We start from the raw sequence: 144,179 nt of genomic DNA on the forward strand, positions 1-144,179 counted from the left end.
ACTGTAGCATGGTCCCATTCTCCATCTTTGCATCCATAAAGACCTGCAAAGAGACAACTGGAATAATGTTAATAATATTCTAGAATCGGTCCTGTGTGGGAGTAGAGAAAGGGAAAGCTGACCACTTTAATCAACTTAGAGAAGGCTTGGAAGGAGGAAGAGGATTAAGTAGCCTGGGCCAGGCTTGGTATCTGGGTTGGACTGGAATTCCAGCTATTTTTTGGGCACACCATGCACCTAAGCAGCACTGAAGTTAGGCCACCTACTAAGCATAGTTATTATGCTGGGTGGCTTACATGTGTCACCCAATGTCAGCTGGTTCACTTAGCCACTTCAGACCTAGATGAAATCAGTTGGAATGATGATTCCACATCTTATGGAAGTTCAAGGCCTTTTTAAAACATATTTCCACCAATTCCTGATGAATTTGTTAATGTGCTCTCTCTTACACACTGGGGCAACCCAGAAAAAAATTTTCATCTCCTTCCTTTGTTTGGAAGACAAAAGCAAAACAAAATAAACAAACCCGTTCAACACTGAAAACATTTGTGAATATAATAATTATGATTCTAATATCCCAACTAAAGAGCCAACAAAAACAATTCTAAGTTAAATGTTAGTCATCTCCCTTTTAAAACTGTTCTTCAGTCTTCCCAACTTGGGAATTTTCACTGGCTATTTGTCCTTGTGCCCATGGTAGTTTCCCATGATCAACTACCTCCTCTCAATAATCTCTCCCTCTGTCTCTCTCTATTTTCCCCATCTCTCTTTCTCCCCCAAGAAAAATTCAGTGTTGAAAACCTTGGCCACTTATAAAGACAGATTAAAAGAAAAAGAGGGTTGTAGGGTCAGGGTGAGGGTAGCTGATGAGTAACTTCTAAAATGTTGACATTTCATTGCATTCTAGCCTTTGGCATGTTTACCAGTGTTAGGAGAAGGGTTTCAATAAAGAGGCTGTTGTTGGACAGTAATCTAAGATATAGCCATACTTTCACTACTTCCTTCCTCCAAATCAAAGTTTTATTGTCCTGGACCCCATTCCCCATTCTCTTTTTCCTGATAATGGATGAATAGGCCAACAGGTCAATCAGACACTGAATCATGGAGTGTAAACCTGGGGGGAAGAACAGGGAGCAAAGACCAACTGACCCTCATCAAATACACCTGCTATTTGCCAGGTAGTTTATTAAGTTACCCTTAAGGGAACTTACATGCTGTCATCTGAGCCCTTGGTTTTATAGCTGAGAAAACTGAGATTCTCCAAAGTGAGGGGGTTGTTCAACATTCTGTTGCACAGTTTGTTGGTGGCAAAGGCAATACCAGACACATTTCAAACTTGACTCAGCCTAGTGTTCTAATGAGCTTCATCCTCAAGAAAGTTCCTAAGAAGGACACTCAGGGTATGACTTTCAGACAATATAGTAGGGTAGCATGGACAATTTATGGAAGGGAGGGGAATAATTTGGTGTGGTGGTGGTGGAGAGCTGAAAGGCAGATCAAATCTAGCCCAAACTTGTAAGAAAACTTCAGAAGCTTACTGTGGCCAAGATTCACTGGCCTGTGCAGGAGTATGGGGGTGTTGGCTTTTGACAACATTTCTCCCCTGTCTAGTGTTAAGGCTGGTACATTTGGCTTTTAGCTCAAGGGAACATATCTCATCTTCCCAGAGTTAGCAGTCAGCGAAATTATGTCTCTCCAAAATCCTGTGTAATAGATTTGGATGGGCTACTCAAGTCTTCAGCTTTTACCATAGTAGCCTTCCTACAACAAAATATCCTTAAGGCCAGTGGCCTCACTTAAATCTGGAACATCAGTGAGGCTTTGTGGGGTCTCAAGATGCCAAGTCCTTCTCCAAGTGTTTCAACTCTCTAAGAGAGCACGTGGTCCACCAGGTAGAGTTGGCTCAGTGAGATAACTTGTTTTTGGCCATCCAGCAATAGCCAAAGACCCACCATCCCTTTGGCTAAAGACATTGGCTCAATGACAGGCACATGACCCATGCTGGAATAAACCCAAAGCTCTTTCTTCAAGTATAGGTCATACTCTACTATATGCAATACTTGGCTTAAGCTAAGTTGAGTTGATTCCTGTCACTTTCACTAAGAGTCCTAAAAAATATAGTAATGTCCTAGATTAAAACACAGAAAGTGGGACTTCCCTGGTGTGGCAGTGGTTAAGAATCCACCTGCCAATGCAGGGGACGCGGGTTCGAGCCCTGGTCTGGGAAGATCTCACATGCCGCAGAGCAACTATGCCCGTGAGCCACAACTACTGAGCCTGCGTGCCACAACTACTGAAGTCCGTGCACCTAGAGCCTGTGCTCCACAACAAGAGAAGCCACAGCAATGAGAAGTCTGCCCATCGCAACGAAGAGTAGCCCCCGCTCGCCGCAACTAGAGAAAGCCCGCGTGCAGCAACAAAGACCCAAAACAGCCAAAAATAAACAAATAAATAAATAAATTTTTTTAAATAAATAAAACACAGAACGTGACCAAAGGTCAGCTGAACTTTATTTTCACTTGACGTGAGTCATAAATTCTTCTGCTGTCTCCATCTATGCTAGGTTTAGCAGTGGTAAAGACAAAACTGTTGAAAGTTGCAGTTCACCCCTTGGTAATTGGGGAGAACTTGGTAATAGCCTTGCCTCTTACAAAACAGAAGTACAGAATTTACTAGCCTTCAAAGCAAATGAAGAACCAGACCCAAATTAAAACTTTTTTTTAAACATCTTTATTGGAGTATAATTGCTTTACAATGGTGTGTTTCTGCTTTATAACAAAATGAATCAGCTATACATATACATATATCCCCATATCTCTTCCCTCTTGTGTCTCCCTCCTTCCCACCCTCCCTATCCTACCCCTCTAGGTGGTCACAAAGCACCGAGCTGATCCCCCTGTGCTATGCGGCTGCTTCCCACTAGCTATCGGTTTTAGAATCTAAAAAAAAAAAAAAAAAAAAAAAATGGTCATGAAGAACCTAGGGGCAAGACAGGAATAAAGACGCAGACCTACTAGAGAATGGACTTGAGGACACTGGGAGGGGGAAGGGTAAGCTGGGACAAAGTGAGAGAGTGACATGGACATATTTGCACTATCAAATTTAAATTTAAGTAGCAAAATGACTCAGGTCACCTTTACTCAGCTCTGATATTCTTGCTTATAATTTTTAGTAGGATTTAATATCAAAAAATATATATTATAAACTCTTTAAGGGCAAGGATTATGTCTTGCTCTTTTCCACAATCCTCATGATGCCTAGTATAACATTCATCATTCATTGAACACCTACTAAGAACTGTACTAAGCGTCTTTCATGCATTATAATATAACTTTAACCAAACCTTAGAAGATGAACATTATTATCCCTATTTCTCAAATAAGACAATGGATTCTAGAAGGTTCTCAAAGTCATGCAACTAGTAAATATCAGGATCAGAATCCGAAATCAGGTCTTTCAAATTCTAAGGTTGTAAATTATATATACTGTACAGTACTTAACACAAAACAAGAAAGCCACAAATTCTTGTTAAATTAAATTGAAAATCAGAGCAGTTTTGTGAATAGGTAGAAAATTGCAATCATAAAGCCAGTACCTTCCAAAACAACATAACTTGAGTTCTAATTATTCCAGATGTGTTAACCTTGTTTCTCCAATCAAAGGGAAAATTCTAGGACACCAAATCCCTGATTTATATAATCTGGTATTTCCAAAAGTGTATTGCATACACAGTAGGTATGCAGGAAATTTGTATTCAATTGAAAGGCTTTGAATACAGTTGGAATCCCCAATGTTTAATGATACAATCACTTAATAAGAGCTATCCAGAGGTCACATGCTGGAGCACCACTGTTAAACTCAGCAAAGAAGAATACAAAGTTCTGCTTAGCCCACTTTACCACTAATGAGGAAGGTGCTGATCTTTAGCAAGTCTCACAATTAATGGCGATTTCAACAGATCCTTGGGCATATAACAAACCTCTGTCACATGCCTGCCAAGGCCTGTTTTCTAACCTGGAAGCTATTGTTTCACTCCCTATTTGCCATTAGACATTGCTGACTTCACCAGCTATTGAGAACTTGGGCTCAGGTCTCAACAGGTAGGAAGGCTTTGAACTTGCCATCTGTGTAGCACTGTAGACTCCAGAATTTTCAGGCACTTCGGCTTTCTGTCTGCAGGGGTTTAATTACTGATTCAAGTGGTAGAGGAGGGGGATGCCTGCAAAGGCAGGAGGTGGGAAGAGGAAGGTGAGCTGCTGTTGGAATGTTGAGAAAGTCCAACTCCTTGGAAGGAGTCAAACTTACCATCTTGCCATTAACCAATACAATAAATCTCTAACTTCCCAGTGCCCTCTTAATGCCAATCTACGTATTGATTGGATAGCTGGGTGGCAAGAGGTAGGCGCAGTGGGGTAAAGGCAAGGGGAAAGTAATTTTAAGATGAACTGATAAGTCTTGAAAAAGACCTTCAGGCAAGTAAAAGGAGGAAGAGAAGGAGGAGAAGGAGAAAGTGGAGGAGGAGGAGAAGGAGAGGAAAGGGAGAAGAAAATAAAGCAGGAATTCCTCTTTGAATCTGAATTCTGTGATAATGATCTCATGGTGTATTGTCAGTGCCAAAAATATAATCCCAGAGGTAGTGGTCATGTGATCAAGCTTCAGAGGAGATTGCGGCAACCTGGAGACCTAGATCCTGCTTAACCACTAAGTAGCCAACTTGGGTGGTCACTTCACCTCTCTGGGCCTTGGTCTTTGTCTACCACGTGAAAGAACAGGACCAAGCCAGCTCCCTGCAAACTTTGTTTTTAAGGTTGTAGAATTGTATTTTGCGCAGAAGCACAAACAAATTAAGCAAATAAAAACGGAATGGCTTTTACAAAAGTAGGGATGGAGGGCTGACATGACATTGCCCCGAGTTTGCCATCCTCATAAAACCCTCCAACTGCTGTTACACAAGAGCTCTTGAAGGGTACCAAAGAGGAGTTTGAAAACTTATACTTTAATGATTTATTATGACCCTTCCAGCGTTAATATACTATGACCAGTGATCCACATCTAGGTTCTCACAAGTCTTTGAGGAGATATTGTCTGAGGGTGGTGTTTGGAAAAACCTGTACTCCCAGCCCTGGGCCAGTATAGAAACTACCCTGGCAGAGAAGTAGGTGGGAAACGGGCCAGAAGAACAGATTTGTCTCCGATACTGGAATAGGCATTTCCAATCCTGCCCTGCAGACCCATCACACAGATTACACACTGAGCGTAGTTGGTTTCTCACTGAGGCTGCCTAATGGCATCATTCAGGGTCTGGGCCATAAGTATCTTAAAAAGAATGAATACATTGCAGAGAATTGATCTCAAGGACATGAGCATTTGCTAAATGGGCTCACTCTTTGTGAACAGTTAGAAGCATTGCTATGTGAAGTGACTTGGCTGAGTATGTAAATGTGTACATGTGTGTAAGACAGAATTTGTATTTCATCTCATAAACACTCTCCTCAGTCACCTTTACTTCACCTTGCAATTCTCTTCAAGTATCTAGTAAATTCTAGCAAATTCTCCAAATATCTAACAAATTCTCCAAAATGCATCCTTGCAGAGCACCTTAGATCTCATGTCTCCCGTGAAGCCTTTTCCAGCTGTTCTGCGCTGTCTCCTGTAAACCTAGCAGTTGCCAGTCATCATATGCCTAATCTCTCCAGCAGCGTAATCTTGTACTGTTGTTTAATCTTCCATCAGAGTCAGCCTCATCTCCCCAACAAAATTAAACTTTCGTGGAATCAGGGAAGGTTAGCGTTTCTCTGTATCCCACAGTGCTGTGCACAGAGTAAATACTACAGTCTGATGGATAGAGCACAGTCTCTGAATCCGGCAGACCTGGCCCTGCTATATTCTAGCTGCATGACTTTGACTTAAAGTATCCTTACCGGTCTCATCTAATACCTACTTTAAAGGAGTTATGTGGAAGTAAAAGATAATGCACATAAAGTGACTAAGACAGTGCCTGGCAGGTAGCTCCTTTTATTGTCACCCTGGAGTCAATGCATTTATAGTGACAGGTAAGTAATTATGTGAGGACCTGTAGGGAAAAAGCTGAGCAGGGTGTGAGCTTTGTGATTGGCGTCCCTGAAATGAATCTTTATTTCTCCCTTGTTAAAAGTGGGCTTCCAGGTATGTCACCAAAGGTAGGAAGGACATAATGTGATGAGTTAGAAGAACCTGAAAAGGTATAGCTTAGACAGGGCTGGAAAAGACATCCAGTCTGAAGGCTCATCTAGAAGAAACAGGGCGTAGTTGAGATATATCCCGAGGAGGAAGGATAGAGTTGAACTTGTGCGTACAAGTTGGTAGAAGTTCTTGAATTTCAGGAGTTTGTTGCAGATTGGAAGGTGGCAGGGGAACTATGAGGGCTATGAGAGCTAATGACATAGCTGGTTTATCTAATGGTAGGTCAGAAAGTGTGTGAAGAGTCATCTAAGGGAATTCTCTAGCAGTCCAGTGGTTAAGACTCTGAGCTTTCACTTCCTAGGGCCTGGATTCAATCCCTGGTCAGGAAACTAAGAATTGCAAGCCGCATGGTACCGCCAAAAAAAAAATAAATAAATAAGTCATCTAATCTAACCTCGCTTCTTTGTTTCCTGGAGTTTCCTGGACCCTAGTACCTCTTTCCATACTAATGAATGTAGCTATAGCATTTGAAGCTAAGCGGATGCTGCTTCTAGAAGTTTCATACAGGCTGAAGTCATACTGTCATGAATTCAGGATTGACAAAATTCAGGGTCCTGCCAATCTCTTTGGCCACTGGTCTAGAAAACTACCAAAGTTCTAAATGATTTGACATAACAGGTCTTAGCCCTAAATTGAATTTTCAGTAATGATGGCAGTAGTTGTGGTCATCACTATTATGAGCCCTAATGACTCAGAAGGCTGGAGATCACCTGTATTGCTGATTTCTAGACATTCAAGAGGTCTATCTCTTGAGGCAACCATAGAGAAACTTTGCTTCCCTGTAGCCACCTGAAGTTGGTAGTTGCAATAATTTGGACCATGACGGTAATCCACAGATTAGCTTAGAAGGGTAGTTTCACCGGTTCCCAGAGAACTCAAGACCTAGGGATCCCTAGAAATTAGGAAATCCATTGTAATTGTGTGGCTGAGGGGGATGAGCCATCAGTTAGAGCATAAACTGCGAGTTGTAATAAAAGAGGTCTGTGCCTGTGAGTCATCTGTCCACAGTGTTATCTGGATGGAAATGGGGAAACCAGCCAACAAACATGTAAAGAGAGGCTAAGCTTCATTCATGACTAAAGAAATGCAAATTAAAACAACAATGAGATATCATTTTTTTCACCTGATTGGCAAAACTCTTAAATTTGATAATATCCTTTGATGGCAAGGATGTGGGTCAAAAGTCATTTTCATACACTTCCCATGAATTGTAATTGATGTAACCTTCTGGAAGATAATTTAGTATTATCTATCATAAGTAAACAGGCATTCATCATTTAGCTAGTAACTTTCCTGCTAGGAAAGACCCCATCATATGATTGTGTTTACAAGAATCTGTCTATATATGTATGAGGACAGTCTTGGTTGTAGTTTACAAGAGAATATCAATAGAATCAACCCAAGCATCTAACAATAGGACACTGGTTAAATAAATTATAGTGCATCAATAATACTGGATAGCTGAGTCAGAGAGATAGAGCTAAAAATCTGGGGAGACCAAAGCAGCTAGAGTACACAGCACAGAGTGCAGGAGAGAAGAGAGCTGTGCAGAGGGAGAATTCTGGAAACCAGCAGAAGTTTCCCCTCAAATATTCAGCAGAGTACTGATCAGCACAAGTGGGTGAAGAAACTACCCAAGGCCAGGGATAGAACCATTCAAAAGGGTTAAAGGAAACAGTATACGGTACTCACACAGGGCTAGGAATAGTGCCCATTCCTACCAACTAGACTGGAAAATCTTATAACTCACAGGACATTGGGTAGAGTATTCAAGAAGGGGCTTGCAGTAGTGGGGAGTATTTAGCCCTAGACTAAACACAGCTCTGGTCCCATCTCACAGTCTTAAAAGCAAGGTCCAAATGGATCAAAGGTCTCCAAGTATTTCAAGTGTGTCTCGGAACAAAGTTCAAAAATATTTATAGAAATACAAAATATGCAGCACCCATCAAGGTAAAATTTACAATGTCTGGCATTAATCAAGGATTACCAGGCATGCAAAGATGAAGGAAAACACAATCCATAATAAGGAGAAAAATCAATCAATTGCAACAGACCCAGAACTGAAACAGATGTGAGAATTAGCAGACAAGAGCTTTAAAATGGCTATTATAATTGCCTTCCATATGTTCAAAATGTTAAAGATATTGAAAATATTTTAAAAATAAGTCAAATTTCTAGAGACATAAACAAGATGTAGAGCAATGGCTCTCTCATACACTGCTAGTGGAAATGTAGAATGAAACCCTACTTTGAAAAGTGGTTTGGCAATTTCTTAAAAAGTTAAACATATACTTACCATATATTCCAGCTATTCGACTCCTAGATACTTACCCAAGACATATCTCCACATAGAGGTTTGTACACAAATATTCATAGCAACTTTATTTGTAATAGTCAAAACCTAGAAACAGCCCAAACATCCATCCACGAGTGAATGGATAAACAAACTGTGGCATACCCATACAATGGTATACCATCAGCAGTAGAAGGAATGAACTATTGATATTTATTGATGAATTTCAAAAGATTGATTCCAGGTGAAAGAATCCAAAGAAGAAAGAGTACAGAATGAATGATTCCATTTATATAGAAATAATAAATAATAATATAAAGTATCTATCAAATGGTTGCCTGTAAATGAGGAAAAGAGGGAGGAGAGGGAAAGATTGCAAAGGGGCATGAAGAACTTTTGAGGAGGGATGAATATGTTCATTAATTTGATCTCAGTGATAGTTTCATGATTGTATACATATTTTTAAACTTATCAAGTTGTACACTTTAAATATGTACAGTTTATTCTATGTCCAGTATACCTCAGTAAAGCTGTTAAAAATAAAAGAAAGAGGTGAGACTATATGTGCTCATATGGAAAGACCTCCAAAATACATTATTAATTGAAAAAATGCAAAGCAATGTGTATGATGGCTTCTCTTTGGATCACTAGACCCATATCTAAAACATATAATGATATATGCATAAAATTGTTCTGGAAAGATCAACAATTGTTGACAGTGGTTATCTTAAGGAGATGGCCTAGGAATAAAAGGAAATCATTTTTTAAATCATTTTTGAATTATTTAAATTGTCTTACAATATGTACACATTTTATTTAAACTAAATGCTAGCTGGGGTTTTATGAGCAGTAGAATTGAGAAACATTTTTGCTTTCTTATTTTTCTATATTTAAATATTTAAATGTTTATTTTGGAAAAAACATAGAGGAACAGATTCTTTGGAAAATAATTTAGCAATTTCTTAAAAAGTTAAATAAAGTTGACCCTTGAACAATGTGGGGATTAGGGGCACCAACCCCTGTGCAGTAGAAAATCCATGTACAACTTTGTAATGGGTCCTTCCTATCCCGGTTCCGCATCCGCAGATTCAACCCACTGCAGATCTTGTAGTATAACAGCACACATTTATTGAAAAACATCCGCATATAAGTGAACCTGTGCAGTACAAACCCATGTTGTTCAAGGGTCAACTGTATATACTTTCAATAAAATCCATTGATTCCACTCCTATGAAGGTACCCAAGAGACATACCCAAAACACATGTCCACACAAAAGTATGAATGTGAATGTTCATAGCAGCTTTATTCATTACAGTGAAAAACATCCATCAATTGGTGACTGGATAAACAAAATATGGCATATCCATGCAATGGAATACTATGTCACAGTTAAAAGAACAAACTACTAATACGTGGTACAGCACGGATTAACCTCAAAAACATGATGTTAAGCTAAAGAAACCTGAAGCAAAAGACTACATGTTGTGTGATTCCATTTACGTAAAATTCTAGAAGAAGTAAATTTATAGAGACAGAATGCAAATCAGTGGTTGCCTAAGACAGCAGATGAGAACAGAGAACGACTATAAATAGGCACAATAGGAACTTTGGAGGATGATGGATGTGTTCTCAGACTGGTGATGATTGCACGACTCTATAAATTTACAAGAGTAGTTGAATTATAAAAGTACCATGGATGGATTTTATGGTGTGTAAGTTATATCTTGTTAAAGAGTTAAAACAAAAACCAACAACTGTAAACTCAGGAATAAAATCAGTTGCTGCAGAAGATGCTTGCTTTTCCCATTGAAGCAGATGAAACTGTCTAAATGCTAAAATGCAGTAAGACCTCTATGTTCTTAGGGCTGAAGTCAGTGGTTCCAAGAGAACCACTGTAGAACATGTAGATAGGGCTGCTCCAGATACAAGGTTAGTATAACAGTTAGCTATTGTCTTCTTTGGGTGGATTTTCATTTCAAATGTATAGAAGGGTCTGGCATATGACCAGTATGAACACAGATAACCCAGAGTGGTAGCATGTAGTAGTGAAGAAGGAAGGCTCTGAAATCAGACAGATCTGGCTGCAATCCCAGCTTTGTCACTCCCTACTTAATAGGGTTCTTGTGAGGCTGAAGTGAGATGATGTATGTGATATGCATGACAGAGTAAGATCACAAAGTAATATCTTCAATCTGTATGTCCTCAAAGCAGTGGGGATTGTGCTGGCTCATCAACACTCTTTTACTGGGTCCTCTCTTACCAGATCATTGGCAAGTTGATGAAAGCTAAGGAGCCAAAGTAGCAAACAAAGATGTCCACTCTGTTTTAAAGCAGGTCTTTTTTCCAAGGTCACCTCTCTGCTTTATGTGCTTTAGGTTAGGGATTCTAAATCTTCTGGATTCTGAGACTTTGTGGATCAACAAAGAGTTAAAGATAATTTGGAAAACTAAAAATATTGTCAACTTTTAAGTTTTTAATTAAAATCTTAGGGACTTCCCTGGTGGTGCAGTGGTTAAGAATCCGCCTGCCAATGCAGGAGACATGGGTTCGAACCCTGGTCTGGGAAGATCCCACATGCCATGGAGCAACTAAACCCGTGTGCCACAACTATTAAGCCTGTGCTCTAGAGCCCGCAAGCCACAACTACTGAAGCCTGCACGCCTAGAGCCCATGCTCCGCAACAAGAGAAGCCACCACAGTAAGCCTGTGCGCCACAACAAAGAGTAGCCCCCACTCGCCGCAACTAGAGAAAAGCCCGGGTGCAGCAACGAAGACCCAACGCAGCCGAAAACTAAAAAAAAAAAAAAAAAAAATTCTTAAATTAAAAAATAAAATTTTAATTTGAGATAATTGTAGATTTGCATACAGGTGTAAGAAATAATACAGAGAGATGTCATGTACCCTCTATCCAGTTTCCTCTGATAATAACATCTTGAAAACTGTAGTACTTTTTACATTAACTCTGTGATCTATATTAAGTTAATTTTTTATAAGGTGTGAGGTTTAGATAAAGGTTCATTTTTTTCCCCTATGGATATCCAATTGCTCTAGCACCATTTGTGGAAAGTCTATTCTTCCATTGAATTGCTTTTGCAGTTTTGTCAAAAACCAGTTAATATTTATGTGAGTATTATTCTGAGTTCCCTATTCTGTTCCATTGATCTATGTGTCTATCCCTCCATCAATACCATACTGTTTTGATTATTGTAGATATGTATTAAGCCTTAATTATCAAGTAGAGTGATTCCTCCCACTATATCCTTTTTTAAGATTATTCTAGCTATTCTAGGGTATGTGCTTTTCCATACAAATTTTAGAATAAATTTGTCTATTTTACAAAATTTTGCTGTGATTTTTATAAGAATTATGTCAAACCTATAGATCAACTTAGGGAGAATTGACATCTTTACCATACTGAGTCTTCCAATCCATGAATACTCTATGTTTTTCCATTTATTTAGATATTTTTTGATTTCTTTAAAAAGCATTTTGTCATTTTCAGCTTTGTTAAGTTTTCACCTAAAATATTTCATTTTCTTTGTAGTCACTGTAAATGCTATTGTGCTTTTAATATGTCTCTCCATGTTCATTGTTAGTATATAGAAATGTAATGAATTTTTGCTTGTTGATCTTGTATCCTATGACCTTACTGAACTCACTTATCATTTCCAGAGTCCCTTGGGTTTTTTCATTTTTTTACATAGTCATTTGTCATTTTCTCATGTCATTTGTCAATAAGGATAGTTTTATTTCTTCTTTTCCAATCTGAGTTCCTTTATTTCTTTTCCTTGCTTTATTGCTCTGGCTAGAACTACCAGTATTCTGTTGAATAAGAAGAATGAGAAGTATCCTTGCTTTTCTCCTGATCTTAGTAAGAAAGAATTCAGTTTTTCACCATTATGTATGATGCTAGCTCTAGGATTTGTTCATTTGTTTGTTGTTTTGGTAGATGCTTTTTATCAAGTTGAGGTAGTTCTCTCCATTCCTAACTTGTTGAGAGTTTTCATCATGAATGTGTATTGGATTTGTCAAATGCTTTTTCTGTACCATTTGATATGACCATGTGATTCTTCTTTTTCTTTAGCCTATTGATATGGTGGATTATACTGATTGATTTTTTTTAATTAATTAATTAATTTATTTATTTATTCATAACTGTGTTGGGTCTTCGTTTCTGTGCGAGGGCTTTCTCTAGTTGCGGCGAGCGGGGGCCACTCTTCATAGCGGTGCACAGGCCTCTCACTATCGCGGCCTCTCTTGTTGCGGAGCACAGGCTCCAGACGCGCAGGCTCAGTAGTTGTGGCTCACAGGCCCAGTTGCTCCGCGGTTTGTGGGATCCTCCCAGACCAGGGCTCGAACCCGTGTCCCCTGCATTGGCAGGCGGATTCTCAACCACTGCACCACCAGGGAAGCCCCATACTGATTGATTTTTGAATGCTAAATCAGTCTTGTATACCTGGAACAAATTCCACTTAGTAAATGTGTATAATTCTTTTTATGCATTGTTGGATTCAGTTTGCTAATATTTTCTTGAGGAATTCTGCATCTAAGTTCAGTAGAGACATTGGTGTGCAGTTTACTTTTTTGGGCTGTTTTTGTCTGATCCTAGTGTCAAGGTAATACTGTTCTTGTACAATGAGGTGAAATATTCCTTTTTCTTATTTTCTGGAAGAGATTGTTAAAATTGATGTTAATTCTTCTTTAAATGTTTGATAAAATTCTCCAGTGATGCTATCTGGGCCTGAGAATTTCTTCTTCAGGAGATTTTTAATTAAAAATTCAATTTCAAAAGATACATGCACCCCAGTGTTCGTTGCAGCTCTATTTACAATAGCCAGGACATGGAAGCAACAGAAATGTCCATCAACAGAGGAATGGATAAAGAAGATGTGGTACATATATACAATGGAATATTACTCAGCCATAAAAAAGAACAAATTAATGTCATTTGCAGTAACATGGATGCACCTAGAGATTGTCATACTGAGTGAAGTAAGTCAGACATAGGCAAATATCATATGATATGGCTTATATGTGGAATCTTAAAAAAAAGGGTACAAATGAACTTATTTACAACAGAAGTAGAGTCACGGATGTAGAAAACAAACTTATGGTTTCCAGGGGATAAGGTGGGGGAGGGATAAATTATGAGATTGGGATTGACATATACACACTACTATATATAAAATAGATAACTAATAAGAACCTGGTGTATAACACAGGGAACTCTACTCAATACTCTGTAATGGTCTATATGCGAAAAGAATCTAAAAAAAGAGAAAAAAGGGGATCTATGTATATGTATAGCTGATTCACTTTGCTGTACACCTGAAACTAAAACAACATTGTAAATCAATTATACTCCAAAAAAATTAAAAATAAATAATTAAAAATAAAAATTCAATTTCTTTAATGGTTATAAAATTAATCAGGTTATCTATTTCATCTGGGTTGAGTTTTAATAGTTTGTGGTCATTGGAGAATTGTATCATTTCTTCTAAATTGTTGAACTTATGAGTCTAATTTTGTTCATAGTATTCCCTTCTTATTCTTTCAGTGGCTACAGGACCTATAATGATAGTCCTTTTTTTGTTTTTGGTAATAGTGATTTGTATCATCTCTCTTTTTAGAAGATTATGTATTTGTTAATTTTATTAATACGTTTGAAAAATGAAGTTTTGGTTTTATTGTATGTTTTCCTACTGTTTTCTTGTTTACAATTTTGTTAACTGCTCTTTTAAAAAATTTATTTCTTTCCTTCTGTTTGCTTTGGTTTTTTTTTTATACAGCAGGTTCTTATTAGTTATCCATTTTATATATATTGGTGTATATATGTCAATCCCAATCTCCCAATTCATCACACCACCACCACCCCCCCACCACTTTCCCCCCTTGGTGTCCATACGTTTTTTCTCTGCATCTGTGTCTCAATTTCTGCCCTGCAAACCGGTTCATCTGTACCATTTTTCTAGGTTCCACATATATGCGTTAATATATGATATTTGTTTTTCTCCTTCTGACTTACTTCACTCTGTATGACAGTCTCTAGATCCATCCACAGATCTACAAATGACCCAATTTTGTTCCTTTTTATGGCTGAGTAATATTCCATTGTATATATGTGCCACATCTTCTTTATCCATTCATCTGTTGATGGGCATTTAGGTTGCTTCCATGTCCTGGCTATTGTAAATAGTGCTGCAATGAACATTGGGGTTCATGTGCCTTTTTGAATTATGGTTTTCTCTGGGTATATGCCCAGTAGTGGGATTGCTGGGTCATATGGTAATTCTATTTTTAGTTTTTTAAGGAACCTCCTTACTGTTCTCCATAGTGGCTGTATCAATTTACATTCCCACCAACAGTGCAAGAGGGTTCCCTTTTCTCCACGCCCTCTCCAGCATTTGTTGTTTGTAGATTTTCTTATGATGCCCATTTTAAATAGTGAGAGGTGATACCTTATTGTAGTTTTGATTTGCATTTCTCTAATAATTAGTGATGCAGCTTTTCATGTGCTTCTTGGCCATCTCATCTGTATGTCTTCTTTGGGGAAATGTCTATTTATGTCTTCTGCCCATTTTTGGAATGGGTTGTTTGTTTTTTTAATACTGAGCTGCATGAGGTGTTTATATATTTTGGAGATTAATCCTTTGTCTGTTGATTCATTTGCAAATATTTTCTCCCATTCCGAGGGTTGGCTTTTCATCTTGTTTGTAGTTCCCTTTGCTGTGCAAACACTTTTAAGTTTCATTAGGTCCCATTAGTTTATTTTTGCTTTTATTTCCATTACTCTAGGAGGTGGATCAAAAAACATCTTGCTGTGATCGACGTCAATGAGTGTTCTTCCTATGTTTTCCTGTAAGAGTTTTATAGTGTCTGGTCTTACATTTAGGTCTCTAATCCATTTTGAGTTTATTTTTCTGTATGGTGTTAGGAAGTGTTCTAATTTCATTCTTTTACATATAGTTGTCCAGTTTTCCCAGCACCACTTATTGAAGAGGCTGTCTTTTCTCCATTGTATATCCTTGCCTCCTTTGTCATAGATTAGTTGTCCATAGATGCATGGGTTTATCTCTGGGCTTTCTATCTTGTTCCATTGATCTATATTTCTGTTTTTGTGCCAGTACCATATTGTCTTGATTACTGTAGCTGTGTAGTATAGTCTGAAGTCCAGGAGCCTGATTCCTCCAGCTCCGCCTTTTTCCCTCAAGAGTGCTTTGGCTATTCGGGGTCTTTTGTGTCTCCGTATAAATTTTAAGATTTTTTGTTCTAATTCTGGTAAAAAATGCCATTGGTAATTTGATAGGGATTGCATTGAATCTGTAGATTGCTTTGAGTAGTACAGTCATTTTCACAATATTGATTCTTCCAATCCAAGAACATAGTATAACTCTCTATCTGTTTGAATCATCTTTAATTTCTTTCCTCAGTGTCTTATAGTTTTCTGCATACAATTCTTTTGTCTCCCTAGGTAGGTTTATTCCTAGGTATTTTATTCTTTTTGTTACAACGGTAAATGGGAGTGTTTCCTTAATTTCTCTTTCAGATTTTTCTTCGCTAGTGTATAGGAATGCAAGAGATTTCTGTGCGTTAATTTTGTATCCTGCAACTTTACCAAATCCATTCATTAGCTCTAGTCATTTTCTGGTGGCATCGTTAGGATTTTCTATGTATAGTATCATGTCATCTGCAAACAGTGACAGTTTTACTTCTTCTTTTCCAATTTGTATTCCTTTCATTATTTTTCTTCTCTGATTGTCGTGTCTATGGCTTCCCAAACTATGTTTAATAATAGTGGTGAGAGTGGACATCCTTGTCTTATTCCTGATCTTAGAGGAAATGCTTTCAGTTTATCACCATTAAGAATGATGTTTGCTGTGGGTTTGTCATATATGGCCTTTATTATGTTGAGGTAGGTTCCCTCTATGCCCACTTTCTGGAGAGTTTTTCCATAAATCGGTGTTGAATTTTGTCAAAAGCTTTTTCTACATCTATTGAGATGATCATATGGTTTTTAGTCTTCAATTTGTTAATATGATGTATCACATTGATTGATATTTGTATATTGAAGAATCCTTGCATCCCTGGGATAAATCCCACTTGATCATGATGTATGATCCCTTTAATGTGTTGTTAGATTCTGTTTGCTAGCATTTTGTTGAGGATTTTTGCATCTGTATTCATCAGTGATATTGGTCTGCAATTTTCTTTTTTTGTAGTATCTTTGGTTTTGGTATCAGGGTGATTGTGGCCTCGTAGAATGACTTTGGGAGTGTTTGGAAGTGTTCCTTTCTCTGCAAATTTTTGGAAGAGGTTGAGAAGGATGGGTGTTAGCTCTTCTCTAAATGTTTGATAGAATTCACCTGTGAAGCCATCTGGTCCTGGACTTTTGTTTGTTGGAAGGTTTTTAGTCACAGTTTCAATTTCATTGCTTGTGATTGGTCTGTTCATATTTTCTATTTCTTCTTGGTTCAGTCTTGGAAGGATGTACCTGTCTAAGAGTTTGTCCATTTCTTCCAGGTTGTCCATTTTATTGGCATATGGTTGCTTGTAGTAATCTCTCACAATCCTTTGTATTTCTGCAGTGTCAGTTGTTCTCCTTTTTCATTTCTAATTCTGTTGATGTGAGTCTTCTCCCTTTTTTTCTTGATGAGTCTGGCTAATGGTTTATCAATTTTGTTTATCTTCTCAAAGAACCAGTTTTTAGTTTTATTGATCTTTTCTATTGTTTCCTTCATTTCTTTTTCATTTATTTCTGATCTGATATTTCTGACTTCTTTCCTGCTGTTAACTTTGGGTTCTTTTTGTTCTTTCTCTAATTGCTTTAAGTGTAAGGTTAAGTTGTTTATTTGAGATGTTTCTTGTTTCTTGAGGTAGGATTGTATTGCTATAGACTTCCCTCTTAGAACTGCTTTTGCTGCATCCCCTAGGTTTTCGGTCATCGTGTTTTCATTGTCATTTGTTTCTTGGTATTTTTTTATTTCCTCTTTGATTTCTTCAGTGATCTCTTGGTTATTTAGTAGCATATTGTTTAGCCTCCATGTGTTTGTGTTTTTATACTTTTTTTTCCTGTAATTGATATCTAGTCTCATAGCATTGTCATCAGAAATGATACTTGATGTGATTTCAATTTTCTTAAATTTACCAAGGCTTGAATTGTGACCCAAGATATGATCTATCCTGGAGAATGTTCCATAAACACTTGAGAAGAAAGTGTGTTCTGTTGTTTTTGGATGGAATGTCCTTTAAATATCAATTAAGTGCACCTTCTTTAATGTATCATTTAAAGCTTGTGTTTCCTTATTTATTTTCATTTTGGATGATCTGTCCATTTGTGAAAGTCAGATGTTAAAGTCCCCTACTATGATTGTGTTACTGTCAATTTCCCTTTTTATGGCTGTTAGCATTTGCCTTATGTATTGAGGTGCTCCTATGTTGGGTGCATGAATATTTACAATTGTTATATCTTCTTCTTGGATTGATTCCTTGATCATTATGCAGTGTCCTTCTTTGTCTCTTGTAATAGTCTTGATTTTAAAGTCTATTTTGTCTGGTATGAGAATTGCTACTCCAGCTTTCTTTTGATTTCCATTTGCATGGAATATCTTTTTCCATCCCCTCACTTTCAGTCTGTATGTGTCCTTAGGTCTGAAGTGGGTCTCTTGCAGACAGCACATACGTGGGTCTTGTTTTTGTATCCATTCAGCCAGTTTGTCTTTTGGTTGGAGCATTTAATCCATTCACGTTTAAGGTAATTATTGATATGTATGTTCCTATGACCATTTTCTTAATTGTTATAGGTTTGTTTTTGTAGGTCCTTTTCTTCTCTTGTGTTTCCCACTTAGAGAAGTTCCTTTAGCATTTGTTGTAGAGCTGGTTTGGTGGTGCTGAATTCTCTTAGCTTTGCTTGTTTGTAAAGCTTTTGATTTCTCCACTGAATGTGAATGAGATCCTTGCCGGGTAGAGTAATCTTGGTTGTAGGTTCTTCCCTTTCATCACTTTTAATATGTCATGCCACTCCCTTCTGGCTTGTAGAGTTTCTGCTGAGAAATCAGCTGTTAACCTTATGGGCATTCCCTTGTATGTTATTTGTCGTTTTTCCCTTGCTGCATTCAATAATTTTTCTTTGTCTTTATTATTTGCCAGTTTGATTACTATGTGTCTCAGCATGTTTCTCTTTGAGGTTATCCTGTATGGGACTCTCTGCGCTTCCCGGACTTGGGTGGTGACTTCCTTTCCCATGTTAGGGAAGTTTTCGACTATAATCTGTTCAAATATTTTCTCAGGTCCTTTCTCTCTCTCTCTCTTCTCCTTCTGGGACCCCTATAATGCGAATGTCATTGTGTTTAATGTTGTCCCAGAGGTCTCTTAAGCTGTCTTCATTTCTTTTCATTCTTTTTTTTTATTCTGTTCCATGGCAGTGAATTCCACCATTTTGTCTTCCAGGTCACTTATCCGTTCTTCTGTCTCAGTTATTCTGCTATTGATTCCTTCTAGTGTAGTTTTCATTTCAGTTATTGTATTGTTCATCTCTGTTTGTTCTTTAATTCTTCTAGGTCTTTGTTAAACATTTCTTGCATCTTCTCGATTTTTGCTTTCATTCTTTTTCCGAGGTCCTGGATCATCTTCACTATCATTATTCTGAATTCTTTTTTCGAAGGTTGCCTATCTCCACTTCATTTATTTGTTTTTCTGGGGTTTTATCTTGTTCCTTCATCTGATACATAGCCCTCTGCCTTTTCATCTTGTCTATCTTTCTGTGAATGTGGTTTTTGTTCCACAGGCTGCAAGATTGTAGTTCTTCTTGCTTCTGCTGTCTGCCCTCTGGTGGCTTAGGCTATCTAAGAGGCTTGTGCAAGTTTCCTGATGGGAGGGACTCGCTTTGGATTTATTTTGCTTTTTGTTTTCTTGTTTCTTAAAGGAGGAACTTAGATTATTGATTTGAGATATTTCATCTTTTTAATGTAATCATTTGGATGCTACAAATGTCCCTCTTAGCACTGCTTTAGCTGCACCCACAAATTTTGATACATTGCATTTTCATTTTCATTCAGTTTGTATACTTCTTAATTTTCTTTGAGATTTTCTTTTTGACCCATGGATTGTGTAAAAGTGTGTTGTTTTATTCCAAGTGTGTGAAGATTTTCCTGTTATCTTTCTGTTATTGATTTCTAGTTTTAGTCTATTATGGTGGCAGAAGAAATTCTATATGGTTTCAATTATATGAAATTGTTAGATTTATTTTATGATTCAGAACATGGTCTATCTTGCTGAATGTTCCATTGCCAGTGGGAAATAATGTGTATTCTGCTGTAATTGGGTGTAGCATTCTATAAATGTCAACTAGATCATATTGGTTAATGGTGTTGTTCAGTTCTTCTATATCTTTGTTAATTTTCTCACTAGTAATTCTATCAATTGCTGAGAGTGGAGTGTTGAATTTTCCAACTATAATTGTAGATTTATCTATTTCTCTTTTCAACCCTATCAATTTTTTGTTTCATGTATTTTGAAACTCTGATATTTGGCACATACACTTCTAGGATGACTATATCTTCTTGGTGAATTGATCCCTTTATCATTATGTAATGTCCCTCTTTGTTCTTAGCAAATTTCTTTGCTCTGAAATCTACTTTATCTGATATTATTATAGCCACTCCTCATTTTTCAATTAATGTTAGCATGATACATCTTTTTCCATTCTTTTACTTTCATCCTACCTATGTTACTGTATTATATTTGAAGTGAATTTCTTATAAATATCATATAGCTAGGTGATTTTTAAATTTCCTCTGCCAATATCTGTCTTTTAATTGGTGTATTTGAATGAGTTACATTGAAAATAACTAATTATCGATGTTTTAGAGCTTAAATCTGACCTTTTATTATTTATTTTCTCGGTTTACCCCCATCTCTTTCTCATTCTTTTCTTTCTCTTTCCTCACTTTCCTTTGAGTTCCTTGAGCTTTCATTAGGATTCTGTAAGTTTTATTTATACTGATTTTGAGTATATTCCTTTGAATAATTTTTCTTAATGGTTGTTTTCGGTATTACTATGTACACATATAACTTATCACAGTTTATTAGTATCTATGTTCTACTACTTCCAGTAAAATATTGTAACTTTACTTCCATTTAGTTCTCTGCCCTCCCCACATTTTAAACTCACATTCTCAACCATTTCCTCAACTTATATTGAGCACCACAACAGATGTATAACTTTTGTTTTAATCATCAAATGTGATTTAAGAAATTCATGAGGAGAAGCCTGATCTATTATATTTACCCTTATCTTCCCCATTCCATTGGTCTTTTTTCCTTTCTGAAGTTCCACACCTTCTTCTGTTATAATTTCCTTTCTGCTAGAAGAACTTCCTTCAGCCACTCTTTAACTGTAAAGCTGCTAGTGACAAATTCTCTTAGTCTTCCTTTGTCTTAGATATCTTTATTTCCCCTTCATGCCTGAAGGATAGTTTCACTAGATAGAGTTTTCAGTTGACAGTTCTTTCTTTTCAGTACTTGAAAAATGTGCTACTTTTTTTCTGAATGAGAAAGTCACTATCATTCAGATTGTTATTCCTGTACAGATAATGTGTCATTCTTTGATTGTTTTAAGAGTTTGTTTTTAAATTTCAAGACTTTTATGATGTGTCTTGGCTTGGATTTCTTTGGGTTTATCTTAACTGGAGTTTTTTTTCAGTTTCTTTAATCTGTAGCTTTATGCCTTTTTCCAAATTTGAGAAGTTTTAGCCATTATTTCTCTGAATACTTTTTCAACCCCACATTCTTGCTCTCTCATTCTGGGATTCTGATGATATCAAGAATCCCAAGGCTCTGTTAATTTTTTTTTTCAGTCTATTTTCTATCTGTTGTTCAGAGTGAGTAAATTCTATTGATTTGTCCTCAATTCACAGATTCTGTCTCTCCACACTATTGTTGAACCCATTCAGTAAGTTTTTTTTATTTTGGTTATTGTATTTTTCAGTTCTATATAATTTACACTTGATATTTTCCACAAGGTTTTCTATTTTTCATTTTTTTCAAGAGAATCTGTTGGAGCACTTTTATAGTGGCTGCTTTAAAATCTTTGTGGGATAGTTTCAGCATCTGATCAATCTCAGTTTTGACATTGATTGTCTTTTCTCTTTCAGGTTGTGATTTTCCTGGTTTTTGGTATGACAAATTATTTTTATTTATATTCTGGACATTGTAGATATTATATTAAGGGATTCTTGATCCTATTTAAATATTTCACTTTAGTAGGCAGTCACCTTGTTTGGGCTTAGCATATAGGTTGTGTCCTACTTTTGTGGGCTATAGTTCCAATGGCAATTTAGTTTTCTGAGTTCTTGCAATGCTATCCTGGACTGCTTTGTTCTTTTGGCCCAGTTTGAGCTTCCACTGGATCCCTGCTGATGCTACCTGTGGGGCCAGAAAGTGCTTCCCTAGACTGTCTGATGGCATTAGGTGGGGGCTAGGAGATACCAGACCCATGGGATAAGAGTGATTTCTGTGGCTTGTTCTTCAGCCACACAGATGCTCTGCTGGTGGCACCAGGAGAGGGAAGAGCTTACCTGGATCTTCTGGCACTGGTGGGTCAGGAGTCATTGGGAACCACCAGATCTGAATTGCTCTCTGTGCCTAGTGAGGGCAAAGAGAGTCCAGGCCTGCTGGTACATACAGAGCTGTGCCTGTTGTGGGTTGCAAGAAAGAGCCCCTGACCCCAGCTCTGCCACCACTGGATGTGCATCTCCCTGCTAAGTCCCTGCTGGGCTTCCCCTTTCCCAGTTGTTTGGCTAGAGAGAGCAGGTATTGACTATTTCAGGTTTAGGCCTCTCAGGTGCCTGGTTCAAGCTATATGAAAGAGAAAAGGAAATCCAGAGAACTCACTGCAGTGTTCTTCTTCAAGTCCCGAGGTCCCCAGCCAGTCTGCCTTCTTTTCACTTTCATGGTTATATGTTGAACTCTTTCCACTGTATTTAGTTGTATTTCCAGGAGAGGAGAAGAGAAAATTGAACCCAACATTTTATTTTTGAAAACTGAGTGAAGTTTTTAAAGAGACAAGAAAACTCCTCTTACTTTACATTGTTAGTATTTCACAAAAGAAGGTACAATTTAATACCTAAAAAAGTTGAAAGGGCATAATCTCAGAATAAAGTATATCTTTTAAGTTGAATAAATTTAACTTCATGAAGAGCTTACCATATTGTTTTTATTTTCTCATTTCTCCTTGGACCTGTGAAAATTGCATTCCCTACTCACACCCGTCAGCAGCAACGTGTTTGGGGATCAATGTCACTGTTGTCCCTCTTGACTTGGAAGCAGTAGTGCAGTGGGGAAGAATGAGCATAGGCTTGGAATCCAAAGTTGTGGGTTCAAATCCTGCATCTCCTACCTGCCAGGTGGGTGACCTCAGGTAAGTCATCAGTGGGATAGTGGGAAAGGCTAAGCTTTGATGTCCACAGATCTAGAAATTCCATCTCTGTTACTTAGTAGCTGAGTAACCTTAAACAAATTATCAAACTTCTCAATGGCTGTTATCTCATCAGTAACATGTGAATAGTGTGAGAGCCAAGGAGGAGTAATGGGAGAATGCTTGTAAGACACTCAGCGTGGTGTTTCATATGGAACATAGTAAACACTCAACAGTTGGTAGCTCTCTCTCCAGGGATAAATATACTCATATGGATGCCAATCCTTATGTCTTAGAAGGGTTTGAGGATTTAATGAGATGATATATAAAAGCAACTTGTAGTGCCTGGTGCATAATAAGCACTTAAATAACTTTGAGTTCTCTTTCCCCACACTTTACCTCAGTTTACAAATCTGTAAACTAGGTCCAGTAAGTCTTACTGCACAGAGTTGATGCACAGATTGGATGTAACAATTACACTCAAGTGCTTTGTAATCTGGGGCACTCTGTACACATGTCAGTTACAATTACAGTGATGGGACCTGCCCATGTTTGTATATTTGCACAGACTTCTCAGAGGACCTGATGAATTATTATCATGATAAATAGTCACCTCATAGAACAAATTAACCCAGGCCTAGGGCTAAGACTGAAGGCAAAAAGAAATAGGTCTGGGAACCAGAAAACAAAATTAATAAATATTGAAATGCAACCCACAGTATTTGGCCTGCATCCTCTCTGTCCTAGATCTCCATGCATTGTCTCATTGTGAGAAATGTTTGTGGGAAGCCACAGATCTTTACAGACTGATAGAATCAAAAAGGAAAACAGCATGCACAAAATCAAAACTTATCAACCCCCTGCTGGCACTCCTCTGTATCTTCTCTAAAGCAGACACTCCTAGCCCGGCAATGTTGGGGTTTGGCCCAGGCTCTCTGGGAACTACACTAATTCTTTGGGATATGTCAGGACACATGTCCTTGTTAAAAGGACCTGGAATGTGACCTCTCCAAGGCCTGAGCATGCTGGCTCTTGTCCTCCTCCCCAAAATAGCTTTTAGAAGGCATGAATGCAAGAAAAGGAGTAAAAGAAGAAGAGTCAGCAAGGACGATGAGCAGAGAAACAGAAGCAAAGAGCAAGAGAGTCAAAGCTGCATATCCAGAAGATGCTCAGTCGTGTTAGGATAGCTTGGTGGGCACAGGCTGGAAGGAAGGAAGACCGCTTAAATATTACCACAGCAATTCAGGGAGACACTTCTGGTTTTAAGATACTGAACAGGGCTGTCATTTTCTACTCACCCTGGTCTCCAGCCTTAGCTGGTTAGATGTATGGTCACTATGTCTTTGAAAGTATTACTTGTTGATTCTCATAAGTAACTAATTCAGTTTGATCGAGCACTGACCATGTACCTGGTTTTTATGACAGACACAGTTGAAGGAAGGGAGTTGTGGAGAAATTCAAGTCCTCATCTTTGCACACTGCCATGTCCTACAGGAAGTGGCCTGAGCTGTGAAAAGGCAGCCAACCTTATCATAATCTTTCCTCAGTGCAGACACATAAGTATAGAGGGGCTTCTGGAGAGGGTGAGAATACTTCCTACTGGTGGCTGGGGGTGGTAGGTCGCTTCCAGTATGAGAGGACAGAGAAGGGTGTCTTAGGAGAGAGGATGGCACAGTCCAAGGCCATGAAACAAGAATGCTCCCGGTGTGCTCTGGAGGTGGTGTGTAGACCACTTTGTGTGGAGTGGAGGCTTTGTGTTGAAGATAATCATGAGAGACAGGAAGGAAGGGGTGGGAGAGGATCTTAAATGTCAAGCAAAGGAGGTGGGGTTGTACGTCATTGGCAGAAAAGAGCACTGAGGGTTTTGGGTAAGGGGGGGTAGGGTAATACATTCAGAACACAGTTTTAAGAAGATTCCTCTACAGTGTGGATTAAAAAGATAGAGGCTGAAGAAAGGGGGCTTCAGAAGCAATTATTCAGTTATTTCAAGACAAGAGTCTGAACCATCATGGTGTCAGAAAGTGTAGGTTGTGATACAAGAAATGTAGTAAAAAGAAATGCCAGGACTTTGCAAGTGGACTTGAAGATATGAACAGAGGAGGAGATAAGAGATCTTGGAGCTGGATGACCAAAAGTAGAACGGAGGCGACTGGACAGAAGTGGTCAATTCAACTGGGTGGGCTAGGAGATAGAGTGGCTTCGGAGCTCAAATACCAGATCTACCTCTTTCTACCTGCAGGATAGTGGGCAGGTATTTATTCTTCCTGAATCTCTATTTGCTCCTACATCAAACAGATGTCAAAGCACACACATCAAAGGGATGATATGAGGAGTAAGTGAGAGAATAAATATAAGTTATCTGGCAGAGTGGTTGGTCCATTGTACTTGCTCATAACTAAGAATCGCCTTGGTCCTCTTTCCCCTCCTCCAGCCCCAGGAATATATGCACCATATTCTCATCTGTAACTTCTCCCAGCCCCTCTGAGGGTTCTAAGCAGTGGAAGAGGTCTCAGCGGTTCCGGCAACTTGAACTCTGCAGAGTGAATCAGAGAACAGGAGAAGATAGCCGTCATTCACATTTCAGGTCAGAGTTTAAGTGAAGTGATGTTTTGTTCGTTGGCCTCTTGTTCTAAAAAGGCCATTGGCTGAAAATTTCAGCCACGTATTTGAACAGTGGAGCTTAGACTTACTGGGGGCCAGAAACTTCAGGTTAATGATCCCTGGACTCTCCAATATCAGAAACTAACAGAAAGAAAATTGGTTACTAGAAAGTTTAAAAAAAAAAAGAAAAAGAATGTTGTAAGTCTTCCAGACCTCACAGATCTCGAGGGAAGATGGACGAATCTGGACTTGAAATCTGAGGCATACATAGGAGCTGTTAGGCAGGTGTAGACAAGATAAATTTCTAACAGCAAAAGCTAAAACTGAGAGGGCCTGTAGGCCTGCAGGCCTGGGAGTGGGGGGTGGGAGGGACGTGTGCAGGTGAGGGTCACCTGACCCTCTTTCCTGGGAGGAGGGGCTGACCCAGGTTGGTGGGAGACTGGCTGAGCATATGTCTCCAGCAGCTTTGTCATCATCACTTTCAGGTTCTAACAGAGGAGTGAGCACTATGGGTGCCTGGGTGCTCCTTACATGGAAGACCCTGGGTGGAGGAGGAGGCAGGACCAGCCTGGTTGCAGAGGACAGCATTCCACTTCCTCCCAGCCCCAGCACTGATGGGGAATCACTGCCACGATCACCCTCTCCCACCCCGAGCTCATGGAGAGAAGCATTGCTGGCGGAGAAGGGAGGGTACTGCTAATACCCCGATAGGACAGGGGATCTCAGCCTGTGGACTAGAACAGCTTTTCTACCTACATTCCCCACTGAGAGCAGATTGGAGGCATCAGCCCTGCAGTAAGTACCGTAAAGCCACTGGACAGCAAGCCCCCCATGGGCATGCACTGCGGCTCTCTGATGCCTGAAAAATGAGCAGAGGTGAGCTGGGCACACCAGGCCCCCCTGATCAACTTGGCCAGCCCACATCTCCAGCCTCAGAGCCATAACAAGTAACACACTTGGGCACGATGTGCCAGGCACTTTTCTAAGTGGTCTACAGGAATATTAGGGAATTTCACTGCCGCAAAACCCCTGTGAGGTAGGTACCACCTCCTGCTTTACAGATGAAAAAGCTGAGACACGGGAAGGTGACAAGCCTGCCCAAGGGCACAGACTAGAAAGTAGAGAGGTTTGGCCTCAAATCCATGCAGAGTCTGGGTTCTTTACTGCCCCAGTAGGTGGCCTCCCAGAGGAGGAAACCCTCCCTGAGCCCTGCTCCCCTCATCCCCCCACCCAGCCTCTGGCTGGGAGCCCCTGCCTCTGTGCTTCATAGTGCTTGCCATGCTGAGCTGTGATTGCTTAACTGTCCCCCACTGGACTATATGCTCCATGAGGCAGAGACCGTGTCTCCCTTGTTCAATCCTCTGTCCCCAGTGCTTAGAACAGAGCTGTGGCCACGAAAATGCACCATGTACCTTTCAGCTCTCCTACTGCAGGAGTATATTTGGCAGATGTCTCGCCATCCCCCACTGGACATGTCCACCACTGTGTATCTCTGCTTCCCATGGGCTGCCCCCAATCAACAACAGTGTACAGCAGGGCTATTAAGGCAGCCCATTCCTGAGAGATGCAGGACTTCCTGTTGACCTTGTCAACATTTTCTTAGAACTGCACTGCAGCCTAAGACCTTTCTTCCTCCTAATAAAAGAGCCCTCAGGGCTTCCCTGGTGGCGCAGTGTTTGAGAATCTACCGCTAATGCAGGGGACATGGGTTCGAGCCCTGGTCTGAGACGATCCCACATGCCACGGAGCAACTAGGCCCGTGAGCCGCAATTGCTGAGCCTGCACGTCTGGAGCCTGCACTCCGCAACAAGAGAGGCCACGATAGTGAGAGGCCCGTGCACCGCGATGAAGAGTGGCCCCCGTTTGCCGCAACTAGAGAAAGCCCTCGCACAGAAACGAAGACCCAACACAGCCAAAAATAAATAAATAAATTAATTAATTAATTAATTAAAAAAAAAAGAGTCCTCATATTACCAAGGTTAATTGACCTTGGTCAGCTGGAGGAGAAAGGGCTGATTATACAACTGGGAAAAGGAGGAATACATGTGCAACCCATGTAATCCACTTGTGACCTAAGGGATAAAAATGGCCAGAGATTATGGAAAAAGAAGATTGGGATGGAAAGAGCCATGTATGTTTCTTCTTCACTGCAATGTCAGCATCTTGGCCAGATGGGATGACTCTTACACTAGGGTCAATCGTTCCTTAAGGTCACAGTTAATCTATTCTTGGAAGATAGATAGTGTACCTTACATAAAGTGCCTGGCATACATGTGGTCTGTAAACACTGGTTGAATAAATGAATGAATGCTTCAAGAAGGATTATATATTTTCCTCTTTTTAAAGACTACCCAACACATTCAAAACAAGTTTCAGAGAAAATTATAATGTTTATCAACATCCATCCATCTGAGATTTGTTGTTTTGCGATATCCTCGCTTTCAGGGTCAGAGCAGACCTCTGGCTTTCTACTTTCTGGTTCCAGTTGCTTTCTGAGGTCCAGGAGCCCTCCTGTTCTTGAGTTCTCTGTGTTGTTCCTGAATCCTTCTAATTAGGACAGTAAGACTTTGGCAGGTGGGAATGGAGAACAGGGATGGTCCAAGAAAGGTAAATGAGTCAACAAGGGCCTAGAGGTACAAGGGGAAAGATCATTCTCAGAAAAGTGCATAAATCCTATGGTTTAAACACAAAGCAATTGGAGTTTCATGAAAAATGAGTACGTAAATGCCAAACTCTATAGCAAGTCTTGGTTGCCAGCGTAAGTTTAAATTCTTCTTGTGTAGGCATTGGGAAGCCATAAATATTTCTGAGTGGTGAGGAACCGGAGTTAGATAGGCATTCTAGAAAGCTTTCTCTAGAGTCGAGTGGGTGATAGAGCAGAAGCCAGCAAAAATCCAGGAGAGAAAATATTTAAACTTGGACTGGGCAATGGAAATGGAAAGTAGGAAACAGTTCAAGAGATATTTATCAATACGGTTCAGCAGCCTATGGCCCAGAGGTGGTAATATCATTGACTAAGTTATGGAAAAACTGAGATAGCCTATGTTAAAGCATGTGGTTAAATCTCAGCATGATATGTACATACCAGGGGCATTGTCCCTCTTTTTCTGATGCTCTTCTTCCAGGACCTTTCTCTAAAGGGAAAAGTGGTTTCAACTCCTAAAGGCTTTTTTTCCCCCTCCTGTTGTATCTATTTCCTTTTCTTTACATGGAGCAGAAAAGTTTGGGAGAACTGTAGCTCTTTCACCCATCAAAGTTATCCATGATTGCCAATCATTCAATTAAAAGAAAAAAGTTAGTAGGCTTTTGCCACACACTACAAATAATTGACTTTGTGCACATTTTTGTGTATTTCCTACTCCTGTTCAAGTTGTTTTTGCATTAAATCGGTTACAATTGCTCTTTTTGTATGACATTTATTATAAACCTACCTTCTCTCCCTACTAGACTGTAAGGTCTTAATGCAAGGTATTGTTTCTTACCTTCCCTATATACCTTTCTGTGCCTGGCACACTGCTGGTTCGTGGGAAAGGCTAAACAAATACTCATAATTGATAATTGATAACTTACCATAATTATCAATAATGTCATAGTTATCAATAATAATAATTGATAACTTAGCTCTGCCAAAAATCCCTGGAAGAGGTAGATTTACTCTTGTCCTCTCCTGATTTTTGGAAAGATTCATCTCAACATTAGTACTCTAAAAATGTCAATTTGCATTGGGCAAGTAATCTCTTAGGTACAGCAGGTTAGGAAGAAAACAATAGGCAGTAAAAAGGTTGACCCTTTTTAAATGTGGAAATGGCATGTGAACAGAGAGTCAAAGACAGGGGGAAAGAAAATAAAGAAGAGAAAGGATGAGTTGGAAGCAGAAGGAATTAATTTTCTGGAGGAGTGAGAGCTGGAATAAAATCATGGAATCATAGAATCATGGACTGTTCCAGCTAGAAAGAGCTGTAGAGACCATCTCATCTGACTCCTCATGTCATAGTTTGGAAAGGTGTGCAAATGGACCCAAGAAATTCTGGGTTTGGGAACCAGAAAGTGTAAAGGAAACAGCTCAGATATCATAGGACTAAAGAAATATCTGTTTAAAACTGATTTGGGGGATTTTGTACATATGGCATCATTTCTCACATCTTCACAACCTGGCCTAGAATCATTTCCCAATAATTTCCTTCTTCACAAACTCTTCCTCACCCTTCCAGCCCTATCTCATATGCCAGCTCTTCGTGCAGACTTCTCCCTCTCCCGAGGGCTGGTCACTCGTCTTCTGGGCTCCCTGAGCATTTGTACACACGTCCATTATATTCTTTATCATACATTATTATAATTATAGTTTCCATGAGAGCACCCCCATGAGAGCCTCAGAGGCAGAATTTGCGTGATGTCTTTTTTAATCTCTACCCATGTCTGGCACAGTGCCTGCTGGCTTCTCCATAAGTGTTGAACGAATGAATGGATGAATGAATGAATGAGCCATCTGAAATTTTCTCTCTCCTCATGAATCGTAAGATACGGGAATAATATCAGCTCATCTCAGGGTAGAGCACAGGTGAGTAGCCCAATTCATGTTAATGAAAAGGCTGAATTTTCTAAAAATAAATGAATCTGTAATATGCCTATCTGTGGACTATTTATGCTACAATTCCTTTTACTCTATTGACAATATCTACTGTGTCTCTTAATAGTGATTACCCTATTTAAAATTGCTACCTTCCCTCATGCTAAACTCCCTAGCTCCCTTTTTACTTCTCCTTTTTTCCTATAGCATTATCGCCTTCAAAATCACTATCCACTAATTTATTGAGTTTCATGTTTGTTGTTTATCCCCCTCACTAGAATGTAAGCTGCGTGAGGCCTGATATTTTTGTCTGTTTTGTTCATTGCATCATCCAGGGCACCTAGAACAGGGCACTTGTTTAGCATTCAATGTTTGTTGAATGAATGAAGGATTGGATGAATGAATAAAGATGGAACTCTTTGGCATGATCCACATATCCCCTGTGTTATCTCTGCCATTTCTTCTAGCTCTTTTCCCATGGCTCTCAACTGGGGCCAATTTTTCCCTCCAGAAAATGTCTTGAGATATTTTTGGTTGTCACAACTCAGGGGGAAAGGAGGGTGCTACTGATATCTAGTAGGTGGAGGTCAGGGATACTGCTAAACATCTTGCAAGGCACAAGACACCTCCCTGCCCAACAAAAAGTTATTCAGCCCCAAATATCAATAGGGCCCTACTTTATTCAATGCCCTATCCTATCCACCCCAGCACCATTGAATTACTTGTAGTTGCCAAACGCTCTCATTTTTTAAAACTTGCGTTACCTGGCACATGCTATTTGCTCGACTTGAAATGCCCTTCCTATTTTGTTTCTCTGATGAATGACTACTCATACTTCAAGCTTCAGCTCAAGTATCACCTTTTTCTAGACGCTTCCCTGACCCCTCAGAGCAGCGTGAAGTGCTTCTTCTTCTGGGTTTTCTGGGCACCTTGTTCATTCCTCTATTGTATCATTTAACCATATTCCTGCATTTGTAATTTCCTTTTAACCTATCTTTCTATTCTGTGAGCCGCTGAAAAGCAGAAACTGGTTGTTTTCAGAATCCCCATTGATTAGCACAGGTCCTGGAAAATAGAAGGTGTTTAATAAAACCTTGTTAAATGAATGAATGAATCCTTTGGGTGATAGTGACATTATTAAACCTTCACCCTGATGTCTCTATTTCAAATTATTCTCTCCCATCTCTAAACTACTATAAGCTCTTATCATCTGTGTCACAAAATATATGTATAAGTACTCAGTGTTCATGTTATTTTGTCTCCCAGAAAATTACCTATTGAGCTGTTGGAACATTTGAGATTATATTTTCTTCTTGGTTCTCTCTTCCACAATAGTAGAATGTAGTTGGCCCTAAGAAACCCAATAAGGTACTTGATTTGTACTAACTCTAACCAGAAAGCATAAATAGAAGTAGTAAAATTTCATCTAGTTTAACCTGGTCATGTGGAGAAACCTGCCTATCAAGCTGCCTAACTCTGGACCTACCACTTGGAACCTGGCTGCCATTTCAAGTGCCTATGGCTGTATCAATTAAGGCCATGAAAGGATGGACTCCCAGGCATGGGGAATCCCTTAGTCAGTTTATTAGATCAGGTATGAAATGTGTTTTTCTCACATCAGCAGCATCAGTTTAAATATAGGCTCCTTATTTTGTTAAAATTCAATAAGAATGGTTCAAACTGAGCTTCTGAATGTAGCATAACCCCCAAGTTTGCATGAAATAAATGAAACAATGAGCACTATATTGATACTTACAAAATATCCATTATTATAATGAACTGAAATATTCCTTATTTGCCTCTGAACTGGGCAAGTGAATTTTGCCAGCAACCAGATGCAAGCAGTTAATAAACATTGATTGAAGCACATACTCAACGCAAAATGCTGTACTAGGAGCTGGGGAGAATGCCACTCAATTGAATCAGGCTGTATTTCAAAGTCTAGCTGCTTTTCAAGATATTACATTTCCTGCAGCAACCTGTTTATTTCCTAAGCAACCCACATGCCTCTGTGACAAGATAAACAGCTGGCTCTATTATCACTCATAATACAATCATACCACTTGGCCCTTGCTTACTCACTTCTCATAATATTCTAGGATAGCCTCTGGGGTTTAGATTTGTACATCATGTGGGCTGGTCTGTTGTGTGTTTAAATGTTCTAACTCTTGGTAAGTGGTGCAACTTGCTAAAACCTCTGGTAAGAATTGCATGATAATAATAATGATTGTTACATTTACTAAAAACTTATTCTGTGCCAGGCACCATGTAAGGACTTTGAAGAAGTGATCTCATGTAATCCTCACTTAGGTTTGAGGAGTCTGATTCTACTGCTTAATAGTTATGCTACCTTGGGCAATTTATTAAAGTTGTCTGAGCCTCAGTTTCCTTAACTGTAAAATGAGGATAAAAATACTACTTCACAGGGTTGTTGTGAAGATAAGTGAAATAATAATTGAGTACTACCAGCACAGATTTGGAACACACTACAAATTTTTTTTTTTTATTCATTAACTATTAGGCAGACAGAATGCAGGGGTTTTAGGTTGTGTTCCCTGGGAAATAGATCATGATGCCGATTTCCAAGCAGGAGATTCAACAACACCCTTGAGGGAGAGAGTGCTGCAAAAATAAGTAGAGGGTGAAGTTAAACTGCAATTCAGTTGCCACAAAAGCCTCAGCTCTACCCTCAGAGAGTTTTAGAGCAGAAGTGACCTCTCAGAGTTGCTGTGGATTGAGCCAAGTGGACAGTCCTTTGTACCTCCACATCAACTGGCCATTGCATGCAGGCTGCCCACAGGGAGAGCACATAACTTTTGGATGAAGCATCTCCATTCCACCAACTGTAATTCCTCACTCAACTGGGAACAATCAAGAGGCAACACTCCTGACAGCTGGGGGAATGAGTGCCGTCCTGAAGGAGGAATCTGAGTGGCACACTATAGCATCCACTACAGTCAAGTTTGGCAGAAACTGGAAGTAGAAGGAATATTACATTTTATGCTTTAAAATCATAATAAATGTTTATTAATCGTGTTTGTAAAGTTCTTATGGGGAGGATTGGACTCTCTTTCTTCAATATGTTAAAGTCACATGTTGATTTTATTTACTGCTTGCTTTACATGTTTTTATAAATAACCTTGTTTACATGAGATGCCTTCAGGCTAAAGGAAGTTGAACTCTCAGTTTGATTCGACTGTTGTATTTGTCCTATTTTCTCCTGTTCTTTTGCTTAGTGGCCTAGAAATTGCTCCTTGGAAAGCATTCATCCCTTTCTTTTTCAAACTGCCAAGCTGTCCTGCTAGGTGTCCTCTCTAATTTTGGAAATAGATGTGTTCAAGAATTTCAGGAGGCTGGATTTTGAGTAGGAAATGCGTTCTGAGGAGCCACCACACAGCCCCCAGTGGATGACATTTCTCAGTGGAGTAGTGACATTTAGGGGAGTTTTCCATTTGTCTCATCAATGTGGGTGATGAACTACCAACTCATTAGGAGAGCAAGTTTTACAATGAGTGCTTCTTTTTTTAAGTAGGATTTGCAGTGTGATTTGAGAAATCAGGTTGAAGGGATCTTTGGCTATTCTTAAAACAGTAACTGCTTTCTGCTGGCTCTAAAATCTTGAATACAGTATGTGAAATACCTCAAGGTAAATGCAATTAGGTCGGTGACAGAAAGTGAGAAGTTAGTGAGCACATGTGTAGGAGACTTAGGGAAACATTTTTAGAAATTGTAGTATTTAAAATGGGTCTTAAAAAAGAGAGAGGATTTTATCAGGTAGAGATGGAAGAAGAGGGCTATTTATCTTTTCACGTATAGTCTCTCTTTCTGTCTCTCACGCACACACATGCACATGCACAAACACACACATATTCTCATATCCTTTCATACATCCAGCACGAATAATTATTCAAATCCTGATCTATACCATACGACCAAAGAGAGCTACACTTTAAAAAAAAGAAGAAGAAGAGGAAGAAGAAAAAGGAGGAGGAAGAGGATAAATTGGTAAATTGCGTGGGTTAAGAAAATGGAAGGAGGAAGGGAGAATCACTGCCTTTGTTCTTCTCCTTCATAGCTTTGCCTGCAGTGCTATATGGCATCTCAGACAGAGCAAGTGCCTTAGGGACAAGGAGAGTTAGAATAATAATATTGAACATTTTTTGAGTGCCTTTAGTGTGCCAGGTACGTTGAGTGTTTTCATGCATTAACTTACTCCTCATAATGACCCTCTATGGTAAACACTGATGGTTTTCTCACTTTATAGATAAGGAAACTGTGTTGCAGAAAGCTTAAGCTAAGATTACACAGCTAGTAAGAGGCAGAACTGGGACTCTTCCCTAGGCTATTACTCTCTAGAATCCAAACGCATATAACCACTTGCTATATTACATTGAAAAAAAAAAAAAAAAAAAGAGCCAAAGATGGGTTGCAGCAAATTTTTTAAAAAAGAAAGAAAAAGGCTCTTTTGTTCCTGCTTCAGCCCCTTGTCTGCACAAGGATTTGCCAATTAGGAGGGAGCCTTTGACCCACCCCATTCTCTTAGCCACGAGCAAATGCCTGGGATCCCTGGGCAAGACTCTGGGTAGCACAGATCTTATATCAGGAAAGAAAAATTCTAGGAACATGGCAAATTGTAACCTGTGGATCCTTAGGTTTTAATAGGGAAATTCAAGCTGTTCAATCTCTGGAGAGCTTAGCCCAAGATAAACTGGACAAAATATCAATGAGCCAGGAATTTATATACTTCACTTGAGATTTAAATAATTTAAATAATTCACCATGATTTTGATGGCTCCTTAATGATTTCCTTTGATGAAACAAAAACAATAACACTTCTTCCCAGCCAAATAAGTCCATAAGTCCTTTCCCCTTTATAACTCAAGTCACTGAGGTGGTAGGCAGCTTCTATTGATTAAATGGTCCCCAGTGATCCCTACCCTCTGTTATTCAGGTCCTTGTATAATCCCCTCCCCTTGGACTTATTGACTTGCTTCTAATGAATAGAATAAGGCAGAAGTAATGAGATGTCATGCCTAGAATTAGTTTATACAAATACTGTCTTGGGTGTTTCCCACTCCCTCTCTCACTTTATCTTAGGTTGCTCACTCTGGGGGAAGCCAGCTGCCGTATCGTGAGGCAGCCATTTGGAGAAGGCTATGAGAGTAGGCTTGGAAGTAGACCTTCTGAGACCTTCCAACAACCAGAAGAATAAGCTTGGAAGCAGATGTCCCCCTGCCCAGTTGAGCTCATAGCCCTAGACAACAGCTTGACTGCAACCCCGTGAGACAATTTGGGTCAGAGATACTCAGCTAAGCCACAACTGGATGCCTGACCCACAAAAACTATAAGACAATAAATGTTTGTTGTTTTAAGGTGCCAAATTGGGGGATAATTTGTTATGCAGCAATTGATAATTAATATAGTACTCAGGTTGGTAGAAATCTGGATTAAGAATAAAAACTGATCATTACATTGGATTACCATTCAACAAAGCTGCCTTTGGTAACTACTTCTTAGAATTCTTGACAATCGGTTGTGAGTCATTAGTCACATTCCAGGAGATACCTCGTCCCCAAAACTATCCCCCATCTTGTAACCAGATATTACTTCATTTGATCTTCAAACTAATAAACCTATCCCTTTGTATTCATTTAAATAACTAAGGCCCAACCAAATGAAGCAAATTACCTAAGATCACAGCTAATTAGCAGCAATCTATCACTAGTCATAAATATTTTTTGAAAATCTACCAGTATTTTTTGACTTGAGGTCTTGTGATCCTTCTCACTGTTCCATGTTCCTTCTGGAGATGATGTGAACCCATCTGATCTATCTATAGAAATTTAATTGTCTTCCATCTCAGTGGCTGATGCCACCATCTGCTTAAACATGCACCCAGAAATTGGGGAGTCATCCTCGACACCTATCCCTTCCTCACAGCTCCATCTCTAAAACATCTCCAAAGCCTGGTGATATTGCTTCAAAAATACCTCTCAGTCAAATCTATCCACTTCTCTCTGTCTCCATCATTTGCTATTTATATTCATCAAAAGAAGATGACCTATGCTTTGGTAACAAATTAACTCCAAAATTTCCGTGTCTTAACACATCAAAAATTTATTTCTCACTACAACTCGACACAAATCAAGCATCCCTTCTCCATCTTGGAGCTCTGCCATCCGGACCTCAGGCTCTGCAAGGTCACCACAGCAAGGGAAGAGAGAGACAAAGGCAGCTCACCCCCTGCTTCTGCCCAGAAGTGGCACATATCAATCTGCTCAGATGCCATTAACTACAACTAGTTACATGAAATAATTTAACTACAGGGTATGCTGAGAAATAAATAGGAGCAATCGGATATTTGGTCAGTGCCAAGTCTCTCTATCCCATCACCCCAGACAGAATTACCACCATCTCTGGATTGGACCCCTGCAATAACCTCTTTACTGGTATCTCATCTTCCACTCTTACCTATCACTTAGCTCTTCTTTCTAGAACAATGTTTTTGACTGAAGATCTGAAAGATCTGAAGGGTCATCATTGGCTTCCTGTTGTTGCTCTTGGAATATGAACACAATCCCTTGGCTCAGCATACACAGTCCATTCGGTGTGGCCCCTGTCTGTCTCTTTGGACTGGACTTAATTCACACCCCTCCTCACACCCCTGTGATTTTCCCCATGAGAACCATGCTGACCCTCTAGTTCCTCCAAATGGTTTTGCTCCCTCCTGTGTTAGGTCAGTCAATAAAGGTAGGTCTGGATTTGAAGACCAAAAAAGAAGATGGTTTCTTTTAGTTGGTTCAGCCAACAGGCAATGTGAAGGATATATACAAGATAAAGGTAGAAGAGAATAGGCATTCCTACCCATTGCCTTCTAGTTCCTCGTAGGAGGCATAGAAATCGGGTTGTCAATTTAGCCACTCACAGTGAAGAATATGCTAGATCAGAGGAGCTCAAAGTTGAGGCTTATGCATATCCTACCATCCAGCTGGGGGAGGACCACATTAGCACATACAGTCTATTACCATGTAAGGCCTTTTTTGCTGCACACCAATCATATACATTCCTATTCTATTTTTTTTTTCTATATTGTCAGGCATTCCATACCTTTCACCATGGGATCTTTGCATACCTTCTTGTTTCTTTCCAGAATATTCTTCCTTCATCTCTTCAGTCAGTTAGAGTCTACTACTCATTTTTGACATCACCATCCCCTAAGACATGTTCTTATGGCATCAGTGACTTCCCCTTCATAGCATAGTCACATTTGCAGTTTCACAATTATTTGTGTGGTGTTTGATTAATCGACAGTCTTCCCCACTAAACTGCAAACATCCCAAAGGCAGGAGTCAATTATAGTTTTGTTCCTATTGGATGCCTGGCCCCTGTATAATGGCAATACATGGCAGCTCTCAGGATTTCTTGAATAAATACATCTGGAGGAGAGAGCTTCCCCTACATTTTCTCCTTCTTTGACTTCATTATACATAAAAATCTATTTCAAACTCAAATGCCATCATGACACTTCTTTGCTGAAAACCATCAATGATTCCCCACCACTCAAAGAGGAAGTCTAAGCTTGATATGACCTATAAATAAGGTCTCTGAGTTTACCTATTTGCACCCGTTGTTCTATCATTATTAAAAGTGACCTCTTTTCATTCTCAAAAGTGTCCTAGTTTGCTTGATACATTTAATGGTCACCCTCTATAAATGACTTCCAATATCTGGCCCCTTTTGACTTCCTAAATCTCGCTTCACAATTGACACAGCAGCAACACCAAACTTCTCATAATTCTCTATCAACCCACCACGTGGCTTCTTATTTCTAGGCATTTACTGACACAGTTCCCTATGGCCAGCATTCAGTCCCCTTCTCCCTGACTCATCCTGTATGATTCAGCTGCTTTCTAACAGCTACAGAAAGCCTTCTCAGACCCAACGACTTCACCCCATCCCTATGGCCAAGTTAGGATTCTCTTTCCTTGTATCTTCCTGGCCGTCTAATCCTCTCTGCATTATCCCATCATTGCATTGTCACACTGAATTATAAATGCTGGGCTATGTCTATCACCAACCTCCACCCGCGCGTGCACGCACACATGCACACGCCCTCGAGGGCAGGGACAGTGTGTGATTCATCTCTGTGTACCCACTGCCTGCCACATAGTCGACTCACAGTAATTACTGGTTGAACAAATAAATGTTTTTGAAGATTTTATTTATTCAACAAATGCAATTTAGTAAATAGACCATTTATTTTCCTAACGTTATTAACCCAAATCATTTATAACTTCTCATCTGATTTTCTGCTCAGCATGAGCAAACCCATGATACCCTCACTGAGTTAATATCATTACAGCCAAAGCCAAGAAGCTTGATGTTTAAATTAGCCTATGTTTCTTTCCTGATGTTTGACTTTTTAAAATAATGGAAGTAGCTCTCATACTTCCAGGACTGTAAACTTGATCTAGTCCAGCTACCTCTGTTTTTCACCCTTGGCTCTAACCCTTCCTCTCCCCTTCACCCTTCTCCCCCCACCCCACCCTTTCTGCTTACCCCCAACCCTGAAATCTCCTGAGTTTTATCCGAAAAGCACATCGGGTACAATGTGATTCAAATAATTTTTTTTAATGCTTCAAACCTTTGTACTAAATCTAATTCAGATGCTGACTGCCTTGCCAAGCTTGCCAAAATAGGTTGAAAAACTCTCAGAGGAATTATTTTTAAAACCCTTAAGTTTGAATATCATTGTCCTAAGATGAGACATACAACATATGATAAATAGCATTTCTGCTGAATGTGCGAAATAAAGTCTCGTTGCTCAGAAGGAGAAGTTTCCAGGAAACAACTCTAGTCTTTGAATCAAACCCTGGTTTGCATCTTGCCCTGGCACTTCCTGGATCTGCTCATATGGGCTGTATATTTATCTATTCAAGCTCGTATTTCTTAGGCTATGAACTGGGATAAGAAAGCAAACCTCAAAGGGCTGTGGGGAGGACCCAGTGTGAAGCTATGTATCTGTATTTCTCTAAGTAATGTCCTTGTAAAGGGAGAGGTTTTCATGGTACCCCCAAGGTTGATGTAAATTGTTTTTATTATAGTGTTACTTAAATAGGAACAAAAATAACACTGGATATAAAGTCCTTAAGCTTGTAAACTAAAATAAATGTATAAATTAAAACAAGCCAAAGAAATTGAATGCAGACAAATTTACAAGTTAAATACAGGTCGAATTGCAAACTAAAACCACTAAAATGATTGACTATAATTTAAGGTGATTGTTGATGTTACGTACCATCTATACCTTCATTCTTAATGTAAATATTATCATCTGTACCCTGCTCCCTTTTGTTTGTAGGCTCTCGAGCTCTCAGGTGTTCAACTGTAAAATAGAGATAATTGGACCCCATAATAAAGGACTTGGTGATGATACCACATAACAAAACACCAGAAGTCTGATAAAAAGAGGAAATGGAAGACAACATGCTTTACCGCGAAGAGTTGTTCCAGGCTTTGGGTCAGGACTCCAGGGGAAGTGGGTGGACCGGGCACTCAGATTAGCTAAGGTTTATAGTAGGATTTTCCCTCCAAAAGATACATTATGACAGTTAAGGTCTTGGACTGCAGAGGCTGGGCTTGAATTTCATCATTTTCACGACTATCTGCACGATTCACTTAGCCCTTCTCAGCCTCAGTCTCCTCATCAATAAAATGAGGGAAAATAAATTCTACCTTGTAGGATTGTTATGAGGTCTGAATCAGATCATGCATGTGAGATCCTTAATACATTATATTATTATCATGGTTAACCGAGAAAGACTCCGGAGGCCCTGGACAGACATGGAAAAAAAGTGAACCACCATCTGCAGCCAGACTGTCGTCATAAGCTACGTGCTCTAGAGAAACTTCCTCCTGGCAGAAGCTGCTGGGGGAGGGGAAGCACACAGTACCACGGGCACTCTATGAGCTCTTGGGAAAATCTGGATCTATGACTTTCAAAACCTTGATGAGGATGATAGAAATAGAAGAAAACAATACTTTTAAATACCCTGCCTGTTGTCGCTGTTTGTAATATGTAGACATTAAAATTCTCTGAGGACAGTTTTTTCTCTGATTTGGGAAAGCCGCCCAGAGATATTTTTTGTTTGTTTTTTTCTAAAGAAGCAAAGTGACTTTCTGCTGAAACAGAGCTGTTTAGAGATGCTGAGGATCCAATTAGTTAAAACACAGATGAGGGACAGGAAAAGTTATATCTTGGAGAAATGATATTACTTTAATTTGGGGAAGAAATGGTTTCGAGCTGACAGGAGAAGCTGTTTTGGCTTCGTGCCCTATCTAGCCGGGAAGGCTTGGAGGGGTGCTGGGTGAGGAATGAAGACCAGAAGCTGATGTTCCTGTGCCCGTGTGACTTCAGGAGATTCTGAGCTCAAGCAGAGCCATCTGGGACCAGGTGATGAGATGTGGCTTGGAATTGGAATTAGGGAAGAGGCCGTTCTCCCTGCCTCTCATGGGACCCAGCACTCTGGCCCCCTGAAAACAGACAGCTTTGGGGGAGTCCCTAGAGATCTTAGTCTGGCAAAGGTGTCATCATACTTATCATGGTCCTTTGCCTTGGCAACAGGGAGCCTTCCCACCTGGTGGAGAACAGCAGAGGAGAGCCAGAGCTTTGAGAAAGAAAGATCTATGCCTTCCAGCAACTGCAAGAACAGACAGATCAGGCAGAGAGTCCATAAGATTGTCCGTGAGTGACTGGGGAACCCTTAGAGAGGAGTGGAGTGCTGGTGTCATGTGAGGGAGAGGTCAAGGCACTATAATTTTGGCATTAGAATCAACTTGACAAACAACCTATTTGCAGTATCAGTAGAAACTAAACCATCCACAAACCAACTTAACAAGAGAGATACAGGGCCAACACTGAAGAAAATTATGAAACCTTACTGAAGTATGTAGAACAAAAAAGAGATACCATGTTCTCCATATAAATACATATTTATCTTTATCATATCAATCCTTCCAAAATTAATGCAGTTCCAATCAGAATCCTATTTTTTGGCAACTGCATAAAATACGTTTAAACTTCTACTGGTAAAATAAATGTCTGAGACTAGCAAAAAAGTGTATATATATACCATGAGAGTAGACTTGCTTTACCAGATACCAGATATTTCATAAAGCCATTATAATAAAACTATTATGTTATTGGCTTAGACTAGTAAAATAGAACAAAGTGTTCAGAAAGTAAACCCAAGTATAAATGGAAACTTAATATTGATATATGACAAAGGAGACGTTAATTCAATGGGAAAATGAGTGTTTATTTAATTAATGCTGCTGACATAGTTGGCTATCTATCTAGAAGAAAACAGAGATTCTTAGCTCTTACCTTCCATACACACAAAAAAAATTCCAAGTGGATTTAAGATTCAGTAGAAAAATCATATATTAGAAGAAAATTTAGGAGGATACTTGCATAATATTGAAGTGGAAAGACTTTCCTAAGTGAGATAGGAGATTCAGAGCCATAAAAGAAAACACCAACATATTTGACTGCATTTTTTTATTGTTAAAAGATTATGTAAACAAAGTCAATGAATATCACCAAAAAGTCTACAAATAACAAATGTTGGTGAGGATGTAGAGAAAAGGGAACCCTGGTACACTGTTGGTGGGAATGTAAATTAGCGCAGCCACTATGGAAAGCAGTATGGAGGTTCCTCAAAAAACTAAAAATAGAACTAGCATATGATCCAGCAATTCCACTCCTGGGCATATATTCAGAAAAAATAAAAACACTAATTTGAAAAGATGGGACTTCCCTGGAGGGCCAGTGGTTAAGACTCCGCTCTTCTACTGCAGGGGCATGGGTTTGATCCCTGGTCAGGCAACTGAGATCTCGCATGCCACAAGGTGCAGCCAAAAAAACAAGAAAAAAGATACATGCACCCCAATTGCACCCCAATCTTCATAGCAGCACTGTTTACAACAGCCAAGATATGGAAGCAACCTAAATGTCCATCAACAGATGACTGGATAAAGAAGATGTGGTATATATACACAATGGAATATTATTCATCCAGAAAAAAAAGAATGAAACTTTGCCATTTGCAGCAACATCAATGGACCTAGAGACTAAGTCCACCTTAGTGAAATAAGTCGGATAGAGAAAGACAAATACTGTATAATATCACTTATATGTAAAATCTAAAACATAATACAAACAAATGTATACAACAAAACAGATACAGACTCACAGACATAGAGAACAAACTAGACGTTACCAGTGGAGAGAGGGAAAGAGGAAGAGACAAGATAGAGATGTGGGATTAAGAGATACAAACTACTATGTATAAAATAGATAAGCAGCAAGGGTATATTATACAGCACAGGGAATTATAGCCATTATCTTATAATAACATTTAATGGAGTAAAATCTGTAAAAATATTGACTCACTATGCTGTACAACTGAATCTAATATCATAAATCAACTATAGTTCAATTTTAAAAAGTCAAAATACCAATGATGGCCTGGGGGAAAATTTTTACAACATATATGGTAAACATAGGATTAATCTTCCTAATGTACAAAAAGTTCTTTTAATGTGTAAAAAAAAAAGAGAGAGAGAGAAAGAAGGAAAGAAAAAGAGAGAAAGAAAGAAAGAAAGAAAGAAAGAAAGAAAGAAAGAAAGAAAGAAAGAAAGATCAACAGTACAAAAAGAGACAAAGGGTAGAGAATTCACAGTAGAAGAAATCAAAAAGTCCATGTAAAGATGATCAACCTCAACTGTAATCAAGAAAATATAAAATAAGTTTAAAGAAGAGATATTTTCTGCCTATCAGATTGACAGAAATGAAAAATGAGAGAAAATCCAGAGTTGGCAAAAATTTGGGGAAATTCTCACTGTTATAGGCTGGGAAGGCTTAAATTGCTACAACCTTTTGGGAACATAAACTAGAAATGTCTGTTAAATTAAGAAATACACAAACCCAATAATCCACTTCTGCAAATCCATCCTATAGGAATAAAATTGCCAGCACATAAATATTTCTGGCACAGATGTTTATTGCCAGTGTTGTTTATTATTAAATGTCCATTGATAGGGATATAGTTCATTAAATTATGCTATGTTAATGTGAAATGCTATGCAGCTATTAAAAATTAAATAACCGATATCTATTAATATAGAGAGAAGTCCATGGTGCCTTCGTAAGTAAGAAAAGTAAGCCACAGAGTAATAAATGTAGCAGGGTCCATTTTTATCGAAACAGTTACCAATCATCTCCCTCTTCAGTATATGTGCATGCATGATTGTATCAACAAAAAAGTGTGGAGACAGTATAAAGATCAATGGTTGCCAGGGTTGCGGGAAGATTGGGAGGGGGAGGAATAAATAGGTGGAACACAGAGTATTTTTAGGGCCGTGGAAAATACTGTGTGTGATACTATAATGATAATACATATCTTTAGCCATTTGTCCAAACCCATAGGGTGTACAACACCAAGAGTGAACCCTAATGTAAACTATGGACTTTGGGTGATTATTATGTGTCAATGTAGGTTCATCAATTGTAACAAATGTACCACTCCAGTTGGGGATGTTGATAGTGGAGTTGGCTCTGCATGTTTGAGGGCAGGGGATACATGGGAAATCTCTGTACCTTCCTCTTAAATTTTTCTGTGAACCCAGAACTGCTATAAAAAAAAAAATAACAAAGTTTTTTTTTTTTAAAGTGTGGAAGTTATAACCTAAGGGGGTGGGAAATGAAGGAAACAATGGGGCAGAAATCATTAACGTCCATTATGTGTTTTTGAATTGTTTTATTGGGAAGAATGGTCATGCAGTACTTCTTTATTTAAACACATTTATAAAGAAGACAATGGTTTTTTTTGTTTGTTTGTTTGTTTATAAATTTATTTATTTATGGCTGTGTTGGGTCTTCGTTTCTGTGCGAGGGCTTTCTCCAGTTGCGGCGAGTGGGGGCCACTCTTCATCACGGTGCGCGGGCCTCTCACTATCACGGCCTCTCCCGTTGTGGAGCACAGGCTCCAGACGCGCAGGCTCAGTAGTTGTGGCTCACGGGCTTAGCTGCTCCGCGGCATGTGGGATCATCCCAGACCAGGGCTCGAACCTGTGTCCCCTGCATTGGCAGGCAGATTCCTAACCACTGCGCCACCTGGGAAGCCCCTAAGAAGACACTGTTTTCAAAGAGAAGGTGACCTCTTAGACTGACGGGGCCTAAGCTGTGAGCCAGGTACCGTTGTTCCTATAGAGGAGTTGGGAAGAGAGTGATCGGAGGGGAGAGAAGGGGAAAAATTAGGGGTGCGCTTCTTTCTCACTCATCTGTGGTGTACTTCTATTTCTCCCTCTGGGAAGGCCTTCTAGGGACACTGAGCTCTCTCTGCTGGTGGGCTGGCTCCACTCGCTGCTGCCTCTCATTATCCAATTCCTTTCTTGTAATTTCTAGGTTTTGCACACCGCCTACTTAGGTGGTCTAATTTAGGCCATATGCACACACTTGGGGATGTGCCTGTTGCTTGTAGATGACATTTGCACATTTCTTTCGATCCCTTAATAGTCTTCATTCGAATAGGAGTTCAGGCAAATGAAAAAGTGACCGTGTTTGCATCCACAACTTTCAGCCAAAGTCTACCACCCAGGAGCTAGCAGTGTCTGGGGAACTTGGCCTGGCTGGACTCCGACAAAAACACTGCCCTTTCTCCTCAAACGCAGCCAAACCTTCCCAGGCCTGGGTAAATTTACATAGAATAAAGGTTAAATAAGTAAAATACTATGGGGCTGGGATGCTTTCAGGTATTTACATTTGTTCATCTCTAACAGTAAAACAAAGCCCTCCGGGTATAGACCCAGAGACAGCATCTTCCCATTGGAATACAGAAGAAGCATCTTGATTTTATTACTATTCCCAGATGTTCTAGAAACCTAGCTGGGACATTAGAGACAATGCAGAACTATTCTTGCTTTTAAAGATCTAGTTAAGTTAATTTGGCTGCTGTTAGGGTTTAGAACTCTGAGTTTTTAGAAAGGCAAGTATGAGAGTCAGGGCACATGACTAGGAAGGGATCTTAGAAGCCAAGAAAGGAAGCACGTCCTTCTTCTTCTTTTTTTTTTTTTTTTTTTAACGTCTTTATTGGAGTATAATTGCTTTACAGTGTTATGTTAGTTTCTGCTGTATAACAAAGTGAATCAGCTATACGTATACGTATGTGTGTCCCCATATCCCCTCCCTCACACGTCTCCCTCCCACCCTCCCTACCCCACCCCTCTAGGTGGTCACAAAGCACCGAGCTGATCTCCCTGAAGCACGTCCTTCTTAATAGTTAATTTCTTAGTCTTAATGCCTATCTCATCAGAAGGCTGTGTGTCTCTGGGAGCCACGTGTTCCTCCTGTGATTTAAAAGTCTCCTCCATTCTGGCAATGGGAGGTGGGGAGAGTTAACTGGCCACCTTGTTTTTGCCTCATCTCAAACTTGAACTGAGTGAGGAATACTTGATTGTCAATGAATCTATAGAACTCGTTTCATAGAAAAATACACTGAAGAATCAAGGAAGAAGGAATCATTTTAAAATATAGGGACCCAGGGACTTCCCTGGTGGCGCAGTGGTTAAGAATCCACCTGCCAATGCAGGGGACACGGGTTCGAGCCCTGGTCTGGGAAGATCCCACATGCCACGGAGCAGCTAAGCCCGTGCACCACAACTACTGAGCCTGCATGCCGCAACTACTGAAGCCCGTGTGTCTAGAGCCCCTGCTCCGCAACAAGAGAAGCCACAGCAATGAGAAGCCCATGCACCACAACAAAGAGTAACCCCCGCTCACTGCAACTAGAGAAAGCCCGCACGCAGCAACAAAGACCCAACACAGCCAAAAATAAAATAAATGAATAAATAAATTTATTTAAAAACAAATAAATAAAATATAGGGACCCAAATCGTTGAGACTTATGGAGAGATCACCAAAAATCAATGTCATAATCAGACCCAGAATCCCTAAGTGTCCTGAATTAGCTGCTTCTGCCTGCTCCTGAGAATTATCTTATCTTATGTCAGATGACTTTGCCAGGGGAATGGGAAAAAACATTCTGGACAGAAAGAACATTGTACACATAGTCCTGAAGCAGCATGAATGTTTGGAGCTCTAGAAGTTTAACACAAGCATGATAAGGGCATGGGGATGTGAGGGGACAATTGGGGGGGAGGCAGAAAATCAGCCTTGTAAACAGGTTACACATTTTTGGATGTGGTATTCCTGAGAACTCTTTCAGTGGCAACTTACAGAAACCCAAGCCCAAACTCAGTTAAGTTATAATAACAACAACAGTAATAGTTAACACTTACTGAGCACTTACCTATTCCCAGGCAATGTTCTAAGTTCTCTGTATGCATTCACTCTTTCAAACTTCATTACAACCCTATGAGGTAGGTATTATTATTATGATGATGATGCCCATTTTAGAGATGAGGAAACTGATAACAGGAAAGTCAAGTAATTTGTTCAAGGTCACATGGCCAGTAAGTGGCAGCCCTGGCATTTTAACATAGGAAATATATAGACTCCTATAATTGGTAAAGTCCATGGGTAAAGCTTGCTTCACGTGTTATTAAATCCGGAAGCCCAAACAATGTCCTGAGGGTCTGTCTTGGCTTTATCCTCAGCTCTGCTGCCTTCCATGCATTGCCTTCATCTTTGGAGAGACTCTCTCCATGAAGAGGGAAAGAGACAACTCAGAGTGAACTCATTGCCCTCCCAACTCCTAGACATGACATTTCTGTTTGGCCCTGGCTTGTCCATTCGGAAACGAATCACTGTGGCCGGAAGCAAGGCGTGCCGAAGAAGTGGGTAGGGCAGAGTCAGCCGCATGGAATGAACTTCCCCGAAAAGAAGATACGTCACTCCAAGAGGTAGGGTGTTGCCAGGCAGATGGCCCGCCAGAGGCTGCAAAGAGGGGAGGGGCACGATCAAATTGCACTTTAGAAAAATTGGTGCATAAAATGAATAAGAGGAATGTAGAACTGGAGATGGGGCCAACTGGAAAGCTGACGAAGTTTTCCGGGTGAGAAGTGTACCTGAGGCTGTGGCCTTGACGAGAAGGGAAAGGAGAGACAGACTTGGACATGGGTCTGCGGCATGGGCCTGAGGAGGAAGCTGGAGGCAAAGACAACCCTAAGGGTTTATGAACAGCTGAAATTGATAAGTTTGCAAATAAAGATGTTGCATTAGCTCATTTGGGGGCATGTTATGTTTGCAGTCAGGCTGCCTTCCCAGCTAAACGGTAAACTCTGTGAGCAAAGACCTTATCTGCCTTGTTCACTATAAGATCCACAGTCACCACACAGTGCCTGGCACACAGTAGGCATTCACTTGTTAAACGAACAAAAGAAAAGTGAGAAACCTAAGGACTGAGAAACACCTAGTACAGAACACTACAGAGTAGCCAAGCGAGACAAAGATTAAAATGTTTCCACTGAGCTGGCAAACTGGAGGGATTTGGGCCCATCAATGGACAAAAATGAAAATGAAAATCAGGTTGAATAAGTCAAGAGGTGGGAGGTAAAGACATAAAGACATTGTCCATTGTATGTTTCTCTCCTTGGCAAGCAGCAGTAGCTTATGTATGTATGTTGCTTACCCATCTCATTTGTTACTTGTCTCCCCACCTAGAATGTACGCCTTTGAGGGCAGTGCTTATGTCTGTCCTCTGTCCTCGGTGCCTGGAGCACACTGGCACATGGTGGATGCTCAGTAAGGATCTGTTGGATGGCAGGACCGATGGATATGGTGGCAGTGGTGGGACAGGACCAAGACGATTAGTCACAGCCCCCCCAACAGAGCTTCTCATCTAAGGCTGTGCATCTCAGTTGCTTGCAAAGTGATTGTGTTAACACTTATCCCCAGGCCTCTCTCCCCATAACCCTCTGAATGGATGTCCCTAGTTGGAGGGGGAGGGGAATGAGGCCCAGGAAGGTATTTTGTTTAAAGTTCCCCCATTCACTGTGATAAACACCCCTGCCTCAGGACTACTAGCCTTTACTGTAGTTTGATGTATAACAATTTGGAAATAAAAAGAAAAAAATGATTCAAGCCCTCAGTCATTTTTTTCTTCCCTCAAGATCTGAATCAAATTAATTTTTTTCAAATGTGCTTAGAGTTGACTATTGAAAAATATAATAAAAAATTCCAAGGGAAGCAGCTCAAAAGAGTTTTCTAACAAGGAAACCCTGGGAGAAGGCATGGATTGGGGCCCGGGCAGAAAAGAAAATGCACAGCCAGCGGCAGGTTTTCCCTGTCGCCATGTATACCAGGCATCAATCCGGCTCACACCTGCCGTCCCACTCAGCACAAAGGAAACAACTGAGAGATGCCCCACCCCCCTATGAAGGCACAGGAACCTGGACAACGCAGGCCCGGAAAGGCAAGAAAAACACACAGATGCAACCGAAAATTAGACCAAATTATCTTAGCAGCTAACAGGGAATTCTCAGAAACATTAGGCTACTGTCATTCTAAGAACATGCAGAACTATGTGTTCAAAGAACAAGTAATGTGAGATTGCTCAGGGAAACAAAAGAAAACATTTTTTCTAGAGGAAATCATGGAATCTGGTCACTAAAAATAGAACATTCTGGCATGGAATGGAGGGAGGGATAAATTGGGAGTTTGGGATTAACAGATACACGCTACTATAGATAAAATAGATAAACAACAAGGACCTACTGTATAGCACAGGGAACTATATTCAATATCTTGTAATAACCTATAATGGAAAAGAATCTGAAAAAGAATATGTATATGTATATGTATTTACACGTATGTATATATAACTGAATCACTTTGCTGTACATCTGAAACTAACACAACATTGTAAGTCAACTATATTTCAGTTAAAAAACAAAATAGAACATTCTGGAATGAAATGAAGGGACTCCATTTGCTCAGGAATTCTCTGTGTGCAGCCAGCCTACAGAGGGGCCGAACTAGCTCTCCAGCCTCCTCTCCCACTGCATGTTCCCTCCCATCACAGACATCTTACACTCTCAATGCACTGACCTTCTCACCTTCCCCGGAAAGAGCAGCACAAGCTGTTTCATATCTCTGTGCTTGAGAAACCTTCCCCCTTCGCCATCCATCAAAAGCTTACTCATCCTTCCAGGCCCACCTCCAACAAAGGCAGCCTCCTTTGGGAAGCCTTCCCTGATTCCTTAGGCAGAGAGAGTTAGTTCCTTAGAGAGAGTTAGTTCCTTGCTTTTCTCTATGCCTCTGCTCCTTTATTCAATACAATTTTCATGCAATTTCAAAATCAATATCATGTTATGTTGTAATGATTTGTTTATACATGTTCATCCTCTATTAGGATGTGGCTTTTCAAGGATAGGAATTATGCGTTAAGACAAAAAATTTAATGGGTACTGCCTATGTGCTAGACGGAAATGCTCATGTTATTTCTATTCTGTAAAACAACCCTACAAAATAAGCACAAGATCCTCATTTCACAGATGAGAAAACTGGTGCTCTCTGAGTGTTCAAATAAATTTCCCAAAGTCACATAGCGGATTAGCAGCAAGGTATAAGACTCCAAAATCAAGACTCTTTCCATTAGACCATACTGCCTCTCTTTTGCCTCTTTGTATTTTCTGGCACAGATTTGGTACTCATAAGTGTCCAACAAATGGATGAATGTTAGGCCTTCTAATTATAGGTACCTCGAAAGCAGGACCATACCTTCTACTTCAAATTCATCCCAGGGCTAGCTCAAGGTTTGTACCCTCTAACCTCTCCATAAATATTTGAATGAGATGGCTCAAACTGTGAATAAACAGACTCCATACTACAAAACCTATATAATTATCGTGTACTTGCTAGAAACAAGTGGACCTGTTAGCTGCTTGCTACTCCAGAAAGAGCAACTCTGCATCAATACATCAAAAGGAAATCACTCTCCCCACCCAACACTAAATTGCATAGTCATAAACAACCTTACCCAACAGGCAAGCCATTCAGCATCTTATGCTGACATATTTCGGGTCTCAGATCCTGGCGGGCTTGTTAGGATATGGCTTTATTTCAAATCAGGTATGCCATAGGCTTTACTGGACTCGGGTAGAGAGAAAACAGTAGCACGTAGCCACCTTAACAATTTTTCACACTTAAGTCATGTCTCTTAGTTGTCTAGTGTAGAAATGCGGGGTCTTTCCCAGTTGCATGTGGGAGAGCATGATAAGAGTCCTTTTTGGAGGAAAGCATTGACACTACCTGTGAACCTCTCCGATGGCTCTAGATGCTGAAGTTTGCTTGCTGTCAATTTAGCAAACACTTGTCCAACTCCACCTTCTGTCTCTCTGGAAAAGAATATAAGTCCAACTCTTAAAATTTCAAAACAAAATGACAGCTTCGCTCCCATACACCTGTGTAGACTTTTGATATGAGATTTTTGTGCCAGGCAGCTAGCCCACCTGCCCCCCTAGTCACCATGGTCATTTTTAAGATAATTTAATCATTTTAATTGCCTGTGAGTCTGCCCAATAAGTCACCCATCTGAGAGCTCAGAGAAACTGTTTAATAGTCACATGTAGGGTTCATTCTGAATCTTCAGGTCCTATTGTTATGTTAAGTTAGAAGATCAGAAGGCAAAATTCTTGGGTGATATTATCATCAAGACTTCATTCATTCAGCAGATATTTGTTGCCTACCAAGTGTTAGGACCTCAGACTTCAGAACCAGACTGTCTGAGTTCACCTTCTAACTTCTTAACTCACTAGCTCTGTGACCTTGGGCAATTTATTTAACCTTATAGCTCCACCTCTGTTCCTCGTCTGTTAAAGGTGGATAATAGCAGCCCCCACTCCAAAGGCTTATTCTGAGGCTCAAATGAGTTATTAGATATAAGTGCTTATAAGAGTTCCTGGCACTCCATAATTTTAGTTGGTATTATTATTGTTGTTATTCTTACTATTATTACCATTAGTCAGGCACTCTGCCAGCTGCTAGGGACACAGGAATAAACAAAGCACATAAAGTTCCTGACCTCAAGGAGCTTATGTCTAGCAGGGAAGACAGACGCTCAAGGGAGTAAACAAACTATGGTAGCTGATCTAAGGTACAGGGTGTTCTGAAACCCTAGAACAAGGGGGCCTGGCCTGGCCTGCTGCGGAGAGGAAGGATTCCCTGAGGGAAACAGGAAGGATGAGTGGGGTTAACTGGATGGTGCGTGGACTTCCAGGAGGACCAGTCCAGGCGAGGGGAACAGCATATGCTAAGGCGTATGCTAAGTGAAAGGTCAGCATGGCCCCAGGGCTGAGAGGCTGCTGGCAGGAAGTGTTCTGTGTGCAGACTTCTCTTGGGGTGGTTGGGAGAAAAACTGCATTTGAATAGCATCTTTTTAAGCTGTAGCTTTAGAAAATAGTTTAGCTCTACTAATAATTCTGTAAGTTACTTTTTTTTTTCATTTCAACCAGGCTGTGAGAGCTAGGTAAGCAACATGTGCTCCCTTCTGGTCTAACCAGAAAGTGGGGTTTTAGTTTACTGAGTAACTGTAAGAATTAGGTCACCTCAGGTGCCTTGTAACATCTACCCCCTTACTCATTTTATAAGGTCTCTGTTCTATTTTTATCTATTATTTCCTTATTTTATTTTGAAATGCTTAAGGGCCCTTGAAACTTTTGGGCAATTGGCAGGGTATACATCCCAAATATGTAAAATCAAATATATTGAATATGAACAGCTTCATTGGTTAGAGCCTGGCTCAGGAGAGAGAATGTGGGTGGAAGTACGCTGGGCCTCCAGCCACCGGGAGGAACCTTGTTCACAGCCTTTTACTGGAATTGCTTCTCATGTGAAATTGCTTCCCATGTGAAATTGCTAATGCCCTGCCTAGGGGTGGAGGAGGGGGCATTGTAGAAGAGGGGGCATCTAGCATAACCCATTTACATTGACTCTGCTGGGTGGGATGTCGCCAGATTGCAATGTAAACAATGCATTAGCACTTCCGAGCTTCTAGAAGAAAGAATGTGTCTGCCAGCCTCCCAGATCTGTTTGGTTTGTCAGTTTTCTGGGGTTGCTTTTTCAAATAGCTGATGCATTTGTCTGTAAGACAGAGGAATGAAAACACCAGTGAGTTTTGTTGCGGGGCCTGGGAGCCCAGCCTCAGGGTTACAGAGCAGTCTGACAGTAACCTGCCTGGAAGCAGCGGGGAGAACAGCGAACTTCTGTGGCCACACTTCTTGCTTTTCTATCAGCTCTCCCCACCTGCCCTTCTCCCTGCCACCAGGTCCCCACAAGCATTCATTCAACAAGTATTTACCAAGCACCTCTTGTGACGCACACCAAGGATGTCACTAAGGACTACGGACAGAAGGAAATCAAACCTGCCTGGCCCTGCTCCATCTCTCTACTGCCTTCTTTCCACGTCCCCAAAATGAACCCTTAAGAACAGACAAATGAACCCTTAACAAAGCTTAAGAACAGAACCCTTCCTGCTCGAGCCAAGGCAGGCGACAGCAGATTTTTCCAGCTTGAAGAGGACTGTGCTAAACTCCCCACAGTGAAAAACGCCCCCCAATACACTACTGCACGAAGGAGGTAAGGAGAAGTGGGCAAGAAGCATGTGGATATCTCTAACTTTTCTCCCCTTCTGCTCCTCATAGGGCAGAGAATAGAGACCTCCGGCTGAAGCGGGAAAGTGTAAGTTGAAACGTCTGATTTGAAAATAATGAGATTAATTCTAATAATGAGAACTAACATCTGAACAGTGATTAAAATTCACAGGAAGAGCTTTTATACCCCCCATCTTAGCGAACCCTCAAAGCATCCCCGGGAGGGGTGTTAGGGTCGCCTTTTCCAAGACAAGGAAAGGAATGGGGTTCAGGAAGACTTGGTCCTACTGCTGGAAAGTAACCGAATGGAGGCTTTAATCTAGATCTTTGTTTCTCCCTGTCAAATCCAGGGCTCAGTCCGCAAAACCATCACTGCTACAGTTGAGGTGAAGCTGACACGTGCAGACTTGCAAGTAATATCAACATCTTAGATCAGTCTGCTTTTTCCATACACCAAGGACACTCCCATTTTTATTTCAGGGAGGGAAAAGTCCTGTGAAGGGGAATTTTGATTCATATCACGAGAGAAGGAAATGGAGGTTGGGAAAAGTTAGGCAAGTTGCTTCGGGTCACATCGCTAGAAGTAGTGGACCTGGAATTCAACCCCCAGTGGATCTGACGCCAAAGTGCTGAAGAAGGAACAGCCCTGCCGGGGAGCAAAATAGGATGTAGCCTAGGACTGCTGTGCGACCAAGGACAAAAGCATCTCGCTTAAGCAAAAGCCCCAGGTAGGAATAACAGTTATGCTTTCTTCTAGCTGTGTGACCTTGGCCAAGTCAGGTAACCTGATTCATCATCTGCAAAATGAAGAAGATAAGGTTGTAATGTGGCTTAAATAAAACACAGCGTGTGCACATGGTATGCATACTCTAAAACTCTACATGGGCCCTGGAGGTTTCCAGAGGTCAGTGAGCTACTGCCCCCAGACAGAGAAAAAATACAGCAAAAGTACAGAAACCCGCGGACAACTGCCCTTTGTAATAGGAGAGTATTCACTGAAATGGACTGGATACTTCAGTCCTGGGTCTCCTCAAACCAATGGGGGCTTTCAGGGGTCAAGAGTAGCTGCTGGGCCCCAGGCAGCCAGCAATTCCTGAACGGAGTGCAGAGTGCTGGGGGTGAGGGGAAGGCCTTCTCCCCTGGGAACACCAGCTGGCCACCCTGGCCGCATTCCCCAACAGCTGCTTACACTTTCCACGTTCTGACATTTTACCCAGTCCCTTATATAACTCACTCGTACAAATTCTTTAATACCCATATCCACTTATTTTCCCTATAAATCCACCTAAAGATCCTGATCCCTTTAAAATTATCCAATGCATGAGGAATCCACTCATCCCCTTCACAAAATTATCTCTTGAGCACCTACTATGTGCCAGAGCAATCTAGAAGGAGTGGCATGCGATACACTTTAAAACCCACCGAAGATTTACATTTTCTAAAGCGATTGAGCACAAAGTACAGCTCTGTCCCAACTCTTCTTGGTCATCTCTTTGCAAAAACGTAAATAACGCTTCCCTTGGGTTTGCATATTTTACATCTGGATTGACTTTATTTTGCCCCGCCTTTCTTTGGTCATCAACATTCTCAACTTTCCTAAAGTCTAAATTAAGCCCTTTTCAAAGACAGCATTGTTTACCTACTTCATTTTAGGGGTTAGAGAACTCTCAGTTTACTGTGTTTTTTTTCCCCCCCCAGAATTTGGTAATAGGTAATACCTTTTTAGTATTAACATACAATTAAATCACACTGGTCAAAACAATTTAACAAAGTACATTCTGTCCTGTAGGTTAACTTTGTTCTTGCATTGTTCCACGTCTTTGGATAAATTCAAAAAAGCATGTTCAAAATTCAATTAGGGGCTTTCGTTGAGAAAAGGCCTTGCAAAGTACAAACTGTATAGAATGCAGCTTCAGGAGTGGTGTGTTATTTTTTTTAACAGCGGTGAGGTTTGTTCCCTTGAGAATACATCTTGTACCATGTTTATTGTGCCTTCTAAGTAAACCCAAAAGGAGGAAAAAAAAAAGAATAAACAAAATATTCTCTTACAGAACTAGGTAAGCTAGAACATTCCAAAACAGCCAAGGATCATTCATTCAGCGTTTCCCCAGGGGCCGGTATCTGGATGTGGGTTCCAGCACCCAAGTGTGAACAAGTGGGCCTCCTCAGATCATTCTTATGGTCACCCTTCCAGGCACCTGAACAAATATACTATCATCCTTATCCTCACGGTTCAGATGTTTGAATCATCTCTCTTAAGAGGTGTTCTAGACAAAGACCTCCAAAGTCCAACTCTCCCAGTAAGATCGTCACCAGCTATTCTCACCTCCCGTTCCCTTCCCACAGTTACTCACATTTTGGTCCAGCTACACTATTCAGTATTTCTTGACCACGGCCCAAGCTTTGCTGCTTCTGATTCTTGTTCTCGCTGATCCCTCTGGAGCATCCTTCTTCCACATTTCTGGTCATTGAGCCTGTAATATCCAATCCATCCTTCAGTGGCCATCTCAGTGCTCTGCTCTTCACAAAATCATTTGGCATTCCCCCAATCTGATGTGATTTCCACATCTTTGTCACCCCACACCACCCATAATATTTTGCCTTCGTATGTGACATTTCTCATTCTGGCTATGAGAGCTATTGTCATCTCCTTAGAGCAGAACCCCTGTCTTATCCAAATGTTTAACCCCTTAACTATGGCCCAGGATACTGGCCCAGGATAGAGGCTCAGTCCTGTGAAGTCAGATGTCCTGCTACAGCACATCTTTCCTACTGGAACATATACAAATACTTTCTCCGTTCTTCGTTACTATGGGAAGAATGAAGGCTTCAGCAGAGGTAGAAGAGCTAATTAGATAGCCTTGGATTAGTCAGCTTGGAGAATTGAGGGTGCATGGAATCTGTTACAGCCGCAGGGTAAACTGTTGGCCTTCTAGATGTGCCTACATCTTTACAGAGCAGGGAGTTGCTGAGGCATATGATTCTGCTGGCGCTCAGTGGACACAGTACTTTAAAGATGGTCACATCCGGGTCTCTTGGTCACACCAGGAATTTGAAGTCAATGCAGTTTCCAGGCGTTCTGACCAGGAACAGAACTGTTGGAAGCGATTTTATGCCGTGCTTTGCTGAGAAATGCTACCGACAGTAGTGTCCAAGAATAGACACACGGTAAGACACTGAAACCAGAATAATCTTGAACCCCAAGCCAAGAAAACTGCCTAGACTGATCAGAAGAGAGGGAAAAGACAACTCTGCCTCATTCTGCCTGGATACAACATTTTTTTCCTACAATATCTTCAAATTCCCAAATATCCTTGTGTACAGAGGATGGTGATCTAAACAGGGATATAGAAAACCTAGTTTCTAGCTTGGGGCCTTACGTTAAATAGCTAGGCAACCTTGGGTAAATCACTTAAGCTTCCAGGGCCCCAGGTTCCTAGTTCTAAGTTCTGATAACATGAAATACAATTTGAAAATGCTACAATTTATCTCAGTTAAATTACCAATTCACACGGAGCCTGCCATCATCTCCTCTTGGCCGCTCATTCCTCAAGTATTTCCTCCCTTTGGGTTTTTTATTTAATCTCAGAGTTGCCCTCTTTTTTTTCAGCAAGCTAGAACCCTCTGGGGCTGTGATTGCCAACCCCATGAATCCTGTGCCCAGTTACAAATCCACTGAGACCCCTCATTCTTTCTGGGACTCTTTAGATTGACATTCAATGCAATGAAGCGGTTTCTGTGTTTCAAAGGTGCAAGAAGAGAAGGGATTTCATGCCCAGGAATCTCATGTAAGTGGAAAAGTCCCACCACCCTTTCCTCTTAATAACAAAATACAGGGAAGCGCAGTCCTGGAAGGATGCCAACTCTTCACAGGCATTTGACAAAAGCTTAAGAATCCACCTGATTAAATAAGTCTCACTTATATGTAAAATGTTATCAGGAAATGAAATCAGTTTTCACAACCTAAGGACATGGATGTTACTATATTTTCCAAAGGTCCACTTTGATAAATTGCATTATGGGGATGTATTTAACTTTTAAATGAAACAAATGTTAATTAAGTGTCACCAAATAACTAAAAGAAAAAAAGAAGCACAGGGGTTCACAAGAGTGAGATTTTTTAAAAGAAGCAATTGCTTTATTATGGCTTTCAAGCACTGTTAAGAAAAAAAAAAAGGACAAGCACTAACATTTTTTTAATGTCTAGTTACCTGCTCAATCTTGTAATAACTGCTTTTGCTGTTATACTATTTAATAGCCGTAAGAACTATATTTTCAACCCCATTCTGAAGTTGGGGAAACTAAAACTAAAACGAACATTCAAACTCATGCCTATCTGATTTTAGAATCTCTGTTCTTTTTTCCACACCATATGATAAATACAGAATGTAGCCTCGAGAGGTTTTAGATTTCAACCAAGCTTCCTCCTTCCTTAATGCTCACCCTTGCTCCAGGCATAACTATTTTTATATCATCATCCAGTGAGATCTGTCCTATGCCTAGTGTCCTACATGAAGGACTTTCCATTTGTTGATAACTCACTTCAAGGACTAAAAGCCTTTATGATAAACAGGCATTTTCATAAAACCTAAATCCCTTTTGATGGTAATTCAACTATTTCTTTACTCCCAGGTGTGATTCATTTATACATTCATTCCTATCTGCCCCAAACATACTTTCCAACCTTAAATTTTACTGCTCCTTTTCATGAATGTTTTAATTAAGAGTCTTTGGCCTTAAAGTAATAAAAGAAACTCAAACTAGCTTCAGTGGAAAAGGGAAATGGCTCTAAGGACTCAAAAGCAGGAATCAGTCAAGCTTACAGAAGGTCCAGGAACCAGGACTGGGGGCTAACTAAACTCTCTCCATTCCTTATCTCTCTTTTTTTTTTTCTATGCATATACTTCATTCTTCTATGTTTCTGCAGACTCCCCAAGTCCCCATAGCAGAAATCAGGACTGCCTACACCTCCCATGTTTACATAGTCCAGGTTCAGTCACCCCCAAAAGTCAAAATATCTCTTGGACCAAGTTCTGTCTTCCCAGAGATGAGGCTTTAAATGGCCCAGCATGGTTTTAATCAACTGTGTCCAGGTAGGGGGACCTGTCCAGATATAGCATCTGCACAACAATGAGTGCTGGGCCCAACGGGTGGTCCAAGAAACTACCAGGAGTCACTCTGCTTTGAGGTGAAAGAGGGATGCAGTTCAAAGAGTCATTTTGAGCTGGGCAGACGCCATAAAACATGCCCTCTCTAGTGTCGTCTGTGCTGTGGACACTCACTTGACCTGCAGTTCCACTGCCTCTCCCCCTCCCCTGTGTCCCCACGCTCCACCATCCCACCTGTCACATCAGAATCCAACCCTTGCAGGCCAGCTCCAATTACTGCAGCCTGGCAACTTCATCATTTTTCCTACGCCTGTTTCCTCTTCCCTACCAGGCTGAGGTTTCCTTGAGAACTGAATGCAAGTCTGATTCACATTTGAGTGCTCATAAAATTCAGTGAAAATATTTAATGGATGATAGATGAAGAAGTAAATAATTTCTCAGGGAAGAAGATGTTTTCTCCTCTGTTAGAAACTTAAAGATAGTTTTTATTTCACTTTTCGACTTAATTACTTTCTCTTTCCCGAGATAAACATATTCTTTCTCCTTTAACTGTCTCGCTTGAGCTCAGTTTTAAAATATTGTGGTTACTTTCTGTGAAATTGAAGAGGCCCTATATCCTCCAAGTAGTTAGTGACTGGAGAATAAAAAGGATACATTCAAACTGGGTAATTGGAGGAGACTTTAATAAAAGGAGTATTCACGAAATTGTGGACAGAGTTTAAGGAAACACTAAGGGATAGTGCAGTGTCCCCGGGCTTGCCTTAGTGGGGAACCTGTACTACCCCATGCCCTGGAGGCATGGGGAGGAAGCTATTCGCAGAACCCAGAGGAGGCAGCTGTGGAGTGAGAAGCCCGAGGTGGTAGGGGTCTAGTGAGAGCTGCCTAACAGGGGCCCTCAGAGGGTGAGGCCAGCTCTCGGTGACCCAGCAGAGAGGAAGCCAGAAGAGTACATACCCTGATCTCTCTCTCCTCCTTCCCTCTGGTCACCCACCAAAACACATCAGTGATCAAGACAGAGGACAAAGAACACACACAGGTCAGCTCCAAAGGCCAAATGGAGCAGGTAGGAGATTAGATCTGGAGGAGAAAATGGGTCCTCTCCAAAAGCCATGGTCAGGGAGCTGATCCAGCCCCACTCACCTAGGCCATGGAGGAAAGATCAGCACACTTCATTCGGGGTTTGGACTCTACGTCAACTTTTAGGAACTTGCATGTCCTTATTCAACCAGCCTGGCTATGACGTTTCCAAATTTCAATTTTGTGTCAAAACTACAAGTGATCAAGGGCAGCAGAAATGCCTGTGACTCCACACTTCTACGTGTATCACACATGCAAGTTCCAAGTCACATAGGAGCCTGGGGGTAAATTGAGGGTCAGGAGACCTGGGTTCAGGTCCTGGCTCTGCAACTTACCTCCAGGTAGGTGACTCTGGACAGGTCGCTCCATCTGCCTAGGGCTCAATGATCTTCCATCTATAAGACTGTCATGCCCATAGAGAACAGACTTGTGGTTGCCAAGGGGGAGGTGGGTGGGGGAGGGAGGGACTGGGAGTTTGGGATTAGCAGGTGCGAACTATTGTATATAGGATGGATAAACAACAAGGTACTACTTTACAGCACAGGGAACTATAGTCAATATCCTGTGATAAACCATAATGGAAAAGAATATTAAAAAAAGAACGTCTATATGTGTATAACTGAGTCACTTTGCTATACAGCAGAAATTAACACAGTGTTGTAAATCAACTATACTTCAATAAAATATATTAAAAATAAAAGACTGTCATGCTGCTTCCAACTCCATCAGCCTGTGTTTCTAATTACTAGTCTCCTTTGCTTCAAAAGAAGACCAGACTTCACTGTGTGGGTAGTGGTGGTGTAAAGCATCACAACAGCCTTCCATGTTCTTTGTTCGTATCTCAGGACACTAGAATGTGAGTGTTTTTAAGGTCAGGGATGATAGTTTTTCCCATCACTTCTCCGTTCATTCAAATACAGTGGTTTGCATACTGCCAAGATTCCATTTCTTTATTTGATTTTTTTATCCTTTACTTTGATTCTTCCAAAAAAATTTTTCTGAATAAACCACAAAAGAGAGAACAATGAACAAGGCCAACAGAATAAAAAGTAATTGATTCACAACTATGTGTGCATTGTTTTAAGTGTTTTAGCACTTTAAATCCTCACAGTAACACTTTGAGATGGGTTTGGTTTTATCCCCATTTCACCCACAAGGAAACTGAGACTCAGAGGTTGTTACTTGCCCAAAGCTAGTGTTTGAACCACAGCTTATACCCTGCTCCTGCTGAATTTAAAGCCCACACTCTTTCTCCTTTGTGACTCTGCACATGGGGCTTGATTTAGATGTTCGTGGAAGAAATGCTTGATCTTTTAACCTTTGTCATGCCTGTCAGGACATCCCAGTACCTTCACGGAACCTGCATCAGTTCCAAACCCACTGCCTGCTCCAACCCCCAGGGGAGTCTCCGCCCACCTCCCCTGGTGCTCCTACCCTGCCCACCGTATGTGCATGGTCTGCACAACAGAAAGGCTATGTGGATGGCTGGGCCTGCACACAACTCTTCACATCTCAAAAGGGTTTTACTGGCTTTTTATTGGCATTTCCTCCCTAAACCTCAGTGCAGTAATTCACCCTTCTGATCCTCGGGGGTACAGATTAGCACGTGGAAGGAAGCCTAGAAAGGTTGTGACTTGCCCTTTTGTCAGAAGGTGAGCTGGTGGCCAAGCCTCCTGTCGGCTTCTCCTCCCTCCCCTCCTTCCTTGTCTCTACAGGTTGAAATATGCCCAACACTGTGGTGGAAATGTAGCTTGGGTGTGAAGGCTAAACTAAGAAAAAAGGTGAAGCGGCCAAGCACAGATGATATCACTGAAAAGTGTCGGGTGATTCTTAAAAAGGAAATAGCTAAGAGGGGAGACCAAAGAGAGCCTTTCGTGAAGTTTGCTGGAAGAAATAATCTGGAATCAACAAACATGGAAGGAGCAGCTCAGTTGCCATGGCCAATCATCACTCAGACTTCAGAGTGTAGAGTGAGGTCAAGGGCAACTCTGGACTCTGACAGTACAAGGGCTGGGATGGTTCAAAGCACAAGACTCTTACCTCAAACATTTCTGGACTGAAACCTAGACATTAAGTGTCCCTTGGCATGACATATTTTTATGTAACCCAAGTATCTTCCACTTTGAGGATATCCACCTTTGATGGTATCCAGTGATACCCCACCCCACTAGCCCTCCGTATTCCTGAGAATCTCTGCTGGGATGTCTCACATGCCCCTAACCAGCCTGTCAGCCTCAGTGTCCACAATGCTATCTTGCCATGCTACTGTCCACAAAGTCCCCAAGAGAACCTTGCTCTCACCTCTGCCCTGCTTGAGAACATCAGCGTACATGCCAAGGGGTTGAGGCTGCAGGCGCCCAAAGCCTCTAGCCCACTAGGTGCCAGACTGAGCTTCCTCACCAACATTATGCTGTATTTTGTCACCCAAGTCCCAGAGGAGTCTGCTTGGATCAGAGCCTCATCAAGTCTCTCTTGAATAGCAACTGTTGGCTTTTATGTCCACCAGCAAACCATAGTACCAAGACCCCGTCTGCAGGAACTTACTGAATAATGCAAGGAGATTCTGGAGACTTTCCAAGAAGAAGGCAGGCATTTCTTGATCTCCACATATTTATTTAACAAATATTTATTTAACAACAACTGTATTCCAGCCCTTGGCTTATGTTACCCTGAAGAATGCAAAAGTTAGACCCATATATTCCAATTTTTTTCTCCACCTCAACACATTTAATGGCTGCCCCCAAAAACTCTTAGATGTAGTACTGGTTCACGATGGATGCAGTGATTCTCAACTGGAGAAACATTCCCCCCAGGAGAAAGGGGAAGGTGTATACTAATTTAAAGATGCCTAACAGGAAGTTCTCATAGGAGGGGCAACCCTTTTCCAGCCTCGCAGCCTCTCCCACCCTCATAATACTGAAAATCACAACATTTCCCCAAATCAAAAGACCATTTTCAATGAGGGGCATTAGCTCCCCATTCATAAATGGAAAATAATGCAAAACCAATGAGGACTGTGGCATGGGTGACAAAACATGATTTCTCCTTGCCATTGCTCTCTTCATGAAAATTGCTTAAGGAAACTCAACCTCTTTCAGAGGAAGCAGGGGATTCCAGAAGCATATGTGATCACCCAAGCTCAGCCCTCTACAGTGTATGCAGCACACTCAGATCCTTCCAGAGAGGAATGGTGGAAAGAGAAAAAAGAGGCACACATGGTATACAAATTGCCTCTCCTGCCCACACAACATCATTTTAGATGACTCTCAGTGTTTCCAGGATGCTGATGGTGGTCATTATCTCCCTGTACTCTGAGATGATCCAATAGAGATTTTCAGTAGTTGGTGTGGTCCACCTGAAACAGAATCTTCTCATCCCACAACATAAAGTTCACGTAGATCAACTGGAAGTGAGGGTGATGACACACCACCATTATCAAATGAAAGCACAGACTCCTTCTCTGACCTCTTTTGGTGTCTGACCTCATACACCATGACACCATAAAACAAGTCTTGCCTGAACCAGAGGCTTATCACTCAAAGCTGAACCATTACAGTTCTTCAGATATTTTAGGAATAATATAATTCAAATTTCCCTTCGGTTCTTAAATACATTTCAGGTTGCCTTTGTTACTGTGCTGATAGTGTGCTAGTGGGAAGTCAATTGCAGAGAAGAGTGGGGTGGAAGCAATTTTATCAGCCCTCCCCACCCCCCAAAAAAATAAAACACATCAGGGGAAAGAGAGCAGGCTTTAGAATTAGGCAGATGTGCATTCAACTCTAGGTCACTCTCTAGCTGATGATCTCCAACAGTTCGTTTAGCTTCTCTATGACTCTGTTACCAATACCTATTTTACTGGCATACAGTGAGGACTTACTACATTTTAGTAGTTTGAGGAGATGGAGAAGGAGTAGGAGTAGTAGTAATAGAGAATCAACAGTAGTAGCTTATAGTGGTAGTGGTAGTTATCATTATTATTAACCTTACAAGAGAGACAATGTCTAGGCAGAGATGAGATTTCAATGCAAAGGAAAGGCTACATTCATTCATACTTTCCATGCTACATCCTGGACTAGGAGGGAAATTATCCATCCAAGATTATACAGCCAGAGTTGCATAATGGAGACAAGTTCAGGACTGTCTAACTCCGCAGAAAATATAGGAGCTGCCAAGTAATGAAAATGAAGAGAAGTAAAGGCATAGAAAGACACTGTAGCACTTAGACCAGCTCGGGTGTCAGACTAACTCTGCCATGAACTAGTTGTATAACTTTGTGGAAATAACTTAATGTCTCCAAGCATCAGTTTTTTTTATCCCTAAAATCAGCTTACTGACTGTTATGGACTGAATGTATGTGTTTCCTCCAAATTCATATGATGAAGTCCAAATCTCCAGTGTGATTATATTTGGAGTAAGGAAGTAACAAGTTTAAATGAGGCCATAGGGTGGGGCCCTGATCCAATTGGATAAGTGTCTCTATAAGAAGAGACACTGAGCTGAGCTAGCACGCATTCTCTCCCCCACTCTCACTCCCTCTCTCTCCCCGCTCTCTCCCCCACCGTCTCTCTATCTCTCTATGTCTCTTTCTCTCTCTCTTGTCTCTCTCTTTTTCTCTCTCTCTCTCCCTCCTCCCTCTCTCTCTCCCACACTTTCTCTCTCCTCTCTCCAACCATGTGAGGAATCAGAGAGGTAACCACCGCCCACAAGCCAAGAGAAGAGACTCAGAATGAAACCTACCTTGCTGGCACCTTGATCTTGGACTTCCAGCCTCCAGAACTGCTAGAAATAAATTTCTGTTATTTGAGCCACACAGTCTGTGGTGTTTTGTTATGGCAGCCCTAGCAAACTAACACATTACTCAAACTACTTCTAAGATAATTAAACAAGATCTCATAAAGAGCTTTTCACCATACTTGATACACAGAAAGGTGCCCAACAAATGGTACATATTATCATGATCATTTCATGAAAAATAAAGTACCCAACCTGGTGCCCACTAAAATGATGGTACTATTGGGCATAAAAAGCCAACATGGAGTGGTGAAGGAGTGACAAGCACTGTAGTAGCCAAGGGAATTGTAGAAAGCTCAGAGGAGGCAGCGGTGTGGGAGGGGGTGTACAACACAGTTACCCACTGGAGAGGGAAATCAGCAGGTCCTGGCTAGAAGGCCCAGGTTGTTTAACCTAGGCCAGCTGACCACATTGTGGTCAGAGGGAGAGCCCTAATTGTGGTCCAGGCAAGAAGCCAGAGGTCACAACTGGAAGCCTTTGTAGGAGCTTAAGTGGGAAAACAGGACAAGGAGACAGATGGCAGAAAGATGAGGAATGAGGCAGGGAGCAGCATCTGAGGCAGATTGGGGGAGCTGTAAACTATTCAACCCAGAGGCTGTGGCCCCTGTGGACAAGTGAGAGCTCCATTTCCACATGTACCCGCTGTGCAGTGGGGGAAAGAGCTGACAGCTTAAAGGCAGTGAGCAGGATAGGGCAGGGAACGATCAGGTCAGCAATAGTGCTGATGGGAGCAGTGGTGTCCACATGTCAGAGGCACACAATTCCCAGCCCACAGTAATAGGAATGAGCTGTGGGCACCAGAAAGAAAGGGCATTAGAGATGAGCACCAGTTGTTTAGATGGAAAAACAGGACATTCAAGGATAGGTAACATCAGGCATTCCAGGGTCCATCAGGGAAGCAGATGAAGGGAAAGGAGGGATTTGAGAGAAGCTGAGATTTAGTTTTTTACTTGCTTCTATGAATTGCTGCCTCCAGGCTTCTGTGACCAGCAAAGGCATGTTCATTTTCTTAGCCACTTAGTACATCTTTATTGAATAACTTCTCTGTGCTGGACACAATATAAGCACTGAGGATACCATGATAAAAAAACAGACATGAAATAGCTTATTTTTAAAGAGGAAATGCAGATAATAAATAAGCAAACAGAAAGATAAAAATCATTTCAGATGGGGAAAAGCACTATGAAGACAATTAAGCAAGGGAATTTCAGAGAAAGTGATGAAATGGTGGCAGAATGGCTTCTTTAGACAAGGCAGTCAGGAAAGGTTGTCCGAGAAGAAGATATTTGAATTGAACCTAAATGATCACAAGAACATAGCTCTAGCAGATGGCAGTAGCTCCCTTCCCTCTATTTCCTCAAAGTCAACATCAGAAAATGAAGCAGAAAGCAGCACCTCTGTGACATTTCTTCCCTTCTTAGATTTCCTCCCAGCCTGAATATCCACTTGGAAACTGTCTGCTTGTCTTTTTATTCATTCAACATGTATTGAGCATCTATGCATGTCAGTTACTGTGCTAGGCACAGGGAATGTAATATAATATGGACACTGACATCTGACCCCAGACCAAGGGTGAGTCAGTGAATGAATCCAAATTTTAGACAGGAATAAGATTCAATACTTTCTGTTGCCTCCATTTGGATCAAAATTAAACTAGGGAGACGTATTGTACATGTGTGCTTTGTGTGAGTATGTTTATCCAGATAAACATGTGCCTGGCAGCCTATGAGCTCACAGACAAAAAGCAAAGTCTGCACATATATTTGGCCAAAGCACACATAAGGTAAATCTTCTTTTTGCACAGTGAAAGTTACTTCCACACACTCAGCCGAAACAAGGCTTCTTACACTCTGAAAAGCAAAGACTGGGTCTGAGATAGTCATCCTGCTACAAGGTTCGTACGAGCTAAAAATACAGAAGAGGAAAAACAATGATCTCAGCAAGGTAATTGCCAGTAGGTGAACAAATGAAGCAGACAGAATGCGAACAGCAATTTGGCTGTCCTGCAGGGGAGGGATGAGCGTATGTGGCTAGTGCCAGTGTGGAACCAGCAATAGTCACAGCCCAGCAAAACAGATAAAAACCGGTTATCCAACCATTCCTGACACTTCACACTCCTGGCCGCCCTAAGACATTATTGAGGGTTAGCGGAGGGAGGGATCAGAGGGGAGAAAGGTGGCAAGCCGACAGGAAGGAGAATTGGAGGTCTTTTTTCCAAACCTTCCGATATCCCAGTTGATCTTACTTAGCTAACACTTTTTTTTTTTCATGTGTGGATTTTATGCACCAGTGGCCAGCAACATCCAAGGAAGTAGGAAACTTTGTTTTTGTTTGGGCTTGGCCAGTATCTCTGGGAAGCCAGCTTGTTTTATTTTAAGAAGGCAGCTGTATTTTAGCTGGGGGACATGTTTGGAGCAGAGATTTTAAAGTGCCATCTCCCAGAACGGTTTAGTCCAGACTGAAAGCAGAAGGGAGCTGGATGAGACTGGGAGGCGTAGTCCCCAATTCTGATTCTACAGAAAATAATTTGGTGGTTTGTCCCTTCGGGCATTTTTCATTCTTCACCTCCACAACGAGGGTGCTAATACCTGAAACCTCCACATCTTGCTGGGATTCCAAACTGATCAAGTTACCATGAAAACCACACAGGTACAGGCCTGCGGGCTTACAGAGGATTCCTCCCTCAGAAAGCTCTCTCGGCTTGAGCCAGGAAAGAACACTGCCACATTTTTCTTGGCTTTTTATAGGGTGTTGATCCAAGGATCTGTTTTTACATTCGAATGCAGCAGTCGACTGGAACATAATAGATTGCAGACCTTTGTGAGGAATCTCTGTGAGGCTTCGGCAGGCAACAGTGAGCTGTTGCAAAGAACTCCACTGTCAGCAGGTTCGCCACTGGGCCCTCATCCATGTTTTCCTTATTTTTAAAGGAGTCATTGACCTTCCACAGGCCTGTATCAAAATGGGGTGAACAAAAATTCTGCCAGACACGGCGGGATTGGAAGAGGCTTCTTTCAGGGGCTCGAAAGGGCTTCATTTGGTCTATTTACTGTCATGGAAATTCTGAGTGTGACTTAGAGGCCTCCGTGGCTTGGAGCCAGATGGAAAGGTTTGGGAAAAAAGCAGAGACTCAACTGGGGAGTGAGCGGGAGTGAGAGGGGTGGGAAAGCAGCTGCCCTGGCACAGCCCCCAGAGGGATGCAAAGACCCCTGGTGCCTATTGTGCAAGGGCAGATTCAGAAGTCTCCATGTGGACAAGGGGGCAGCCTGTGTCACTGCTCCAGGTGGCCAGGCTTGATGAGCACGCTGGGAGCTTGTTCAAAGGTGGTCTCGCCAAGGGAGGTCCCACCTAATATGTCATTCATTCATTCATTCTGCAAACACTTCTTAAGAGTCTGCTGGGTTTGCGCTACTGGGTATATACCCTGAGAAAACCATAATTCAAAAACAGACATGTACCACAATGTTCATTGCAGCTCTACTTACAATAGCCAGGACATGGAAGCAACCTAAGTGTCCATCGACAGATGAATGGATAAAGAAGATGTGGCACATATATACAATGGAATATTACTCAGCCATAAGAAGAAACGAAATTGAGCTATTTCTAGTGCAGTGGGTGGACCTAGAGTCTGTCATACAGAGTGAAGTAAGTCAGAAAGAGGAAAACAAATACCGTATGCTAACACATATATTTGGAATCTAAAAAAATGGTTCTGAAGAACCTAGGGACAGGACAGGAATAAAGGTGCAGACGTAGAGAATGGAGCTGAGGACATGGGGAGGGGGAAGGGTAAGCTGGGACGAAGTGAGAGAGTGGCATGGACAGATATACACTACCAAATGTAAAACAGATAGCTAGTGGGAAGCAGCTCCATAGCACAGGGAAATCAGCTCGGTGCTTTGTGACCACCTAGAGGGGTGGGATAGGGAGGGTAGGAGGGAGATGCAAGAGCGAGGGGATATGGGGACATATGTATATGTATAGCTGATTCACTTTGTTATACAGCAGAAACTGACACAACATTGTAAAGCAATTATACTCCAATAATGATGTAAAAAAAGAAAAACTCAGATGGGGCAATCACAAATATTCACCATCCATTAGAAAAAAACAAAACAAAACATGTCTCAACATATATTCCAAGAAATCAAATTATTCAGTCTATTTTACTAGTTATGATATAAAAAATAAGAAATGAGAGTTAAAAATACAGAAGAAAAATCTGTTCACTTGTAAATAATAATAATGTGTCTCTCTTATAAAATAGCAAATATTGTTTCTTTCAGAAAAATAATAAAATGGGTAAAATGTTGGCATATCTAAAAAAAAAAAAAGTCTGCTGGGTTTGAGACACTGTGCTTGGCACTGAGATTATAGAAGTGACCAACACAGTCTCTGCCTATTTTTCTGTAAGGGGACCGTCTAGCAAAAACGATTCTGCTGCTATAGGAAGCCAGACCAGAGCTGCCACGGGAGGGTCAGATCTCCCACCTCAGCCCTTCCGTGTGTGCTGTCCCCAGGGCATCTCAATTCATTTCAACCTCACCGCCGAAATGCCAGCTAACCCTGTGCCAGGAAGTGCTTTGATCTCCACATCATGGGCCCGCAGAGTCCAAGTGTGCGTGTACTCTCCCAGGTTCAGAAACACACTCCCCCTCAAGTGCAAAGGATGTAGAAGCTGCACCGAGTCCGTCTCCCAGGGGGATTTGCATGTTAAGGAGGATTACCACTTCAGCTAAAGGCAAGCTCCCCAGCACAGGCTTTTAGGCCTGAGCAGGAAGGGTCGGGTGTGTCGGGGAGTAGAAGAGAGACTTCCTAGAAACACAGATGTCATGCCGGGTAGGCAGGCTGCCTACCCTGGGCTTCAGGCTGTTCTGGAACTGAAAGGGGGTTGGCAACCATCTGGTGGGGGAGAAAACAGCAAGGCTGTGGTGAACAGCACCGGGGCCTTCTCTCCTGCTCCCCGTCTCCTGGGCTGGCCTTCCTAAGCTCCCTGCAAGCATGGACTTGTTTTCTGCTAAGCTCCTGGGTTTAGTGAATACGTGTGTGTGTGTGTGTGTGTGTTGTGTATGTGTGTGTTTACAGCCTAAAAAGAAGCAGCCCATGGGGAAACGTGTGAGATAAAGAGGTTAGAGAAAAGACCCAAAGCAAAGGAGAGAGAGCGTTGGCGCTGGCCGGCCTCCAGAACCGCTATTATTTTCTATGGTAGATAATCACAGAACTCTGCTGGAAGATGAAGAATGCTTTCCGAGTTGGGGGAGGGGAGGGGCCTGACTCCTTGGAAAGGCTTATTAACACCAGGCTAATAGCATAGTCCTTAATCATCAGGGTGAACTTGAGCCACTGGGGTTGAGCCTCCAACGGTATAAATGATATCTTTATTTCGGGAACCTCTGAAACTTAGATCTTACTTCTGAATAGGATTCCCATCGCCAGCGCTCTCCATGATTCAAATGAAACTTCTGGAGTGAAGCGACTGTACTGTCATGTTTTCCACTTTACAATTTTATTCTACAGATTTCTAGATCTTGTTAACTTTGATGTATCTGCTCTGGTGGAGATGAAATAATTCAAAACACTGGATGACTTAAGTTATGCGTTTTTATGTACACCAGTATAAATATGTCTTTTTTTTCCCTCCCAACTGCAATACCTTTCTTATTACTGGGATAGAGTTAATAGAAACAATTCTCATAAAAAGGAAATCTATTACTTTTGGAAATATACTAATTCACACATCATCTGGGATGAAGGTAAAAGGTTTGCTATGTAAATGAGGACAATAAACAAAATCCCAGTCCAATTTTGTTTAGACTACTTGAAGAAACACATACTCTAAGAACTGTAGCAGTACTCATTTACATGTAAACATTTTTATGCTACTTACAAATTATTCTTATCTTATCTTAAAAGCTGATCGTCGAAGAACCTAGTTGCTATCACTTTTTAAACCTCATTTTCACAACCTTACCTCCCTATTTGAAATTCATGAAAATACTTTTCTTTGAATATATTTCCCTCAAAGTTAACTTGAGTTAATGATGTTGGTATATGTTAATTTATAATCCAGTACTTATAAATGGATGGGTGGATAGATGGATGGATGAATCTAGAATAAAATCAACCTGATTTATATTCCTATTTCCCTCAGATGTAGGTCTCTGGGTCTCAGGAGTCTCTCTGGGACCTAGAAAGTCTGTCCATTCCTCTAAAGAGTCCTTCACCATCAAAGACACTCTTCCACCCATGACAGAATATCGTAAGTCACCAAATCCAGGCCTGCTCCCCTGTCCTCTGAGAAGCCTACTTTCCATGCCACCACTTGTGCTGACCTTGGCTTTTTGGCCAATTACGCATTTGGATTTGGCTCTGCTTTGGGTTCGCCTCCCCAGGATTTGGCAACCAGGATTTGCAATGAACAAATTGGCCTGCAAACTGATTCATGATTTAAACTCAGCTTTGAGTCGTAACTAAGCCTTCTTGGCTTTGACAGCCTGATCTTTTCCTATAAATTTTGGCAAGTGGCACTCCTGCCTCACTCCCCCAGCCCAGCCCTTCTCTCTCCCACCTTCCATCCCAGGCCCAGACTGCTAGGAGGGAGCAAGGTTACACAGTCTCCTCACAGACTCTCTCAGGAATGCCTCGTCTCTGATGTAGGTAAACTCCTACTAGCTGAGAACTATCTGGCCTCAAATCTAGATAGCTTTGGATTCAGCACAGCTTTACTTCCAAAAGATGTAATTAATGCTACTTAAGGAGACATGGTACTCTGCCACTTGGTTGTGAAAACTCCCACTTCAGAGTAAAGTGATTGATGACTTCTGTACTAAAATCTTCCTATGTTCCGCATCTCTTATTTTCCCTTTGAGATAGCAGCATTTCTTTTTATTCAGCCAAGAAAGCTGAATTTATATTTTTTCCTTGACTTTTCAATTGACCCAAACATTCTTCATTAATCTAATTCTGTCTTTAATCTAATACTTTCCCAAATTTTCCAAAGGTTTCTCTTAAAATATTTTTTTAATATTTTATTTACAAAATAGAGAATACATAAAAAAGCTCCCAGCTGCTACCATTTTTAATATAAAATAGAAGTATAACATAAATCATGTTTTTGTGTATAAAATATGAAGTAAAGCCTCTGCTCTTGCCACGGCTCCAGGTGACCTCTCAGATAAGCCTTGATAAAGGTTTAGTGCCTTTCCTTCCAGACTTTTTCTAGCTTTCCACAAACAGGCATAAACCTTTTCAAGCCAAATATCAAGTTTCCATTCATTCCTCTTCGCTTCTCACCACATATGAATTTACCAAGAAATTCAGGTGACTCTTCCTTCAACACCATCCAAAATCTACCTCATGCACTTCTTTTCACCTGCGTCCCAAGCTCAACCAAGCCGTCATCTTGTCTCACTGGTCAACTGTGAAAACCTCTCAGAAGTCTTTCCACTCTCACCCCTTCCCTTTAAATGCATAGATAATCTTGATGGCAAGCAAACAACACACTAGTTAAACTGAGCAACTCTGGTTAAATTGAGCAGAAAGAGGATTATTGGAAATGTCTTGGGAAATTCACAGACTTGATGAAAAGGCAAGAGGACTAGCCTCAGCAGAGATGCCGAGCAACGGCCATGGTGAAATCAGGGTTGAGGATGAGCTTAGTCAGGAAGTTATGCTGCCCCTGCTGGACCTGGACACCTTTCAAGCATGGCACCCCCGGGGGTACTAGGCTCTCCCACTGGCCCCCTGGCCTGGCCACCTCTGCCACTGCTGTAATAAATCTGCCTTGTCCCAGATCTTTGTCTCCCTGGAACTGGATTTGGAGTTGCTGGTGGAGCACACATGCCCATCCCTTAGCTCTCAGAGCTGGGTGAGGGAACGCCTGGTCTGTTCAGCTTCTGGAGGGGGTGGGGGTGGGGAAAGTCTCCCACCTGGACCCCCCCGGGGATCTGCCACAGGGCATCTGCCCAGAGCTGGAAACCCATTGCCACAGAGTCCATCGGGATCCACGAGGAAGTCAGGCTCACGCCCTTACTGTCCTTGATGTCACCGGAGACTCGATGCTCTTCCCAGGGGGCCTCTTCATGTGCACGGAGATTCAGATAAGTGCATTTGGACCCTGCTGCTACTCAATGACTTAATTAAGAGCATTTTAAAACTCCAATTTAATTAGCTAATTTAAATTCTGTTCAGTTTATCATGTGCATATGATACACCGCACAGGTCCAGGATCTAATGACCGTCTTCAGCAAAATCACTAACATTTGCATAGTGGTCCACAGTTCACAATGTGCTCTCATATGCTTTAAACCATCTGGTTCTCAAGAAGCTCCTGTGAATAGGTAGGATAGACCTTATTATATCATTTTAACAGGTGAGAAAGCTCAGTCTCAGAGGTCAAAAGCACTTTTCAAGTGCACCAGGTGTAAAGGAGAGGAGAAGCCTAGATTACAACCTACTTCTCCTAAAAGAGAATCCTCCTATACTGTTGGGAATGTAAATTGGTGCAGCCACTATGGAGAACAGTATGGAGGTTCTTTAAAAACTAAAAATAGAGTTGCCATATGATCCAGCCAATCCCACTCCTGGTCATATATCTGGACAAAACTCTAATTCAAAAGATACATTGCACCCCAATGTTCACAGCAGCACTATTACAATAGCCCAAGACCTGGAAACAGCCTAATGTCTATCAACAGATGAATGGATATAGAAGATATTTTATATATATATATTATTATATTTATATAATATATATATATTTTATATATATTATACATATAATGGGATATTACTCAGCCAAAAAAAAAAAAAAGAAACAAAGAATGCCATTTGCAGCTACATGAAAGGGCCTAGAGATTATCATACTAAGCAAAGTCAGGAAGAGAAAGACAATACCATATGATATCACTTATATATGGAATCTGAAATATGACACAAATGAACTTATCTACGAAACAGAAACAGACTCACAGGCACAGAGAACAGATTTGTGGTTGCCAAGGGGAAGGGTGTTGAGGGAGGGATGGATTGGGACTTTGGGATTAGCAGATGCAAACTATTACATGTAGAATGGATAAACAACAAGGTCCTATTATATAGCACAGGGAACTATATTTAATATCCTGTGATAAACCATCATGGAAAAGAATATGAAAAGAATATATATATATAACTGAATCACTTTGCTGTACAGCAGTAAATAACATGTTGTAAATCAACTATACTTCAATAAAAAAAAAAAAAAACACCTACCTCTCCTTAACTCTAAATGTCCCTCAGAACCATCAAATTCATCAGGCATTCTGAGTAATCAAGGTTTAATCAGAGGGTGTGGGGAGGTGAATAAACGAAGGTAGTGGAATCACGATTCAGAGGCAGGTAGGGGTAAAATAAAGAGAGCTGGGTTTCCAGGGACTTGGGACCATCCAGCTCCTAGGAACATACCCAGGCAAGTTCTGTGGCCCAGAGCAAACCAGGCACTGGGCCACCCTCTACTAACAGCCCACCATACACACCACCATCTCATGGTGTCTGTGAGTAAATTAAAGTGGCCTTCAGGGACAGCCTCAAAGAGGACAGTAGGGACTTCCCTGGTAGCCCAGTGGTTAAGAATCTGCCTTGCAATGCAGGGGACGCGGGTTCGATCCCTGGTCACGGAACTAAGATTCCACATGCCGCGGGACAACTAAACCTGCACGCTGCAACTACTGAGCCCGCACACTCTAGAGCCTGTGAGCCACACCTAGAGAGAAGCCCGTGCTCCGCAACGAAGAGTCCGAGTGCTGCAAAGAAAGATCCCACATGCCTCAACTAAGACCCAATGCAGCCTAATTAATTAATTAATTAGTTTTATAAAAAGAGGCCAGTAAATATCAAAGAGACTGAGAAAAGGAGGTGGGACAAGGGGCACTGGTAATTGTTTAAGGGCTGATGTCTTAGCAAACTGGCTGGCAGGACCCTCATGTAAGTATCTCCCAGGCTCTGCCTTGAGGTTGTCTCTGCAAGTGGCAGTGGGGATTAGGAAGAGGAGTTAGGAGGAGCAAGGCAGGGCTAGACTATCATCTTCCCCACCGAGACTCCAGGGAAAAGCTGCTGTAGGCCCAGTCTTGCTGCTTTGAGAACTTCTTTTACAAATCAGAAACAAGACAAGCCACAGCTCCTATGCCCTTCAGTCTATCAGAGAGTCAATCTCCACTGTTGGGTTTTCCCTAGGGTGACAGCCCACAGGCCCTTGCTCTGGGGGCATGACATTCAGTGCCTCTATACCCTCCCCTGCCATTGCCCCCCATTCTTTCACTGTGTCGGCCAGGCCTGGCCTCAGAAGAAGCCAAAGTGGCTCCTGGCCCAATGCAAATCACCAAGGCATTCTTTTTGAATGCCTCTTTGTGTCTGTTCACACCTTTCATCCCAGAGTTTCAAAGCACAGTGCAAATGTTAACTTGTCCTCAGACACCCCAGGAGTGGAAAGTAGGTGGCATACGCTATTATCATCTCCTGTTTTATAGAAAGAAAGCAAGTTCTGAGCCATGACCCATCTTGCTGGAGGCCTCATGGTGAATAACTGTATGTCCCAGGGACCTACATCTAGTCATTAACTATATCACGTTACTGCCAAAACACCACAAATATCAGCTCTTTAATTGATAACCATTTTTTTCTCTCACTTTCTTCTTTCTTTCTTCCTTTGGAGTCTGAGATCTCTTGCAGCTTTATAAATAGGTCCCACAAATTGACACAACCACCAACCATCTGCAGTTGTCCCTCTCTTAAAAGAAGCCAGGGGCTTCCCTGGTGGCACAGTGGTTGGGAATCTGCCTGCCAGTGCAGGGGACACAGGTTGGAGCCCTGGTCCGAGAAGATCCCACATGCTGAGGAGCACTAAGCCCGTGCGCCACGACTACTGAGCCTGCGCTCTAAAGCCTGTGAGCCACAACTACTGAGCCTGTGTGCCACAACTACTGAAGCCCACACACCTAGAGCCCGTGCTCCACAAGAAGAGAAACCACCGTAATGAGAAGCCCGCGCACCGCAACGAAGAGTAGCCCCCGCTCGCCACAACTAGAGAAAGCCCGCGTGCAGCAACAAAGACCCAACGCAGCCAAAAATAAATTAATTAATAAAAAAAAAAAAAAGAAGCCAGAAGATTAATTAAATAAGCCCCTTTGCTACATGCTTGGCATAAATGATCACTTGCCTAGAGAAATAGTGCTGGCTAGCTCAGCATATTATTTAGAGTAGACAGTCAGTCACAGTGACCACACGCCCACTGTCCCCTCCTGAGGGACCCACCACCTTTGGCTGAGAAGAGCAGCCCTGGCTATAACTTAAATGAGGTGATCATCTTCTGTACCACATGACTGCACCCCCATTCAAGCCACACCTGATTGAACCAGGAAACCAACTATAACTGTTCCAGAGGCTGGTCTGTGATTTATAAAGGGAGCTGATAAGAATGTTATATTCAAACTATTGGAATTGGGCAGGGGTGGGGAGTGGGGCAGAATAGTGGGCTTCCATTAGGTGGTCAAACAAAAAGAAGCAGGCAGGTTTAGAGAGAAAAGACACCTGGGGAGTAGGGAATCATGTCAGTGGCAATGAACCAGAGGCCAGAACTTCTGCTATTGTAAGAGTAAGCATTTAAACAAGTCCTTGGAACTACTGTGGATTCTGAATGATCTTGAGGTTCTAGTGTCTGTAAGTCTTGGCCATATGATGATCACGTTCTTTTTTTAATTTTATTTTTTTTAAATTGAAGTATAGTTGATTTACAATGTTTTGCTAGTTTCTGGTGTATGCAAAGTGATTTGGTTATATATATATATATATATATATATATATATATATTCAGTTATATATATATATATTTTCCAGATTCTTTTCCATTATAGGTTATTACAAGATATTGAATATAGCTCCCTGTGCTATACAGTAGGTCCTTGTTGTTTATCTATTTTACATATAGTAGTGTGTATCTGTTAATCCCAAATTCCTAATTTGTCCCTCCCTCCCTCTTTCCCCTTTGGTAACCATAAATTTGTTTTCTATGTCTGTGAGTCTGTTTCTGTTTTGTAAATAAGTTCATTTGTATCATTTTTTTGATTCCACATATAAATGATATCATATGATATTTGTCTTCCTCTGTATCACTTACTTGACTTAGTATGATAATCTCTAGGTCCATTCATGTTGCTGCAAGTGGCATTATTTCATTCTTTTTTATGGCTGAGTAATATTCCATTGTGTATATATACCACATCTTCTTTATCCATTCATCTGTCAATGGACACTTAGACATGCTTCCATGTCTTGGCTATTGTAAATAGTGCTGCTATGAAAATAAGGGTGCGTGTATCTTTTAGAATTAGAGTTTTCTCCTGGATATATGCCCAGGAGTGGGATTGCTGGATCATATGGTAACTCTATTTTTAGTTTTTTAAGGAACCTCCTTACTGTTCTCCATCATGGCTACACCAATTTACATTCCCACCAACAGTGTAGGAGGATTCCCATTTCTCCACACCCTCTTCAGCATTTATTATTTCTAGACTTTTTATGATGGTCATTCAGACCAATGTGAGGTGATACCTCATTGTAGTTTTGATTTGCATTTCTCTAATAATTAGTGATGTTGAGCATATGGTCATATTCTTTATACATTCTTATCTCCTTTATTGCTTTTCTTTATAATATGCTCCCATTCTTAGCCCAAGATCAGAAATACTCAACTAAAAATTTCATTTAAGTTCTGTGACTTACATGCTTGAGTCAATATCAAGTTGGACAAGCCACTTGCTCTTCCTGCTTCTAAGCGTTCATCAGCAAAACGGAGATAGTTATTTCTTAGTCCGTGCCTACAGAGTTGATTGGACTTCCTAAATATCTAGTTGATTTGAAGTGAGGTTTTTCTAGCATCATAACATCCAATCACTAAGGAATCACCAAATGTCCACCTGATTTGATTATTTAGAAATTTGAAGTAATGACTAACCTTTTTGAGCCCTGTCACCTGGTCCTGTTAAGAAAAGGATAATGTCGTTTCATTGATGTATCTCTAATGTCATAAGAGTGGGAGTAGATATTGTGAAGCATAAGCAAACTGCTCCCTGGACATCTGGCATTTCTTTGAAATTGTGTGTTTTATCTCTAAAATTCTAATAAATTTCATCTTCTACTCCCCCCCCCCCCCAAAAAAAAGAAGAGGAGGATAATGTCGGCTCTGCCACTCAAGGGATCCAGCCCATCTCTAGGTGGCAGACCAGTAAATATACTCATCCTGATGGCCCCATAATTCCAGGCTTTTTGAAATGCTGGGATATAAGTTGTAAGGTAGGATATGGAAGACATCAATTATGCTGCCTGAATGGTACAAATAAATCTCATCTAAGAGAGGGAAATTCAAATAGACACTGTGTGCTTAGGAGAAAAAATACAACACACATAAAACATTTTCGAGAAATGAGATAGTTGACATTTTGATCAATCAACCTTAGCTATTAAATACCACCATCTCTGCCAAGTTAATTACCTGCAAAGGAAGAGCCAGTCCTGGCCAAGAGCAGTGCCGCCAGCATCCAGTTCTGCAATCACGTTATGGAAGGGAAAACCCCCAAAACTCAGGGAGACAGGGCAAAGCCCAAAGAAATGAAAAATGCTAGGTGTGCAGGATTTGCCCTTAGCCGTCTCAGCACCCTTGCTGCCTGAGGGAAAGCTTCAGGCAGAGGAGGGGCCCACTGGCTGTCAGATAAGCTATCACCTTCTCTCTCCATACCCACCACAGGTCAGCTCATCCCTCAGATGGCTGGTGGGAAAGCAGCAGCTCCTCCAGAACTTCTCTTGGCCATGCTTCACCCTGGTGGGCACCCATCCTAGGCTCTGGTCCCATGCTCCTTTCAGGGGTAACTGCCCAGAGACCAGAGAGCTCTGCTAAGACTCTGAAGCTGCCACTCACGGGAAAGGGGGAGTGAGGTCCATTCCATGTAGATGGTGGCAGGTAGGGCAAAAGGAATAAATACTGACTTCACGTGGGGCTCAGTGGCCAAGGCATTTCACTTAGGGAGGATTTGGGGGAGGAAAGCCCCGGTGAATCTTTTCTTCCAAAGTATATGAAGGAACGGGAAAAGTCTTATATCCCATCCTGAGCCACAAAGACAGTTCAAGTATTGAATATTTTCCTAGAGGCAGAGCAGATCAGGTTTTGAAAAGCCTGGATTTTAAATCATTTCCTCTTTAAAAAATATAATGCAGAACTAAGCACAGGATCTTAAAAGAAAAGCCCTGGCAGGGGCTGAAACATGGGAGATTATATGTATATTCACCTGTGTCTTTTGGAATGTTCTTAACAACTCTTTGTCTGAGATTCTCCAGTAGTACCATGAAACCTTGTGGGCACTAGGGGGTGGTCTCAAGGCAGAGGGACGAACTTCACTGAAAATCCCCTCCAATTCTGTTATTCCTGCCAGGCTGGCTTTAGGATTCTGGGTTCTGAACTCAGTTCAGCTATCAATTCTCAGGGTCACTATTATGGGTCTTTGTCTTTCCAAAATTCGTATGTTGAAGTCCTAACCCTCAGTGCCTCACAGAAAGTGACTTTATTTGAAGACAGATAGAGTCTTTACAGAGGCAATCAAGTTAAGATGAGCTCATTAGGGTGGGCCCTGATACAATGTGACTGGTATCCTTATAAAAGGCGGGGGATATTGGAGGCAGACACACACATAAAAAGAACGCCATGTGAACATGAAAGTACACATGGGGTGATGCTACTACAAGCTAAGAATGTCAAAGATGGCCATCAAACCCCTAGAAGCTAGGGGAGTGGCAGGGAACTGATCTTTCCTCACAGCCCTCAGAAGGAACCAACCCTGCCAACACTTTGATCTTGGACTTCTAGCCTCCAGAGCTGTGAGACAATAAATGTCTGTTGCTTAAGCCTCTGAATTTGTGGAACTCTGTTATAGCACCCCTTTCAATCTAGTATAGTCAATGGGTACATCTCTCCTCTCCATCATTTGCCATAAAACGAAGACCAAGATCATGCTCTTCATCATCTAAGCTGCAAGGTAGCAACCTGAACAGAAATATGAAATATGAGCTCTTCTCTGTCCTATTTGTAAGGAGTAACTCACAACTACAGTTTCTCTAAACATGTCTGCCAAAAGGTCCTCTTTTATTTGCCAGATCGCTTTACTAATGATTTTATTCAAGTCATCAGTCATCAAATGAGAGAAAATTTTGATAAATTTTTCTTGAATGCCCTCAGTGATTCTAGCAGTCTTGGCCTTCGTCCCAGGAAGGGACAGCCTTTCTTCATGAAATTTCAGCAAGCATTTATTGAGCACTTATTATTGTTCAGCCGCTGGGCCAGGGCCTGGGAAACAAAACTTCGTAGGACAGAGACAGGCTTTCAAGGAATTGTAGTGTGGTGAGAAAACAAACCTAGCAAGAGCCATGGTGCAGCTTGGTCATTGCCACAATGTGATGTTTATAAAGTGCTATGGAAGCTCAGAGTAAGAAGAATCCCTGCAGGACTGTTTTAGAGGAAGCAATATTTCACTTGGGCTTTGAAGGATGAATAAGAGTTTGCCAGGCAGAGAATGCGGGATTCAGAAGGAAAAACATGGACAGTTTGAAGTATGTTGAATGAATTAGTGTGGCTGCAGTGCAGTGGTTAGATTAGAGAGAAGAATATTAAAGCAAGGGCAGAACAGGAGCTCATGGCAGGAGTGAGTAGAAGAGGGGCAGGAATCGGGGGCAGTAATTCTCGTGTCAGAATCTCTCTTCTGCGTCTTTCTTGAGATCCGATGTTAATGCATATCTCTAGGAAGCCTGACTTGGGTTTGGTCCTTGAGAAGGCTCTGCTGATTTCCTCAGTTTGGACTAATCTAGAATAAAAAGCCACACAGGCGTGGAGCAGGGAGAAAGATGGGAAAGGAGTGAAAGAAGGAGACGCCTGGCCTCTGCTAAGTGCTGAGTGTTTACTTTTCACTTTGTAACTTGCAGTTTCCCTTCTGCTTGGGCTTTCAGGTAACCAGAGACCTGGCCCTGGCTCCAAGGCCCCTGTAGGGTTTTCCTGCTTTGGTAGCTTAACCTGGTCAAATTAACCTGTCGTTGACTCTGCAAACACTTCAGGCAGTGTGCGAGGCACCAGGCACACAGCCGAAGCCCCTATGAGCAAGTGCCACCTCTTCACCCCAAAGCCAGTTGTTTAAGGGTTGTGGCCCAGTAGGCAAATCGTACACAGTGGGGAGCCAGATGCCCTGGCTTTGAGGCCTGGCTGCGCAAACTTTAAGCTGTGTGACCTTGAGCACGTCACTTGGCGTCTCTAATCTTTGGTTGCTTCATATTTAAAATTCCGTTTGTGGTTTTTTTTTTCTCTGTTAAGAGGGTGGAATGAAATGATGGATGTGGAAACAGTTTCTCATCGGAGAAACCCTAGACAACCCTTCTTTGTTACTGTCGCCAGACCAGTTAGGTGAGAAGGAACCCAAGCGTATTCATCATAACTCTCTCTGCGGCAAGTAACAGGAAGCCAAGCCAAGCTGGCCAAAGCGACAAAGGAGTTTATTGACTCGTTCACCTGGGAAGCTCCTGGAGAAGCTCAGAGTCAAAGGAAGAGCCGTGGGATCTCAGCCCCTGGAGCCAGAGACCTGGGCGCTCCGTGATTGCCCTGGCGGCTGCCTGCTTCGGTTGCTCTCCGCCCAAGACTTGCATTCTCTTTGTGGGGGGCACCATGGGCGCTTGCAGCGCAGGCCCGGGAGAGCAGGGAAGGATGCTACAGAGAGAGACGGGGGAGCGCTGGGGGCAGACACCACCCTGCTGCCCACAGGCTTCTGCAGCGTGACAGCCCCTCACTCAGACAACCTTGTTGCAGGACCTCTTCTGTGACAGACACGTGCTCGGCCCTGGGGCAGAGGTCCGCTGCACTCCCTGTAGGGTCCCCAACGCTTCAGTGGACTCACTCACATCTTGGGGACGGGAGACAGGCATGTGGCCACTCCACCGTGCGAGTGCTCGTGGCTTCATAGCAGCAAACGAGACAGACGCAGGCAAGGTCCTGCTCATTTTTCACAGAGGCGGATGGAAAAGCAAACAAGAGTTTCAAACTTGAAAGAACCCAACCCAATGGAAATAAAATGTGGGATATCCATACCATGAAACAGAACTTGGCACCAAAAAGGAAGGAAGTAGCTGGTTCGTGGTACAACATGGATAAACCTCAAAAACGTTACACGGAGTAAAAAAATTTTTAAATAAATAAACAAATAAATAAATTGGTCTACATTTAAAGATCAAATGAACAAACATTACACTAAATGAAAGAAGCCAGTCACAAAGACCACGTGCTGTATGAGTCCCTGTATATGCATGATCCCGAATAGGCACAGAGACAGAAAGTAGTTTAGTGGTTTCCAGAGGCTGGAGGGTGAAGTAGTCAGGGGAGGGGTGGGGCACTACCCCATGGCTGACGGGTACAAGGTTTCTTTTGCGGGTGCTGGAAATGTTCTAAAATTAGACTATTGTGATGGTTGCACAACTCTGTAAACATACTAAAATCCATTGCACTGTGTTGTTTAAACAGATGCGTCTTACGGTATGTAAAGTGTATCTAGGTGAAGCTGTTTTAGGAAAAGCAAACAGGAGTGCTATGTAGGAAATGTAAATAAGGTGATGAAGTGGAGCGTGACTTCATGGTTACTCTAGATGGAGAAGTCACAAAGACCTCTCTGAAGAGGCGACAGGAAAACTGCGGTCTGAGTGACAGGAAAGAGCCAGCCCTGCAGAGAGTTGAAGGAATCTGACTCCAGGCAGAAAGGACAGCTAGCCAAAGGCCTTGAAGCAGAAACAAGCTTAGTGCTGTCAGGGTGGGTGGGTGAGAAAGGCAGGGACCAGATCATTCGATGCTTGTGTACCCTGGAGAGAGGGGTGGATTCTATTCCAAGAAAAGTCACTGGAGGGCTTAAGAAGGGTAGCAACATAATCTCAATTTTGTTTTTGAAAAATCATTCTGGCTGCTGTGGGGAGAATGGATTGTCAGGGGCTAGTACTCAATTTTTTATGATTGATTAAGGGCAAAGTATTAAAAAAGAAAAATAAATAAATAGGATTGAATCTCTGCCTCAAAGGAGCTACAGTGGAGTGGAAGAAATGTTACAGATAGACACCCATAAATCTCAGAAGGAGCAGAATGTAGAAAGTGCTCCTTTCTGAGAAGGAGATGTAGAAAGGGGTGTGGGGATACAGAGGCAGACACAGTGTGATCTTCTTGGGGAAGAAGCTTGTCAGTAAGGAAAATATTTAATTGGAAAGTGACAGATGAGTAGGAAAAGAAACAAGGGTGGTCTTCTAGCAGCCAAAATATCATCTTCAAGGCACGGTGGTGAGAACACACAGGTGAGTATTAAGAGAAAGTGTGCCATCCAGTTAATCTATAGAGTAGAAAACAAAATAAGAAGTGACAGGAGATAACACTAATAACAGTTGACACTTATTAAGAGCTGACTATAGTCTAGGCACTGTGTTAACAAAGCATAGATTAAAATATTTAACTCTCTAAAATATTTAATCCTCTCATATGAGGTAGCAACCATTTGCATTTTGCCCTGTATCAGTCAAGGCCCCCAAAAGAAAGGCACGCTAAATTTAGGACAATTCAAGGGGTGTCTATTTAAAAATGACTATTTACAATGTCGCAGGCAGAAATTAGGGGAACTACACAGCAGAAGGAGGGAGCCATGGGTAGCCATAATAGAACACTCAATAAAGCAAGGCCTAAGAAACGAGGAAAGAGAAAGGTTGTCAGAATCTGGAGGACAGGAAGTCATATAGAGGTCACTTCAAGATAAGCGATGACCTTTAGCCAAGGGATATAGCCACCGTGAAGGGTCCTTAAAAGGAGAGGACTAGGGGGCTAAATATCCTGACTGCACCCTCCTCCTTCCCTTGCATCTCCTTCCAGAACTCCCAACTGGCTGAACACAACCAGAAATCAAAGTGCATAGAGGCCCTGATGATGTGGTCCAAATTGATTGATCTCCAAGGGTAGAAAGCCTATGATAAGAATGGAAAGGTAGGTAGTTAGGTATCTTGCCATAGAAGATCTGGAATTTCAGGTGAGAAGTATGGTATTCATTCAATGTGTAAAGAGCAAGCATTGAAGAACTTTCATGGATTGGAGAAGAAAATGACCAGAAACAGGAAAACCAATAAAAAGACTCCTAATTGTCTGAATAAGAGGTAATAACCCAGAGGTTATAGGAGGAATGGAAAGCAGGGACCAATTGTAAAGTTCTTTTTTCAAGAGTAATATTAAAGATCAACTCCATTGGACATGTTAGGTAATGGGATATGGTGCGGAGTTGGGACGAGGCAAGGAAAGTGACAAAGATGATATGAGAATTTTCAACCTGGATACTGAGAAGAGAGTTCTTACAATTAAGGGAAAACATAATGCAATGAAGGCCTGGGTGTGGGGGTGTTATGGTCAAGGCTCTTTCATTTGAGACCCACTTATGCTGACTTAAGTAGAAAAGGGAGAATTTATTATAAAAATGTAGGATTATTGCTCAAAAATTAAGGGCAGGAGACAGAGTCAAGATGGCGTACTAGGAGGATGCAGAATTCGTGTCTCCTCATAACTAGGGAACTTACCAGGCACCAGTGGGGGACCACAGACACCCAAGGGAGAGGAACCCAAGGGGGAGAAGTGGAGGCGGGACGGGACTGGTGCCCCTGAGAGGTGGCTGGGGGAAGGAAGGAGTTCCTACATGCAGCAGGACCCACCCACAGTTAGAGGTCCAGCAGCAACAGGGGAGACTCTGGGGGAGATGGTAGGGGAGGGGCACAGAGGAATGGAAGGGAATGTGACCAGTGCTTTCCCTGTCCTCTTAGGCACCAGGGAGCCTGTTGGGTTCCCGGGCCTAATCCTCTGTCCTCGGAGCCTCCTTCCTGCCCTGCAAAGCCCAAGCGCCGCCCCTACAACCCCACCCAGGGCCCTATCTCCAAACTCCGGAACTCCACACTCCAGAGGCCCTCCTTTCGATGTGCTGCCTCTCCTTTTCTGTGCAGGTCCTAAGCAGAGGCCCTGCCCCACACTTGAACGTCGCCCCACCTAAGCCCCACCTCCAAGGCCTTTTCTGGCTGTAGAGGTCCTGAGCCTAGGCCCTGCCCCATGCTCAAACGTCACCCCCCTGCCCACCTAAGTCCTGCCCCACCCTAAATCCTGCCCCTGCCTAAGTTCCACCCCCAGCCTAAACTCCACCCCCACAGCCAGAGCATCATTTTTTTGTTGTTGTTGCCTCTTTTACATTAGGGTTCTGTTTACCTTGTTGATTCATTGTTGTTGATTTTTTATATTTTTATTTTTCCTAATAAAACTTTTATTTTTCTAATTTTATTTTATTCTTTATACTTTGTTAGTGATTTCTCCTTTTGGCTTGTTCCCCACCCCCTCTTTTTTTTTTCTATTACTGTTGTGATTTTATTTTACCTTGTGGCAGTTGTTTCAATTATAGTTTTATTTTTCCTAATATATTTTTTCTCTCTCTAATTTTCCTTTGTCTTTTATTCTTTAATATTGTACGGCTCCATTTTTTCTTTTGTTCTTCCTTTTTTTTTTTTTTTTAACTGCACCATGAAGCTTGCAGGATCTTGGTTCCTAGGCCAGAGGTCGGGCCTGAGCTCCTATGGTGGGAGCTCTAAATCCAAACTGCTGGACTAACACAGAAGCTCAGACCCCAGGGAATATCAAGCAGAGTGAGGCCTCCCTGAGGTCCTCATCTCAGCACCAAAACCCAGCTCTATCCAACTGCCTGCAAACTCTAGTGCTGGACATCTCAGGCCAAACAACCTATAAGACAGGAATACAGCACCACCCATCAAAAAAAAAGAAAAACTGAAACGACATAAAAATATGTTACAGACGAAGGAGCAAGGTAAAAACATACAAGACCAAATAAATGAAGAGGAAATAGGCAACCTACCTGAAAAAAATTCAGAGTAATGATAGTAAAGATGATCCAAAATCTCAGGCAAAGAATGGAGAAAATACAAGAAACATTTAACAAGGATCTAGAAGAACAAAAGAGCAAACAAACAGTCATGAACAACACAATTACTGAAATTAAAAATACTCTAGAAGGAATCAATAACAGAATAACTGAGGCAGAATGGATAAGTGAGCTGGAAGATAAAATGGTAGAAATAACTGCCAGGGAGCAGAATAAAGAAAAAAGAATGAAAAGAATTGAGGACAGTCTCAGAGACCTCTGGGACAACATTAAACACACCAACATTTGAATTATAGGGGTCCCAGAAGAAGAAGAGAAAAAGAAAGGGTTTGAGAAAATATTTGAAGAGATCATAGTCGAAAACTTCCCTAACATGGGAAAGGAAATAGTCAATCTAGTCCAGGAAGCACAGAGAGTACCATGCAGGATAAACCCAAAGAGAAACACTCTGAGAAACATATTAATCAAATATCAAAAATTAAATACAAAGGAAAAATATTAAAAGCAGCAAGGGAAAAACAACAAATAACATACAAGGGAACCTGCATAAGGTTAACAGCTGATTTTTCAGCAGAAACTCTGCAGGCCAGAAGGGAGTGGCAGAACATATTTAAAGTGATGAAAGGGAAAAACCTACAACCAAGATTACTCTACCCAGCAAGGATCTCATTCAGATTCGATGGAGAAAGCAAAACCTTTACGGATAAGCAAAGTTAAGAGAATTCAGCACCACCAAACCAGCTTTACAACAAATACTAAAGGAACTTCTCTAGTCAGGAAACACAAGAGAAGGAAAAGACCTACAATAACAAACCCCAAACAATTAAGAAAATGGTAATAAGAACATACATATCGATAATTACCTTAAATGTAAATGGATTAAATGCTCCAACCAAAAGACATAGACTGGCTGAATGGATACAAAAACAATACCCGTACATATGCTGTCTACAAGAGACCCACTTCAGACCTAGGGACACATACAAAATGAAAGTGAGGAGTTGGAAAAAGATATTCCATGCAAATGGAAATCAAAAGAGAGCTAGAGTAGCAATTCTCATATCACACAAAATAGACTTTAAAATAAAGACTATTACAAGAGATAAAGAAGGAGACTACATAATGATCAAGGGATCAATCCAGGAAGAAGATATAACAATTATAAATATTTATGCACCCAACATAGGAGCACTTCAATACATAAGGCAAATGCTAACAGCCATAAAAGGGGAAATCAACAGTAACACAATCATAGCAGGGGACTTTAACACTCCACTTTCACCAATGGACAGATCATCCAATATGAAAATAAATAAGGAAACACAAGCTTTAAATGACACATTAAAGGAGATGGACTTAATTGATATTTATAGGACATTCAATCCAAAAACAACAGAATACACTTTCTTCACAAGTGCTCATGGAACATTCTCCAAGATAGACCATACCTTGGGTCACAAATCAAGCTTTGGTAAATTTAAGAAAGTTGAATTTGTATCAAGTATCTTTTCCGAAGAGAACACTATGAGACTAGATATCAATTACAGGAAAAAAAAAATGTAAAGAATACAAACACATGGAGGCTAAACAATATGCTACTAAATAACCAAGAGATCAGTGAAGAAATCAAAGAGGAAATCAAAAAATACCTAGAAACAAATGACAATGAAAACACAACCACCCAAAACCTATAGGATGCAACAAAAGCAGTTCTAAAAGGGAAGTTTATAGAAATATAATCCTACCTCAAAAAACAAGAAACATCTCAAATAAACAACCTAACCTTACACCTAAAGAAATTAGAGAAAGAAGAACAAAAAAAACCTAAAATTAGCAGAAGGAAAGAAATCATAAAGATCAGATCAGAAATAAATGAAAAAGAAATGAAGGAAACAATAGCAAAGATCAATAAAACTAAAAGCTGGTTTTTTGAGAAGATAAACAAATGATAAACATTAGCCAGACTCATCAAGCAAAAAAAGGGAGAAGACTCAAATCAACTGAATTAGAACTGAAAAGGAGAAAGTAACAACGGACACTGCAGAAATACAAAGGATCATGAGAGATTATTTACCAAGGAACTATATGCCAATAAAATGGACAACCTGAGGAAATGGACCACATTCTTAGAAAGCACAACCTCCGAGACTGAACCAGGAAGAAATAGAAAATAATAAAACAGGACCAATCACAGCACTGAAATGAGACTGTGATTAAAACTCTATCCCACAACAAAAGCCCAGGACAAGATGGCTTCACAGGTGAATTCTATCAAACATTAGAGAAGAGATACTGCCTATCTTTCTCAAACTGTTCCAAAAATATAGCAGAGGGAGGAACACTCCCAAATTAATTCTACAAGGCACCATCCACTTGATACCAAAAAGCAGACCAACATGTACAAAAAAGAAAACCTACTGACCAATATCACAGATGAACATAGATGCAAAAATCCTCAAACAAACTATCTAGCAAACAGACTCAGCAGCACATTAAAAGGATCATACACCATGATCAAGTGGGGCTTATCCCAGGAATGCAAGGATTCTTCAATATATGCAATTAATTAATCAATGTGATACACCATATTAACAAACTGAAGAATAAAAAACCATATGATCACTCAATAGATGAAGAAAAGCTTTTGACAAAACTCAACACCCATTTATGATAAATACTCTCCAGAAAGTGGCATAGAGGGGAACCTACCTCAACATAATAAAGGCCGAATATGGCAAACCCACAGCCAACATTGTTCTCAATGGTGAAAAACTGAAAGCATTTCCTCTAAGATCAGGAACAAGACAAGGATGTTCACTCTCGCCTCTATTATTCAACATAGTTTTGGAAGTTTTATCCACAGCAATCAGAGAAGAAAAAGAAATAAAAGGAATACAAATTGGAAAAGAAGAAGTAAAACTGTCACTGTTTGCAGATGACATACTATACATAGAGAATCCTAAAGATGCCACCAGAAAACTACTAGAGCTAATCAATGAATTGGTAAAGTAGCAGGATACAAAATTAATGCACAGAAATCTCTTACATTCCTATACACTAATGTTGAAAAATCTGAACGAGAAATTAAGGAAACACTCCCATTTACCATTGCAACAAAAAGAATAAAATACCTAGGAATCAACCTTCCTAAGGAGACAAAAGACCTGTATGCAGAAAACTATAAGACACTGGTGAAAGAAATTAAAGATGATACAAACAGATGGAGAGATATACAATGTTCTTGTATTGGAAGAATCAACATTGTGAAAATGACTATACTACCCAAAGCAATCTACAGATTCGATGCAATCCCTATCAAACTACCAATGGCATTTTTCACAGAACTAGAACAAAATATTTCACAATTTGTATGGAAACACTAAAGACCCCGAATAGCCAAAACAATCCTGAGAAAGAAAAACGGACCTGGAGGAATCAGGCTCCTGGACTTCAGACTATACTACAAAGCTACAGTAATCAAGACTGTATGGTACTGGCACAAAAACAGGAATATAGGTCAATTGAACAGGATAGAAAGCCCAGAGATAAACCCACACACCTATGGTCACCTTATCTTTGATAAAGGAGGCAAGAATATACTATGGAGAAAAGACAGCCTCTTCAATAAGTGGTGCTGGGAAAACTGGACAGCTACATGTAAAAGAATGAAATTAGAACACTCCCTAACACCGTACACAAAAATAAACTCAAAATGGATTAAAGACCTAAATGTAAGGCTAGACACTATAAAACTCCTAGAGGAAAACATAGGCAGAACAGTCTATGACATAAATCACAGCAAGATCCTTTTGACCCACCTCCTAGAGAAATGGAAATTAAAACAAAAGGGACCTAATGAAATTTAAAAATTTTTGCACAGCACAGGAAACCATAAACAAGATGAAAAGACAACCGTCAGAATGGGAGAAAATATTTGCAAATGAAGCAACTGACAAAGGATTAATCTCCAAAATATACAAGCAGCTAATGTAGCTCAATATTAAAAAAACAAACAACCCCATCAACAAATGGGCAGAAGACCTAAATAGACATTTCTCCAAAGAAGATATACAGACTGCCAACAAACACATGAAAGGATGCTCAACATCACTAATCATTAGAGAAATGCAAATCAAAACTACAATGAGGTGTCACCTCACACCAGTCAGAATGGCCATCATCAAAAAATCTACAAACAATAAGTGCTGGAGAGGGTGTGGAGAAAAGGGAACCCTCTTGCATTGTTGGTGGGAATGTAAATTGATACAGCCACTGTGGAGAAGGTATGGAGGTTCCTTAAAAAACTAGAAATAGACCTACCATATTACCCAGCAATCCCACTACTGGGCATAGACCCTTTGAAAACCATAATTCAAAAAGAGTCATGTACCACAGTGTTCGTTGCAGCACTATTTACAATAGCCAGGACATGGAAGCAACCTAAGTGTCCATCGACAGATGAATGGATAAAGAAGATGTGGCACATATATATAATGGAATATTTCTCAGCCATAAAAGGAAACGAAATTGAGTTATTTGTAGTGAGGTGGATGGACCTAGTGTCTGTCATACAGAGTGAAGTAAGTCAGAAAGAGAAAAATAAATACTGTATGCTAACACATATATATGGAATCTAAAAAAACAAAAGGTTCTGATGAATCTTGGGGCAGGACAGGAATAAAGACACAGACATATAGAATGGATTTGAGGACACGGGGAGGGGGAAGAGTAATCTGGGACAAAGTGAGAGAGTGGCATTGACATATATGCACTACAAAATGTAAAATAGATAGCTAGTGGGAAGCACTACATGGCACAGGGAGATCAGCTCTGTGCTCTGTGACCACCTAGAGGGGTGGGATAAGGAGATTGGGAGCGATACGCAAGAGGGAGGGGATATGGGGATGTATGTATGCATATAGGTCATTCACTTTGTTGTACAGCAGGAGCTAACACAACACTGTGAAGCAATTATACTCCAATAAAGTTGTTTTAAAAAAAATTAAAGGCAGAAGTTATAGCCGAACCTCACAAGGGACTGGAATCAGGAATGGGCAATACATCAGACACCATGTTGCTCCTTGGTGGTGCTGGGTCATCCCAAGTCTGCGCGACTCACATCCCTGCCTCACTTTGTTCCATTTATGTCTCTTTTCACAAATCAGATTTCTCTGCATCTCCAGGCCCATGATTGAAAATGGCAGCTTCAGTTCTGAGTTTATATCACTTCCCAGTTCAGCCAGAGCAGTCTGGTGCCCGCCATCATTCCATATCCTTGAGAGACTGGCTCCAACTAGCTATGGCCAAGGGTGCAGGATCATGTAGTTCAAGCCCACCCTGGAGTGGAGGAAGTTCTCAGAGGAGGTCCATGTGCTGGGCGGAAATGCCTGAGAGGTGAGGGAAAGATGAGCTCACTGCTGGTCATTTCCAGGGGAAGATGCATGCCGAATGTCTTCATTGGAATAGCTAACAAGCTATAATGGTCTCAATCCAAAATGAGAGAGCGAGTTGGAGGATAATCAGGCCTAGTGAAATAGAGGTGACAATTGAAGGCAAATTTTAAAAGAGGGGATAGAGAGAAAAGGGCCAAAGAACGAACACTGGAGAATGCTTTAATTTCCAGGACAAGATGAAGGATATCAGTGAAGGATACTAGTAAAGAATACAGAAGAGGGTCTGCGGGAGGGTAGAAAAAAAAGACAGAGAATCTTGGTGTCAGGAAGGGAAGAAGAACGCTGACCCACAATGCCACCTGCTCCGGAAACTGTGAGCTTCTGGAGGGCAGGAGCTGAATCTGTCTCTCTAGGAGGGGACACAATACCTAGTGAGGAGCTAAATAAATATCTGTTGATTTGAACAAAGATGGCAAAGATGGGCTTCCCTGGTGGCGCAGTGGTTGAGAGTCTGCCTGCCAATGCAGGGGACACGGGTTCGAGCCCTGGTCTGAGAAGATCCCACATGCCGCGGAGCAGCTGGGCCCGTGAGCCACAATTACTGAACTTGCGCATCTGGAGCCTGTGCTCCGCAACAGGAGGGACTGCGATAGTGAGAGGCCCGCGCACCGTGATGAAGAGTGGCCCCCGCTTGCCGCAACTAGAGAAAGTCCTCGCACAGAAACGAAGACCCAACACAGCCATAAATAAATAAATAATAATAAATAATTAAAAAAAAAAGAAAAGATGGCAAAGAAGAGAATAGCTATAAGATTTAGCAGAATGAGGTCTTTAGTGACTTGTAAGAAAGCAATTACGTTAGAACGTAAAGGCAAATCAGGATGAAAGGAAGGGGTGGGGACGGCCTACATCATTTAGAAATTTTTGATGCTAGAAGAGTGAAATGACTTGAAAGGAAGCAGAGTTTAAAGGAATGATTGATTACTGTTATTATTATTTCTTTTGTGTTTTATATTTTATGATAGAAGAGACTTGTACATATTTGGGAAAAAAGATAGTCAGATAGGTGCATTGAACATATATTCAAGATATGAGCAATTAATGGAACAGTCTTAAAGAAGGTGGGAGAAGGTGAGAGAGACTCAGAAATCAGACAGAACTCTCTCAGAGATGAAAGAGAAGAAAAGGGCCTAAAGATACAAGGAAAATTTGAGATAGAGAAGCGCAACGTTGGGGAAGTTTCCCCATGTACCTTCAATTTCCCGTTGAAGCAGGAATACTCTTGTTGGCTTGCCTGGGGCAGGGTTGGAGGCTGGGGATGTTGGAGATTTAGAAGTGTAACCAAGCAAACAGTATTACTCAGCAATAAGAGGCCAGCTAAAGCTAGTGTGATGCCATTTGTTAAGGCCTCAGTTCATACAACGCCAAGATATGCTTCAGTGAAATTCAGCGGTTTGGGAGCTGAAGCAAAGTCCAGTGGTGATCCCTGGGAATAGAGGGCAACAGATTCCAAGGTGGTAGCAAAGTGCCTGTTGAAAGAGCTTAGCCAGAAGTCAGAGTGGTGGATGAGGCTGATGAATGGAGAGCCTGAGGCACTGGTGATCCCAGTGAGGGAGAAGCACAGACAGGGAAAAAAAGGGAAGCTGTCTCAGAGGAGAAAGTGTTTGCTCTCAAACTCAAGAGTACTAAGCCATGGTGAAGGCCAGGACACCAACATGTCAAGGAACAGCTCCAGCTCTTAAAAAGCAGCTGAAAACACAAAGGAATTAAGAAACATCTTGTAAGTTCCTGCTTACCACCATGGAGAGACCCACACTTCCCAAAGGGCTGACGCCACAGAGGCTTCTAATCTCCATGGCTGTTGGTTCCCACAAATCCCAATGGTAGGAAAGTAGGCATTAAAGTTCACCCTAGCATGTGATGAAAAGTGAAAGGGAAATAATAAACAAATCATATATACAGTGTGATTACAACCATGGGGAAATACTTTATAGAAAGAAAGGAGAAAGGAATGGGAAATTGGGAAAAGTAATTAAAAATGAATGTTTTTGATCCTGGGGGGAATGCAATTATGGATGATTTGTTGGTTTCCATTCTTTTCTTTTTCTTTCTTTTTTTCCCATCTTTTTCATTTCTGTGGGAGAAGCATTGTTGTGCCAAGGAAAGCTCGAAAAGTTTTGGAGTCAGGAGCACAATTACAGTCACTCACAGTTGTGGACCACCCACCAAGCGTGAGGCATTGTGCTTGGTTCTTTACATATATTACTTTTAATCCTTACAACAATCCTTGTAGTTACTATTACCCCTGTTTCAGATGTGAAAAGTGAAATTTGAGAATGATAAGGAACCTTGCCAAGTCCAAGACCCGTGTGTATTCTGTCTGCTTTAACTTACAGCCACTTCAATTCTACTCTGACTCTTTCTTATTAGATGTCTGACCTTAGGCAAAATATTTAACCTCTTTGAGGCTCAGTTGCTTCACCTGTAATCATTAAACACACACACACACACACACACACACACACACACACACAGGAAAATGAATTTACCACCAGCTCAAAATCTGTATCAGAGCTACCAAAGTAAAGGGGATTAAATCAGCTCATGGGAGTGGACTGCAAGGAAATGGGCTTTCCAGGGCACTAGAAAATGAGAAGCCTTGTTCCGTGGATCTAGTTATGCTGCTTGGCTGAAGAACCAAGAGAGCCCAATGTTTGTAAACATTCTCTTTACTAGAAATACAAAGGTTGTTAGTTTAGGTTTTTCTAGGATGATGTTGTAAGCCCAAATATGAAAGGGCAGCAGTGGAGCAAGAATTGAACTGTTTTCCCAGCTCCAATGGGCCCTTACTTACGCAGAGAGTGTCACTGGCGGTTGAGCCGCCCATGGGAACTTCAGGGCAAAGGGAGAGCTCATCTAGGTGCGCTGTACCTGCTCTGGTGTTCAGCCCAGCTCTGTACCCAGGGTGGATAAGTCAGGCCGGATGGGGGAGGTGTGTGCAACAGCGGTGCTAGGGAGATGTCCTCCCCCAAATCTGCAACTCACCTGAAATATTACAAATACCTATTTCAAAGAGTTGTTCAGATTAAAAAGAATATCTTTAAAGTACTTGATACAAAAGCCCTGCAGAAACTATGACTTCATTAAATGGTAGCTTTTATGGCTGTGTTTCAAAAATTTTATATTGAGCTTATATTAACTTTCACGGGTAAGAAAATGAATATTTAAATGTGCTTACATTTCAGCTGCGGTTATTGGTTACAGATTAGAACTGAGATTAGTTGTTACATTGAGGGAAAGATACCTTTTACATTATACATTTTTGTTTGGCTGCACATGGAGCACATAGGAATTGTTCTGGTTTTTGTATTTTTTTTCCAAAATAATTTTTTTCTTGAAAACCTCATTATCAAGATCGTCTTTCTGAGGCTAAGTTACCTCTTGGGCATTCCTTTCCATGAGCCATTCCGGAGAAATCTGGTTAAAATAAAATGTGGGCAACAGAATTAGAAACCCAAACATCAATCACAATAGCAGGTAAAAGTGTTGCCAAGACACAATAGCTGAGAGGTGGAAGCAATTCGAATGTCCATCAACGGATGAATGGATAAACAAAATGTGGTATATGTATATAATGGAATATTATTCACCCTTAAAAAGGAAGGAAATTCTGTCACATGCTACAATGTGGATGAACTTTGAGGACCTTATGCTAAGTGAAGTGAGCCAGTCACAAAAAGACAGACACCATATGATTCCACTTACATGAAGTATCTAAAGTAGTCAAATTCATAGAAACAGAGAATAGACCGCTGGTTACCAGGGGCTGGTGGTGGAGGCAGGGGAGGGAAGGGGAGAGTTGTTTAATGGGTATAAAGTCCCAGTTTTGCAAGATGTGTTAGTTAGGGTTCTCCAAAGAGAGAGAGAGATTTATTAGGAAGAATTGGCTCACGCAATTATGGAAGTTGAAAAGTTCCATGACCTGCCATCAGCAAGCTGGAGATCTAGGAATGCCCAAGCTGTAATACCAATCCAAGGGTAGTAGAAGAAAACCAATGTCCCAGCTTAATATGCAGTCAAGAAGGAGGCAAATCTCTTTTCTCTGCTCTTTGTTCTATCTAGGCCCTGAACAGATGATACCCACCCACATTGGGGAGGACAATTTACTGAGTCCACCAATTCAAATGAATCTCATCAGAAACACCCTCACAGACACACCCAGAAATAGTGTTTAATCTCTGCACTCCATGGCCCAGTGACATTGATACATAAAACTAACCATCACACAAGATGAAAAGTTCAGGAGATCTGTATCACAACAATGTGAATATACTTAACACTAGTGAACTCTAAACTTAAAAATGGTTAAGATAGTAAAAAAAAAAAAAGTTAATGGATACAATTACCAATAAAATCAAGTCAAAAGATCTTTAAAAAAAGAAATTCCCTTGAATGTGTATAAAAGTAAATTTGAACCATTCAAAAAAAACAAAACAAAAAAAGTAATACCAAAGGAATGAAACTACCAAAGGGCAGATGTTACTGAAGGCAAAAGGAGGGGTGTGGGGTAAGACCTGTCCAAGCAGGCAAGTCCTGCCTGCATCACCCAGGTGACAGTAGAAGGAGGATGTGGGGCCGCAGGCTGCCTGCCAACCCTGTATGAGAATTCAGGCCTTTTCCAGATCAGTCAGCAGAGCAAATGCCTTCTTTTCCTACCCTGACTCCCTGAGTTCCAGCTGCCTGTTTGGTATCTGCAGCGAGCCCACCTGCATCTCCTCAAGCAAACACAACAACTGGCCTCACTAGAATGTCAGCCCACAAAAATCCCCATTTGCCTAAACCAGATGAGTCTTGGTCCTGCTTTGTGCATCACTAATATACCACCTGCTGCCTCAGACACTTGAGTCCAGGACAGCTCTCCCTGCACTCTGAGAATCCAAATCATGAGCCTTGACCAGGAAAATGATTAACTATGCCGGTGGAAATTTTTCATAGGAAGATTAAAGTAAGAAAGTTCATTAGCCAGAATGCTTCTGACTGCAAATAACAGAAAAGTCTGACTCAAACTAGTTAAAAGATAAGGAAATGTATTATTACATAATAAGAAGTCAAAGTTAAGTCAATAAATAGGATAGGCTCCAGGTGTAGTTAATCAGAAACTCAACATTGTCATCAAAGACCTAGATTGCTTCAATTTCCACTCCGCCATCTAGGTATTAGTTTCCTACTCAGGCTGGTGGCAAAATGCCTCTACAGTTCTAGCTGTCATATTCAGAGAGGATATGCCTAGAGGAAGAAGAGCAGCTGTCTCTTCCTCTATTCTCTTTCTTAGAGCTGGAAACCTTTCCCTGTAAGCCCTTAGCATACTTCCCCTCTCATCCCATTGGCCAGAAAATGGGGCCACATGTCCATTGCTAAATTATTCACTGAAGGAAGAATATTTTTACTACACGTGTCTGAGTTTAATTATTTCAAGAGATCATGGTGTCCACTATACAATGTAAATAAGGCCATCAAATAAACACAGCTATTATATCAAATGCTTGCCCCAGAACCTTTCAGAGCACGGCTACAATTCTCCCTCTGACCCACTGTCACCCCAACTCTCCATCTCAACTCAGTTCCAATGCTCCAAGTTCTCAGCATTGAAGTCACTCATCTGGGAGAGATAGGGAGAAAAGAATGTCGTGGTCAAATATAATGGGAAATGTATATTCCATATCTCAGAGATTCATGGTTATCAGTTCATTTGTTAAAAGTTCTGTAGAGTCTTGCAGCTTGCTTAATCTATAATTTCCCAAATTTATCTATGCTTCTTTTCCCAAGTGATTTAAAATTATCATTCTGTGGAATCAATGCTCCTCAAACTTGAAGAAATTTGAGTTAAGACATGGTCTTTCTTGGAAACAGGCAATATTTGATTCTTGATCCCTAAAGTCTCAGCTTAAACAGCAGCTCTTCCTGGAAGCCCAGCACCCACCCAGCTGAGGGAGGACTAAAGCACTGATCCCACTGTCTTGTAATTGCCTGTTCTTGGACTTTTCTCTCCCACTATCTGAGCTCTTTGAGGTCAAGAATGGTGTCTTGTTCACGGCTGTATATCCAACACCCAGCATGGTGGCCAGCATAGCGAGGGGACTGGATGTTTCTTGGAAGAATCCAATGGCCCACCTATGGTTTTACCCAAAGGTAAGGATATAAACTAGAATGAGGCCAAGATAAACAAATACTGATCTCAGCCTTTCTAATCCACTCTGCTCTGTGTAATCACTGAGCACTTCTCCAAGATTGCTGAGGAGCTAACTTTTTCCAGAAACTCCAGATATCACAAAGGAAGCCTTTGTTCATGGACTGCACCTCCACACCCAGAGTCCTCTGAAGGGAGTCTCAGCCTTTCCAGGCCTGTCACCCCTGTCGGAGGACCCAGGAGGAGACTGTGCTCTGCCTCCCAATTGGGCCTTTGGGGCTGCCTCATGACCCTCACACCACCTCCATAAATGGAAGATAATAATCCTCTGGGCAGAGGTCATCAAGTCTGTAAAAGTGCCTAGAGCATGTTGGAAGAATGGCCTTTCCTAAGTACAAAGTTAGATTATAATTAGCAAAAAAAAAAAAAAGAAGCAGGCCTCCAGCTGGCATGGTCCAAATGCATCAGATGTGCGGGCCTCAGGGTAGGGCTGAGTAAGGGGAAATAGAAAGGTGTGTTGCTTCCCTTCTCTAGTGGTACAGATAATGCTGACCCCGTGGGAGCTAGATGGTGAGCCGCTGACATGAACATTCTTGGTTGCCCATGCAAGATTATCGCCCACTTCTCTTCCTCCTTCCAAACAGAAATGAGTTTGGGTTCAGGCATCCACCCTCTTTCAAACAGCCGTGGTTTTCAGGGGAAGCTGATGGCAATCCCAGCTCCAGATGGTGACTCTGGTTTGTCTATAAGCCAACCGTGGTGGACCTATTCCATCAGGCAAGGCTTTATTTAGGAATGGGCATGTGACCCAATTCTGACCAATTAAGTGTAAGGGTGAAATCTGCTAGGAAGCTTCTGGGAAAGTTTCCTTGTTCTAAAAAAAAAGAAAGGGGAAAAAAAAACCCCAGGAAATTCGTTCTTCCTCTGGTTATTACCGGCGCAAGAGTGATGGCTAGGACTGCAGCAGCCATTTTGTCACCAGTCTGAGGATAAAGCCAACACCAAGGTGGCAGAATGGAGAGAAGGAAACATCCTAGGTCTTTGATGAGCAGCCTGGGGTCATACTATAACTGCAGCTCATGCCAGCCTTCTTACTGTGTGAGCAAACATTTTATCATTGTTTCACTTTGGTTTTATATGTACTATGGCCAAAATCTTCCTGACTAAGTTAAATATACAGGGCCCCAAGGCCAGGTCTTGTGCATTCTACGTCCAATCGATTTGGCTTTTCCCCCCAGAGTTGGGTAGTGGACACCACCAACGAGTGTGAACTGAGACTATGGCTCTAGAAGAAGCTGGTTGGGATTTTTATGTCACAGGTGAAACCCTCAGACCTATGTAGGCCCGGTTCCCAAGGTCCACCCAGTGCAAAGTGCAAAGTGGTCTCTCCTCCTGCCCAAGAGGAGAGTGAGATAAAAAGCTCATTTACCCCTGCTCCCCGTGAGAAAAGATGAAGTTTCTGCCCAAATGTGTGAAAACAGCTCTATCCTTCTCAGCTGAGTTGGGGGAGGGATGTGGTCAGAAGACCTTAGGCCAATGAGCTAGACCAGAGCAGAGTCTGGTCTGAGGTAGAGATTGGGCAAGTATGATGGACTTAGTTTAGTTGATATTATTTTGGTTTCTTCCCAGGGCAGATAATAAATTGTGCAAAATATATAAACTAGGTAAGGTTGAAGGTGGATGGACATGGCTCTCCACTGACCCTCTTATTTCTTACAGGCTCTTGACTGAAATTAGAGGTCTTGGCAATTAACCAAGAATGAGATGCCTGCCGGATCTGTGCAGAACCGTGCAGAACTGCAAGTACAATGCCAATGCCAGTATACAATACAATACAATGCCAATACAATGCCAGTATATCCCCAGTCATGGAAGCTCACAGAAATTACATGCATTCTTGATAATTCAATAATCCTGTCACTCAGGAAGCTGTACCCTCTGTCCTCATATCCAAGTTCTGGGCTTTAGAATTCTCACATGCTAGCCCCGGGCAATGTTTCCTTCTCCTGTGCCTGCCTTGCAAGGGAGTTTTCCATGAGTATCTACTCAGGGGTTTGTGTGGGCCTCACTCCAGCACTCACCAGCCATGTGAACAGGCAGGCACCTCCTCTTACGAAGTTCTAATGTCTCCATTCCAGTTTCCTCACTAAAAGGCAAATTCCCAATGGCAGGGTTTTTCTTTTGCTCTGTTTTATTCACTGATCTATCCTAGGTTCCTAAAACAGTGCCTGACACATAGTAGTCACTTAATAAATAGCGATGAATGAAATCATCTCTAAAGTGGGGAAAAAAGTAGTATCTACCTCATAGGATTATTCAAATGCCAAAGGAGATAGTGTGCAAAACTTTGGCACAGTGCCTGGCACATAGTAATTGCTAAATAAATGGCAGTTATTATTACTGTTGTTATTATTATTATAACTAGTAGTAGTAGTAGTAGTCTAGCCTTTGTCTTTGCCCTACTGAACAGATAGATGACTTGTTCTACCCGAGCTGATAACTGGTAATTCAAGATCCATTAAAAAAAAAAAAAAAGAATGTATTGAGTGACTACAATGTGTCCACATGGAGGCACAGACAGAGTAGGGCTTAAGAATTCATTTTCGCAGGTCAGATCTGCTCCTCCTCCTCTTCCAAATCTCCTTGTCTAAGCCAATGCTCTGCTCTTTACCCCTAAATTTCCCTCTCACCTATCTGATTCCTCTCTGGCTCTTACCCACCACATCCTAGTTGTCACCAAGTTTCCAATCTCCCTGAGTAATGTCTCTTACACCTGCTTCTCCTCTCCACTCTCCCTAAGTTCAGATGCTTTTTACCTCCCACCTGGGCTGGAGCAGCCGCTGATCTTCTTCTGCCCTCACTCTCCCACTGGTCCATTCCCATCTCTATACTCCTGTCAGATTCCTCTTCCCCTCACTCTCCTCCTACCAAACCTCATGCTCTCCCAATTACCTGCAAAACCATGTCCAAATCATTAGCGATGCTATTAACAAGGATTTCAACTTGGCCCTAAACTATTCTTCTAGCCTCTTCCATCACTACATCCTTCTCCTTACCATACCCTGTGGCCACTACTCCTGACCTACCCAGGCAGAGTCATGCCTCTGTCCATTCATTCAAAGGGATCTTATTGTCTGACACATGCTTTTCCCTCACCTCCAGCTATGCTTGTGGTTCTCAGCTAGGGGCAATTTTGCCACCAAGGGGACATCTGGCAACATCCGGAGACAGTTTTGGTTGTCACAACTGGGATAGAGAATGCTACTGGAACATACTGTGTGGGGGCCAGGGATGCTGCTGAAATGCAAAGGACAGTCCCCTCACAACAAAAAATTAACTGGCCCCCAAAGTCAATAGTGTCAAGGCTGAGAAATCCCAAACGCTAATCATGCTTCAAGACCTACCTGAACACCATGTAGCTTCTCTGTGAGGGTGTAAAACGGGAACCTAGATCTCCCCCCCTCTAACTTCATTCCAACTTCGGTGACCCCATGAGTCTTCTCCTGACTTTCCAGAACCATGGGCCCATTCACTGGCTTTCAGAATTTCCCTTCTAACCGAGAGGAAAGATCCCAAATTGACATCAAATCACAGCCAGGTAAGACAGTCTCTGATTGCCATGGGTCAAAATTCATTGTAACTCTACTTTCACTCCCCAAACCCTTGATTTCCATTTATTTGATCCTACTTCATGCTAGCGGTTAACAACTTTGTCTCCACACAAGGAAGGGACTGTCTGTCCCTCGCGCCATGTACTAAGCACAATATCTGACCAAAGCGGGGGGTTTGATGGGTGTTTAGTGAATGTTAAGTGTCATTGAACACATCTTGACTGTATGGTCTGATCCTAGCTTTTGCAAAAAAGGGTTCTGGCTTAGTAGCCTTTGTTTATATCTTTCCTATGTCTAAATCAACCTGTCAGTTATACCCTCCAGGATATACCATGGGGAAGAATGAATCATTTCTTGGGGTGCTTTTTTTATTTTAAAGAAGAGAATGTAGGACAGTCCAGTTAATCTCACTCCTATTTCAGGTAAGTCCTACTTCAGAGTTAACACACCCACGTCCTTGGCTCCCGACCTTTGCAGGACCAGATGGACAGGATACCTTCGTGAGAAACCCCCAAATTTCAAACAGTGGAGTGTTCTAGAAGAGCCACTTACCTTTTTTGTTTGTTTTAATTTTTTATTTTGTATACAATTTTTAAAGGTTACTTTCTATTTCCAGTTATTACAAAATATTAGCTATATTCCCTGTGTTGTCCTTCAGGTTATCTTACACTCAATATTTTGTACCTCCCTCTCCCCCATCCCTATATTGCTCCCCTCCCCCACTGGTAACCACTAGTTTGTTCTTTTTTTTTTTTTAACATCTTTATTGGAATATAATTGCTTTACAATGGTGTATTAGTTTCTGCTTTATAACAAAGTGAATCAGTTATACATATATATATATGTCCCCATATCTCTTCCCTCTTGCATCTCCCTCCCTCCCACCCTCCCTATCCCACCCCTCTAGGTGGTCACAAAGCACCGAGCTGATCTCCCTGTGCTATGCGGCTGCTTCCCACTAGCTATCTATTTTACATTTGGTAGTGTATATATGTCCATGCTACTCTCTCACTTCGTCCCAGCTTACTCTTCCCCCTCCCCATGTCCTCAAGTCCATTCTCTAGTAGGTCTGCATCTTTATTCCCACCTTGCCCCTAGGTTCTTCTGACCATTTTATTTTTTTTTTAGATTCCATATATATGTGTTAGCATACAGTATTTAGTTTGTTCTTTATATCTGTGAGACTGTTTCATTTTTGTTATATTTACTAGTTTGTTGTATTTTTTAGATTCCACATATAAGTGATATAATACAGTATTTGTCTTTCTCTGTCTGACATATTTCACTTAGCATAATGCTCTCCGAGTCCGTCTATGTTGTTGCAAATGGCCAAATTTCATTCTTTTTTATGGCTGAATAGTATTACATTGTGTATATATATATATATATATATATATACCACATCTTTATCCAGTCATCTGTTGATGGACACTTAGGTAGCTCCCATATCTTGGTAATTGTTAATAATGTCGCTATGAATATTGGGGTGCATCTATCTTTTTGAATTAGTGCTTTTGCTTTTTTCGGATATATACCCAAGAGTGGAATTACTGGGTCGTATGACAGTTCTATTTTTAGTTTTTTGAGAAACCTCCATACAGTGGCTGGACCAATTTACATTCCCACCAACAGTTTACAAGCAAAGAGCCACTTACCTTTATACTGATGCAAAGTCATAACCTCTAATTTGCTTTGAACTCTAGCTGACAAATATGGAGTTGAAATCTGACACCCCAATAATTTCCCCTAGGCAACTCTGACCAAGACCACCCTCAGCAAGGCCACTTTGGACTCCGGGGACCAGATCTCTGAGCATGCCCTCAGCCTCCATCCCCTGCTGAGGACTGGTACAACCTGCTCCTGTCTTTGGAGGTGTCAGGTTGGGATGGTGGCTCGGTGACCTCCCTCCCCCTGTTCCTCCTGCTGCTGTGAATCAGGAAGCAGAATGCTCTCAGGAAGCCATTAAGAGACAATGTACTTGACTACAAAATGGACATTGCAGAGTACATGATGTTTACTGACAGTGTCCCCAGGCCAGTCACCAATTCCCACCGGGCATGGGTCCACCCAGCAACTAGTTCTGCCCCAGTCTGCTTCCCCCAGGCTGGCTGACTCTCTCAGCCTTGGCTTTTGGGGCTTCAGGTCCTTTCTGACTGGGTTAGAAATGCAAATCTCCTTTCCAAGCCCCAAACTACAGACCCCATAACAGTTCCTTGTTCTCCTGGTTTCCATGACATCTACCCATACACAGGTCTCAATTCCTAATGCCTGGCTGGCCAGCTGAGCTTAATAAATGATTTTTTAAGTCCTCTTTGCCTTCGCTCTAGTTCAAGGGTGCTTAACCCAGGATTTAGGTTAAGAAAACAGCGGTGTGCCCATATAAAGCTATTCAGAGAGAGAGAGAGTCTCTTGCTTTCATCAGATTCTCAGAACCACTCCCCTTCTAGATTCTGTCAACTGCTATGCTTTTTACCATTCAATGTGTCTCCAATCCTTGCTTTTAATCAACCTGTCTTCTCTCAAAATCTTCTTTTTTTATATCAGACTTTTGTGTCCACCATATGCTCCCCGCCACTGCCCTGCCCCCCGCCCATTTATTGTCTGACTGTCAGACAATACCCACAGTCAAGTACCCACTTCCAGTGCATTATAAAATCACCATCCCCCTCATTTACATATCACTTCCATAAAGTACCATTGTCTTCAGCAGGAAGGGACACAATTACACGGCACATAATTAGGGCAAGAGACTAGCCATTACAATCTTACATCTCTAGAAAAGTAAACTCTTCACTTTACGCCAGTTTCCTACTGCAGACCTTCAATCCAGATAATTCAGGATAGCCAAGGGATCTTTTTCTTTCTTTCCAGGTTGATTTTTCAATACCCAGAGAGGTGGCATAGCAAGAGCCCTGGATTTAGGACTGGAAGACTAGTATTGGAATCCAAGTTCTGCCACTTACCAGCTGTGTGACATTGGGAAACAGGCTTAACCTCACTAAGGCTCAGTTTACCCAGATGCAAAATGGAGATACTAACACCTACCTTGCTCCGTGACAGTGAGGTTTGCATGACCTGTGTTACCTGCAAGTACCCAGCTCTGTGCTCACGCAGCGATTAGCCTCATAGGTCTCTGTGACCAGACTTAAATAAGAAAAAACACTGGATTTGGAGATTTCCCCTTGCCATGTAGTAGCTGAGTAATCCTGGGCAAATAATTGCTTTAATCTCTCAGGGATTTGATTTCTTCATCTATAAAATGAAGATAATGTCCCCAATCCGGCTTACCTTATATAGGACATTTTAATCTGAAATTGCTTTGTAAATTGAAGCACATCTTAAAGTGTTTTGATGGTGCATCTCCTTGTCAGAGAAGTCTGAACCTGGGAATTTTAACCAGATTCTTTCATCTCCCCCCAGCTACCTTTCACCACCACCCACCCCCAGCTTTCCCGGGGTTAGTATATTCCCCAGGAGAAGATCAAAGAAGGAGCTCTTTACTAGCTTCTGTCTCTGGGAAAGTAGGGCAGATCTAATAGCCCGGAGGGAGTTGGGCCTAAATTAAACCCTGAGGTACTCCCAGGACTGGAGATACCAAATCATCAAACTTCCATTGCTTGGCCTAAGTGACAGCTGAGCTCCTTAAGTCTCCTAGAGAAATTCAGCAAGAATAAGGATTATTCATACTATCATTTTAATCCAGCATTTGTGGAAAACTGATGTGCTTCAAAATAAAGTTTTTATTCAATGATGTGTTTAACCTTCGTCCATCCAGGCAAGCGTTTTGCATTAGTACAGGTGGTGTTGGTCTGTCATAACCCCATTAGACCCTGGAGTCTCTAAGGTACAGTGTTTCACCCAAAAAGCTGACAGCGAGCACAATTAGTGTCAGCCCTGTCCCCAGGAGACAAGCAAGTAGGCTAAACAACCAGGCATAATAACTGTCTTCAGAAATGTTTTCTTCTGAGGAGGAAAGCCCAAAACCCCTAACTCTCCAGGATTCCTGCCAGGCCCTAGACTCTGACCCGGCTCTGCAAATGTCCAATTCCCCCAAAGTTCCGGAATTCTCTATCGGCATGTTCTCTGAGGAAAACAGCCCAACTTCCGCACTCCCTTTATTTGGTCCAAAGAGACAAAGCCTTAGACGTCTCTGGAAAGTTCAGGAAGGAGTGGGAGGAGGAAGGGATCACATTTTGTTTTCTGATAAGCGTGAATTTTCCTTGTTTCATCTGGCTTTCAACTTTCATCAAAACAAGTTGTTTACCAAGATTAATGTCGGATATAATAAAGGCCCCAGATAGTTCTACCTGTGGGTACCGAGCCTCAATAACGCCGTGCTCAAATTACACTCTGCTTCTTCTGTGCGGCCACTGCCATGTGTTATTGTGGGCTGCTTTCTGCTGATTTAAAGTAAGATGACACAGAGACAGATTAGTGAAAACCACAGACATTATAAATTACAATTTGGCCTCAAAAGATGAATGAAGAAGCAGTGCTTTGATCTGTGATTCAGAGCTGAGCTGCAGTATTTACAGAAAAACAAGTCTTTGGGGAAAGACAGAGAGAGAGAGAGAGAGTGACAGAGAGAAAGAGAGACAGAGATTGAGGCCTAGAAAACAGCCTTTGGGTACTGAAAAAAATATTTTCTCAAATTACAGATGACCGAAATGAACATGAGAGCTCAGGCAGAAGAGTGCAGGGGTTTTCTTGCAGTTTTGTTAAGCCTGTGAGGGTTGATATTGAGGGGATTTACACGATGGGACATCTGGTCTGATAAAACACTACAGCACCTAATTCAATTCATACCTGGCTATCCTGTAATGCAGGGCTACAGAGAGGCAAATGGCTCCACAGGCGTGGATGTCCTCCTGCAGTTTTCCTTTCCTTGCCCTGCTCCCCTGTAGATCTTTCATGGACGCTGTGTGACCAGAGCAGTTGCCCTCTGGGCCAACCATCTCTCTGTCCTTCTCCCAGTGCAGGGTATACAGCCGTCCTGGGGACTCTCGGGGACTCTGAGACTGAAAACCATGACCTTGGCAGATCCTTGACCTCACACAGATCTAAGATGTCCTCGATCAACCAACCTGGTCTTTGCAGCACCCTCCATTGCCCATCTGTCTCCCCACCCCCCTCTCAGCCCTTGACGGATTTAGAATTAGTAGCCTCATGGAATGGGAAAGGCTACCAGAGATCAGAGAATCAATCCTTCCAACTTACAGATGGATAAACAGAGGCTCTAGAGGGAACGTTACTTCCCCAAGGCCACACAGCTGACTACCGTGCTCCCCCTTAGGGAACAAAATAACTTTGTAAGAGACTGGGCATATGACAGAATACCCCAGTGGGAAAAATGCCTAAGAGATGTTTAATTCTCTCCCATCCAACTTCCCCCTTCTGCTACCTATGGAGTAGGGAATGCCCAGAGGTCCTTTTAGCATTTCCCTCCCTTGGGTGGAGGGATGCAGAAAAACATGGAATCTAGTGAAATGTCCAATTATATATTGTAGATAATTACTACTGTTGATATTTATTGAGCATTTACTAGGCTCAGGTACTGCTCATCGGGATCAACTTATTGAATTCTCACAACCCCTCTAAGAGGTAGGTACCTTTATCATCTCCATTTGACATAAAAGGAAATGGAGATTTACAGTTTATCCCAAGGCCACACACATAATAAATGGCAGAGGCAGGCTCTCCCCTCCCCCCAACCCAGGCAGCTGAGTAAGTGTAGAGTACCGGTTCTTTAACCGTTAGCAGCAGATTTCAAACCTTGGTGCATTTTCGCACCACCTGGAGTGCTTGTGGGCAAGGAAACAGCTGGGCCTCACCCCCTGATTCCTTGCAGACCTTCTTGGTCCAATCCCCCCACCTCCCAGTTTTCTACCATCTTCTCTCACCCTGAAAGCATTTCCTTGCCTTTCGTGCAGCTTATCTCACAGCTGATCAAGTTCCTCCCCACAAACCACTCCCTCTTGACTCTCCATTTCTCTTGTGACCTCCCTTTCAAGGCTGCTCTAGAGCTTTCATCACCGTCTCCTCCTCCTTCCCCTGAATTCCCACACCTGGGCCTCCCAGGCTCCGCATCCCTCTCTCCCATCCCTTCCCTCCACCACCCCCAACAAATCTCACCTTGATCTTAGACCTGATGTGCGTTGCCTGCCCTCCCCATGGTTTTGCTAAGATACGCAGTGTTATTTTGTAAACACCAGTGGACACTGACACTTGTCCTAGCAGTACACTTACTCGGTTTATTTCTCTGGGGGTGGAGATTTGGGATGAGGGGAATTTGTGCCGAAGTCTATCGCCTTTCGATTGCCTCCTATATGCTTAGCAAATATTCATGGAGCAATTTCTCTCTGCTGAGCACCATGCTGGGTGCTGCCAACAGGAAGCTGAACAAGACAGAACCCCTGAGCTGACCATCTAGCTCTGAAAAATAGGGATAATATCACCTCCCCTTCTATGCAGGGCTATCTATCCTTCAGTCATTTACTCACTTACTCAACAGAAGGGTGTTAAGTACGGTCCATTCTGCTGGGCAATTTTTTAGGAGCTGAGAACAGGGGCTCTGCTATTCAGGACCTTACAGGGGACACACTCAGCAGAGAACTATATTACCCCATAATGTAACTGTGAGAGCCAGAGGAAGACTTACCACTGCCTGAATGAGTCAGGAAAAGTCTCCATGGAGCTCCTTGGAGCTAGATCTTGAAGGACTAAATGGCTAGGTGAAGAACGGAGAAGGGTGCTTACTTCGGCAGCACATATATAAAGTTGGAACGATACAGAGATTAGCATCGCCCCTGTGCAAGGATGACATGCAAATTCATGAAGCGTTCCATATTTTTTCAATAAAAATTAAAAAAAAAAAAAAGAATGGAGAAGGGAAGGGTATGCTGACAGCAACATGGGCAAAGGTAGAGAGATGTGAAAAGGAGACTGTTCAAAGAAGTCGTATTGATGTCTGTGGCTCTACATGGGCATGTGAAGGGTGGGCATGTGAAGGGTGGGCATGTGAAGGGGAGGGTTGGCTGGAGCCAACAATGGGAAGGCCCTCCCTTTCTTCTGGGCCTGACAGCACTGCTGCTTGACCTTCATTCACTAATCTAGGATGTTACTGCCGCTTCTCACATGCTCCAGGGGGTCTGGGGCTTTTCCCTCCTCACCTGTTACCCTGCAAATCACTTGTCCATTCCTTTGACCACATCCAAGGCTGTCCCTCAAGGATTCTTCTGTTTAGACCGTGACCTTGACATCACTTTGCCCCAGGACCTCCGTATGAGTCATCAGCCCACCACACGGCCTGCTAACCATGGTGGCAGAAAGAAATCTCAGGGCCCAAATGTTATACAAGTATTTAATTATGGGTCCACAGTTTAATTACTTAGTCTGGCATATGACATAATTTATAAATATAATTTACAGTTCCCTTGTTTCTTTCTCCAGCCATTTAGCTCATTAATAGTGCTGACGGTAAGAGCTCTTTTGTCTTTTCTTGCTGGGCTCCGAGCCAGTGGTGAAACGAGATAAGGCGGAGAGGGCAGGGGTGGTGGGAGAAGTCCATCCTAGCAAGAAGCATTTTATCACCGGCACTGTTAAGAATTTCCAGCGTGTGATGACAATAAAAAGAAGATAGACTTGTAGTTGGTTTTATTATTGTTTTTAAATCTTGTAAAGCCAACACCCACCCGCCTCCACTTCTCCCCCATTGCCTGCACCCGGGACAGACCACATCCCCATGCCTCTGCTCCAAGCACAACCTTTAGTTCACATTAAAGCCAGCTGTCTGCAACAACCTGCTGGGGGTTTCCCTGAAGCTTTCCCAAGGAGCATTTGTTTATTCAACCAGCATTTATTCCATACCTACTATGTGCAAGACCCTGTCGGCAAAGAAGTGAAAAGCTGGGGTAAAATACAATACAGTAATTAATAGTTACTGCACACTCAGTACGCACCAGGCACTGTGCCAAGCTTTCGCAAACATGGCATTTAGTTTTCAGAACGACCCTAGAAACAAGGTTCAGGTTGTTCAGAACAGCGGCTCTGGACCCTGGTTGCATGTTGGAGTCAGCTGGGGAGCTCTGATGCTGGAAACCACCCTTTAGAGTTTCTGGTTTCATTGATTTGAGGTATGGCTTGGGCATCGAAATATTAAACAAAACAAAACAAAACCTCCTCAGGCAATTATAATGTGCAGCCACATTTAAGAACCACTGATTTAAGTAATTTTCCTAAGATTCTACAAATAAAGCAGGGAAGGCAGGCAGGCTGGTCAGCTGGCCACCTGAGCCCTACTATGTGCCAGACACAGCACTAGGTCCTTTCACTACTAAGAATGTAACAGATGGCAAGTGCCGTAAAAAAGATAAAACACTATTGCAGGTCAAAGGACAATGAATGCAGGGAATCCTTCATGAAAGAGGTCACTTATAGGTTATTCTTTTCAAGAATTTGCAGACTACACAGAAGTGGTAGAAAAGGTTGGGTGGGACTTCCAGGCAAGAAGAACCATGTGAGCAGAGGTGTGTAGGTTGGGAAACATGGCGAATGGACAAGGAACAGGGAACAGACCCTGTGTGTGTTGGGACAGTTGAGGGAAATTTGGCAGGAAAGGAAAATCAGGGACAGGTTATGAAGGACAAGGCTTCCCAAAATATTTCAGGTTGAGGCACATGTGGAATAAGGATCATATTTCCAGTATACACCAGAGTAGATGGGCAAGGTTGTCACCATCTGTCTCAGTCTGTTCAGGCTGCAATAGCAAAATACCATAGACTGGTGGCTAAAAAACAACAGAAATTTATTCCTCCCAGTTCTGGAGTCTGGGAAGTCCGAGAACATGGCTCTGGTAGATTCGGTGTCTGGTGAGGGCCCACTTCCTCATAAACAGCCATCTTCTCACCATAACCTCACATGGCCCAAGAAACCAGGGATGTCTCCAGTGGCTCTTTTATAAAGGCACTAATCCCACTCATGAGGGCTCCACCCTGATGAGCTAATCACTTCTTAAAGACCCAACTTCCAAGCACCATCACATTGGGAATTGGGTTTCAACAATTCAGTCTATAGCATCATCTCAGCAGATCTGACACACCCACTGGGAAGCTTTGGCATAAGGCCTTGAATATGGTCCAAGAAGTCTGAACATCATTCTATGGGTAATGGGAAGCCAATGAAGATATCATATTGAAATGGGGAGATTGTGATAGAACGGAAGTTATGTGTTTTTAATACAAATCCAGGCATTGTCACAATGACTTCCTAAAGACAAAACCTGAATGGAATTTTCCACCAAGCACTACTAATAGAATACTTTCATAATATATCATGATTAGCTACCTGGGTGATGTCTTCCCTGCTAGACTTTGTTCTTCAACAAAAGGGATCGTGCCATACTCTTCTTTTTCTTTTTCATTTTGTAATTCCAGCATCCAGCACAGGGCTTGGCACATAGAAGGTGTACACTTAGAAACAGCCTTTGAACCACTCATTAAATTCCATTCAGAAGGCAGCCACCTATTCCAGGGTCAAGAGGCAAAAAGTTGATGTAAATGCATGTATATTAGAAAGAGAATGGGCACAAGAGTCAGAGGACCATGAGAACAGCCATCAAGTCTGCATAACCTGTCTGTTAAAATATTTGCCTTACATATTGAGGTGCTCCTATGTTGGGTGCATATATATTTACAATTGTTATATCTTCTTCTTGGATTGATCCCTTGATCATTACGTAGCGTCCTTCTTTGTCTCGTGTAACAGTCTTTATTTTAAAGTCTATTTTGTCTGATATAAGTTTTGCTACTCCAGCTTTCTTTTGATTTCCATTTGCATGGAATAGCTTTTTTTCCATCCCCTCACTTTCATTCAGTACGTGTCTCTAGATCTGAAAAAGAATATATATATCTGAATCACTGTGCTGTACACTGTGCTCATACAACATTGTCAATCAACTATACTTCAAATAAATAAATAAATAATAATAATTGGGGAAAAAAAAATGTCTGCACAACATGGAGGTCCTGGGCAGACACACTTGGTTTCCAGGGATATTCCCTTCCCTACTCTCTGCTTCTCTTCTTGTAACAAGAACAATAAAACCCACCTAGCAGCACTGTTGTGAAATAACACATGGCAAAGTCCTGGCACACAGCTGGCCCTCAGAAATGTCCGTTGGTCCCAATACCCTTGACCGTATTTAATTTTCAAATGTTTCAAATCAAATAATGAGTATCACATTAATGGTTTTAATTTGTCTCCATTCTATTGTCTTTGTAAATATTTGCTCTACTGGATGTGTGTGTGGCAGGGGAGCCAGAATAGCTAAGTCTGAAAGTTCTGCTATTGCTTTCAGTTAGCCTCCTACACAATCACCAGGTAAGAATCATCATACCTATCGTTCATTGAGAATCTGCTAGGTTTTAGGTCCAATGCAGAACATTTCATATATGCTATCTGATTTCACCCTCACAATAAGCCTAAATAGAGGTCACCAAATCTGGTCCTGGTCTGTTTGTGTATAGCCCTTAATCTACGAACAGTTCAGACATTTTTAAAGGTTTGGAAAAAACAAACAAAAAACAGGTATGCCACAAAGACTATATGTGCTGCAAAACCTGAGATATTTACTAACTCATCCTTTACAGAAAAAGCTTGCCAATTCCTGGCCTATAAGATAGGGACCGTCACTGTGGCCACTTCACAGATGAGAAAACTGAGTTTTAGAAAGCTGAAGTAATTGCCCAAGGCAGAGAGTATCAGATGACAAGTCGTGGTTCCAGGACTAATTTTAGAGCAGTGGTCTTAAAACCAGTTTTATTGCTTTAAAATTATATTTAAAAAGTCCTTTCCCTTTGACTTAAACATAAACTCGACCCATCCATAGCTTGTTCTAAAGGGTTTGTGACACGCCTTCTCTGTTGCCTACAACCCTGTACGTGCTCCATCTCGCCTCCCGTGATGCTTATAAAAAGGTGAGGGTTGGGGGAGGGCGCAGACTCATATCAGGTTCCTCGCCCACTCCCCACAGAGTTTTCAAAGCAGCAGAGGGTCAAGGACTGTGAAGAGAGTGATAATCCACAGGAGAGCCTGCCGAGAAGGAAACACAGTGCTTTGTCTTCGGGGAGTCTGGATTCCAGCTGTGGGGGAAGGGAGAGAACTCGTGTTTTCCTTCCAAAGGAAAACATGGCCGGAGGTTTCCACGTAAGCACACATCTGAGCTGACTTGTCACTCTGTCCGGGCTTTGAGGTGGAAGACACCTAAACGCCACACTGCTTCAGCTCCAGCACCTCACCAGCTGAGAAGAGCAGCTGCTGCCATTTCATCTGTTTCATATTCAGCAGGAGGATTAGTTTAAGGTTCTGACCCCAGGAGAATGATGCCTACAGTAAGCGCTCTGTTATCCTGTCCAGCTGGGAGTGAGGTGCCCTGCTTGGTCAAAGACGCTGGTTCCTGGAGAGCTAGTTGCCACATATACCACCAGCGGGCGATCGGTATTCAAAGACGCAGAATGCAAAAAATATGCTTTGTACTAAAACTATCCAGAACGTAATTCCATCCTTCTTAGATATTTCAGCAGGTATGGTGCCTCAGGGACATTGTCAGAGAAGGAAGAAGATGCAGGAAATGAAATTCACGTTTATTGAGTTCTATGCTGCTAGCAAGCACTGAGCTGGAAGCCTTAAATCAATACACCATTTAATGCTGACAATCGTCGGGTGTGAGGTATCTCCACTCTACAAAAGAAAAAACTGAGGCTCGAGATGGGTTCGTTCATTCATATGGTATTTACTGAGCACATTCTCTTGACCTCAGCACTGGGAATACCTATCCCTGCCCTCGTAGAGCTTCTGTTCCTGGAGGGGAGCATCGGTTAAACAACTACAAGTAATTGAATAATTATGGTAAGGATGAGAGCTACCAAGGGCAAGTGAGGCTGCTATGAGAACATCTGACAGAGGGAGCTGAGCATCCAAGAAGACTTCCCTAAGGAAGCAAAATTGAAGTTGAGACCTGAGGTGTTCCTTAGGAGAGGGGCAAGCCAACGTTCCCAGCACTTGGAGACCCCATGGTGGAAAGAAGCATAGCCTTCCAAAAAAGTGACAATGCGCCAGGCAGCTGGGGCAGGGAGTGAGGGGTAGGGACTGACACGAGGTGAAGCTGGTAAGGTTAATACAGTCTAGACCACCAGGGCCAGCTTTGCAGTCCAAGCAAGGATGTCAGACTTTATTCCAGGAAGTCGCAGAGGGACACAAGCCAAGCAGACATGGCAGTCCTGCAGAAGGACACACTCTTAGAAGTAAGTAGCAAGCCAGAGTTCAAGTGCAGGTTCAACTCTAAGGTCCATGCTTTGTCCACTGTCACCAGCACATCGTTAAAAATCTTTTCTAAAGCGTGCAGGTTTGATCAAGTGATAGGATCTTCCAGCTGACAGAAAGGGCATCCAGTATAGAAAGCAAGCCCTGGATTAGGAGTCAGAAGTCTTGGGTTCTAGTCCTGTCTCTGATCATGCTTGGTCATGCGGGACCAGCCTAACATCACAGGCCTCAGTTTCCTCTAAGAGGGAGAGTGTTTAGACTAGGTGCTCAATGAGTTATCACGTGGAAAACACTTAAAACCATGCAGAATCCATAGTAAATGCTCAGTAAATCTTAGCTGTTGGTTTTATCAGCCTCTTTGAACTCTATTATTTTCTGACTCTTAGTATAAATTTTGTGACTATGAATGCACTTTCTCAGAACACTCCCTGCCCCAGCACAATCATCAATCTTAGTTATTTCTGGAGTAAGGTAGTAAAATTGTTCTTTTGACATAATCCTAGAATTCTCCAATAACACTTTAGGACCTCTTGTCTTCCTGAGTTTTATAGCACACTTAAATGTTCCCATAATTGATTCGCCCCTCTTACAGGATTTACCCACATAACCCACAGGCAGAAATTTAATTACGGATCTGAAGGGACTTACTGTTATAATACTGGCAGAGTTTTCCTAGGTTAAGTGATAATTAAGGTTTAAATTCCACTGGGATCAAGCAACTTTTAAACGGGTCTTCTCCCTCTCCCAGCCCATATTACAACAAAAATGCAGGACAATACTAAACAGGAAATTATTTTGTGCACCATATGCAGAGTTGGACCTGCTTGTCTTTGGTTCCTCGATTTAGTGATAATACATTTTCACATGCATGTTGTGTCCCTACAGCCTGTTTCTGGAAATTGGAAGGAGCCAGGAGGGCTATTCTTGATTATTATAGCAAATATTCAGTCCTAGGCCACTTCCCTTAAGACCACCCCTATCCCATCACTCAGCAAGTTCTTGGGTCCTTGCCTTTCTTTGCCCAGCTGGTGTGTGCTTTCTCTGGGAAAGCAAACTCATTCTAATATTAACTTAAGCGAGCCATAATTAGGAACGCAAATCTGCTGCAAGAAAACAATACAATTCTTTCAAAAGCCAAGATTTGATGACTTTTGGATTATCTGTTGTTGGGCTTTTTTTTTTTTTAATAACATCCTCATTGCTCTCCATTCTAGTAATCGAAAGCTGTCTGTATATTTAAGTATGCAGCTGTAATTGGCCTGCATACTTAAAAAATAACCACCAATCCCTGCATTGTCAACTTTTTGTCATTGGAAGACTTCATCATCTACACGAAAGTTATCATGTCAAGTGCTCTTTTATATAACCATGTGTGTACTTGTGGGGGGGGGGTGTAAATGTGTATGCTAGCAAAACCTAAAATCTAAAATGAGTTGATAACGTATCACAGTCAGAGAGTCACAACATAACTGGGTATTCTTTCGGGCAGAGGACCTTTGGCTCACTCCTTATTATATAACACCCTCATGGTAGTAAGGTGATGGAAATCCTGCAGTATTTAGCTCCTAATGATCTTTCCAGCCTCAACTCTCACCACTCCCTCACTGTGTTCTCTATGCTCCAGCCATGCTAGTGGAATCTGTGCCTTGAAATTCATGCCCCTTGCCTAATCCAGACTTTCACACATGTTTTCACTCTACCTGGAATCTTCCTCTCCCCCATCACTGAACTATTTAGTCCTTAGCCTTCACATCTCAAGTTAATTGACACTTCCTGTGAAACTTGGCTGTGGACCTGGATCCACATACAGTTGCATAGATTTTCAACTACAGCGAACATTTTTTTTAACTCTTTCTTCAGGCAAATCTGTATACTAGACACCTGGGGATAGAGGGAAAAGAGGAAGAGTGCTTCAGCAAATTATCCGGATCCTTCTGACATCCCCATCTATAGCCCTTCAAAACAAGCTGATCCCTAAGACGCTGAACTGTTAATATCCTTATATTATAAACCATATCATTTGCTGGCTCTCTATGCCATTTTATATAGGACTCTAATAATTTTTAATTCTAAATTCCTTATGGACAAGATCTATCCTACTTTTAAATGACCTACAAAGCCTAGCACCAGGGTGAATATATAAGAAATACCAACAAATACCATTGATTAACTGCCTGTTGACCTGCCCTTGGAGTGTCTTCCACAAGAGTCATTTAGCAGCATGGTGAAATGCCCAGGGCATTGTTTGTTTACCATGTTCAGCATTTTCCCAAGTCCTAACACAATGCCTGATACACCATAGGCACTCAGTAAATATTTATGGAGTAAGTGGATGAATGAATGATGATACAAAGGCAATAGTGAACAGAAGCCCGGCCCTAAGGGAACCTCTAGACAACGAAAGAGACTTATACTCACATTCTTCTCTCTCCTCCCCAACTTTTCATTGAAAATTAAGTACATTGTCTCCCTCACTTCTTCTCAGAGATCTCTTGAGATGGAGTCTTTGCTTTTTTCTTAGGTAGCCTTGAAAGGAAAAAGAATAATCTTAGCAGAAACACATAACAGGAATCTTCTAAACAACTTTGGAAAACACCAAGAATGATGATTGTGATAATTGGTCTACTCTGGAAGGCTTCACATTGCTAAGATCAATGACAATCCTTTCCATTTATGGCCTTCTTTTCACCACACACAGTCAATGACAATCATTACAAAATATAAAAGCAAAGTCTGCAATTCAATATAAGCCAACAAGTCTTCATTCTGTGTTGGGTATTTGAGATAAAACATTAAAAGATGATTAAGACTGGAGTGAGAGAGAATGTAAACAACTATCATACAACATGGTAATTGCTATGCTGGAGGGATGGACAGAGTGTTCAGGGAATAATGAAGATGGAGCAGTTAATTCTGTCTCAGAGCATAGAGGAAAACCTCACAGAGAAATTGATCATTGAACTAGTCCTTCATGATGGCAGAATCTTGCAGGTAGAAGTGAGATGAGCAGTCCAAGTATAAAGAACAGCATGAAAGCATTTAAGGCAGCTCAGATAGGTTCTCAACAGTTTTAACACCAAAGAGTTTCATTCATCCCTAATGAAAATAGTTGTAGCTTTAGCATCCATTGATTGAGAAAGCACATCACAGCAAAATCTACTATGTGTTTAGTAGAGCTCTTGAACAAACGTGTATTTTATCAATCGCTATAGCAGCTATGTAGTCAAAAAATAGTAGCACATTGCCAAGGTATGAAAGCAGCCTAAGTGTCCATCAGCAGATGAATGGATAAAAAAGATGTGGTATATATATATATATATGGGACTACTACTCAGTCATAGAAAAGAATGAAATTTTGCCACCTGCAGCAACATGGATGGACTTGGAGGGTACTTTGCTAAGTGAAATAAGTCAGACAGAGAAAGACAAATACTGTATGATATCACTTATATGTGGAATCTAAAAAATACAACAAACCGGTGAATGAAACAACAAAAGAAGCAGACTCACAGATTCAGGGAACCAACTAGTGGTTACCAGTGGGGAGAGGGAAGGAGGGAGGGACACTATAGGAGCAGGGGATTTAAAAAAGGGATTATTATGGGATTACATGAAATGTGTGTGAAACATTTAAAAACTGTAAAGCACTACAGAATTTAAAGAATCTTTCATTCAATTAAAAAAAAAGTTTAAAAAAGATAATCCCCATCTATAAATTTTGATGCAGTAATCCTAAATAAAATGTTTGAGAATAGATTAAAAAATAAAAGTAACAAATGATGTCAGACTTAAAGCTCACATCTACCTTCCCTTCCTCTAAAAGTGCCACTGAAACTAACATGGAGGGCTTCCCTCGTGGCACAGTGGTTAAGAACCCACCTGCCAATGCAGGGAACACGGGTTCGAGCCCTGGACCAGGAAGACCCCACATGCCGTGGAGCAACTAAGCCCGTGCACCACAACTACTGAGGCTGCACTCTAGAGTCCACGAGCCACAACTACTGAGCCCACATGCCACAACTACTGAAGCCCGTGCACCTAGAGCCCATGCTCCACAAGAGAAGCCACCACAATGAGAAGCCTGCGCACCGCAACAAAGAGTAGCCCCCGCTCGCTGCAACTAGAGAAAGCCCGCGCACAGCAACAAAGAACCAATGCAGCCAAAAATAAATAATAAATTAGTTAGTTAATTTTTTTAAAAAAAGAAAGAAACCAGCATGGTGGATTGTTATCTAAGAAAAATATGTGATCTTCCTACAAAATCTTCCCGGTGATGGTATCAGAGTTTGAGAGAGAAGAAGACTAGGGCTTTAGATAGTTCCCTCTCCCCGCACAGAGGGGGATGAGTGGGAGGAGGAGAGGGGCAAGCAGAGGAGGAATGGCAACTCTGCCCCGGAGGGACATACTGTCTTCCCAAGTTCCCCATCACCAAAGTGAGGCCATCCTCCTTTGCAAAGGTAGGGGTCTCCCAGCTGCCTTCTGGCGGAAATCCTATTTACAAAGAGCCACAGGCAGCCCTTTAATCCAGTCATCTCTACAGCTACAGGAAACACATATCCAACAGCCTAACTCTCACTCAGAGATAACCTGGGAATTATCAACAGACATAGGAAGAAAATCCACTGACCCCAGAGAAAACAGAAAATCCAGGGAACAGAAAAGAGATTTTTAACAATAACAACAACAAAAAATCCATTAGAATCCTCAGAGTCAAGATTTTGCAACAGTTAAACAAGAACAGGGTGCTATATAAAAGGGAACAATCAGCCAAAAACAAAATAGTTCTTAGAAATTAAAAATGACAAGAAATTCAATAAGTGGGCCTAATCATACACCAAATACAGCAGATAATCAAATTGGCTACTCAGAAAATAAATAAGGAAAGTTCCCAAGATTTATATCAATAACATAAGAAAATATGCATACTATGAGAGAAGAGATAGGAGACAAGGAGAAGAGAGAGTATGAGTAGGCAATGATGCAGTGTTCTTGACCTTTCCTAACAAAGAGTCAATAATTCTCTTCAGCTGATAGTAACATGAAATAGAGGCTTGAGTATATTATTTAAGGTCATATGGTTACCAGTAGAACTAAAACACAGCCTGTTAGCAGTGATTGCCTCTAGGACATGAAACTGAGCTGAGGAAGCTGCCTCTGAGATAAAAGAGTTTCTTTTGTGGACTCCTGTTTTCTTTGAAAAAAAAATTAGTACCTAGATACACAGTTATTCTAATATTATTTTTTATAAAGTTATCCTGAAAAATTATAACCTACTGGCAGAATTGAGATACCATTCCCATCTCTGCCAAATCTATTCTCTGTCAATGTGGAGGACCTTTGTTAGGTAACAAAAAGAAACCCCAGAAGGAAAAGCATATTCTATTTATTTATTCCTTCAATCATGCAACAAACTTGAATTGAATGTCTGCTGTATGTCGGGGGCTGTTCCAGTAAAAATAAAGCAGTTCAGATAAAGCAGTTAATAAACAGCAAATATTCTTGCCCTCACAGAGCTTGAGTTCTTCCCTTAGCACAATAATGTCAAGGTTATTACTTTGCAATGAATAGGCTCAATGTTAACTGGTCATTTCCATTTATATAAAGTTTTAAAATAGGTAAAACTCATTTATGATGAAAAACATCAGAAAAACGGTTGCCTCTTGTGAGGAATTATCTGGAAACTAGGGCATAAGGGAACTTCCTGGTATGATGGTAATGCTGTATATATTGACAGGATTGCAGGCTACACAGAGGTATGCATTTTCCAAAACTCATGTATTGTACATTTCAGGTTTGTGCATTTCACCGTACGTGAATTTAACCAAAAAAAAAAAAAAAATTAAAAACAGAATTTGAACTAAAAAAAAATAGGCTCAATGTTCCTTTAACAGAGGAATGTGTTTCTCAGGTGAAAATAGATCACATTATCTTCAGAAGAAAAAAAAACCTAAATATTTCACAATGATGAGGTATGTTCACTCTTAGATAAATTCAGGTAGAACCTTCTGTCCCCCCGACTCCACCCCAAGAAGAGATCTTCCCAAGGATGGGCGGGGTGGACCATCAGATGTGAAGAATTTGAAGAGGGGAGCTTCTGGAAAAAGGACAAGATAAGGAGATCAAGTCAGGGAATGAGGCAGCTACCATGAAGGACTAGAAAGTGAGGCCCCTTCGTATGGTGCCTGGGAACAAGTTAGCCAGAAAAGCCCCAACTCCCAGCAATCAGGCTCTGTGCTATTTGGGGATGCTTCACTGAATCCTTGAGTAAAAGAAATGCTTGCCCCTCCCTCAGAGTTTGCTGAGGCTTGGTTCTGGGGAGGATTGACCTGGGGTACTCAAGTCCAGGCATGTTCCCTGACCAGAGGGCACTTTGTAGGTTCACAGAAAGAAAGACCAAGACCCCAAACCTGAGAGCATAGCAGTGGCAGGAAATTCTCTGCTCTTTCCCTCAGCGGGTCTCCTGGGAACAACCCCCTCCCCCGACCCCCTCAAACATGACCACAAAAGAAGGGTACCTCCTACATGAGCTAATATTTATGCCTGTTACCAGCGAGGGTGAAGGGAGTAGAGGGAGTGATCATGAAAGAAACTAGATTAGATCTAGACAAAGTAAGAAATTTCCATTTTCTCTGCAAATCCAGGGAGAAGCGTGAGTTAAGTTTTGTGAACCTACAGCATATGTTTCAGTCACATTACTTATTCAGGCTACAGATTTCTTGATGTACATATGGTTCTTCTGATCTTTTGAAATAATTTCATAGGACCCCGGAGAGCACAAGTTGGAAACATCAGGGCTAGCATGAAGGGTGTTTGTTGGGAGGAAGTGAGAAATGAAGCCAAGGAGGCAGATTTTGAAAACTACCTCTTGTGCCATACCAAAAATTCAGAGGAGAGCCAAGAAATGTACAAAGGTATAAAATGTCCAAAGAAGAAAGGAGTGAAGGAAGAGAAGGTTTTTAAGCAAGGGAGTGATAGAATCAGATCTGGGTTTTGGAAAGATGATGCTGGCAGTATCTGAACAGTGAATTTAAAGAGAAAGAGATTCGCAGACACGGAGCAGAGTTAGGAGGCTACAGTCATTATTCAGGCGAGAGATGCCCTAAACGAACGCAGTGACAGTGGGAAAAAGTTAAATCTTATGCATTACTTTTATTTCCCCTATCCTGCCCTTTACTTTGACCACCTCTGTGGTCACCATTTCTGCACAAACTTCAGCTAGCTCTGGGCAGGTGCAAAAGGAGGGTGCATCCCCCCAGCCACAGGCTATGTCCGCCATGCTTCTCAACCAGAGTCTCCTCTGATGTTGCTGCATGGAATGCCCCAAGAACCCACTCCGCAGCCTTTCACAAACAATCCAGAAATACGAAGGTATTAACGCTCAGGGGGGCCTACTTAAATGATGTTGCATGGGCGTCTCCCCTGTGGACTGTTCTGAGATGCATCTCATAAGGCTCCACAAAACATCTTGCAGGATCAAGACCCCGTGGCAGTGACCAGCTCAGGACCACAACCTTGACTGTCCTCCTGTTCCTTCCAGACGCCCTCCCCTCTTCCTCTCGTGGCTCGCTGGGTCCACCCTCAAACACACCGCCATACACAGGTCTTACATTAAGTCTTGTTCTTGGTGGAACCCAGGCTACGGCAGGTAGTCACAGAACCTGATGACTCACACCATGGTGGGCTCCAGGAAAGGAAAAGATTCTACAATGGCTGAGGTTTCCACTGTGGATGAAGGAACTGGCATGTGTTGGGGCTACTTGATGTAGTAGTCACTTGATGTGACTGTGTCCATCCCTGACACACACACACTCACACAGACAATTCCCTTTGCACTTTATGTGGCTAGAATCCGGCTCCTGGTGTGTCAGTAGCTGGTTCCCTGTAGCTCTGACTGCCTTAGGACTGTTTGCTTTCTTCTTTCACGTGTATGTTGTTTCATTTCTATGTTGTCTTCTCTCCTCCCCTCCCTCCTCCCTCTGTTCCCTTTTTCCCCTCATGTCTTTCTTTTTCACTCACATCACACAGTCCCTTTTCATGTTCTGAGGTAAAATTCTTTTCTAAAAGTTTTTATTGAAAGATAATCGATTCACAATGTTGTGATAGTTTCAGATGTACAGCAAAGTGATTCAGTTATACATATATATAAATATATACATTCTTTTTTAAATAAATTTTTTATAATTCTCTTCCATTATAGGTTATTACAAGATATTGAGTATAGCTCCCTGTGCTATACAGTAGGTCCTTATTGGTTATCTGTTTTATATAGTAGTAGTGTGTATATTTTAATCTTGAACTAACTGAGCCAAATTTACATAGAGAGAGAACCAATAAGTAAATTTGTATTCAAGATAGGAAGGCAAGAATAAAGTTAACCCATCACTTCGCAGGGTGATTTGCTAGCAGGGTGGTCTGGTGATTTGGGGTCTCCTGGGCACCCTACCTGGGTTCTTGTGAAAGGCAACCATGACCGGGTTTGTTCCTCTACCCACTGGGTGTGAAGGACGCGTCTCTGTACAGGTGGGGCAAGGAGGCAGATTCTTCCCTCAGAGGCCCAGTGCAGGGTTGTACCAGGGTTGGGGGCAGGGCTGCCTCAGCGGTTGAGTTTGTCTGTTACTGAGCCGTGTTGCAATGAGACTCTCTTTCACATTATAAAGTCACAGCGACAAAAATGTGAGTATGGAAACATGACCATTCAACAACTCTTTACTGAGCAATACTTCCTTGCTCTGCCTAATTAAACTCATTGGAGTAAAATCCCAGACATTTTTCGTGATGCAGAGAACCTGTTTTGTTTTTTACAACCCATACCCCAGAACCTGGAGTAAGACAAATGAAAGTGGAGCCCTGTCCTCTATGTGTAAGTCTCCAGACGCTTACAAGTGACAATAAAACGTCACCATCACGCCACCCCAGCCCTGCAGCCATACACCCACCCCTTACTCCCTCTGACCCAGGTTACAGAAATCCAGTTCCTTTCTTATAATCTACAGAATGCATACCAAAAGAGGTTGCTATGTTAAGACCCAGACTTGAAAAAATTTTTTCCTGTCTTTGTAGCAAGATATCATTTTTCATTTCCTTCTAAGTCAGACACCACCTCTGAGATTTGCCTCTTTTCACTGATGTCAGCAGGAACTGACCTCTTGTCAAGCTGTCCTGAATCCCTACCGTCAGTTTGCCTTTGACCAGAAATATCTATATAAGCATAGAGAGAATGAGAGCATTTATCTCTTTAAAAAATTCCATGTTCTGTGTTTAAGGTCAGTTTCCCAAAGATTCACTTGAGGAACAGGGGTGGAGGTGTTGGGACAACTTGCCAAAGGACCTGGGTCAAAAGCAGCCAGATGAGATGCCATTTTTTTTCACATGCAAACAGTGACAAAGAGATTTGTTTATGCCTTGTCATGACTGGACAACCCAAATACCATCAAGCCTGCATCAGCAGTTGGGTCTGGGTTTTGTCATTGTCAGTCCCTGTGGTATTCAGAAGAGATGCTGGCTCAGGAGGGCCAGCAGAGTTTAATTTCCAAATGCATCTGAAATCCTTTAAGCCTTTTGTTGGAGCCATTGCAAAATCATAGTGGCAATAAGCCTTTTTTTTTTTTTTTTTCCCTTCAGTGGTTGCATCACAGTCACCAAGACAAGCACAACTGACTCTTTCTCCAGAGAGACGTTGGCATCTGTGGTCCAAAGGTTAAGTATGCTGGGGCCTGGCTGGGTGAATTGCCTTTCATTTGAGACTCCAAGTGAGTGCAGGCTGAGCTCAGCGGCCCACTGGGGAGTGAGAAGCAATTGCTGGCTCTTCTTTCTCCAGGGAAGGAGAGCAGCATATGGTGTTCTGTGTGTGACACAAACGGTTAATTTCCACAGCTTTTCTGTAGTTTCAGCAACTCTGGGATTAGAAGGGACAGGTTCTTTACAATTCCCTCCAATTTCTCTCAGATACTTTCCAAGTCTCTGCTTTTGTCCTGCTGATTCTCTTTCAGCGGCTTTGTTTTGCTGGGAGGTAAACACTTGGCTTGGAATTGAGGGGGATTTAGCTGCTTTGATTTTTTTTTGCTGCTTATACCCAAGTCGCTGGAACAGTTATTTCAAATCTTGAGATAGTCTTAAATGTTTCTATCCTACAGGTGTACACAAACACCACACACACACACACACACACACACACACACACACACACTCACCCCCTTCCATATAATGTTTATTAATGATTGTGAAACTATATTGGTCCATATGGACTAAGGATCAGCTGGAACAAAGACAAAATATTTGACAAATTTGGAGGTGGGGGAAAGGAAGAGGGAGAGAGAAAGGGATGGAGGGACGGAAGGAGAAAGAGAGAAACTAATAATAATAATAGCTGCCATTTATTGGGAACTTTCTATGCACTGGGCACACTGCTAAGTATTTTACATGCATTCGTTCATTGAATTGTCTCCAAACCTTTCAGACACAGAGGTTATTACTATCCCCATTTTACAGATGAGAACATTGAGGCCTAAATTACTCAAGACATGATCCCAGATCCAAGCCAGATTTTTCTGACAAAAAAGCTATTCCTAATCATGATGTCATAATGCCTATCAATAGCACACGACTGCCTCATTTTCTCAGAATTCTGTTTTAAAGAAGATAATTGTATCATTGCTTTTTCATGGTAACAAGTCCTGAGGGTTACAATGATAATGATAATAACTATAATTGTTGGTACTTTTAGGTATCAGACCCAACCATTGAAACTTACCTGTAGTATCTCACTTAATGCTCACACAAACTTACATGTATGTAAATAATAATATCTTGTCTCAGGTCACACAACAAGCAAATGGCAAACAGGAATTCCAACCTAAATCATCTGATTCCAAAGTCCTAAAACTTCTCAGAGTCTGTTCCATTTTTTTCTTGCTGTTTTCTTAGGAAAAGAGCCCCAGAAGAGCACAATTGTTTAACAATTTTCTAGTTTATCCGTGAGTGCCAGCAATCTCATTTCTAATGCATATAGAGATTCATGTATTGAACATACCGTATAAGTAAATTTGGAGAGATAAATGCTTCATAAAATGAGAAACAAGCATTTATTGAACTTCTACTATATGTCAGGCACAATGCTGGGCTCTAGGAATACTAACATTCAAAGGAACCCTCAGTACACAGATAAGGAGGCTCTTAGATAAACACTCTCAGTAAAATGTAGTGAGAACTGTGAGGGACTATAGAGTGCATGCCCAGATGAGGGGCATTTAATTCAGTGGAGGCTCTGGGAGACTCTGGTGCCACACACTCATTGTTTGCAGTTGCCCAAGTCTGCAAGGCTAACACAATTTTAGAGGGTAACTGTGTTCTTAGCAGTTCATGAAACTGATAAACAAAGTGAAAAGTTCGCCATCGCCTCCTGAAAAATGGAACGACTCAGCCAGACCGTCTCACCGCGTCCCCCCTATTCCAACCTCCCCCCGGCCCCCCAGCCCTGCCCACCCACCCCATCAGGACTCTCTTCCAAGGATGCTGAGTAGCCAGCAGCCCTGTGACACCTCCCTTCTAGCCTTAGGTGACTTGACTAGGTGGACACCCTGACTAAAGATGGCCAGTAAGAGTCTCTCCCTCAAAACCTTGTACCACAATCAAATGCACCACTAGGAGTTCATTTCTGAATGTATTTTCTGCTTTCTGCTCTTTAGATAGTTCCTTATTCTCTGTGCCCTGCTCTCAAAAAGACCTTAATTTTTCTTTTTGAAATGACTGATAATAATATAAAGTCATAGTACCTCTAGGTTTGGATTAAAAAAAACAAACAAAAAACAAACTTTCCTGAAAAAAAAAAACCCAAAAACCGTGTACCACGAGACCTGGAAATGATTGTCTTTGCTCATCGCCAAATTTGAAAGATGAGTGGCTATATTTGTCTGGGCCATGAGAAAAACAAGTAAAATAGAGAAAATCAGTAAGGGAAAGAGAAGAGCGAAGCAGACAAGTAATGAGAAGTAGAGACGAGACTTCACAGCCCCTGGGAGATGGAAAGAGAGCCGTTGAAACTTCCTAATTTCCTACAAGTTTCAGTGGAGCTCACTTGTACTTCCCTGAATGCTGGCAATGTCTCTGTTATATTTTAATAAATCCTTTCATGTGTTTTAGCTGGAGTGAGTTTCTGTTTCTTCCTACCAAAAGATCCTTGACAAGAATACCTTCAAATCCTTCTCTGAGTCATAAACTTATCATTTTAATCCACCATTTCGCCTCAGCAATCAGACCCAGCCAGAGCTACTTACTATCCGTCAAATGCATTTAGCCTTTTGCTGCCTCCGTATGTTGCTTGATAGGTTCTCTCTGCTTGGAATGCCCATCACCTACAAGTTTAAGTGTCCACATCCCAGCCAGCCTTTGAACCCCAGCTGGAAACTTCCTCCATATGGCTTCTTGGAACCTTTCTGGTAACAAGTAATTTCTCACTCCTCCATGGAGCCTTTTATGTAGGTTTCCTGGCTCTGACGCTTTCTTACTTACAATAGAGCTGTCAGTACACCCAGCTTATTTTTCCTAGTAGAGTGTAAGCTCCTGGGGGCAGAGATTTTGTCTTGTTCTTTCCAAACGTCATCAGTGTTTATTTAGCACACAGTAGACATTCAAATGCTATTTATAGAATTAGCGAATAAATGAATCATTTCAAATTACCAGAAAGCATAATTAACTGAAAAATGTCAATACTCAAATTTTAGAGGGGAAAAAAAAGACAAGTAGAGAACTTAGATCGTATCAACTATATAGTCGAAATATAAATTACAATACTTCAGAGATTAGTACAAATTCAATCAGGTCTTGAACTTAATCTCTAAGGTTTATTCCACTACCAAAAAATATCCATGCCTATGTGATTCCGTACTTCATCCATCTACAATACTCCACAAGGAGACCTGAGGTTAGTACCTGAGCCTTCAGATGCTGTACATTTTTGGTGACTAAAAGACAATCCTGTTAAAAAAACATTGGAACTAAACAAAGAGTTAAATTTTACTTGACTAAAAAAAAGAAAAAAAAAAGGACAATCCTGTTATCCATTCACTATATAACAGTGTATATAATTATTTCTTATAACTATTTGCTTATTATCTCACTTCCACTGGAATATGAGCTGCATGAGGGAATGATTTTTATTTCACTCACCAATGTATTCCATATGCCTATAAGAGTGCTTGGCAAAGAGGTGGCACACAATTAATAATTGTTGAATGGATACTTCCCTGGTAGTCCAGTGGTTAAGACTCTGTGCTTTCACTGCAGGGGGCGCGGATTCGATCCCTGGTCAGGGAACTAAGATCCTGCATGCAGCGCAGTGTGGCCAATAATAATAATAATCTCAAAAAATTAAAAAAAAATAAATGCTGAATGGATGATTGGATGATGAATGAATAGGACATATAAAAGCAGGTAAGATGTAGCCTCTACCCTCAATCACCATCCAGTTATCTTTAGTGTAGAAGACATTTTGGGTACCTTGCCCAGATCCCCCTTACCAACCAGTGACCCCATCCCCCAGACGTTGTGTCTGCAAACAGCTGGCAGCTGCCCCCTTCCCCTGAGAACTGCACTTAGTATATGGGAACATCTCTCCCAGAAAGACCTGGGAGGTTGCACACTAACTCCAGAAGTAGCCTGTAGCCAATGGCTGACTGATAAACGGATCTAAAAATTATCCTCCCTTGCTTTAGTGTGGGAAAGTTCTGTGGTGTTTTCACCATCTAGAGTTCCCCATGAGATCAAGCTAAAGCTAGCCTTCAGCTAAATATACATCTTTATCTGGCTCTTCCTCATCCTGCTTTTCTCACTTCCTCCCTTACAGGCTCACTGGAGAGCACTCCCTCAATAAATTGTTGCCATAAAAATCCTTGTCTCAGGCTCTGCGTAAATTCTTGGGGATTATTTATTATCTATTATGTGCCAGGCACTATTTTTAAAATAATATATCTATTTTGAAATCTAATTTAACTTAATCTTACCTTCACAACCAATTTTCAAGGCAGTTATCATCTCTAAATTACTGATATAAGCTAAACATTTGCTTAATATATTCTATGTGGTCCAAGTGGAATTTGAACCCTGATCTACCAAACTCCAGAATCTCTGTGCCTCATATTATACAACATAAGTGCAGGAAGTTATTCATATGTTTTGGGAACATTTTTTTGGGGGGGGGGAACATTTTTAATGACAAAAAGAGAACTACATGAGATTTTTGTGGCTGATCCCCAGTTAACCAGAATATGCAATTAATCACAACTTCCTGATCCTTAAAATTCAAAGTAATCAAATAGTCTCTCCTTTCCCAGACTGGCTATCCCTTCACATTCTGATGAGAGTCTGACTTAGGAGTTGATATGTTATGGAGTCTTTCAGTACTTTTCACTGCATCAGATCTTTAAGTAAATTCTTGGCCCCATGGGAAAGTAGATATCTGTTGACCTATTCTGCTGATTGATGGAGACTTTCAGACATTGAGTGATGTCCACCAAGTCCTCATAACACATCTTCAGCAGAACCAAGCATTTCAAATTCCTTACCCATGCCTCAGATTTTCAGATTGTTATCTTGCAAAAATCCACAGTTTTCACCATTACTGAGAGAGAAGAGTCCCTGATAAAAACTTGTTTTCACTCTAGTCTGATTCTACTGGTCAAGAATGGGGGAAAAATATGTATATGTGAATAATAATCATCTTTCCAGGGCAGAGTTTACAGCCTCATAGAACAGATTAAATGGAATTGGGGAAAGATAATATGTAGAATTAAATTCTTCAAAGTATTTAAAATTAAGAGAAATAGATAATTCGAACATTTCTTTTCTACTGGAGATACTTGGACTGCTTTGCTTCCAGAGCCCATCTCTTGCAGAGGCGTATTATATTTTTATAAAGGAGATTTTGAACTTCTAAACACTTAAAAAAAATTTTTTTGCTGGTTTGAGAAAGAAGGGATAAATAATAGGTAGAAGTATTACAAGCCAAATGTGGGCTAGAATGATAAAACACATACATAATACCCATAGAATGGGAAAATATTGACACTGTGGCTCATGGATGTTTCTGATGCTTTCAGTGGAACTATTAAAAAGGGATATAAGTTAGATTATGGAGTTCTGTATTCTTCTATCATGGGTATTTTTTGTTTCTATGAAAGCAGTGCTCTAGATCTTCAGACCCTATCTAGATTTGATTTGCACTTGGCAACAAAAGACTTTGTATCAAAGAAGAAAATCCAAAAAAGAGATTTCATATAGGTCTTCTAGTATTAAAAAAGGAGAACTGCAATGTAATCCCCAGTATAAAAAAAAAGAAATTTGTAACTTCATTCTACTAATGAGTATGCATTTTTACGTGTTTTTGAACATCTCCTGTCTCTAAAGCTGAATCTCCCCAAACAAAGATTGGCAAACATACATTTTCATTGTAATAATGAACACTTGGCTATCAACATCTCAAGTAATGATTATAACGTGAAACACAAAAATAGTGTCTTCAAGTGGAGAGACCAGTGCCCTGGGCCTGGGAACCTGGATTCCAGCCCTATACAAACTAAGTTTGTGATACTGGGCATTTACTCATTCTTTCTTGGTTTCGTTTTCCTCAGTTGCATATTGAGAAGATTGAACTAGACAATCCCTAGGGTTTCTTCCAGCTCTATCTTTATGTGAATTCGCATTTATGAAATTAGTTTAAGTCCTTTGGAGAAAGATCTCAAAACCTCTATAATCATTTTCCCAAATTAAGTGAATTACATTTCTCAGAGCATTTCTTTCTAGGTTATGGTAAAATGATGAAACATAGCTCTCTCCCCAGAAACATATGTCATGTTGAGACTGGCTCCTTTGAAATATATTGGTATTATTATTGAAAGCATGTTGAGGTCAGATACATGAACAAGGAAAATGTGATGGACATAGGTGAAAGGAAATTATACAAGAGCAAAGATCTGGGTAGTGACTCCAGACTAAAAAGTTTGGACAGACAACATAAATCTAGATAAGTCAGAAGTCAAGTCCAAACAAATCAGCCAATGTAACAAGAGTGAAGCAAATATGGTAGGTCAGAGCAGACAGAGTTCAGAGTCTGGGATCAGAGAACGGATAGTAATAGCATTGAAGACCAGAAAACATCAAGGAGAGATCAGATTTTAAGGTATAGCTTATTTCCCCTCTATGCTATTTATATTTATAAGTAGCTGTGTCTATGGGTGCTCACTGTAGTCAGAATAATGTGAAAAGTAATACTGATAAAGTAAGATAGTGGTTCAAGTAGGCTATTGACAAAGATTTGGGAAGATTGCTTTCCATCAGAAAGCATCAGAAGATTCAGATGATTTAAGGATACTAGAGAGGAGATGAGATAAGAAAGGAGAAAGCAATATGTCTTTCTTAGACACTTGTTTTGTCCTGGCTCTGTATGGAAGGAAAACAAGCTACTCCCTACTGCCCTTTTGCTCTCATACAAAGATGAACCAGTAGAGCTAGTACCAGGGAACATGATCTGGGTAATGAAGGCAGGGCCATAATCCCCACCCTCACAGAGGACTCCTCACAATAACTGGCATAACCTTCACCTCTTTCAGAGCAACCCCTTGGGTTATACACAAGAGAACAATGTAGAAGGCCACTCGGTATAAGGACTCTCTCTCTTATCCATCTCTATCTGGCTGTGTGTGAAAATGCTCTGACTCATTCTTCATTCAAATAGAAAAATTTAAGAGAGCAGTTGTTATAGAAATACATGGCACCATAGAAGGTTCTGTAGACACAATAAAAGTTCCTTTCCCAAGAGAGAAATCTTCTTCTGTACCAACTGACTAGTTGGAGAGGGATATTCTGATTTATATTTTCAATAAATCTTCTAGCAGCTCTATGGAGAGTATACTTTCAGGGCCATAAGAATGGAAGCAGAAAAACCAGGTAGGAGGCTTTTTAGGAATCCAAGTGAGAGATGGTAGTGACTTAGAATTCCAGCATTCACCTGTATCTGTTTTCCTCACCTTCCATGCACGTGGAAGAATTATACTTCCTTTCCCCCTTGCAGTTGGGTGGTGCTCCATGACTAGTTCTGACCAACGGATTGGTGTAGAAATGGTACGTATTGTTTCCAGACTGGAGCATTTGATTTCTGGGTGAGACCTTCTTGTGTTCTTTTATCCCCTCAAACTGTGGCTAGTAAACTTCCAGATTGTGCAGACACTTCAATGAGGGACCTGGAGTGAGGAAGAAGTGGAGCAGATCTCCCCGCTGATGTGCAGTGTACATGTAACAGAGTGAGAAGTAGATATTTGTTGTTTAAACCACAGAGGTTTGGGGATTATTTGCTACCACAGCATAACTTAGCATATCCTAAACAATATTGATACTAACGGTAGAAATGGTGAAAATTAAGTAGATTTGGGATGCAGTTCAGAGGTTTGATTGACAGGACTTTCTGACAGATTAGAGATAAATGGAAAAAGGAAGAAAAACCAAGGATGACCACAACAATACAATAAGCCCATAGTTGGCGTTGCTAATCAGTTATAGCTCTTGTTCATACTGAGCTCAATTCAGTTTCACAAGCCTTATTAACACAAGCTCTAGAAATGTACTAGAGTAAGAAGGAGAGATGAATGATATGACTGGCCTTACCTGGGAGAGTATGGTCTCTTGCATCTTCTACTTCTTATAGTCTTTGACTCTATTAGGGGATTAGAGTCAGATGGTTAGAATTTTTTATCATTGGGTTGGGATGAAGTGAACACAACCAAAATCATTTCAATCTCCCCCAACAATAAAACTGAGGGCATTTCTATACCATTACTAACTTCAGAGAAAGTCAGGAAATAACTGAAGCATTAGAAGACATCTACCTCAATAAATATTTTATGAAAACCAAAAATCAGAAAAAAAGAACTGACTTCTTGAGTAATAACTATTGGTAGATTTAGATGTTCAAAAAACTTACCCTAAAATACTTCACCCTAAAGCTATATTTGATTGAACTAGATTTAAAAGGGAATTGACACAACAAACTGGTGAATATAACATAAAAGAAGCAGACTCACAGATATAGAAAACAAACTAGTGGTTACCAGTGCGGGGGAGAGACAATATAGGGGTGAGGGAGTGGGAGGTACAAACTATTGGGTGGAAGATAGGCTCAAGGATGTATTGTACAATGTGGGGAATATAGCTAATTTTTTGTAATAACTGTAAGTGGAAAGTAACCTTGTCAAGTTGTATAAAAGTTTTAAATTAAAACTAAAACATAAAAGGGAATTTCAAAAGTCCTTTGTTGAAAAACCTTGCCTTCATACAGGACTGTGGCTCTGACACTGATTGTGTGACTCTAGACAAGTCACTCTAACCTCTCTGAGGTTTAACTTAGTCATTTATAAATCAGGAGTAATCATGAAGGTTGTTTTGAGAATTAAATTAAGTAATGTGTACAAAACTCATTGTCAACTACACAGTAGTAGTCTAATAGGTGGAATTATTATTATTTTTAAAGAATGAACTACAGGGGTTCTCTTTCCCTTATTTTTGAGCCCACGTATAACCTGATGAAGCTACGAAGGAGACAAGAGAAGTTTAAATCACTATAAATTCGAATCATGACACTGTGGCATTTTCAATATATCACTGCCCTCTGATCCTGCATATCAACTCATGCGGAAGAAATTAAATCACTATTCACTGTTAGTTATTAGAACTAATGAAATCAGTAGAGCATGCTCTCACTAATTCAAGCATTTGTTAAGCAGTTTCTTTCTTTCTCTTTTTTTAATTTATTTTTTTATTTGGCTGCGTTGGGTCTTCGTTGTTGCACGCGGACTTTCTCTAGTTGCGGCGAGCGGGGGCTACTCTTCATTGTGGTGCGCGGGCTTCTCATTGCAGTGGCTTCTCTTGTTGCTGAGCACGGGCTCTAGGCGCATGGGCTTCAGTAGTTGTGGCACACGGGCTTCAGTAGTTGTGGCTCACGGGCTCTAGAGCTCAGGCTCAGTAGTTGCGGCACACAGGCTTAGCTGCTCCGTGGCATGTGGGGTCTTCCCGCCCAGGGCTCGAACCCGTGTCCCCTGCATTAGCAGGCAGATTCTTAACCACTGCACCACCAGGGAAACCCTGTTAAGCAGTTTCTGGTAATAATCACATAGACTAATCTTAGCTTCATTCTCCCCACCCCCAACAAACCCTACTTCTAAGAGGCTGATAGAAGGAACATATCTGAACCTAGCTCCCAAATCACTCCAACACCAATTTCTCAATTCCCTAGATTTTAACAATGGAATTAAAGCATGACAGCTGAACACCAAAGATACAAGGGTATTGATAAAAGAAAGGGAGCCCACCAAAAAGAATCTTTGAGTGACCTTTAAGTTTAATGCATGCACATAACAATAGCAATTTGGTCATAAGGTCTGAAGACACCCTGTGTCTCTATTACGGGGCTGCCATGAAAAATAAAACAAACTAGTCTTGGCAACAATTTAGAAATGTGATTAAATCCAATCATGGCTAGGTACAATTTTAAAGAGTTTCTCTAATTAGATTCTGAACAAATTCAACCACATCTTGACTTTTTTCCCTTTGGGCTATCCAACAACTTAGATAAGATGTGTACTGTCTATTCCCTAAGTCATTAGTTTTAGTTAACAGCTAATTGAGTCCTAGTTTTTGATATCAAATTTCCTCTTTGCATCTATCTCCAGGTCTACACAGCACAAGGCAATTAAAAACTGGAACAATTATACAGTAAATCTAGGGAAGTTGTTAACTAATAAGATACATTAGACTCTGGGTCTGTCTAGAGTGTTTCATTCAAAATTACCTGAAGGCCTGTTTGTGGTATGAATCCACATGATAGTTTCTGATTCTCCACTATGACAACAGTTTTAAGAAATATTTATTGAACACTTATAATGGGCCAGATACTTGTGTTAGGCACTAGGAGTGCAAAAATGATTTAAACTTTCCTGCCCTCAAGGTGCTTAGAGTTTAATAAGAAAGACACACAAACCACACTGACACAATGTGATAAATGCTTAGGGAGATGCACAGGTGATGCTGAACTTTCAGCACACCTTGGCTTCCTCGAAGAGATGATACCTGAGCTGAATTTTAAAGATACACAAGAGTTAGTCACACAGATGAATTAAAGCAGGCACCTCAGACACAGGAAACAGCCTGATCAAAAGAAATGTAGGAGAAAACAACTATACCCCAATTAAACTAAAAAAAAAAAGTAGGAGCGACAGATTTGGAGACAATGATTTGCAGTTCAGCTTGGGATGTATTGTAGGAGAATGAAGTAAACCTAGCAGGCATCTTGATAGAAAAAAAACAAAGCTGAGAGGAGAGTTAGGGCTGGGAATGGAGATTTGGAAGTCATCAAATGGAGCAGGAGAGGAAGACAGGGAAACACACTAAGGAAAAAGATCGTAAGGTGAGCTTGGGATCTTGAGGAGCACCCAGGCTTAAGGGGTGGAAAAAGAGGAAGAATTCATGAAGGGAAAGCAGAGAAATGATCAGAATGGTAGAAGAACCAGGAAAGAAACCCAGAATGTTGAAAGTTTCAAGGAGATGGCCAACAATGACAAATAAACACAAAAATGCAACTAATACCAGCCTAAAGCAATATGCATTCCATTTAGCCATAGGAAGAACACTTACAATCTCTTAAGAAACCAGTGGTGTTCGAGGAGTAGGAAGGGGAGCAGGAGTTTAGATTGTGCTTCTTGACTAAGAAGAGGAGTGAGCGGAAGGAAAGTTAAAGAAATAAGAGGGCATTCTAAACTAAAGGGAAAGAAGTACTAGAAAGTAAGAGATTGACTATGTAGAGAAGACAGAAGATGGAAGGGGTGAGCATGCTGTGGAAATGTGAAGGAGTGGGGAGAACGGCTTTGGATAGGCCGATGTTCTTAATATTTTTTACTGTGGTCCACTATAAGAGATACATCTCACACAGTACACCCTCAAAGATATACACACAATCATAGATGTAAAGCAAAGTTTATGAGACAATATTTACCCTTACTACATATTATGTACCCTGAAATTTTCTTTTCATTCTACTTTATTCCATTAAAAAGTGCTAGTCCTACCCTGATAGTTGATTTCATGCCCTCCCGACACATCAGGGCCCACAGTTTTAAAGAACACTGGAATGAAAGACTCTTCAATCTCTAAATCTCTAAACCTTCCAAAGTTAGAAAAAAAAATAAAGTAGGATAGAGATGAGGATAAATATATAGTTATACAGAGTAAGTTGAGGTATTTCAGTCCTCACGACCTCACTTTTCTTTCCTTTTTTGTAGTTGAAGTATAGTTGATTTACAATGTTGTGTTAGGTTCAGGTGTACAGCAAAGTGATTCAGTTATACATACATATATATCTTTTTTTTTTTCAGATTCTTTTCCCTTATAGGTTATTACAAAATATTGAGTATAGTTCCCTGTGCTATACAGTAGGTCCTTGATGTTTATCTATTTTATATATAGCAGTCCATATCTGTTAATCCCAAATTCCAAATTTATCCCTCCCCCCTTTCCCCTTAGGTAACCATAAGTTTGTTTTCTGTGTCTATAGGTCTATTTCTATTTTGTATATAAGTTCATTTGTAATGTTTTTTTAGATTCCACATATAAGTGATATCATATGGTATTTGTCTTTCTCTGTCTGGCTTACTTCACTTAGTATGATCATCTCTAGGTCCATCCATGTTGCTGCAAATGGCTTATTTCATTCTTTTTCATGGCTGAGTAATATTCCATTGTATATATGTACCACATCTTCTTTATCCATTCATCTGTGGATGGACACTTAGGTAGCTTCCATGTCTTGGCTATTGTAAACAGTGTTGCAATGAACACTGGGGTGCATGTATCTTTTCGAGTTACGGATTTCTCCAGATATATGCCCAGGAGTGGGATTGCAGGATCATATGGTAGCTCTATTTTTAGTTTTTTAGGGAACCTCCATACTGTTCTCCTTAGTGGCTGTACCAGTTTATATTCCTACCAACAGTGTAGGAGGGTTCCTCATTGTAGTTTTGATTTACATTTCTTTAATAATTAGTGATGTTGAGCATCTTTTCCTGTGTCTTTTGGCCATCTATATGTCTTTTTTGGAGAAATGTCTGTTTAGATCTTCTGCCCATTTTTTGACTGTTTTTTTTGTTTGTTTGTTTTGTTTTTTTTAATATACATTGAGTTGTATGAGCTGTTTGTATATTTTGGAAATTAATCCCTTGTTGGTCACATCATTTGCAAATATTTTCTCCCATCCTGTAGGTTGTCTTTTCATTTTGTTTATGGCTTCCTTTGCTGTGCAAAAGCTTTTAAGTTTAATTAGGTCTCATTTGTTTATTTATGTTTTTATTTCCATTACTCTAGGAGACAGAGTCAAAAAGGTATTGCTACAATTTATGTCAAAGAGATGGCCTCACTTTTCTTAAAGTAAAAGTTGAGGTCATCAGTTGAGTCCAGGGAGAATGGAGCAGGGTGGAGGGCATAATGAGAATGATGAAGGTATAGAAAAGTCACTGAGGAAAATGAAACAGGATGCTGAACAGAGAGAAGGAAAAGGCTGCTCAGTGGTGCTGAGGACCCATTTAAGCCAGAAAGCAAGCATTTGTTGTAGCCCCAGTCTTGATGGTTCTACTGATCAGGTTCTCAGTTCCATCAGGTTTGTCAGTTGTATTTGTTACTCTTTCACCAGAGAATCTGGTAAATTCTCAACAAATGGTTACTGAGTGAATGTTACTCTACCTAGGTGAGCTAGTTCACTACCTGAGTTGAAAATGTCACACTGGTCGTTTTAATTCCTGTCTCTTGTGCAGAAAAGATACAAGGCACCCTCCTTAGATCCTCCTCCCTCCCACCACCCCCACTAAGGCTTCCCTTGGGAGCTTCTGCCCTCAGAGAAGTGTTGAACTGTCCAGCTGACAGCACTGAGCATGGCACCTGGCACCCTGTAGGTGCAAGTTGTTTATTGATTGGCATCTAGCTTGTGATACGCTGTGGGAGTGTGCTGTATAACCAGCTTTGTGCTTATGCTGTTTGTCCAACAGGATAATTCTATGCAATGAAACTGTGAAACAGTTCTATGTGTTTGAAGCAATCTAGCTCCATTCATTCATTCAACAAATATTTATTGAACCCCGACTACATGCCAAGCACTAGGGCAAGCATAGGCATTCAGTGTGAACAAGAATGACAGGGTCCCTGTGCTTAAGGAGATAATATCCTCTCTGGGAGAGAAAGAGAGATGATTTTGTTTTATTTGGTTTGGTTTTTGAGTGATGGGGTTGGGGGTGGGGTGGACCATACACATGCAGGAAGAGAGAACAGCATGTGCAAGCTTAAGGCTGTGATGACGTGGCACATGGTGCTGGTATGTTCCAGGAACTGAGATGAAGCCAATATGACCACAGCCCAGTGATGGAGAGGACAGGCCCAGACTGGGGGTCTTGCAGGTATGTAAAAAATATCCATCTATCTCCTAAGAACAAAGGAAAGTCATTTTGGATAGGGGAATGATGAACAGATTGCCATTCCTGGATGTACCTAGGCGTCTGAATACTTATCCAATTGTTTATCCTAGTGAGGCATCTCTCAGCTGGCAGATTAGTCGCAGATCTGGTTTCTGTTTTGCTTTGTTTTGCTCTTGTAAGTATTGCCGAGCAGGGTCTGCATTTTGAGCCACTTCCCTTCCACCCTCACAATTCATTTTAATTGTCTAGGAGAATCTTCTGCTTCTCCCCCTTCCAATTTTCAGGCCAAATAGTGACAGGAGTCTTTGGAAGAAATTTACATTATTAAGAGCCTGGGGTTTGTAGAGCAGATAGGACTGAGCACTCAGGAAGTTTTAGAGGCAAGCTTAAATTTCAGTATCACAATGGAAGGCAGTACGGAAATTTCTCTTTGTCAGAGTGGAGGAGTTTGCCTCCACTCCAGTCCACAATGTTGACTTCATTCCAAAGGGGGAATCTGGGAACTGCTAACTCCATTTTGCCGTCTCAGTTTTCTTCTGGATTGCCTGTTGCCCTGGGAGCTTCGGAATTCACAGGAACAACTCCCTTCCCTTCCCTCAACTCCAGTGGTGACTGCGGTTCTAGGCTGGGGTGCAGAGCTGACTCGGGGAAGTAAACCAGGCTGGGTGTGGCAAGGGAAACTAAGCTCCCAGGTCATGCACAAGGTTTATGTCTGGTGCCTGCAAATCCCCAGGCAGAATAATTCATTCAAATGACAGCAGAGTCCTGCTCAAGGTGGGTGCCCAAGATTCAAGCACAGCTGTACCTCAGGGAGGCCTGGCAGTCTTGCCCCTGCGGGCACGGACATGGGGCTGATGCACTGTGTGTGTTTTATTCAAAACACCTGCTCCTTGACAAGGAGCCCATGACTCCAGTCTAAAGCAACCACCTTCGTTAACTGTGAAGGATGGAAGCTATTGTCGCCTTATGAGAAAAAGCAGGAGCTGTTAGTTTTGTAATTATCTCCACTCCATTTGCTGACCTTTGACTTCTGCCTCTTATGCATTCTGAAACTCACCCTCCCACCCTGCTAAATCAACCCCAATTCTGGGAAGTTTTGCATTTTCCCCTCAGCTCTTTGGACCCATCAAAGAAAAATTTCTTTAATTTAAAAAAATGTTCTATGATTGCAATGAAATGCAATTAACTCAACAAACAGACCTGGCTTTGAGGCCGAGCTCTGTGTTTTACTATTTCAGCAATCTAACCCCATAGAACCTTAGTTTCTCAGCTATACCATAGTGGAGATAAAAGTCATGTCGATGGGTTGTTGGGGAGATTAAATTCAATGAGATGATGCAGTGATTGGCACATAGCACATGCTCAATAAAGCATACACTATGTCCTCCACTAATCCAGGCAGGAGTGGATCATCTGGGGATTGATCTTATAGAGAAATCTTGGACACGAAGAAAATCTGAAGTTTGTCCACTGCAGCTCAGTTCTGTGTCTTCTTTGGTGGTGCAGAATTTAGACAGGATTTCTAGCAGCTCTAACTGCCTAGGTGAGGCGGTGTGGGTGGGGATGAACCACCTGCTAGACACAGCTCTGCGTTATACAGATGTGCTTCAGGACTGTGTGTGCCCTTCCAAACAAGTGGATTCATGTAATGGAAGTACCAGTATTCTATATGTAGAGTCCAAATGCAGAGACAGGTTAGTTCCAAGCCAATAAACTCAGGGTTCCAAAGTCTTAATTTCCTAGAATTTGGTGAAATCCTCCCATAAACTGCTGGTGGGTGAGTTTGGAAACAACAGGCTAATCAATCCCATGCTTCATCCCTGTCTGTAGCTAATTCCACAGCGTGGAACCTTCTCACTGGGCCTTGGGGATGCTCTCTTTCACAGCCCTCCATTGAGGTGACTCATAGATTGTTTACTGAACCTAGGATGGATTTCTGGGCTCTGTGCAAAGTGTTCCGGAAACAGCCCCTGTCCTTAAGTTCCCTTCCAGTCTTCTGTTTGTGAGTAAAATTGTACTTCTCCTTGTCCCCAAACATACCTGGTTCTTTGCTACCTCCAGACCTTGGCTTGCGCTGTTTCACTTCTGGAATACCGTCTCTGTTCCCTCCTCTCCTCCCTAACCCTGTTATCTCTGCTTGTCAATATTCTTCCTATTTGATTTAAGCTCTGTTCAAATACCACTCCCCCTTCCTCCTCTGAATTCTCAGCTTAAAGTCCTCATCTTCTTCAAAGAATTACTTGGAGTATCATTTCTCCATGTATACATTTCTCTCCCCTAATTCAGTGTAATACGCTAGGGAGAGAAATCATCATTACTAGTCTTGGTGTCTCCCATGACATGTATAGAACTTAACAGTGGACACTAAAGGTTGAGTGATTGATTGAGTGAATTCATTCATTCCACAAATATTTACTGACTGCCCACTATGGACCAGGCACTGTTCTAGATGTAGAGGATACAGAGGTGATTAGATAGGCAAAGCCCCTGTTCTTGGGAGTTCACATTTTGTATGAATAAATTCCAGAATTGTTTAAAAAGTAAAGGCAAGAGATGTTAAAAAAGAACAACAAACAACAACAACCAAAAAACCTTGATGTTATCACAAGACAAGAAACTACTGCAAATATCTACTCTCTTTGTTATTCCTATCCTGATTTTCCCATCGACTAATATTTGATTTAAATTACTACCTTCTATTGTTTAGTATTTGCTGGGAACTCTGCTAAGTGCTTCACAGAAAATATTTCATTTTATCGTCACAACAATGCTAAGAAACAAGAACTAGTAATCCATTTGAGGAAACCATAGCCCCTGAAGGCTAAATAGCCTACCCAAGCACAAGAGCGTAAGGGAATGAAAACGCTGAGATTAGAACCCCACTCTACCTGACTCCACACAGACTATCTCTCAACCACTGTGTTGTATCAACCTTCAACCTTAGCAACAAGAGTCTCAATGCCATTAACCACATGACCTACAGTTTGCATTTGTTGGTCTTCTACTAGGCAAAGTTTCCCTGAAACCAGCCTTCGTTGCCAAAACTTTGCATGCCCTTTCTGATATACATTATCAACTGGAAACATTTTCTCCATAAATTTCAACAAGTTCAATTGCTACATTTAGAAAAACATGAATCCAGTGGTTCCTTTCTCCAAAGATCATGTGTTGGGACAGCAGCCATTGTTAACCTGGGGTTCACCGTGTCACAGGCAGCAACAGCTTAACCCCTTGGCAGGATTGCCACCCCCAATCCACCTAACATGGCAAACTACTCACAACGTGTCCATTCTCCACACATTGTCAATGATTAATTTATAAATCACCTTCTAAAGCTCTCATGATTTCAACATAAGATGCCCCTATTGGGATTTGTTACGATTCTATCCAATACCATCCCTGTGGGAAGCAGATCCAAACAGAATCAGTTGACCTTACAGGCAGATTCACGCAATCCTTAAAATAAGGCGTTGCGGAGCCAGCCCCCGGTGGAGAACAACGGTCTTTCAAATTTATTATCTCCACTGACTATGTCTGGAACACACCCCTCATTCGATAAATGTTTGTTGAATAAATGAATGAGTAAATGATTTTTTGAATCACTCTGAAAATAATTTAAGGTAAGATGTATTGTGTGGCCAAAAGAACACTGAGCTTGCCGGTTTAAAAAAACTAAAAAAGAGAGTTTAATTCCTGGCTCTGCTAGTTAAGACCTGTGTTGTGTGTGGCATCATGCAAGTAAATGAACTGCTTTACAGTTGCTATAAAGTGAGGATAATATTATTTGGTCCCACTGTTGAGAAGAAAAAATGGAATAACATGACAGAGCACCCAACAGAGTCTTGGTACACAGTAGGTCCTCACTGTTGTTCCTCTTCTTCCAAAAAGAAAATCCACTTGGCTGGGTTGCACTTTTCTGTAAAACATAAATGGAAAGAGTTAGATTAGATCTGGGGTACACTCTTCTCTTGAAACTCCTTGTTATTTGGAGAAGGGGGTACGGGGTAGGGGTTCTATAATTTTAAAAAGTCATTGACGGGCCAGAGGCAAGTGCTGAGTTACTCTACTTGCTGGGAAGTTAGCAGTGGCACATTATCTCACAATGGCCAGGTTGTTGTGCTGCTTGAAATAGCTGCAGGATTCACAGGAAGACTGTAAGTTAGTTGAACTTCATAATGGAGGGAGTTTCAAGTAACCAGAAGTTCCAATTATCCCACATCAGTGAATGTTACTCTCATCTTCCAGAGGTTTTCAGTCCAGTGATCTGATCTATCTCCAGATATCACAGAGTCCAAATAAGGGAGAATGAAGTGAGCAAGATCTCAAGAAAACACTCAAGAGTGCTTGAAACACGATAATGTAATGTCAGCTCATTTGACTTTTTCACCCATTTCCCCAGGCTTTGCCATCAAGTAGCTTCAAGAACTGTAGGTAAAGCTCAGGGCGCAGGTCCCGGGTACAGAGCAGACTCTCAAGAAATGTTACTGCCTCTCCTCACTCTTCTCCTATAAGGGATCCTCATATCACAGCCACGGTATTTGGGCAAAAGCTAAAAGTTGATCAGAGAAAGAGGAATAAGAGAGTGCAGGGCAGTGGCTTTAGCAGCTACCAAGCTAGTGGCTTTGAGCATGTTTTTCGCCTGTGTAACTGAGTGACAACCACTTGCAAGTTAATTGTCTCTTTCTACCCACTTATTGGTTCTTTGAGATAGATATTATTATCCTCCTGGTGACAGATAAGGACAACGGCTATTAGAAAGGTTAGAAAGTTCCCCAAGATCACACAGCTTGTGAGTATTAAAGCCTGATTAGAACCCGAGGCCCCTTTGACTGCAGATTATGGCTCTTATCTCCATACCTCCAGATCTTCAGCTCTAAAATGGCATCTTAATCTTTTTCCCAGCTCTAAATATCTAGCCATTTATTATTTAAATCATTCAAAAATATTTGAGGTTCTACTATGCTAGGTAGAGTTGGGTGATATTGGGAAGAGTAAAACATGAAATTTAAGATCTATGTGGACACACATAATAACACAAGACAGAAGTAGAGACAGTCCCCAAGGGGTTCTGGAAAAAGGGCCCAGGGACTTTAGAAGAGAAAGGAATTTGTCTTGCTGAGCAGGCCAAATGAGACTTCCTGGTGGAGAAAGAATCTGCTCTAGACCTCAAATGTCTACTCAGTGTCCAGAGCAAGAAACTCTTCTACTTCCCAGGGACTGAAACCCCTGAGCTTTTTCTGCTTCTCCGTTAAAGTTGAGAGAACCCCTCTGTGAATTGAGAGCTTGATGGTATTTTGGACAATTTAAAAGCAAGAGAACTCCGAGTGCCCATAATAAAGTACACTTCAAAATGCTTGCTTTAAAAGGCCATGACATTTAAGGTTCAGTTCACCTAAATTCTTCAATTCATCATCTTTGTCATTTATTCCATAAATCATGGACACATGGACATCCAAATAATACAGAAACCTTACCATCAAGCTTCTCCTCTTGGTTTGGGAGGGTACAGTGTTTGGATTTCAAACCCTTGACACTAAACAGAGCTCTGCTTGGGTAGAAGTCATGCTATGGCAACAGCAAACACAAGGACACTCAGTATTTGCCAGATGTGGTTCTAAGTGCTTTACATATATTATTCTCATTTAATATACACAGTTACCCTATGAGGCAGATACTATTAATATTCCCATTTTGCAGATGAAACTCCAAGAGGTTAATTAATTTGCCAAATGTCATCCAGCTAGTAAGTGTCAGAGCCCAGGAATAAACTGAAAAAGCCCAGGTCTGGAGAATATGCTCATCACCACTATTCCACATGGCTTCCTTCTATGCTTACCCAGATTGATTTACCTGGTTTAGAAGTAATAAAGGAAGAAAAACTAGCATTATTCTAATATTTGGGGAAAGCCAAAAGTGTTTTGTTGTTTGCTCATCTTTTTGTTTTACTGTCAACTTTTGGTTCAATGCATAGTCATAATTTAGTGGTCTCAATTTTGTAGGCTTAGATTTGAAAAATTATTGTTAAAATGTTTGTATTGCTATTTTCCTAACTATAAATGTAAATCAAGGTCATTGTAGAAAAATGTTTAAATACAGAAGAGACAAAAAAGAAAACAAGTCACTTATGAAGTAACCCCTGTTTACACTTTGGAGTATTTTGTGGTCCATTATTTTTTCCTATGTAGAGCTTTAGCTTTGCCTTCTAGATATGCCTATTGAGGATCATGGTATACCCAGTTTAGTTTCTTGATCTTTGTCCATTTTGTACCTTGTTACTAAAAATTCTTCTGAAGCCTCATTTTGAGGGCAGAAAAATATTCCACCAATTGGATATTCTATGGCTTATTTAATCAAACCTCTATTTTAAGCATTCAGACTGTTTCCATTTTCCTAATTAAATAAATGCTTCAATAAGCATCTTTGTACATTTTTATAACTGATACTACTTTCTTAGGCTTTGTTAAGATTATATCAGATTTGTTTAACTAATTAGTTCCACAAATACTAAGTACCTACAATGTGCCAGCTGCAGGGCCTGAGGATACTATGGTGTTACTGGGTCAAAGGGGAGGAATATGGTTAAGAATCTTGACATGTGGCTCAGTGCTTCATTTGAAAGGTTGTTCTAGTTATTTATGCTATGTGAGCTGTTTAAGAGTTTGCATTTCACTGAATCCTATATGGATTAAGAAACATATTTTCCAGTTTGAAAGATGACAATTATGTTTCATTGTTGCCTTTGTATTTCTTTGATTTTGAGTGAGGTTATACTTTTTGGTATATTTATTATTCATCAATGTTTGATTTTTAAATTATTGTTCAGGCCTAGTCTAATTGAAGAAATTTCTCATTTCATATTTCTTTATAGCTTGAGAAAATGCAAAAACACTGCCTGAAAGCCTTAATGTTGCCTTTTAGTACCCATAAAAGTCAAGGTCAGACTTTTGATGCATCCAGCTCTCAGAAATCTGGGTTACTGGAGAATATCAAAAATGGGCCTACTGTATGAACTGAGGGCTTAGAATTACCTGGGCAGGGATAGTAAACAAATTTGGGCAGAGGTATAAAATCTGTTGGTCTCCTGGCTGAAGGAAGTTAACTGTATTAATAGTTGGAGTTCTTCTTTCTACAAAATAGTTTTTAAATCCTAGTTTTGTCTCTAAGGTTAATTGTTACTTAATATAATAGCATAAATTAGCATAGTCACGTCACTTAATGGAACATGTGCGTTTCACTGAATCTTAGATGCATAAAGTATTTCAAAGTACTTTAAAAAGATTTTCACAATCTATTGTCAGAAATGATGTCCATTTACCTTTGCCATATTCCATCAGTTAGAAGTAATTAGGTCTAGCTCACACTCAAGTGGTCACACAAGGGCATGAAAATCAGAAGGTGGAGATTGTTGAGGACTGTCTCCGAGGCTGCCACTCACACTCTCTACGCTTTACGGTTTTATTTTCTTCATAGCACTTATCATTAGCTAAAATTATTTGCTTATGTTTTTATTGTGTATCTCCCTTCTCTAAACCGTAAGCTCCAGAAGGGCAGGGGCTTTGCCTTGTTTGCCACATTACTCCCAGCACCTCAACTGTAACTGACACATAGTAGGTTTTAAATAAACATTGTTTAGTTACTTAATTTATTTATTTATTAATCTGATAGACTACAATGGACTGGGAAAGCAGTATTCTAGTGGTCAAGGGCAAAGTCTGTTAAGTCAAACAGACCTGACTTAAATTCCTGTCTTTGCCACTCACTAGCTGTGTAACCTTGGGCACATTGCCTCAATGTCCACATCTGGAAAATGGGGATAACAATATGTACCTTGCAGAGTTATTGGAATTCACTTTAATCATATATAGAGATATGCAATATCATATATATTCACTTTATATCATATTGTATATATGTATTGTATTGTATTTATTTTATTTTGTATATATACACATATATATTTTAATACTACATATATTTTATACTATATACAGTATATATTTTATATAGTATATATATTTTATATTTTTATATTTATTTTATATGTAGTATGTATGTGTGTATATATATATATAAAGACTGAGAGAGAGAGAGAGAGAACTTGGTACACAGTAAGTGTCCAGTACATGGTCATTATCACTACAATTATTACAATTCAAAAGATGATTCTCCTGACCTGTGGGTAAACTCAGCCCAGCAACTGATGCTTTGCACTGGGCTCCTCTGCTGTGAACAGCTGCCTGAAGGGGAGGGTGTGTGTCACTTCCTCACACCCACCCAGGGTCTTGTTTGGCCAAACTTAGCCATAGAGAAGGAGAAGTTGAGGGCGGGCATCCCAAAGGAGAGATCCACATTGTGTGGAGCTCGTTTCTAGTTACTCCCCAGCTCTTGGCCACCGCCCTCAGGTCGAGCTGCTGACCCTCACCGTGAGCTTGTGCCAACCCATCCACACTCTTTCACCCTGGGACCCTAGTAACGGAGGGGGA

General features: G+C 41.3%; 1 non-coding gene across 1 annotated transcript; it reads left to right on the plus strand.

Moving 5' to 3' along the window:
- The first annotated feature begins 106,631 nt into the window (after positions 1-106,631).
- LOC118900335 lies at positions 106,632-106,734 on the plus strand. The gene has a single exon (XR_005021114.1). It is a non-coding gene; the product is annotated as a U6 spliceosomal RNA (small nuclear RNA).
- The last annotated feature ends 37,445 nt before the right edge of the window (positions 106,735-144,179 follow it).

Source organism: Balaenoptera musculus, chromosome 8, assembly GCF_009873245.2.
Source record: "Balaenoptera musculus isolate JJ_BM4_2016_0621 chromosome 8, mBalMus1.pri.v3, whole genome shotgun sequence".
Classification (NCBI taxonomy): Eukaryota; Metazoa; Chordata; class Mammalia; order Artiodactyla; family Balaenopteridae; genus Balaenoptera; species Balaenoptera musculus.